At 46.0% G+C, this 142,252-nt stretch overlaps 3 protein-coding genes, 3 long non-coding RNA genes and 2 pseudogenes across 10 annotated transcripts in view; 6 read left to right on the top strand and 2 right to left on the bottom strand.

Moving 5' to 3' along the window:
* Positions 1-1,620: 1,620 nt before the first annotated feature.
* Positions 1,621-4,529, top strand: LOC138065641 (uncharacterized). Its single transcript, XR_011138736.1, has 3 exons — positions 1,621-1,671; positions 2,073-2,151; positions 3,034-4,529. It is a non-coding gene; the product is annotated as an uncharacterized lncRNA (long non-coding RNA).
* Positions 4,530-8,673: 4,144 nt separating this feature from the next.
* LOC138065642 (G-protein coupled receptor 83-like) lies at positions 8,674-15,809 on the top strand (annotated as a pseudogene).
* A 2,843-nt stretch (positions 15,810-18,652) lies between these two features.
* On the top strand, positions 18,653-22,163 carry LOC138065643 (uncharacterized). The gene is made up of 4 exons (XR_011138737.1): positions 18,653-18,734; positions 19,237-19,304; positions 19,707-19,785; positions 20,668-22,163. It is a non-coding gene; the product is annotated as an uncharacterized lncRNA (long non-coding RNA).
* Positions 22,164-27,593: 5,430 nt separating this feature from the next.
* LOC138065644 (G-protein coupled receptor 83-like) lies at positions 27,594-33,402 on the top strand (annotated as a pseudogene).
* Positions 33,403-50,439: 17,037 nt separating this feature from the next.
* Positions 50,440-80,463, bottom strand: PANX1 (pannexin 1). Of its 2 annotated transcripts, none has more exons than XM_068930482.1 (5): positions 80,014-80,463; positions 68,712-68,851; positions 57,146-57,369; positions 55,507-56,168; positions 50,440-53,234 (listed from the first exon to the last, which is right to left on the bottom strand). In XM_068930482.1, exons 1-5 carry the CDS (start codon positions 80,192-80,194, stop codon positions 53,149-53,151), a joined length of 1,293 nt encoding a protein of 430 aa, XP_068786583.1. In that variant the 5' UTR covers positions 80,195-80,463; the 3' UTR covers positions 50,440-53,148. The 2 variants fall into 2 exon arrangements, with proteins under 2 accessions (XP_068786583.1, XP_068786584.1); XM_068930483.1 differs by lacking the exon at positions 80,014-80,463 and adding an exon at positions 74,042-75,955.
* A 127-nt stretch (positions 80,464-80,590) lies between these two features.
* On the top strand, positions 80,591-82,384 carry LOC138065646 (uncharacterized). Its single transcript, XR_011138739.1, has 2 exons — positions 80,591-82,132; positions 82,219-82,384. It is a non-coding gene; the product is annotated as an uncharacterized lncRNA (long non-coding RNA).
* HEPHL1 (hephaestin like 1) lies at positions 82,113-119,942 on the bottom strand. Of its 3 annotated transcripts, XM_009684110.2 has the most exons (20): positions 117,751-119,942; positions 108,307-108,551; positions 107,306-107,518; positions 105,313-105,492; positions 104,379-104,633; positions 103,153-103,321; positions 102,343-102,482; positions 102,039-102,170; positions 99,038-99,249; positions 98,027-98,177; positions 96,627-96,839; positions 93,861-94,074; positions 92,446-92,585; positions 91,197-91,337; positions 88,044-88,150; positions 87,383-87,605; positions 86,508-86,647; positions 85,729-85,888; positions 84,605-84,685; positions 82,113-84,525 (listed from the first exon to the last, which is right to left on the bottom strand). In XM_009684110.2, exons 1-20 carry the CDS (start codon positions 117,918-117,920, stop codon positions 84,323-84,325), a joined length of 3,489 nt encoding a protein of 1,162 aa, XP_009682405.1. In that variant the 5' UTR covers positions 117,921-119,942; the 3' UTR covers positions 82,113-84,322. The 3 variants fall into 3 exon arrangements, with proteins under 3 accessions (XP_009682405.1, XP_009682408.1, XP_009682406.1); XM_009684113.2 differs by lacking the exons at positions 108,307-108,551; positions 117,751-119,942 and adding an exon at positions 107,144-107,230 and having other exon boundaries at positions 107,306-107,392; XM_009684111.2 differs by lacking the exons at positions 82,113-84,525; positions 84,605-84,685; positions 86,508-86,647 and having other exon boundaries at positions 85,808-85,888.
* Positions 119,943-135,228: 15,286 nt separating this feature from the next.
* LOC104150092 (transmembrane 4 L6 family member 1) overlaps positions 135,229-142,252 on the top strand; it is a 16,364-nt gene continuing 9,340 nt past the window's right edge. The window contains exons 1-2 of one of the 2 annotated variants that reach the window (XM_009684109.2): positions 135,229-135,376; positions 138,138-138,317. In XM_009684109.2, coding sequence (XP_009682404.2) covers positions 138,147-138,317 — 171 coding nt within the window. In that variant the 5' untranslated portion in view covers positions 135,229-135,376; positions 138,138-138,146. Of the gene's footprint in view, positions 135,377-138,134; positions 138,318-142,252 lie in introns of both variants that reach the window. The other variant, XM_009684108.2, reaches the window with a different exon arrangement.

A 142,252-nucleotide genomic window follows, 5' to 3' on the forward strand; every position in this document is an offset into this window, starting at 1 on the left:
TGAGGCATTACGCCCCTCAGGTTCCTCTTGATTGACAACAAGGAATTCGTTTTTGGACAGACCTGTAATATTCTCTAGGAGACAACAATTATTAAGTTATCTTCTCCCTCAGAATCTTGCTCCTGCTTCCATTAATCTTAGGCAAAGGCACTGCCTGCTGTGGCCTCATTTGGAGCATCCTCATAGCTACAGACCGTCTTCCTGTTGCGGTAAAGGAAGGGGAATGGTATGTGCAACGTACTGGAACTCTGTTGCTCTCCTGTTGTCATACCACAGGTCTTCTGCTGCCGTGTCATCTAGGTTGAGGTCTTATCAAAGCACTGGTCAAAGCGCTCTGCCCTGATGTAAAGAGTGTGTTAGCCTGTGTTTAGCAGTTTGACTGCTGTCTGTCATGTCTGTCATGTCTACTTTTTAACGGCTGCCAACGTTCTGCATCGAGTAGAGCTTATTAAGTCGCCTTCTTCTTCTTCCTGAAGCAACTGGGTACAGTATGCAGGAAGATGTTGCCCACTGCCCGTTCCAGGTCGATGTTCCTGGCACATTTATTTTACCTCCTGTGGCACTAGGGTATAGCTATTCCTTTTCTTTGACAGATACTGCAAAATTAACATGCAAAAGCCTCAGCCAGTGACCTAAAATACTGCCTAGACATCATCGGGCTTACCCAGTGCATCACTGTGTCCATTAAATGTGAGACGTACAGGACAATCAATTCCATTCCTAGTCTCTCTTCATCCAACCCAAAGTTTCTGTGGGTTTGGCAGTCAGACGGGCAAGCACTTGCTAATGCCTGCGGAGGTCAGATCCTTGGAGCCGTCAGGTTCTCAGAAGGGCTTAATTTCTCTTTTATCGGCCAAGGACCTTGGCTTGTCTTGCTTTGTGTGTGTGGGGGGGGAGGAGGGGGTTTGTGTGCATGGGTGTGCGTTTTCAGTCCTCTACAGAAGACATGCCTGCTCAGCAGGTTTTGGTGTGACAAGATCTACATGACACTGTTTGCATGTTGTCACGCGAGCCCCTTAAAAATACTGCCTTTGTTTTACTCTCGCCTTTAGGTCGTTGCAACCACAGCCCTCCTGGAATTCATCTAAGTCTTACTCAGAGGTGAGAAGCATCTGGCAGGAGTACAGCTGCAGAGCTGCCTTCTGCTACCTTCTGATCTGGAAACAAGTAGCTGGTCAAAACTTCAGCGTAAACCAGCACAAGTTCCCAAAGCTGCTGGTTGCAGCAGCAAGGGTCTGCACGTTCGTTCTTTGTTGTTGGGGTTTTTTTGGTTTTGGTAGTGGGTCTCTCCGAAAAATACAAAGACCGCGTTGTACTTGTGAAGAGTCCGTAGTCTAAGACGTGCAGAGCTATAGGCCTGCGTGCTCCTTTGGGGATTTGCAAGGTCGAGAGCCACACTTCTGCTGGAGCTGCACACTGTACAGTTCCAGCCTGGAGCCCCCTCAAGTGTGTGCTACAGCTAAGTAGGTATTCAATTTGGGTCCCCTTCTCCCCTCCCCCAGGAAAGGCACTCTCCTCAAACTTTATGTGCTGTATCTCTGGGAGAATGAAAAATTTGGTCTACAAACTTTATAAAAGGCCTGCCTCTTTTCTGTTTTTTCAGGATGTTAGAGATGAGGACTCCGACGTAGAAGGAATTCCAGTTGTTCCTTCTTCCAGAGGAAATCACAGGTTGGTACGTGTCTTTTGTTAAGAAGTCTGCCATGACTGCGTTACTTCTGATTGCGAAGCAGTAGAATCTGGGGCTGGGGTTCACTCTTTGGACAAACAGATTTTCAAAAAATTCGGAGCAGTGTTTAGAGAACTTAGATGACCTTTGGTTACCTACTGATGTGCATGATCTCCATGTGACAGGAAGCTGATGTGTTGACTGAGAGAAGCTAGGGCAGAGTTTCACACTTCATCAGTATGTGTAAAACTGGCTCCCTCTGCACACTGCGATTTCCATTCATTCTTAAGCTCTGTACTGATGGAGCAGATCGGAGTTAAAGCTGCTGGAATGTCTCCTATTTGAGAACTGCACATGGTAACTTTTTCTCCCCCTCCCTTCTCCTCTTTGTGTACGTTGCAAGGTTGCCCACTACATCTTCACTTAGTAGAAGGGCTTCACCAAGCCAAGCATCTCGAGGAGTTGAATTCGACTCAGAGGAGGTAGGGGATACAGTGGTCTTCTCTCTGTCTAGTTCTTGTCCGTGTCTTTCGTTTACTGTTTTACAGCTGCTTGAAGAAAGCACCTCAGAATAAACTGGTGTGGTCTTTTTACTAACAGCACTACATTAGGGCAAGCAATTTTTAATAAAAACAGGTGCAGGATTGTCACACATATGTAAGGCTAGAAGGGACCTCAAGCAGATAGCCAATCTGTTTTTTCCCCTCACTTCTGGATGTCTCGTTGTCGTTCCTGAGAAGTGTGGAACAGGGGAGGCTACTGCATGCTATGGGCAGTCTGTCCGCGTGCTTGGCTATGTCCTTTGACTTATTTCCTGGGCTCTTAATCGCTCCAAATCGTGTGAATCCTTTAGAAAACCAACACACCAAACAAACCCCTGTGCCCTCAACAATTCAGCTGCCCGTTCTTCCCGTATGTATGGGAACTGCCAGGAAGAGTTTACTCTGCAATCAGTAAACGGGTAGCATGTCCTTTATTCCCAGCTTTACACTGACTACAATACAGGCTCTGCTGTAAGCACTGTGCTGCCTGTTGTCATGGACTCTGCGGTTGTCCTGTGTGGCCGGGATCCCGGCCTTAGGGATGTCAGACGTTGGCAGATTATGTGAAATGTTTCTTCCTTCTGTCCACTCTACTGTCTGTTGGTACCTGAAATACAAAGCTGCATGTCTTCCTGAATGTACAAAAACAGTACCTTGATTCTTGCATTTCTTATTACCTCATGAGGTGTAGATGAATATGACTTCATCTGAAGTATGTTCTGCCCCTAATGACAACATTTTGCTAATCTAAAGAGGAGCTCCCTCTCTGTGGCTCGGAATGCATGACGGTTTGAGTAATGCATATCTATTTACAAATTGCAGGAGGAATTTGACCCCTTCAAGAGCACTGCAGCATCAAGAAGAACTAAATGATTTCAGGCTCGCTAGATCAGAGAGGCCACTGAAGGAAATGGAGAGCAGTATACGAAGCCTACTCTGTACGATGCTTTTCTGTAAACGATGGTTTGCCTTAAATCTCCACTTCTGTGGCATGGCTTAATTTGGTGGCACTGCATTCAGTACGATGTGTGTGTCGCGTTACTCGATGCAGAGAGTGTCTAACATTTTACAAGCTTTTTGAAGAAGTACTGCCTGAAACTGCTAATTCTGTGTGAAGCTTCCAAAAGCCTTTCAGATGCTTTTTCAGATGGGAATGTAAACAACAGAGTCATATCTTTTATAGAAAAGGTCATTCTTTTGGGACTTGAGTTTTCCGGAGGAGTAAATTCAGGGTAGGATGCAGGTATGGAAAAGGACATGGATTTGGCCAGAACAACGAACTTTGTACTTATTTGCAATTTTGGTACCGTTACAGTTCAAAACTCTAAAGAGTAGCAATTTGACCCAAAGATACCGTACTGCCCAGAGTGTTCAGGGTTAGCACTGGAAAATGTGGTGGTACTTCCAGCTTCCCGGGAGAACTAAACCCATGACTTCTGCTCCGTAAGCCCTAGACTTCAGGCTGAATTGCATTATCAGCTTCCTACCCTTCTAAATAAGATGCAGGGGCTGGAACCCTGCAACTGTGCAAGGAATGCTGCTTGAAGAACTAAGGAGTTGAGCCAGGAAAGGGCAAGACGTTGCCTCCTACTTTCTCTTAGTTGATGGTTTCCAGCTCTCTCTTACCGCGGCCCTCCTGAAGCGTCATTGCTGTTTTTCCAAATACTTCTCCACACGAGACTTTCAACACGGAATAGTGTGTTGACAGCGAGGAAACAACTGCTATTGGACCTGCTAGAAGAGCTAGACCTGCTGCTTCTTTGCCTTTTCTCTCCCCCGCCACCTCAAAACAAAGAAGTGCCAAGATGTCAATTGCCAAGATGGAGCTTTTCCAGGAAGAAGCCAGAAGAATTTATCAGCTAAGCCCCCAGCACGTCAGAGACGCACTAAACACAGCGAGGAGCAGCAGCCATGCTTTTGCGTTGTTTTGCCTTCTCCCCCAAAGGTAGGCGGTTGCCGGTCGTGTTGCTGTCTGTGGCTCTCGCTGAATGTGACTGTTGCTACTTGGTCTGCCAGCATTCTGCCGAAGTGAACTTAAAGGAGGCTCACGCTTCCCGAGGACTTCTGTAGCAATGATCAAGCCTTTGGAATTCCTAGGGTACAACTCAGTTAGCAATTCCCAGAGCAGTATGCTCACTTCAGGTTTTGGGACGCAGTTTGGTACTCTTAATGAAGGTAAACAGTAAGAGCTGTCAAAGCCATTAGAATAATAACCTATGCACTAGACAAGCGGCTGCCTTTTTTGAGCTATCTGTGTTAAAGAAACAGTGCATGTCACTTGTATGGACTGCATTGAATCAAAGGGATTAAGATTTTAATGTGCTTTGCTTCTTTATGTTGCTACCCAAATTACACCTATTTTGTTAGAGAGACTGGAGACAAATAGCTAATTCACTGCTTCATTAAGATCTTAAGGGGAGTCTGTCTTCTAAGGCTGCAGGCACATGCTGGGCAAAGACCTTTAGCAAAGGTGTCAGAAAGGAGTCATTTCAAAGTCTGTTTGGTTTGGTTTACCTTCTTCACAAGGATGTTGTTGGTTTTCTCCGTTAACTGTCAAATTCATAGACGGTACGTTTTTCTGTTAAACTGCAGCCGTTGTCAAATAGCCTGACAGAAGATAAAGACAGGATCTTTAATTTCAGAGGGGAAAGTGGTGTGCGTAGAAAGATATTTCTTCTAATGATCAACGTGCTTGTACAAGGACAAGACACTGTTTCTCCCTCACAGCATGCTGTTGTAAAAAGGATGCTTCTCGTTCGTGTAACTTGCAAGCCACCTTCCGAAGGAACCTCTTGGAGCCTCGAGACACTGTTAGGCAGAGCGCTGCACAGGGCAACGAAGATGCGCTCAGAGCAGGGAGCTCTGAGGGACGTGAGGTCTAGGGAGAAGGTGAGGAGAGGCCACGGGGAGCCCAAGGCAGGGTCAGGTGCCCTTCCCAGCACTGCTGCAGGGCTTTGCTGTGCAGAGGCCATCAGGGAGCAGCTGAGGCGGGAAGACTTGCGCTCAGCAAGCCTGCGGGGCCTGGGCAAGGAGAGAGCACCTCGCCGCCCTGGCAGACCAGCTCCCCAGCCATCTGCCGTGGGCTGCGCTACGGCAATGCATTCAGCTTTGCTCCGAGAGAGCCTCCCGCGTGTTCCCACCATCGGCGCTTGGGCACGTGTCCCTGGCATATTTGCATATCAAAGCCAGTTGGGTGGTTCTGGAGTTTCCCAGCAGCCTTTGCTCCCTCACGCCTCAGCGCTGCCGCTCACGGGTCACAGTGGCCTTGATCACGTTGCCAGGAGCTGCTGGTGTGGTGCTGCACTGCTTGGGCAACCGAGGAGGTGGGAGGTGCTGAGAGGGTCTGCTCTGCGGTTGCACCTTGGGACCTGGAGCAGCACTTTCACCACTTGTGTTTTCCCTTTGGCATCGCCGACTCAGAGCCTGTGGGCTCTGAGTCATCGTCGTCGCAGCCATGCTGCGTAAGGACGGGAGGACAAACAACCCCCCCAAGAGAGTCCGATTCCAGCTCCCCGAGAGGCACTGGCGCGAGGAGCTGGACTGCGAGAGCCGCGAGGCTGCTGCGGCGCTTTCGGGCGCAGCAGCTCCCTCGTCCTCTTCTGCGCTGCTCTGGGGGGAGCCCAGCCAGCCTGACGAGCACGGCCTGCCCCGCGCGTGGCCAGCTCGGAAGGCAAGGAAGACCTGGCTGAGGGGCCTGTCTTCTCGTCTCTGGCAGCTGGGCAGATGCTCTGCGGGTAAGAAAGTCCTCAGAGCCAGCAGCTCTCCACATGCCGCTGGGGATCCCTCCCTTGGCAGAGCAGGGCAGCCCAGCGGGGAGAGATGGCTGAGGGGCGCTCGGCCTGCCCCAGCCTCCTCGAGCAACATCCTAAGGGCAGGCAGGTGGCTTCCCCAGGAGGTACGCTGCCTGCCTTGAGTCAAGGCCCCTCCGAGGGGCTTCTTGGAGCAGGGAGCCCAGGCAGGGATGGAGGGCCCCTGCCCACAGCAGCCCTGAGACCCTCAGTGCTCCTGCCGGGGCAGCCAGGCACCGGCGCTCATACCTGGGGGTTTTGCACTCCTTCCGTTGCCAGCCAGCCAGTCTTGCTCCAGCAAGAAGAAAGGCAAGAAGGCCCAGAAGCCCATGGAGACCCTTGCTGCCATGTAAGCCATTTCTGTCCAGCTCTCTCCTACAGATCGTTCCCCCTGTTCCTCAGTGGACCCCAGCATGCCCTCGGGCCAGCCAGCCAGCCAGCCGGCACACACATCCTCCCCGCATGGCCCTGCCCAAAGCACACGCGCTGCACTGGGCCCCCATCCAGGCGAGGCACATCACAGCCTGCTCGAGCTCACCTCGAGCTGCCTCTCCTGGCCCTCCTCAGGGCTGAGCCTCAGCTCAGCTCTCCTCCTCCACCCGCACTGCCCACAAGGCCAGGAGAAGCTGGCCTGAGCCCCCCGGCAGTCGGGAGTGCGAGGCAAACTGTGGTGGCCCCAGGGCTGTGCCCGGCACACCAGCCGGCTGCACTTTGGAGGAGGCCTGAGTCTGTCATCTGCACCCTTCTGCTCACTGCCTTGCCCTTCCCGTCGCTGCAGCGTGCCCACGGGCCTTGTGGACGAGCAAGGGGAGAGCAGCACCAGTGCCTCCGGCCCAGTCAGCGGCCAACACCTGGTGAGTGAGGGCAGCCCCCGTCACACAGGTCTCAGCTGGCCCCTGCGGCGACACCCGTGCCCGCCTTGGCAAGCGGCAGAGCCCCCAAGCCCAGGGCACAGGGTCCCCGCTCCCCTCCCGGCCCGGCCCGGCTGCACCCAGCCTTGGCCTGCTGCCTGCTCGCCCTCCTGCCGTTGGCCAGCGGAGGAGAAAGGCAGCAGGCAGCTCAGTCCCAAAGGCAGAGAGCGCCTGGGCAGCAGTTGGGAGGAGCAGCTGTGGAAAGGCTGCCTTCCATGCACGTCCCAAACGCCTCCTGTTGGAGCAGGGGCCGCGCCCGGGAAGCTGCAAGCACCGCCGCAACAGCCCCAGCAGCCCTGGCTTGCCATCTGGCTCTGCCTGCCAGAGCCCCCAGCCTCCCTCGAGATCCATCGCCTCCACACCTTCTCTCCTTCCTCTCTGAGCCCTTGTCTTTCCCGCCCTTGTCCACAAAGGCCAAGGAGAGCCTCGACGCAGGGGTGCCCACAAAGGCCGAGGAGAGCCTCGACGCAGGGGTGCCCAGCCCTGAGGAAAGGGGCATGCCTTGTGGGGAAGACACCGGCGAGACGGGTAAGCCCCGAGCTGCCTGGGTGCCCACGCAACAAGGCTGGCACGACATGGGCATGCAGGGGTGCTGGGCTGAGCCAAGCAGCTGGCAGCAAAGGGCATCCCTTCCTGGACAACCTGGACATAGCCGTGAGAAGGCCTTGGGAGGTAGCGTGGGTGTGGGGTGCCCAGGATGCCTTGGGGAAGCGGTTTCCTGCAGCAGGGTTGACAGAGGTGACAAAAGATGCCCAGGAGAAGAGCCCCAACAGACATGACCCAGGCTGCTGCTGGCAGCGGGCAGTGCCTGCAGGGCGCCAGCACCCGCTGATCCCAGGAGGGATCTGGGGCCTGCTGGGGCAGATGCGCAAGCAGGGATCTGGGGGCTGCCTGCAAGGCAGGCCATGGGCAGACGGGTCAGGAACGGGAAGCCCTGCCAGGACTCAGCAAGGCCATCCTGCCCTGCTGCTGCTGCTGCTGTTTTCCTGGCTCCTCTGGTGCTTTGGGAAACTCCACGGCATTTGCAGCGCGTAGGGGAGGCAACGGCTGTGCTTGGCAGGAGCACCGATCAGTTGGGCTCTCCTCTCCTCCCATCTTCCTCCTCGCCCCCCTGTCACAGAGCAACCCCCTGCAGCAGAAGGCTGTGCCTCGGAGCCAAGCTGCGACGAGGACATAGAGGCGGCCGTCCGATACATCTGCAAATACGTCAAGGACCTGGCCGCCTACATGGACCAAGCCATCGCCCTGGGTAGGCCGCCAGGGCTGGAGGGTGAGGTCTGGTGCACAGCGGGACTGGGCTCCCGCTGACGGCCGCAGAGCCAAGCGTGAAGGGAAGACAGGGTCTTTTGTTGGAAGGGAAGAGCTTTCCGACCTCACTGTGCACGTGGAGAGGGAACAGAGGGTTGGCGGGTGCCCCCTGGCCTGAGCCCCAGGCTGGCAGCCCGCCTGGGCAGTTGACACCAGGCTCTCTGGCTCACCTGGTGCGCAGGACACGGGACAAAAGCCTTTCTGCCCGCGGCTTTGTCCTTGCCTGCGTGGGGGTGGAAGAGCTCCCCACCGAGGCAAGGAGGGCTGTCCACCGAGGCAAGGAGGGCTGGCAAGAGCAGGCCTGAACGTCTGTGCCTGCTCTTGCTGTCCTTGGGGGTTTTGTCAGAGGGCGCCCCATCAGCAGGCCCAAACCCTTGTGGGCTGCGGTGTCTCTTTTCACCTTGGGCTTTTTCCTTCCAGAAATGGAGCTCGCCAAAGGCCTTCAAGCCTTGGCGAGCGTCTTCAAGAAGACCAGCTCTGCAGAGGTAAGCTGGTGCAGATGCGCAGCTCCCAGAGCTCACCCCACAAACCCCGGTGCCCTGCTCCCTGGGCTCCCACTCCAGCTGCCCGGCAGCGGGCTTGGCCCTGCCAGCTTCTGCAGGCCTCCCGTCTCCCTCCCAGCAGGCTCTTTGCCGCCTGCGCCTGCCAGCTCCCAGCCCAGGCCGGCGCTTTGCTGCTTGCACGCGTGCAAGGCAAGCACGGCTAAGACACCTAGAAACAACCCCTTCCACATGGCCGTCTTGCTGAGAAGACTCTTTTCCTCACTCTTCCTCCACCTTTGAGAAGGTACTTCCCTGGTCTCGCCATGTCGTCGTCACTCGCAGCAACACGTGTTTTCTCGTTTCACAGGCATCCGTGCCAGCGCTGCAGCACGAGGCAGCCACCGAGGAAGGCCCTCGGCAAGGCAATGAAGAGCAAAAGCTGCGCCTTCAGGTAGCAGAGCCGCCCAACACAGGCTCTTGCCCCTAGTCCCACACAAGGCTGCTCATGCGTGCGCCCCGGCATGCACAGTCCTGAGCCAGACAGTGCAGAGGGCCTCTGCTCAGCAGCAAGGACATGCTGGCCACCTCCCTACTCCCGGCGACCACAGGCAGCTCTTGCCACAGCTGCCTTCTCGTTTGTGCTCGGCCTTGCTAGTGCCTCGGCGCAGCTCCCCTTCCACGCGCACCCGGCCACGCGGGTCTCGGGGCTCTCTGGCCGCATGCAGCAGGCAGCCAGGCCTCACGTGCTGCTGTGGGGGCAGAGGGTGGCTCGTGCTGTCATCACCCGGAAGGCAAAGGGCATCTGGTGCCTCTGAAGCTGCAGTGGCTTGCAGGGCAAAATCTGTCTGCGCCCGCTTGTTCTCATTTCCAGCTCCACAGGCCCCGCGGGCTCCGACCGCGACGCCTCGCGGCACGCACCAAGGCAAAGGCAAAGGCAAAGGCAAGCCCCGGCAGCTTCTGGCTCCAGCCACTCTCAGGCTTGGGTTCTTTCTCTCTCCCTCCTTCAGGCACTCGGGCAAACCATCCTCATCGACCAGCAGCTGCTAGAGAGGATGGAGCAGCAGTGGCAGCAGGCCGAAAGGCAGCTGGTAAATAAGCATTCCCCACTCAGGCTGCCTGTGTGCTCCCCGATGCAGCCCCAGCTCGCACAGCCACGTGCACGGCCTTGAGGATGCAGCTCCCCGCTGCTATGCTCGGCCACAGGAGCGGTGCTCTGGCAGCAAAGAGCCTCGGCCAGCTACACCCCCAGCCGGGGGAGGCTCCCGCCAACCAACGTCTCCGAGCTCTTGCTGTCCTCTTCCTCCTTGCTCTTGCCGGGGAAGCCTCAGCTTGGGTCACTTTTTCTCTGGCAGCAAAAGGAAAAGGCCCAGCTGGTGGACCTGCCATGCTGTGAGGAGAACGAGCAGGATGGGCCAGCTGAAGAAGAGCAGCTGGGTGCCCGTTGCACCGCCAGCCCTGAAGGCCTGCGCAGCTGGAGGTCGGAGCTGAGGAGACGGTGAGAGCAGAGCTGCTCCGGGCAGCCGCTGCGCCAGCAGCCTGCTCGGAGCCTGCATACGGAGGCGCTGCCCCCGCCTGGGAAGGGCTGCCTCTCCGTGCCCCAGGGCACGCGCAGCGCTCTCCTGGCGGCCCTGAAGCACCTTCGCTGCCCCCCTTGCTGCCCCGGGATGTCCTTCCTTAGCCCACGCCAGCCTGGGGACGGAGGGGCACTCCTGTCGCTGGCCAAACACTGGTGGCCGCCCCAGGTGCTCTGGAGGGGCTCCCCAGAGCTGCTGGTGGGTGAGCAGCCACCTTGCAAGTGTCGCCTGCCTGGCAGCTGTTGCGGCCCAGGCAGAGCCCAGGGCAAAAGGGCCTCACTTGACATTCCCACCCATGCTCAGCTGGCATGTAGGACAGCCGGCAGAAAGAGTTGGGTCCTTTGTGCTGGAGCTCTTCTGGCAGGCAGGGCTGTCCTGTCCTGGCAGTGCCCGGCGGACATCCCCAACTGATTGCGTTGCACAGTGCTGGCCAGCAGCACAGGGAGCACAGGGGGAGTGGGCAGAGCGCTCGTCCTGCCCTCTGAGCTCTTCTCCTTTCCTTCTCTCCCTTCTCTCAGCTTGCAGAGCAAATGGCAGCTCCTGCAGCCTGCAGCACTGAGGAGATTTCCTGCCAGGCTGACCCAAAAAGCACGCTAAGCTTTCCTCCCCTCCAGACGTGGTGCACACGCACCAGTTTTCCAGACGCAGCCATGGTCTTCCGGTACAGCCTCGTGGAGACAGACCTATTATCCAAGCGTGCCTGAGTCAAAGGTCTACAAGGCAAAGCAGGTTCTGAAACGGCTGGGGCTTTTAAAGCTATTGTTAGCAGGGGCACAAACCTCCAAAATTACCAACTGACTGCAGAAAAGCATTTTTAAAGCAGCCTTTGATCAAGCTGTTAAAGCCATACAGTACTCACCATGTGGTTGCTCATAGTGAATTGAAAGCCTCTACCGTAGAGCGTTTGAACAGGACATTTCCAACCGAGGAGTGGAGATACGGAGAGCAGGAAACACTTTTTGCTGCCCTGAGGGGTTGTGCGAGTTTATCAAGAGCTGGAAGCACAGCTTGCAGCGACCTGTCAGAGCCCGGCCGTGGCCATGAAGCCTTTCAGCTCGGCGAGGGCTTGGGAAACTGCCCATGGCATGTGTTTCGAATGAGAGACTCTGCTCCCCTGTGCTAAAAGGGAGACCACGTCAGGGTGCCTCCAGCAAAAGCGAGAGCTGAGAAAGGTTGTGAGCAGACTTGGACAGAACGACAGGATGACAGGATGACAGAATGGCCGAGGTTGGAAGGGACCTCTGGAGATCATCTAGGCCAACCCCGCTGCTCAAGCAGGGTCATCTAGAACACGTTGCCCAGGATTGCGTCCGGGTGGGTTTTGAATCTCTCCAGGGAAGGAGACTGCAACCTGCGCTTACCTTCACCAGCCTGCGGTGAAGGCCCTCAGCATCCTGTGGTATATGCTATTTTGGCTCTTGGTCTTCTGCTCTTGATCTGATAGTTCCTCATGCCTTGCCGGAGAAGAAACACACTGCAGGTCTCCTCAGTGCTCAACGCCCAGCGTGCGGCTGCTTGTCGCTGTGCATGTTGGATTCGCTGGTCGGGGCCGTCCCTTCTAGTCCTCCTTTCCTTACAAGCACCTGTTTGTGACTACACCTGTATTTGTACAAAACCTAGAACGCACCACTTAGGATCCAATCTGTATTCCAAGAGGATCCAATCTGTATTCCCTTGGCCAGGAGAAAATCCCTGCCAACAGAAAGCTTTGCCATGCTAGAGGAGTGAGAGGAAAGCTTCCAAATCAGCTGCTTATTCGCTGTCCATCTGTTGCCATAGCCCTGTTGGTCTGCTAGTTAGTAGATGCTGTGCTGTTATGGCCAGGCCGAAGCTTGCCTGCCAGATCTCGACGCCGGAACTTGAATTGGGAATTTCCTTTTGAAGATAGCACCGCTGCCCCACCCAGTGCTGGTGGATAAACAGCGCAGAATTTGCAGCAACTCACTAATGGCTGTGCACAGCACGAAAGGATGCTGAAGGCTGAAGAGAGTGGCTTTGTCTTTCTCCTAGCGAGCAGATGCGTTGACCTTGGAGTAGTGCCCTGGGGGAAGGTAGTCGCGTGTGAAATGAACACGTCAGAGTAGAAATGTTGTGCAGCCCGATGGGCAGAGATCCTTGCTCAGAGCTTGTGCAAGACGGGAGCTTGCTGAAGCTGGGTATAAAGGCAGCAAGAAGCAGAGAGAGAAGCACATACTGAGCGCACAGCAGAGCAGCGCTGTGGCCGGGCACGTGCGTTGCGTCCTGCCTTCCCCAATGGCCTTTGGGCATCGTTTACAGCCAGGAAGAGCGTTAGCGCGCAGGCAAGTGAACGACTGCTCTGCAAGTCTCCTGTTGACTCCGTGTGCTGTACTGCATCGTAAATGCCATGTTTCTGACTCGGAAGAGCAGAGCAGCTTTTCAGAAATGGTTTTTCATTTTGTCTGGCTCCTTAGTTAATGCCTTTGCCACATCGGGAAAGTTACCCCTTAACAGAAGTTTTGAAGAGCCTTTTGCACTCCCAAACTTTTCCAGTGTCTTTTCCTGGGAAGACTACACCCTGGCTGACTGGCAGAGCTTCGTGGGCAGGAGTCGAGACGGAGCCCAACTGCGGAATCTCACAGCCAAAGCCCTGCTCATTGCGGCATACTCCTGTAGCCTCATCTTCTCGCTCTTCGGCAGTGTCCTGGTCTGCCACGTTGCGATCCACAACCAAAGGATGCACTCTGCCACCGGCCTGTTCATCGTGAAGCTGGCCGTAGCTGACATCATGATGACACTTCTCAACACACCTTTTACGCTGGTAAGAGTGGGACAGAGACCCCTGACTATGGACCCATAGCTATGACACATTGGCATAACTGAAGGCTCCGCCTCAGGGTCTTATGACATGAGCCCTCCTCCTCCTCTTTCTCTCATTTGCTCCTGCTGCAGTGCCCTGGCATATGCCCTCTCACCTGCTGTCCCACGCCTTCAATTGCAGTGAGGAAGTTGCGCGGTGCCTCTGTCTCCCAGATTTCCCCGAGCCAGCTGCCCTCTACTGGGAGTATCTAGGCTTAACAACCTTCATTTTGCTCTAGGTCCTGCCGCTTGTCCTCATCTCTGCTGCCTACGTGACAGTGGCCAAGAAACTCGGGCTGCGCCATGTCATGGGGGATGGCACCCCTGAGCAGTACTTTGCCCTTCGCAAAAAGGCGGCGACCACTATCAAGATGCTGATGCTCGGTGCCATCCTCTTTGCGGCCTGCTGGTTTCCCTTAAATTGCTACGTTGTCCTCCTCTCCAGCCAGACCGTGCGCACCAACAGTGCCTGGTACTTCGCCTTTCACTGGTTTGCAATGAGCAGCACCTGCTACAACCCTTTCCTCTATTGCTGGCTCAGTGACAGTTTCCGATCGGAGCTGAAGGCTTTGCTCAACGTATGCAGGGAATCTCCTGGCCCTAGAGAACAGAGGCTTCCTTCCACAGCCCCGTCCTACCGACTAGCTTGGCCACAACACGGCAACTTGAAGAACTTACGTGGCCCCCGTGCCCTTCCATCAGCCTCCAGCCTCCAGCCAGCAAAGACAGACATCTCTTCAGTGGAGCCGACAGTCACTGTGAGATAAATAGTGGCCCTGGGAAAAAGTAGAAGCACTGTACCTAGGTGTGGCTAGAGCTAAAACAGTGCGAAGACGGGGAGTCCTGCACTCCTACTAGTGGCAGTGCCAGCACGCCGGATAAAACCAACAAGCCCAGCTCTGGCAGAGGTAACGGGAAGGAGTTACATCTTTGATGCTGGCTGATAATAAAAGGGAAGGAAGCAAACTCTTGGCAGGAAGGAACTCTTCTTATGTTTGTCAAATGGCCTTTGGCTCTCTTTGCAGGACGGGCTTCTCTGCATCTGTGCCCCTAGGTTATCTGCGTGAAAAACAAGAGAACTGGGGCCTGTTCTTTGCACAGAGGTCAAACCTCGGCTTGTGACTACAGCAAGTGTTGGCAATGCTGTATCGCCCAGGATTTTTCTTCCATCTTCTGGCCATGAATACTCAGAAGGCTTGTCTTCAAATAGAGCCAGAGAAAAAGAAAGGACATTCCAAAAGCTGTATCTTGCCTTGCAATGGAAAGAAACTAGTTTCCCTATCCTGTGGCAATGAGTTGGAGCGGCACACGAGGGAGCCCACTTCCACGTTCAACTTGTAGCAGCTAGCGACCAAGTGAGAAAAATCGCCTGGTCTTTCAATGACTGTAGATGAAAAAAGAGAAAGTGTTCTTTGCAATGTCCTGCAATAAATGCACCTTTGTGAAATCGTGCCAAGGCTTGGCAAGGTTTTCACACACAAAAGGGAACACAGCAACTGCCATTTCTTGCAGCTAGCCTCTCCTTCCACACCTCTGCATGTCTCACTTCTTCTGTGTCCCCTTGCTTTTTCTGTCACAGGAGCTGCGAGTAGCGTTAAACTCGGTATGCGTCAGTAGCTTGAATTCAGGATCGTGTTACTGCTTCTGTATTAAGCACCCAGGAGCCAGAGCATTTCGTGTGACTGCTGCGCAGGTGCAAAGCTTTCTTCCTACCTGCTTTGACCTTGTAGGCCAAGTCCCAGTCAATCCCTTGCCATTTGCAATATGTCAGCAGGAGGACCCCAACGTGGAGGGCCCGCGATCCACGCTCCCCAAGCTAACGACAGCACAGCCTGACTCTTTTGCAGCAAATTAGTCTTTGGGAACGTGGACTATCTAACAAAACTGTTACCGTGCACTTAGAAGAGAAAAGCAGCGGCGCGATATTTTTAGAGCCGCACCAACCTTGGATGTAGTTTAAACTGCTCTAAATGAAAACAATTCCTTGTTTCAGGTGCTCAAGATGTAGCCCATGTGAGCAATATCAGTTTTAGGTTGATACAGGAAAGCAGGTGAAAGAAGCCGGGACCTAAGCCCATTTCTGCTCCGGAAGAAAGAGAGGTGCAGGAGTGTTGGAAAAGGCCCCTTCCAGCAGCGTGGGAAGTTAGCCCGTCCCTTCCAAAATCTTTCCCGTGAACATTATCCTCTCATGTTTCCCCTCGCCTCTTCCTTCCTTGTAATCATGCAGCTCTGACTTAATTTCAGAGTCCCTCGTAACCCTGCAGCCATCCTCGCCACTTTTGAACCCTTTTAACTTCTCTCTTGGGTACGTCAGTGTTTCCCCAAGGGAAGGGAAAAGGTGCGTGTCCATATATGTGCAAGGGCTGAAGCAACAACATAGCGGCTGCGTTTGGGTCCCTCTGTCCAAAGAAAAACTGTCCGTGCTTACATGCAGTTTACAGGAGCAAGTGCTCACTCGGTGGCAGTAAAGGGGAGGGCTGAGAGAGCTGAAGAGAAAGCTCTCTCTCAGAGAGGGAGGGAGTGTATGACGGGGGCAGGCAGCAGGATGGGGATTGGGACACAGAGACAGGACACATGGAAAAGTGGTGACACGAGGAAAGGAGATATCTGGAGCCTATGCTGTCATCGTCCCACCTTACCCTTGTCACAGAGGTTGTGAATTTTGAGCCTAACCACGGTGATGATGGCATACTTGTTGTTTTGTACTTATTAATAAAAACCTTGAATTAACAACAACAGAGTTTTACTCGTAATGTGATCTTCTACTGTGATCCTTCAGAGCATTTTCGCTCCTGTGAAGGAACATGCGGTGCTCATGGCGCCAGCCAGATGAGCACTCCAGTGGGGTCTCTCATGTCGGCATCACCTGCTGGCTGCGAAGGGCTGAGTGAGCTCACGCCTCGGTCACTCCCACTCAGAAAACTAATGCAAGGAATTTCCAAAATACGACTCTGCTGCTCTCAAGTCCATCACAGCGGTGAGGAATAGATCTTCCTTTGCATTCTGGATGCATCTCTCTGTGCTTTAAGTCCTTTCTTTGTTTCTGCTTCCGTTTCTTCCTTCCTTCCTTTCTTTCCCTTCCAGTACACGTGGTGCAGTTGCTCTCAAGCATGTGCCCATGTGACGCCTAGAAGAGCTTCTGGGACAGGAGTCTCGTATTTAGCTTTGTGTGGGACCAAGGGATTCTGGTGTGGACTCAGGTAGGATGTTCTTTCTGAAGCTGAAGGGAGCCTTTTGCCATCTAAGGGAATATGCTCTGTCTTTGGGTGCAGTTATCATCCTCTGAGTAAGCACATATGGAGAATCTTGCCAGAACACCAATACACAAAACCCTCGGAGGTCCAGGCACCCACGTGCTTGCTCCAGCTAGCTCGGAGCAGGGCTCCCGCAGGCATAACCCTGGATCCTGTCCCCCAGCGCTGACCGCAGAAAACCTCTCTCCTCCCAGTTCCGCCCCATGCCCCACCGGATCCAGGCAGAGAGGAAGAATGACAAGTCCAGTGAAGTGCAGGCGACCAGAGAGATGGACCTGCTACAGAGAGAAGAGGAGGTGCATCGGACGGAGTTCCTGAATGCTCTCATCGAGGACTGAGCTGAAGGGGCCCAGTACAAGGCAGAGTTTTAGAGCAAGCAGGACACGACAAGGCAGGAGAAGGACAAGCTCACGGTGAAAGCAGTTGAAGCGGTGCCCTTGCCAGCTGATTTGTTTCCCTGCCTGTATTTCACACGCTGTGCTGTAATGTACCTAATGCGCTACAGGGAAACGTCTGAGGAGCGTTTGCTAATTATGTATTCTTCATTTGCTTCCTGTCTGACTGGGGATTCTGGAGGAAGAGTTTGCGTCCAGCAGCGCTGCTGAAATCAGTGGGGGCTGTGCTTTGAGCCCAGGCAGCGCAGTATACAGCTATTGCAACAACATAACACCCTAGGCAATTTAAAGTGGGCATCCGGACTTTGTGGGGATGTTTGCATCCTACCTCAGCTGGGCTGCTGATCAGAGGCATTCCTTTAAAATGTAAATAAGGTTATTTACACCGCCTTCAGATGCCATCTTGGTGCATGCGAAAAGCTGGTCGGAGTGACGAGGGAATGCGGCGGTATGTGCACGGGGCAGAGATCATCTTCTTCCATTTTGCCTTCTGTGTGTATATTTGTCTGCTTGGTGGAGCTTGACTTCTTGTTCCTTACATATTGTGCAGGGATGTGCAACCATCAGACCGGTGGTTGAGTAATTCACCTTGGAAAGACAGATTAGCAAGAAGGACAGTCTGTGAGAGGACTTTGGTGTGAAAAGGGACTGGTTACTCTGCAGCACCGTCAGCATCATGCTGTCGGGAGGCTTTTCTTTTCCCTACGGGGATATAATGCATCAGGGCTCAGTGGGAGACATTATGGAAAGGGAAGATCATTTTGTTTCGTTTGACTTTCGAAGCAAGCGGATTCTCCCCACTCCCACTCTCATACTCACAGCTTCACAAGCATCAAGACTGGCTTGGCCAGCATCACTGGTGTGTGATGCAGAGGTCAAGGGATGCTGGCTGCTGAGGCATTACGCCCCTCAGGTTCCTCTTGATTGACAACAAGGAATTCGTTTTTGGACAGACCTGTAATATTCTCTAGGAGACAACAATTATTAAGTTATCTTCTCCCTCAGAATCTTGCTCCTGCTTCCATTAATCTTAGGCAAAGGCACTGCCTGCTGTGGCCTCATTTGGAGCATCCTCATAGCTACAGACCGTCTTCCTGTTGCGGTAAAGGAAGGGGAATGGTATGTGCAACGTACTGGAACTCTGTTGCTCTCCTGTTGTCATACCACAGGTCTTCTGCTGCCGTGTCATCTAGGTTGAGGTCTTATCAAAGCACTGGTCAAAGCGCTCTGCCCTGATGTAAAGAGTGTGTTAGCCTGTGTTTAGCAGTTTGACTGCTGTCTGTCATGTCTGTCATGTCTACTTTTTAACGGCTGCCAACGTTCTGCATCGAGTAGAGCTTATTAAGTCGCCTTCTTCTTCTTCCTGAAGCAACTGGGTACAGTATGCAGGAAGATGTTGCCCACTGCCCGTTCCAGGTCGATGTTCCTGGCACATTTATTTTACCTCCTGTGGCACTAGGGTATAGCTATTCCTTTTCTTTGACAGATACTGCAAAATTAACATGCAAAAGCCTCAGCCAGTGACCTAAAATACTGCCTAGACATCATCGGGCTTACCCAGTGCATCACTGTGTCCATTAAATGTGAGACGTACAGGACAATCAATTCCATTCCTAGTCTCTCTTCATCCAACCCAAAGTTTCTGTGGGTTTGGCAGTCAGACGGGCAAGCACTTGCTAATGCCTGCGGAGGTCAGATCCTTGGAGCCGTCAGGTTCTCAGAAGGGCTTAATTTCTCTTTTATCGGCCAAGGACCTTGGCTTGTCTTGCTTTGTGTGTGTGGGGGGGGAGGAGGGGGTTTGTGTGCATGGGTGTGCGTTTTCAGTCCTCTACAGAAGACATGCCTGCTCAGCAGGTTTTGGTGTGACAAGATCTACATGACACTGTTTGCATGTTGTCACGCGAGCCCCTTAAAAATACTGCCTTTGTTTTACTCTCGCCTTTAGGTCGTTGCAACCACAGCCCTCCTGGAATTCATCTAAGTCTTACTCAGAGGTGAGAAGCATCTGGCAGGAGTACAGCTGCAGAGCTGCCTTCTGCTACCTTCTGATCTGGAAACAAGTAGCTGGTCAAAACTTCAGCGTAAACCAGCACAAGTTCCCAAAGCTGCTGGTTGCAGCAGCAAGGGTCTGCACGTTCGTTCTTTGTTGTTGGGGTTTTTTTGGTTTTGGTAGTGGGTCTCTCCGAAAAATACAAAGACCGCGTTGTACTTGTGAAGAGTCCGTAGTCTAAGACGTGCAGAGCTATAGGCCTGCGGGCTCCTTTGGGGATTTGCAAGGTCGAGAGCCACACTTCTGCTGGAGCTGCACACTGTACAGTTCCAGCCTGGAGCCCCCTCAAGTGTGTGCTACAGCTAAGTAGGTATTCAATTTGGGTCCCCTTCTCCCCTCCCCCAGGAAAGGCACTCTCCTCAAACTTTATGTGCTGTATCTCTGGGAGAATGAAAAATTTGGTCTACAAACTTTATAAAAGGCCTGCCTCTTTTCTGTTTTTTCAGGATATTATAGATGATGACTCCGACGTAGAAGGAATTCCAGTTGTTCCTTCTTCCAGAGGAAATCACAGGTTGGTACGTGTCTTTTGTTAAGAAGTCTGCCATGACTGCGTTACTTCTGATTGCGAAGCAGTAGAATCTGGGGCTGGGGGTCACTCTTTGGACAAACAGATTTTCAAAAAAATTCAGAGCAGTGTTTAGAGAACTTAGATGACCTTTGGTTACCTACTGATGTGCATGATCTCCATGTGACAGGAAGCTGATGTGTTGACTGAGAGAAGCTAGGGCAGAGTTTCACACTTCATCAGTATGTGTAAAACTGGCTCCCTCTGCACACTGCGATTTCCATTCATTCTTAAGCTCTGTACTGATGGAGCAGATCGGAGTTAAAGCTGCTGGAATGTCTCCTATTTGAGAACTGCACATGGTAACTTTTTCTCCCCCTCCCTTCTCCTCTTTGTGTACGTTGCAAGGTTGCCCACTACATCTTCACTTAGTAGAAGGGCTTCACCAAGCCAAGCATCTCGAGGAGTTGAATTCGACTCAGAGGAGGTAGGGGATACAGTGGTCTTCTCTCTGTCTAGTTCTTGTCCGTGTCTTTCGTTTACTGTTTTACAGCTGCTTGAAGAAAGCACCTCAGAATAAACTGGTGTGGTCTTTTTACTAACAGCACTACATTAGGGCAAGCAATTTTTAATAAAAACAGGTGCAGGATTGTCACACATATGTAAGGCTAGAAGGGACCTCAAGCAGATAGCCAATCTGTTTTTTCCCCTCACTTCTGGATGTCTCGTTGTCGTTCCTGAGAAGTGTGGAACAGGGGAGGCTACTGCATGCTATGGGCAGTCTGTCCGCGTGCTTGGCTATGTCCTTTGACTTATTTCCTGGGCTCTTAATCGCTCCAAATCGTGTGAATCCTTTAGAAAACCAACACACCAAACAAACCCCTGTGCCCTCAACAATTCAGCTGCCCGTTCTTCCCGTATGTATGGGAACTGCCAGGAAGAGTTTACTCTGCAATCAGTAAACGGGTAGCATGTCCTTTATTCCCAGCTTTACACTGACTACAATACAGGCTCTGCTGTAAGCACTCTGCTGCCTGTTGTCATGGACTCTGCGGTTGTCCTGTGTGGCCGGGATCCCGGCCTTAGGGATGTCAGACGTTGGCAGATTATGTGAAATGTTTCTTCCTTCTGTCCACTCTACTGTCTGTTGGTACCTGAAATACAAAGCTGCATGTCTTCCTGAATGTACAAAAACAGTACCTTGATTCTTGCATTTCTTATTACCTCATGAGGTGTAGATGAATATGACTTCATCTGAAGTATGTTCTGCCCCTAATGACAACATTTTGCTAATCTAAAGAGGAGCTCCCTCTCTGTGGCTCGGAATGCATGACGGTTTGAGTAATGCATATCTATTTACAAATTGCAGGAGGAATTTGACCCCTTCAAGAGCACTGCAGCATCAAGAAGAACTAAATGATTTCAGGCTCGCTAGATCAGAGAGGCCACTGAAGGAAATGGAGAGCAGTATACGAAGCATACCCTGTACGATGCTTTTCTGTAAACGATGGTTTGCCTTAAATCTCCACTTCTGTGGCATGGCTTAATTTGGTGGCACTGCATTCAGTACGATGTGTGTGTCGCGTTACTCGATGCAGAGAGTGTCTAACATTTTACAAGCTTTTTGAAGAAGTACTGCCTGAAACTGCTAATTCTGTGTGAAGCTTCCAAAAGCCTTTCAGATGCTTTTTCAGATGGGAATGTAAACAACAGAGTCATATCTTTTATAGAAAAGGTCATTCTTTTGGGACTTGAGTTTTCCGGAGGAGTAAATTCAGGGTAGGATGCAGGTATGGAAAAGGACATGGATTTGGCCAGAACAACGAACTTTGTACTTATTTGCAATTTTGGTACCGTTACAGTTCAAAACTCTAAAGAGTAGCAATTTGACCCAAAGATACCGTACTGCCCAGAGTGTTCAGGGTTAGCACTGGAAAATGTGGTGGTACTTCCAGCTTCCCGGGAGAACTAAACCCATGACTTCTGCTCCGTAAGCCCTAGACTTCAGGCTGAATTGCATTATCAGCTTCCTACCCTTCTAAATAAGATGCAGGGGCTGGAACCCTGCAACTGTGCAAGGAATGCTGCTTGAAGAACTAAGGAGTTGAGCCAGGAAAGGGCAAGACGTTGCCTCCTACTTTCTCTTAGTTGATGGTTTCCAGCTCTCTCTTACCGCGGCCCTCCTGAAGCGTCATTGCTGTTTTTCCAAATACTTCTCCACACGAGACTTTCAACACGGAATAGTGTGTTGACAGCGAGGAAACAACTGCTATTGGACCTGCTAGAAGAGCTAGACCTGCTGCTTCTTTGCCTTTTCTCTCCCCCGCCACCTCAAAACAAAGAAGTGCCAAGATGTCAATTGCCAAGATGGAGCTTTTCCAGGAAGAAGCCAGAAGAATTTATCAGCTAAGCCCCCAGCACGTCAGAGACGCACTAAACACAGCGAGGAGCAGCAGCCATGCTTTTGCGTTGTTTTGCCTTCTCCCCCAAAGGTAGGCGGTTGCCGGTCGTGTTGCTGTCTGTGGCTCTCGCTGAATGTGACTGTTGCTACTTGGTCTGCCAGCATTCTGCCGAAGTGAACTTAAAGGAGGCTCACGCTTCCCGAGGACTTCTGTAGCAATGATCAAGCCTTTGGAATTCCTAGGGTACAACTCAGTTAGCAATTCCCAGAGCAGTATGCTCACTTCAGGTTTTGGGACGCAGTTTGGTACTCTTAATGAAGGTAAACAGTAAGAGCTGTCAAAGCCATTAGAATAATAACCTATGCACTAGACAAGCGGCTGCCTTTTTTGAGCTATCTGTGTTAAAGAAACAGTGCATGTCACTTGTATGGACTGCATTGAATCAAAGGGATTAAGATTTTAATGTGCTTTGCTTCTTTATGTTGCTACCCAAATTACACCTATTTTGTTAGAGAGACTGGAGACAAATAGCTAATTCACTGCTTCATTAAGATCTTAAGGGGAGTCTGTCTTCTAAGGCTGCAGGCACATGCTGGGCAAAGACCTTTAGCAAAGGTGTCAGAAAGGAGTCATTTCAAAGTCTGTTTGGTTTGGTTTACCTTCTTCACAAGGATGTTGTTGGTTTTCTCCGTTAACTGTCAAATTCATAGACGGTACGTTTTTCTGTTAAACTGCAGCCGTTGTCAAATAGCCTGACAGAAGATAAAGACAGGATCTTTAATTTCAGAGGGGAAAGTGGTGTGCGTAGAAAGATATTTCTTCTAATGATCAACGTGCTTGTACAAGGACAAGACACTGTTTCTCCCTCACAGCATGCTGTTGTAAAAAGGATGCTTCTCGTTCGTGTAACTTGCAAGCCACCTTCCGAAGGAACCTCTTGGAGCCTCGAGACACTGTTAGGCAGAGCGCTGCACAGGGCAACGAAGATGCGCTCAGAGCAGGGAGCTCTGAGGGACGTGAGGTCTAGGGAGAAGGTGAGGAGAGGCCACGGGGAGCCCAAGGCAGGGTCAGGTGCCCTTCCCAGCACTGCTGCAGGGCTTTGCTGTGCAGAGGCCATCAGGGAGCAGCTGAGGCGGGAAGACTTGCGCTCAGCAAGCCTGCGGGGCCTGGGCAAGGAGAGAGCACCTCGCCGCCCTGGCAGACCAGCTCCCCAGCCATCTGCCGTGGGCTGCGCTACGGCAATGCATTCAGCTTTGCTCCGAGAGAGCCTCCCGCGTGTTCCCACCATCGGCGCTTGGGCACGTGTCCCTGGCATATTTGCATATCAAAGCCAGTTGGGTGGTTCTGGAGTTTCCCAGCAGCCTTTGCTCCCTCACGCCTCAGCGCTGCCGCTCACGGGTCACAGTGGCCTTGATCACGTTGCCAGGAGCTGCTGGTGTGGTGCTGCACTCCTTGGGCAACCGAGGAGGTGGGAGGTGGTGAGAGGGTCTGCTCTGCGGTTGCACCTTGGGACCTGGAGCAGCACTTTCACCACTTGTGTTTTCCCTTTGGCATCGCCGACTCAGAGCCTGTGGGCTCTGAGTCATCGTCGTCGCAGCCATGCTGCGTAAGGACGGGAGGACAAACAACCCCCCCAAGAGAGTCCGATTCCAGCTCCCCGAGAGGCACTGGCGCGAGGAGCTGGACTGCGAGAGCCGCGAGGCTGCTGCGGCGCTTTCGGGCGCAGCAGCTCCCTCGTCCTCTTCTGCGCTGCTCTGGGGGGAGCCCAGCCAGCCTGACGAGCACGGCCTGCCCCGCGCGTGGCCAGCTCGGAAGGCAAGGAAGACCTGGCTGAGGGGCCTGTCTTCTCGTCTCTGGCAGCTGGGCAGATGCTCTGCGGGTAAGAAAGTCCTCAGAGCCAGCAGCTCTCCACATGCCGCTGGGGATCCCTCCCTTGGCAGAGCAGGGCAGCCCAGCGGGGAGAGATGGCTGAGGGGCGCTCGGCCTGCCCCAGCCTCCTCGAGCAACATCCTAAGGGCAGGCAGGTGGCTTCCCCAGGAGGTACGCTGCCTGCCTTGAGTCAAGGCCCCTCCGAGGGGCTTCTTGGAGCAGGGAGCCCAGGCAGGGATGGAGGGCCCCTGCCCACAGCAGCCCTGAGACCCTCAGTGCTCCTGCCGGGGCAGCCAGGCACCGGCGCTCATACCTGGGGGTTTTGCACTCCTTCCGTTGCCAGCCAGCCAGTCTTGCTCCAGCAAGAAGAAAGGCAAGAAGGCCCAGAAGCCCATGGAGACCCTTGCTGCCATGTAAGCCATTTCTGTCCAGCTCTCTCCTACAGATCGTTCCCCCTGTTCCTCAGTGGACCCCAGCATGCCCTCGGGCCGGCCAGCCAGCCAGCCGGCACACACATCCTCCCCGCATGGCCCTGCCCAAAGCACACGCGCTGCACTGGGCCCCCATCCAGGCGAGGCACATCACAGCCTGCTCGAGCTCACCTCGAGCTGCCTCTCCTGGCCCTCCTCAGGGCTGAGCCTCAGCTCAGCTCTCCTCCTCCACCCGCACTGCCCACAAGGCCAGGAGAAGCTGGCCTGAGCCCCCCGGCAGTCGGGAGTGCGAGGCAAACTGTGGTGGCCCCAGGGCTGTGCCCGGCACACCAGCCGGCTGCACTTTGGAGGAGGCCTGAGTCTGTCATCTGCACCCTTCTGCTCACTGCCTTGCCCTTCCCGTCGCTGCAGTGTGCCCACGGGCCTTGTGGACGAGCAAGGGGAGAGCAGCACCAGTGCCTCCGGCCCAGTCAGCGGCCAACACCTGGTGAGTGAGGGCAGCCCCCGTCACACAGGTCTCAGCTGGCCCCTGCGGCGACACCCGTGCCCGCCTTGGCAAGCGGCAGAGCCCCCAAGCCCAGGGCACAGGGTCCCCGCTCCCCTCCCGGCCCGGCCCGGCTGCACCCAGCCTTGGCCTGCTGCCTGCTCGCCCTCCTGCCGTTGGCCAGCAGAGGAGAAAGGCAGCAGGCAGCTCAGTCCCAAAGGCAGAGAGCGCCTGGGCAGCAGTTGGGAGGAGCAGCTGTGGAAAGGCTGCCTTCCATGCACGTCCCAAACGCCTCCTGTTGGAGCAGGGGCTGCGCCCGGGAAGCTGCAAGCACCGCCGCAACAGCCCCAGCAGCCCTGGCTTGCCATCTGGCTCTGCCTGCCAGAGCCCCCAGCCTCCCTCGAGATCCATCGCCTCCACACCTTCTCTCCTTCCTCTCTGAGCCCTTGTCTTTCCCGCCCTTGTCCACAAAGGCCGAGGAGAGCCTCGACGCAGGGGTGCCCAGCCCTGAGGAAAGGGGCATGCCTTGTGGGGAAGACACCGGCGAGACGGGTAAGCCCCGAGTTGCCTGGGTGCCCACGCAACAAGGCTGGCACGACATGGGCATGCAGGGGTGCTGGGCTGAGCCAAGCAGCTGGCAGCAAAGGGCATCCCTTCCTGGACAACCTGGACATAGCTGTGAGAAGGCCTTGGGAGGTAGCGTGGGTGTGGGGTGCCCAGGATGCCTTGGGGAAGCGGTTTCCTGCAGCAGGGTTGACAGAGGTGACAAAAGATGCCCAGAAGAGCCCCAACAGACATGACCCAGGCTGCTGCTGGCAGCGGGCAGTGCCTGCAGGGCGCCAGCACCCGCTGATCCCAGGAGGGATCTGGGGCCTGCTGGGGCAGATGCGCAAGCAGGGATCTGGGGGCTGCCTGCAAGGCAGGCCATGGGCAGACGGGTCAGGAACGGGAAGCCCTGCCGGGACTCAGCAAGGCCATCCTGCCCTGCTGCTGCTGCTGCTGTTTTCCTGGCTCCTCTGGTGCTTTGAGAAACTCCACGGCATTTGCAGCGCATAGGGGAGGCAACGGCTGTGCTTGGCAGGAGCACCGTTCAGTTGGGCTCTCCTCTCCTCCCATCTTCCTCCTCGCCCCCCTGCAGCAGAAGGCTGTGCCTCGGAGCCAAGCTGCGACGAGGACATAGAGGCGGCCGTCCGATACATCTGCAAATACGTCAAGGACCTGGCCGCCTACATGGACCAAGCCATCGCCCTGGGTAGGCCGCCAGGGCTGGAGGGTGAGGTCTGGTGCACAGTGGGACTGGGCTCCCGCTGACGGCCGCAGAGCCAAGCGTGAAGGGAAGGCAGGGTCTTTTGTTGGAAGGGAAGAGCTTTCCGACCTCACTGTGCACGTGGAGAGGGAACAGAGGGTTGGCGGGTGCCCCCTGGCCTGAGCCCCAGGCTGGCAGCCCGCCTGGGCAGTTGACACCAGGCTCTCTGGCTCACCTGGTGCGCAGGACACGGGACAAAAGCCTTTCTGCCCGCGGCTTTGTCCTTGCCTGCGTGGGGGTGGAAGAGCTCCCCACCGAGGCAAGGAGGGCTGTCCACCGAGGCAAGGAGGGCTGGCAAGAGCAGGCCTGAACGTCTGTGCCTGCTCTTGCTGTCCTTGGGGGTTTTGTCAGAGGGCGCCCCATCAGCAGGCCCAAACCCTTGTGGGCTGCGGTGTCTCTTTTCACCTTGGGCTTTTTCCTTCCAGAAATGGAGCTCGCCAAAGGCCTTCAAGCCTTGGCAAGCGTCTTCAAGAAGACCAGCTCTGCAGAGGTAAGCTGGTGCAGATGCGCAGCTCCCAGAGCTCACCCCACAAACCCCGGTGCCCTGCTCCCTGGGCTCCCACTCCAGCTGCCCGGCAGCGGGCTTGGCCCTGACAGCTTCTGCAGGCCTCCCGTCTCCCTCCCAGCAGGCTCTTTGCCGCCTGCGCCTGCCAGCTCCCAGCCCAGGCCGGCGCTTTGCTGCTTGCACGCGTGCAAGGCAAGCACGGCTAAGACACCTAGAAACAACCCCTTCCACATGGCCGCCTTGCTGAGAAGACTCTTTTCCTCACTCTTCCTCCACCTTTGAGAAGGTACTTCCCTGGTCTCGCCATGTCGTCGTCACTCGCAGCAACACGTGTTTTCTCGTTTCACAGGCATCCGTGCCAGCCCCGGCGACTCCTTTGCCAGCGCTGCAGCACGAGGCAGCCACCGAGGAAGGCCCTCGGCAAGGCAATGAAGAGCAAAAGCTGCGCCTTCAGGTAGCAGAGCCGCCCAACACAGGCTCTTGCCCCTAGTCCCACACAAGGCTGCTCATGCGTGCGCCCCGGCATGCACAGTCCTGAGCCAGACAGTGCAGAGGGCCTCTGCTCAGCAGCAAGGACATGCTGGCCACCTCCCTACTCCCGGCGACCACAGGCAGCTCTTGCCACAGCTGCCTTCTCGTTTGTGCTCGGCCTTGCTAGTGCCTCGGCGCAGCTCCCCTTCCACGCGCACCCGGCCACGCGGGTCTCGGGGCTCTCTGGCCGCATGCAGCAGGCAGCCAGGCCTCACGTGCTGCTGTGGGGGCAGAGGGTGGCTCGTGCTGTCATCACCCGGAAGGCAAAGGGCATCTGGTGCCTCTGAAGCTGCAGTGGCTTGCAGGGCAAAATCTGTCTGCGCCCGCTTGTTCTCATTTCCAGCTCCACAGGCCCCGCGGGCTCCGACCGCGACGCCTCGCGGCACGCACCAAGGCAAAGGCAAAGGCAAAGGCAAGCCCCGGCAGCTTCTGGCTCCAGCCACTCTCAGGCTTGGGTTCTTTCTCTCTCCCTCCTTCAGGCACTCGGGCAAACCATCCTCATCGACCAGCAGCTGCTAGAGAGGATGGAGCAGCAGTGGCAGCAGGCCGAAAGGCAGCTGGTAAATAAGCATTCCCCACTCAGGCTGCCTGTGTACTCCCCGATGCAGCCCCAGCTCGCACAGCCACGTGCACGGCCTTGAGGATGCAGCTCCCCGCTGCTATGCTCGGCCACAGGAGCGGTGCTCTGGCAGCAAAGAGCCTCGGCCAGCTACACCCCCAGCCGGGGGAGGCTCCCGCCAACCAACGTCTCCGAGCTCTTGCTGTCCTCTTCCTCCTTGCTCTTGCCGGGGAAGCCTCAGCTTGGGTCACTTTTTCTCTGGCAGCAAAAGGAAAAGGCCCAGCTGGTGGACCTGCCATGCTGTGAGGAGAACGAGCAGGATGGGCCAGCTGAAGAAGAGCAGCTGGGTGCCCGTTGCACCGCCAGCCCTGAAGGCCTGCGCAGCTGGAGGTCGGAGCTGAGGAGACGGTGAGAGCAGAGCTGCTCCGGGCAGCCGCTGCGCCAGCAGCCTGCTCGGAGCCTGCATACGGAGGCGCTGCCCCCGCCTGGGAAGGGCTGCCTCTCCGTGCCCCAGGGCACGCGCAGCGCTCTCCTGGCGGCCCTGAAGCACCTTCGCTGCCCCCCTTGCTGCCCCGGGATGTCCTTCCTTAGCCCACGCCAGCCTGGGGACGGAGGGGCACTCCTGTCGCTGGCCAAACACTGGTGGCCGCCCCAGGTGCTCTGGAGGGGCTCCCCAGAGCTGCTGGTGGGAGTGTCGCCTGCCTGGCAGCTGTTGCGGCCCAGGCAGAGCCCAGGGCAAAAGGGCCTCACTTGACATTCCCACCCATGCTCAGCTGGCATGTAGGACAGCCGGCAGAAAGAGTCGGGTCCTTTGTGCTGGAGCTCTTCTGGCAGGCAGGGCTGTCCTGTCCTGGCAGTGCCCGGCGGACATCCCCAACTGATTGCGTTGCACAGTGCTGGCCAGCAGCACAGGGAGCACAGGGGGAGTGGGCAGAGCGCTCGTCCTGCCCTCTGAGCTCTTCTCCTTTCCTTCTCTCCCTTCTCTCAGCTTGCAGAGCAAATGGCAGCTCCTGCAGCCTGCAGCACTGAGGAGATTTCCTGCCAGGCTGACCCAAAAAGCACGCTAAGCTTTCCTCCCCTCCAGACGTGGTGCACACGCACCAGTTTTCCAGACGCAGCCATGGTCTTCCGGTACAGCCTCGTGGAGACAGACCTATTATCCAAGCGTGCCTGAGTCAAAGGTCTACAAGGCAAAGCAGGTTCTGAAACGGCTGGGGCTTTTAAAGCTATTGTTAGCAGGGGCACAAACCTCCAAAATTACCAACTGACTGCAGAAAAGCATTTTTAAAGCAGCCTTTGATCAAGCTGTTAAAGCCATACAGTACTCACCATGTGGTTGCTCATAGTGAATTGAAAGCCTCTACCGTAGAGCGTTTGAACAGGACATTTCCAACCGAGGAGTGGAGATACGGAGAGCAGGAAACACTTTTTGCTGCCCTGAGGGGTTGTGCGAGTTTATCAAGAGCTGGAAGCACAGCTTGCAGCGACCTGTCAGAGCCCGGCCGTGGCCATGAAGCCTTTCAGCTCGGCGAGGGCTTGGGAAACTGCCCATGGCATGTGTTTCGAATGAGAGACTCTGCTCCCCTGTGCTAAAAGGGAGACCACGTCAGGGTGCCTCCAGCAAAAGCGAGAGCTGAGAAAGGTTGTGAGCAGACTTGGACAGAACGACAGGATGACAGGATGACAGAATGGCCGAGGTTGGAAGGGACCTCTGGAGATCATCTAGGCCAACCCCGCTGCTCAAGCAGGGTCATCTAGAACACGTTGCCCAGGATTGCGTCCGGGTGGGTTTTGAATCTCTCCAGGGAAGGAGACTGCAACCTGCGCTTACCTTCACCAGCCTGCGGTGAAGGCCCTCAGCATCCTGTGGTATATGCTATTTTGGCTCTTGGTCTTCTGCTCTTGATCTGATAGTTCCTCATGCCTTGCCGGAGAAGAAACACACTGCAGGTCTCCTCAGTGCTCAACGCCCAGCGTGCGGCTGCTTGTCGCTGTGCATGTTGGATTCGCTGGTCGGGGCCGTCCCTTCTAGTCCTCCTTTCCTTACAAGCACCTGTTTGTGACTACACCTGTATTTGTACAAAACCTAGAACGCACCACTTAGGATCCAATCTGTATTCCAAGAGGATCCAATCTGTATTCCCTTGGCCAGGAGAAAATCCCTGCCAACAGAAAGCTTTGCCATGCTAGAGGAGTGAGAGGAAAGCTTCCAAATCAGCTGCTTATTCGCTGTCCATCTGTTGCCATAGCCCTGTTGGTCTGCTAGTTAGTAGATGCTGTGCTGTTATGGCCAGGCCGAAGCTTGCCTGCCAGATCTCGACGCCGGAACTTGAATTGGGAATTTCCTTTTGAAGATAGCACCGCTGCCCCACCCAGTGCTGGTGGATAAACAGCGCAGAATTTGCAGCAACTCACTAATGGCTGTGCACAGCACGAAAGGATGCTGAAGGCTGAAGAGAGTGGCTTTGTCTTTCTCCTAGCGAGCAGATGCGTTGACCTTGGAGTAGTGCCCTGGGGGAAGGTAGTCGCGTGTGAAATGAACACGTCAGAGTAGAAATGTTGTGCAGCCCGATGGGCAGAGATCCTTGCTCAGAGCTTGTGCAAGACGGGAGCTTGCTGAAGCTGGGTATAAAGGCAGCAAGAAGCAGAGAGAGAAGCACATACTGAGCGCACAGCAGAGCAGCGCTGTGGCCGGGCACGTGCGTTGCGTCCTGCCTTCCCCAATGGCCTTTGGGCATCGTTTACAGCCAGGAAGAGCGTTAGCGCGCAGGCAAGTGAACGACTGCTCTGCAAGTCTCCTGTTGACTCCGTGTGCTGTACTGCATCGTAAATGCCATGTTTCTGACTCGGAAGAGCAGAGCAGCTTTTCAGAAATGGTTTTTCATTTTGTCTGGCTCCTTAGTTAATGCCTTTGCCACATCGGGAAAGTTACCCCTTAACAGAAGTTTTGAAGAGCCTTTTGCACTCCCAAACTTTTCCAGTGTCTTTTCCTGGGAAGACTACACCCTGGCTGACTGGCAGAGCTTCGTGGGCAGGAGTCGAGACGGAGCCCAACTGCGGAATCTCACAGCCAAAGCCCTGCTCATTGCGGCATACTCCTGTAGCCTCATCTTCTCGCTCTTCGGCAGTGTCCTGGTCTGCCACGTTGCGATCCACAACCAAAGGATGCACTCTGCCACCGGCCTGTTCATCGTGAAGCTGGCCGTAGCTGACATCATGATGACACTTCTCAACACACCTTTTACGCTGGTAAGAGTGGGACAGAGACCCCTGACTATGGACCCATAGCTATGACACATTGGCATAACTGAAGGCTCCGCCTCAGGGTCTTATGACATGAGCCCTCCTCCTCCTCTTTCTCTCATTTGCTCCTGCTGCAGTGCCCTGGCATATGCCCTCTCACCTGCTGTCCCACGCCTTCAATTGCAGTGAGGAAGTTGCGCGGTGCCTCTGTCTCCCAGATTTCCCCGAGCCAGCTGCCCTCTACTGGGAGTATCTAGGCTTAACAACCTTCATTTTGCTCTAGGTCCTGCCGCTTGTCCTCATCTCTGCTGCCTACGTGACAGTGGCCAAGAAACTCGGGCTGCGCCATGTCATGGGGGATGGCACCCCTGAGCAGTACTTTGCCCTTCGCAAAAAGGCGGCGACCACTATCAAGATGCTGATGCTCGGTGCCATCCTCTTTGCGGCCTGCTGGTTTCCCTTAAATTGCTACGTTGTCCTCCTCTCCAGCCAGACCGTGCGCACCAACAGTGCCTGGTACTTCGCCTTTCACTGGTTTGCAATGAGCAGCACCTGCTACAACCCTTTCCTCTATTGCTGGCTCAGTGACAGTTTCCGATCGGAGCTGAAGGCTTTGCTCAACGTATGCAGGGAATCTCCTGGCCCTAGAGAACAGAGGCTTCCTTCCACAGCCCCGTCCTACCGACTAGCTTGGCCACAACACGGCAACTTGAAGAACTTACGTGGCCCCCGTGCCCTTCCATCAGCCTCCAGCCTCCAGCCAGCAAAGACAGACATCTCTTCAGTGGAGCCGACAGTCACTGTGAGATAAATAGTGGCCCTGGGAAAAAGTAGAAGCACTGTACCTAGGTGTGGCTAGAGCTAAAACAGTGCGAAGACGGGGAGTCCTGCACTCCTACTAGTGGCAGTGCCAGCACGCCGGATAAAACCAACAAGCCCAGCTCTGGCAGAGGTAACGGGAAGGAGTTACATCTTTGATGCTGGCTGATAATAAAAGGGAAGGAAGCAAACTCTTGGCAGGAAGGAACTCTTCTTATGTTTGTCAAATGGCCTTTGGCTCTCTTTGCAGGACGGGCTTCTCTGCATCTGTGCCCCTAGGTTATCTGCGTGAAAAACAAGAGAACTGGGGCCTGTTCTTTGCACAGAGGTCAAACCTCGGCTTGTGACTACAGCAAGTGTTGGCAATGCTGTATCGCCCAGGATTTTTCTTCCATCTTCTGGCCATGAATACTCAGAAGGCTTGTCTTCAAATAGAGCCAGAGAAAAAGAAAGGACATTCCAAAAGCTGTATCTTGCCTTGCAATGGAAAGAAACTAGTTTCCCTATCCTGTGGCAATGAGTTGGAGCGGCACACGAGGGAGCCCACTTCCACGTTCAACTTGTAGCAGCTAGCGACCAAGTGAGAAAAATCGCCTGGTCTTTCAATGACTGTAGATGAAAAAAGAGAAAGTGTTCTTTGCAATGTCCTGCAATAAATGCACCTTTGTGAAATCGTGCCAAGGCTTGGCAAGGTTTTCACACACAAAAGGGAACACAGCAACTGCCATTTCTTGCAGCTAGCCTCTCCTTCCACACCTCTGCATGTCTCACTTCTTCTGTGTCCCCTTGCTTTTTCTGTCACAGGTGCTGCGAGTAGCGTTAAACTCGGTATGCGTCAGTAGCTTGAATTCAGGATCGTGTTACTGCTTCTGTATTAAGCACCCAGGAGCCAGAGCATTTCGTGTGACTGCTGCGCAGGTGCAAAGCTTTCTTCCTACCTGCTTTGACCTTGTAGGCCAAGTCCCAGTCAATCCCTTGCCATTTGCAATATGTCAGCAGGAGGACCCCAACGTGGAGGGCCCGCGATCCACGCTCCCCAAGCTAACGACAGCACAGCCTGACTCTTTTGCAGCAAATTAGTCTTTGGGAACGTGGACTATCTAACAAAACTGTTACCGTGCACTTAGAAGAGAAAAGCAGCGGCGCGATATTTTTAGAGCCGCACCAACCTTGGATGTAGTTTAAACTGCTCTAAATGAAAACAATTCCTTGTTTCAGGTGCTCAAGATGTAGCCCATGTGAGCAATATCAGTTTTAGGTTGATACAGGAAAGCAGGTGAAAGAAGCCGGGACCTAAGCCCATTTCTGCTCCGGAAGAAAGAGAGGTGCAGGAGTGTTGGAAAAGGCCCCTTCCAGCAGCGTGGGAAGTTAGCCCGTCCCTTCCAAAATCTTTCCCGTGAACATTATCCTCTCATGTTTCCCCTCGCCTCTTCCTTCCTTGTAATCATGCAGCTCTGACTTAATTTCAGAGTCCCTCGTAACCCTGCAGCCATCCTCGCCACTTTTGAACCCTTTTAACTTCTCTCTTGGGTACGTCAGTGTTTCCCCAAGGGAAGGGAAAAGGTGCGTGTCCATATATGTGCAAGGGCTGAAGCAACAACATAGCGGCTGCGTTTGGGTCCCTCTGTCCAAAGAAAAACTGTCCGTGCTTACATGCAGTTTACAGGAGCAAGTGCTCACTCGGTGGCAGTAAAGGGGAGGGCTGAGAGAGCTGAAGAGAAAGCTCTCTCTCAGAGAGGGAGGGAGTGTATGACAGGGGCAGGCAGCAGGATGGGGATTGGGACACAGAGACAGGACACATGGAAAAGTGGTGACACGAGGAAAGGAGATATCTGGAGCCTATGCTGTCATCGTCCCACCTTACCCTTGTCACAGAGGTTGTGAATTTTGAGCCTAACCACGGTGATGATGGCATACTTGTTGTTTTGTACTTATTAATAAAAACCTTGAATTAACAACAACAGAGTTTTACTCGTAATGTGATCTTCTACTGTGATCCTTCAGAGCATTTTCGCTCCTGTGAAGGAACATGCGGTGCTCATGGCGCCAGCCAGATGAGCACTCCAGTGGGGTCTCTCATGTCGGCATCACCTGCTGGCTGCGAAGGGCTGAGTGAGCTCACGCCTCGGTCACTCCCACTCAGAAAACTAATGCAAGGAATTTCCAAAATACGACTCTGCTGCTCTCAAGTCCATCACAGCGGTGAGGAATAGATCTTCCTTTGCATTCTGGATGCATCTCTCTGTGCTTTAAGTCCTTTCTTTGTTTCTGCTTCCGTTTCTTCCTTCCTTCCTTTCTTTCCCTTCCAGTACACGTGGTGCAGTTGCTCTCAAGCATGTGCCCATGTGACGCCTAGAAGAGCTTCTGGGACGGGAGTCTCGTATTTAGCTTTGTGTGGGACCAAGGGATTCTGGTGTGGACTCAGGTAGGATGTTCTTTCTGAAGCTGAAGGGAGCCTTTTGCCATCTAAGGGAATATGCTCTGTCTTTGGGTGCAGTTATCATCCTCTGAGTAAGCACATATGGAGAATCTTGCCAGAACGCCAATACACAAAACCCTCGGAGGTCCAGGCACCCACGTGCTTGCTCCAGCTAGCTCGGAGCAGGGCTCCCGCAGGCATAACCCTGGATCCTGTCCCCCAGCGCTGACCGCAGAAAACCTCTCTCCTCCCAGTTCCGCCCCATGCCCCACCGGATCCAGGCAGAGAGGAAGAATGACAAGTCCAGTGAAGTGCAGGCGACCAGAGAGATGGACCTGCTACAAAGAGAAGAGGAGGTGCATCGGACGGAGTTCCTGAATGCTCTCATCGAGGACTGAGCTGAAGGGGCCCAGTACAAGGCAGAGTTTTAGAGCAAGCAGGACACGACAAGGCAGGAGAAGGACAAGCTCACGGTGAAAGTAGTTGAAGCGGTGCCCTTGCCAGCTGATTTGTTTCCCTGCCTGTATTTCACACGCTGTGCTGTAATGTACCTAATGCGCTACAGGGAAACGTCTGAGGAGCGTTTGCTAATTATGTATTCTTCATTTGCTTCCTGTCTGACTGGGGATTCTGGAGGAAGAGTTTGCGTCCAGCAGCGCTGCTGAAATCAGTGGGGGCTGTGCTTTGAGCCCAGGCAGCGCAGTATACAGCTATTGCAACAACATAACACCCTAGGCAATTTAAAGTGGGCATCCGGACTTTGTGGGGATGTTTGCATCCTACCTCAGCTGGGCTGCTGATCAGAGGCATTCCTTTAAAATGTAAATAAGGTTATTTACACCGCCTTCAGATGCCATCTTGGTGCATGCGAAAAGCTGGTCGGAGTGACGAGGGAATGCGGCGGTATGTGCACGGGGCAGAGATCATCTTCTTCCATTTTGCCTTCTGTGTGTATATTTGTCTGCTTGGTGGAGCTTGACTTCTTGTTCCTTACATATTGTGCAGGGATGTGCAACCATCAGACCGGTGGTTGAGTAATTCGCCTTGGAAAGACAGATTAGCAAGAAGGACAGTCTGTGAGAGGACTTTGGTGTGAAAAGGGACTGGTTACTCTGCAGCATCGTCAGCATCATGCTGTCGGGAGGCTTTTCTTTTCCCTACGGGGATATAATGCATCAGGGCTCAGTGGGAGACATTATGGAAAGGGAAGATCATTTTGTTTCGTTTGACTTTCGAAGCAAGCGGATTCTCCCCACTCCCACTCTCATACTCACAGCTTCACAAGCATCAAGACTGGCTTGGCCAGCATCACTGGTGTGTGATGCAGAGGTCAAGGGATGCTGGCTGCTGAGGCATTACGCCCCTCAGGTTCCTCTTGATTGACAACAAGGAATTCGTTTTTGGACAGACCTGTAATATTCTCTAGGAGACAACAATTATTAAGTTATCTTCTCCCTCAGAATCTTGCTCCTGCTTCCATTAATCTTAGGCAAAGGCACTGCCTGCTGTGGCCTCATTTGGAGCATCCTCATAGCTACAGACCGTCTTCCTGTTGCGGTAAAGGAAGGGGAATGGTATGTGCAACGTACTGGAACTCTGTTGCTCTCCTGTTGTCATACCACAGGTCTTCTGCTGCCGTGTCATCTAGGTTGAGGTCTTATCAAAGCTCCCTGCCCTGATGTAAAGAGTGTGTTAGCCTGTGTTTAGCAGTTTGACTGCCGTCTGTCATGTCTGTCATGTCTACTTTTTAACGGCTGCCAACGTTCTGCATTGAGTAGAGCTTATTAAGTCGCCTTCTTCTTCTTCCTGAAGCAACTGGGTACAGTATGCAGGAAGATGTTGCCCACTGCCCGTTCCAGGTCGATGTTCCTGGCACATTTATTTTACCTCTTGTGGCACTAGGGTATAGCTATTCCTTTTCTTTGACAGATACTGCAAAATTAACATGCAAAAGCCTCAGCCAGTGACCTAAAATACTGCCTAGACATCATCGGGCTTACCCAGTGCATCACTGTGTCCATTAAATGTGAGACGTACAGGACAATCAATTCCATTCCTAGTCTCTCTTCATCCAACCCAAAGTTTCTGTGGGTTTGGCAGTCAGACGGGCAAGCACTTGCTAATGCCTGCGGAGGTCAGATCCTTGGAGCCGTCAGGTTCTCAGAAGGGCTTAATTTCTCTTTTATCGGCCAAGGACCTTGGCTTGTCTTGCTTTGTGTGTGGGGGGGGGGAGGGGGGGGTTGTGTGCGTGGGTGTGCGTTTTCAGTCCTCTACAGAAGACATGCCTGCTCAGCAGGTTTTGGTGTGACAAGATCTACATGACACTGTTTGCATGTTGTCACGCGAGCCCCTTAAAAATACTGCCTTTGTTTTACTCTTGCCTTTAGGTCGTTGCAACCACAGCCCTCCTGGAATTCATCTAAGTCTTACTCAGAGGTGAGAAGCATCTGGCAGGAGTACAGCTGCAGAGCTGCCTTCTGCTACCTTCTGATCTGGAAACAAGTAGCTGGTCAAAACTTCAGCGTAAACCAGCACAAGTTCCCAAGCTGCTGGTTGCAGCAGCAAGGGTCTGCACGTTCGTTCTTTGTTGTTGGGGTTTTTTTGGTTTTGGTAGTGGGTCTCTCAGAAAAATACAAAGACCGCGTTGTACTTGTGAAGAGTCCGTAGTCTAAGACGTGCAGAGCTATAGGCCTGCGGGCTCCTTTGGGGATTTGCAAGGTCGAGAGCCACACTTCTGCTGGAGCTGCACACTGTACAGTTCCAGCCTGGAGCCCCCTCAAGTGTGTGCTACAGCTAAGTAGGTATTCAATTTGGGTCCCCTTCTCCCTTCCCCCAGGAAAGGCACTCTCCTCAAACTTTATGTGCTGTATCTCTGGGAGAATGAAAAATTTGGTCTACAAACTTTATAAAAGGCCTGCCTCTTTTCTGTTTTTTCAGGATGTTAGAGATGAGGACTCCGACGTAGAAGGAATTCCAGTTGTTCCTTCTTCCAGAGGAAATCACAGGTTGGTACGTGTCTTTTGTTCAGAAGTCTGCCATGACTGCGTTACTTCTGATTGCGAAGCAGTAGAATCTGGGGCTGGGGTTCACTCTTTGGACAAACAGATTTTCAAAAAATTCGGAGCAGTGTTTAGAGAACTTAGATGACCTTTGGTTACCTACTGATGTGCATGATCTCCATGTGACAGGAAGCTGATGTGTTGACTGAGAGAAGCTAGGGCAGAGTTTCACACTTCATCAGTATGTGTAAAACTGGCTCCCTCTGCACACTGCGATTTCCATTCATTCTTAAGCTCTGTACTGATGGAGCAGATCGGAGTTAAAGCTGCTGGAACGTCTCCTATTTGAGAACTGCACTTGGTAACTTTTTCTCCCCCTCCCTTCTCCTCTTTGTGTATGTTGCAAGGTTGCCCACTACATCTTCACTTAGTAGAAGGGCTTCACCAAGCCAAGCATCTCGAGGAGTTGAATTCGACTCAGAGGAGGTAGGGGATACAGTGGTCTTCTCTCTGTCTAGTTCTTGTCCGTGTCTTTCGTTTACTGTTTTACAGCTGCTTGAAGAAAGCACCTCAGAATAAACTGGTGTGGTCTTTTTACTAACAGCACTACATTAGGGCAAGCATTTTTTAATAAAAACAGGTGCAGGATTGTCACACATACGTAAGGCTAGAAGGGACCTCAAGCAGATAGCCAATCTGTTTTTTCCCCTCACTTCTGGATGTCTCGTTGTCGTTCCTGAGAAGTGTGGAACAGGGGAGGCTACTGCATGCTATGGGCAGTCTGTCCGCGTGCTTGGCTATGTCCTTTGACTCCTTTATGCCTTTCGTTCGGGCCACAACTCACAATTTTTGAATGCAACAAGTAAAATTCTTTGCTTCCTGGGCTCTTAATTGCTCCAAATCGTGTGAATATTTTAGAAAACCAACACACCAAACAAACCCCTGTGCCCTCAACAATTCAGCTGCCCGTTCTTCCCGTATGTATGGGAACTGCCGGGAAGAGTTTACTCTGCAATCAGTAAACGGGTAGCATGTCCTTTATTCCCAGCTTTACACTGACTACAATACAGGCTCTGCTGTAAGCACTGTGCTGCCTGTTGTCATGGACTCTGCGGTTGTCCTGTGTGGCCGGGATCCCTGCCTTAGGGATGTCAGACGTTGGCAGATTATGTGAAATGTTTCTTCCTTCTGTCCACTCTACTGTCTGATGCTGTAAAGAGTGTGTTAGCCTGTGTTCAGCAGCTGGACTGCTCTCTGTCGTCTCCTTGGTTATAAACACAGGCCATTCTTTTCAGTCTGGCTCTGCTCTTTCTCTTGAAGCTTTCACACCCTCATGGTTCCCAACACACGTTTCTATTCCGACTTCAGGCATCTCTTCTTAACGTGTATTTTCTAAGCTTCCACAGCCCCTCTTTGTCAATGTTGTCTTCAGCTAGGCTGGAATGCCAGTGCTGTAGCACACCTCTGCATACCTGTGTCTCTTACCAGCCAAGCTGCGAGCACTGGGCAAAAGCCCCCGAGACAACCAGTCTGTGTCTGAAGCAGACACTGGGAACATGAGACAGGGCCACCTACTGAATAATAGGTAGGCAAAGCCCTGAACAGCTGCTTCTCAGAGGAGAATCTACGCAGCCTAAGGGCAGCAGGTGTGAACAAGAAAGCATGACCTTGTCCTTAGAGCTTCTATCGTCTGTCCTATGGCTGAGGGAGCTCCATTCAGGTTGCACAGGTACAGTTAATGCCAGCCATTGCTAAACTTTGGGAGCATGCCGCTGCAACTTTGAGGACTTTGAGAGTCTCTTGTGATCCTTCTGTTCAAAGGGGAGTTGTTCCTGTTGACAATACTGTTTTTTTTCTCTGTCCGGGAAATCTATTGGCAGGCTGCAGGCCTTTACAAACTCCCTTCCCAGTTCTAGGATGGGTGAACGTTAATTCTCTCTGCCTAGAGTCTATATGGTCTGTGTATCTTCTCTACAGATGTAGCTAGATTCGGAGTGCTTGATCCATTTTCTCCATGTAGAGTTGTACAGGCAACCTGAAAGGGGGCAAAGACTAAGCCAGGCTCCACTAGGCACTTGGTCGGATTTTGCATACTGCTCAGGGCACAACAAGTTCTTGAAGTCTTTCTTGCACTCGTTCACATCAGATGAGGGTTCTCCCTTCTCTTGCTTTCCCTTCCCTTCCCTTCCTTTCTCCTCTCAAAAAGAATCTAAATCAGAAGAAAGATCTTCTACATTAATTGTATTTGAAAATGTATTACAAGTTGAGCCTTTATTGAAAAAGCTGAACTGTATTGTTGGCATGGTCTTACTTCTTTGAAGCATTGTACATATCTAACAACAAGCAAAAATTCTTTGTCTTAGACTATGTCACAAAAATTTCTTAAAGCATCTAATCTGGGGATTCCTCAAGTTTGGTGTTAGATTTGGCAGTCAGAAGAGTCTAATTTTTCAGAGGAGAGATGCTTGCTGAAAATTTCTGAAAATGAGAGCCTTTTCAGATATCTCGCCAACCAAAAACTGAGCCACCTCAGCTGACAAGTCATTTGCGGGCCATCTATGTTTGTCTTGGCCTCAGTTCCTCTTATTCTACTTATAGAAATAAAGTGGGTAATAAATATTTTTCAGATACATTAGTATAGCTATCTTATTTCTGACATGAGAAACACTTCTTACCATCCATCAAGAAAAACTTTAACTTTCCCCAATGAGGTCCCTCCAGCCTTTTGTGGACCCCAGCGTCTCCTGGCTCTGCAATTTTTCCCTGCTTTGGTAAATCTCAGCCACCTTTCGTGCACTCAGTATTTGTATTTTCTTCATTCTATTCAATAAAGTTATTATTGAAGACCAGCTAACCATTTTGATTAATTGCATATTCTTTTTCAAACACCAGATGAGTCACACTTGGGCTGAGGATATATTAAAGTGATGAATAGAAGTGTATGCTGGATGGGAAGGGACTTCAAGGGAAAATCTAGTTCAGTCCTTTGCACCTAGAAAAGATCAAGTATTTCCTGAAGATCTCTGGTTGATGTTTGTCCAACCTGTTTAAAAAAAGCATCTGCTGAAGGAAGTTCCATAGCCATCCCAGTGCTGATGAGAGATGTCAGTATGAGGGTATCATGACTCCAGATGAAAGAAAATTATTAAAGGATTACATTACTGCTGTACCATGGCATCTGAAAAACTCTTCTTCTGTACCATCAGTGCCCCCTGCTCCACCTCCAACTCCATCTGAAATTGGGATGATGCTACAGTGCAGCATCTCTATCTTAGCAGCTGCAGGAGAAAGAGCTGGGGGGTGGGCTGCTGCCTCCTCAAGCCAGGGGCACAATCCGAGGGGCTGAACGGGGGTGCGCTGGGGTGTGCAGGTGAGTGGAGAGGGAGAAAAAGTCCCTTAGAGGGTTACGTTGGGTGGGGATGCTGTATCTCATGAGATGAAGAAGTAAGAGGATTCTCTACCACCAAGAGGTATGATCTTCACAGATAGATTTTGGCCACCCACCAGCATAAGATCAGTTGGGCAATGAGGAACCTGTGGAAAGTGAGGAACTGAGGAAAGAGGCTCTTGTTCCTAGCCCTGTGAAGCCCGGCACCATCAGGGCATTGTGATGCTTTCTAGTAACAGTGCTGTGAAGATAAGAGTACCTTATTCCAGGGCTTTGCTACTTTGTAAGTAAAACTTTTTCTAAGCATTCAAGCTAAATGTCACTTCTGCAAATGAATCTTATGGCTTCTTCTCCACGCCCTCTGTGAAGAGCAGTCTCGCTATTTTTCTTATGAGAAGACTTTTCCTATTGTCTCCCTTCTCTCTTCTACGTATATCAGAATTCTTCCAACTTTCCCTTGTAGGTGACATGCCTTTTACATTCTGCACATATTATTCTTGAAATGGGGTGCTTGAACAGAGTATCTCAGGTAGTCCCTCATCTGTTCCAAGTATAACAGAAAAGTCAACCCTATGCCTTACATCTGACACTCCTACTAATGCATACCATACTGATGGGGGAATTGGGATGGGAGGGTTGGGGTTTGTGGGGGTCCTTTTATTGCAAAAGCACCACAGAGATAACTTGGTGAGTTTAAACCCATAGTAATCCCATGTTTTTCTACACTCCTAATGGCTAGCTGATTATTTACCCCTTTGATTTCTTCTTCGTAAGTGTAGTTGTTGTTTTGCATTTGTCTTTATTTAATTTCACCTAGTTGAGTTCAGACCACTTTTCAAATGATTTGTGCTCTGTAGTCCAACATCCATCTCTGTACTGAACAGAACTGCAGGGCCCCATTTCCAGTGCCTTCCCAATTAAAGCCTTGAATTCAAACTTACTCCAGACTCTTCATCATAGTATTTAACATGCACTTGCAACAGTCTGAAGTCCCCTGGGATGCAGGCAAGTTCTGTGTCAGTCTCAAATTCTTTAGTGGTAGAGCACAGTTGCCACTGCAGTCTGACATGGTAGTGCTCAGTAGGAAAAATCCACAACTGCCTTTGTTCCACTACATAGGTTTCTCTGGAACAGAGCAATTTCTATGGCAGACAAATAAATTACAAGGGCCAGCTCCTTCGCAGATATAAATGGAGTTTTTTTCTTTACATATGTGATCTGTTATGGATGTTATAATGAGCAATAAGCCAGGATAAGAAACTCTGGTATGACTGTCCTGGAGCATTGGAGGTTTGGAGAAGCTAGATCACAGATGAAAATCATTTGTGTCACAAAATCACTACTTCCTTAAAAAAGTTTTTCAATGTATAGCTAAGGCCAAAAATCAGCTAACTGTTCTGCAACAGGGAAGAAACTAAACAGAAAAATAGCATGTGCTGTTTCCCAGTATTAAAATATTATATCTCATGACAGTTCAGATATGGCCCTGATGTGATTTGATTTCATAAAATAAAATTCTGGTTTGTCTATTTAGAATAGATGGGACTGTGCATCAGTCATTTTGTCTATGATTTAATAAATAATATTAATGCTTCATAGCCAAAAGCCAGAGTTTGTCTTATGCAAAGGAGAGCAACAGATAGTAGAAGCATTGCCGCTCTATGTGTTGGAGGCAGGGAAATTTCATGGAGTATAGGCAAAACTGTCAGAGCATAGCATACTCAAAGCCTTTTATTACGATACGTACAGGGCAGCCAAGACTATTTGAAACACCCCGAAAGCGTCACCTAAGGAAAAGATTATAGACTTCTCCCAAACAGAAGAAATGACTCTCAGATTTTGCTGACAGTCAATGAATACATTCTTCTCTCAGTTGATGGAGGTGAAAGAGGGCTGCTAAAAATATAGCAGTTTCTTGGAACTTCATTAACATTAATGTCATTGTCTTATACACATTTCCCAAGCCATCAAGTGCCATCTCCAATCTTTATTTCCACTGTTCTTACAGGAAAGATACTGGGAGATTTCAGAGATTTGAAAATCACACTTCTCTGATGGGTAGAAACCTCTTCCTAATTCCTTTAATCAGGCACAAATAGCTAACATAAATGTCTTATGGTGTTTTTTTATCTCTGTATCTCAAAGTGCTTAATAAATGTTAATATTCTTGTCTATACTTCTGCACCACTCAGAAAGAGCAGTTGCTCACCCCATCATTCAGTTACTGAGGGTCTTAAACTTTCCCATATTGAATGTAAAATTTCAATATGTTTTTCATGTCTTTTGGATGGACCATGATTAAAACAGTCTGGGTATGTCTTGCATAGAAGTCATTATTGGTTCACAGTGTGATATCCTAACAACTTTGGCCACTGAGCTACCAGGTTGTGCTGAACTTAGCAGCATTTGAATGAATGTCTACAGCTCTGGGATGCGAGTAGTTACATCTGCACAGCACTGAGCCATGCATGGACTCACCAGGTACGTTTGAGCTCTGTTCTCTGTACTCATTTGCATTCTGTAATCACAGCCATCACAGAGCCCAGGACAGGTAGTCCCACTGAAGTTAGGTCTTACTGAACTTAAAAGACTCCACAACCTGCTACTGTGAACTGTCGGATGTAGAAATGTATTTCAAGAGCTTCCAGGTACCTAACCCCTCTAAGTAGATTGACTTGGAAACAGTATCTGGACACAGAAATAAAGCTTTAGAATAGTATTTTCCCAAGAGACTAACTGTACTATTCAGAACATGTGTTATTCATAAATCTCTTGAGTCCTGGTGAGAGAGCACAGTCAGTTCGGCTGCTGACACAGTCTGCCAGCCTTGTATTGCAGTCATTGAGCTGTGACAGTTTGCAACAGCAGAGGCACAGCACCCTGTTTCTGACGCCTGGCTGCAAGAACCTGTCACAGCCTAGCATGGTCTATACTTTCCCAAAGTCCTCTATGGCTGGTACATCGTGACTCTGTGACTTACTCTCTTATTTCCTTATTTTCCTTTTATCACAGAGGAAGACAAGATTCTCTCCTGCTTTCCCCATCCCGTGCAACTCTGCATGCTGCAGCCCAGCAGAGCAGCAGCCCCCACTCCTTCCTTGGGACTAGACAGCGGGCTGAAAGTGGCAGGATGGAGGAGGACAGGGTGGAAAGCCAATGAAACTCTGACTCCATCCCTCCTGCTGCCCTGTACACCTACAAGCTGTATTTTATGAAGGGCTGCAGTAAGGTTGCTAGTCCAGTGCTGCAACTCCCATGTCTGTCCCAAAGCCTGGACCCACAGGGGCTGGCGTCCTGCCGACAGCTCTGCAGTCACCATCGCTTGCCCATGTGTGGTTGATCTGTGTGCCCAAGGCTCAGGGCCAGCTGTGAGGTACAGGGCAGGAGCCCCATACCTGCCACTTTGCATCCTCTGTATGGACACACAGGGAGGGTCCAGCTGCTCCCACTCCTTCAGCGGGTCTAGAGAGCCTCAGGACAGCACCCCGAGGCTGGGTGCTGTCCCTGTCTCGAGGAACAGGATGCAAGTGTTTCCCTAATGTGGAGTAGTGCAGAAAGGTCTCTAAGCTAAATCAACAGCTCTTCAGATTTCACCATCTCATTTATCGTCAATCTTTTGATCTGTGCCAAGAGCTCTTTAGGCTGACCAGTGCAAGTACAGGAAAATAAGGGGTAGGTCTCTCTAAATTAATATACATGTGAATGTCTAAGTTGCTTTAGATGTTAAGAGACCTGTATCAGCCAGGAGAAGATCGCATGTGAAAAGGATGAGGACGGAAAAGGAAAAGCTGGCTATACCCTCAGCCCGCACAGCACCTGGTGCTTCAGGAACTCTGGGAGTTTGTGATGGATAATGGCTGAACAGAAATGAAAATCTGGCCTCGAGGACTGTTGCTAGTGCTGTGAAATCACTTGGGCTGGTGCTGTGAGAGCATGACGGATGGGCACAGAGGTGGGGTTGCTTGGCAGGTTAGATTTCAGACGGGAATGATTCACTGAGAAGCTTAGCCTGAAAAACAACACAATCCTGCTTCTGCGTTTGTGCTGTTCAAAATTATGAAAGCTCCTGCGTTGCCGACAGCCCTGAGAGGAAGCCTGCGGAGCGAGCAGGGCACACAGCTCATTTCTTCGCAGCTCCACAGCCTCCCCTCCTCCCTATCTGAAGTAAGCAGCGTGCCCCAGCTCCTCGCTGTCCTCCGACGAGTGCAGCGTTGGTCCCCCCTGCTCCTGCGCCTTGCAGCCAGGACGGGCCCGTGTCCAGCTTTGCTGCAGCCCGACTGGTCGGTGTGGGATGGCCCCCTACTCCTCACGCTCCCTCGCCTCAGTCTCCGCCCCCAGCTGCCCCCTGCCCTGCCCCAGAACCGGTCCAAACCGGTCAGAACCGGGCAGGGCCAGCTCTGGGCACTGCAGCCCATGTTGCAGCTGAGGTGATTGAGTTTCAGTCGTAATCGAGTCTCTTTGCTCCTGGAAACGGTTACACTGTGGGGTTGTTAGGTATTTGCAGGTGTCCTCAGGAAGCAGGTGGTTTCCCCAGCCCGTTAGGACTCAAGATTTTCCTCTCTCGCTTTACTTTTCGCATCTTTCTGGCAGCATCAGGCAGGTGGCAAAGCATCAGCCCCTGTGGCGCCTCGGGCTTGCAGTGTGTCTCCCCACGCCCAGCCTTCCCCAGGGGCTCCTGCCTCTCGCTGCTCACGAGGCCGTGGTTGCTGGCTGTTGCTGCCTCAGCAGTTTCACCTCTCTGTATTTTCCCTTGCCTCAGCATGGTGGACTTCAGCTCTCACAGCTCAGCAGTAAATTTCTCAGTAAAGCCGAGCTGAGGACATGCATCTCGCTCACTCACTGGGCCCTAGAGTCCCAGGCAGCTGAACCTCAGGCCTTGGGTTAAAATAGCTGCTCTTAATTCCTTAGGTCACTCCCTTGTGGCGGTCCTTTCCTCTCACTTTGCTGTTGAATCCTTTCTTATGCTACCATTCTGCTGTAAATATACTGGAAATTATATGAAGATACACTTTGTATCATCACTTGTTCAAAAGATTCAAATATCTTCGGCAACCTGAGCCAAATCCTCTGAATTCTTTCGTTTTTACGGACAGCTGGTTTGGACTTTCATTAGAGAAAGAGAAACAAGAAAACTCCTTGATCCATCCTTTCTTTCCTGGGAAATGTGCTGTCTACAGCTTGTCCTCTAGTTTGCAGGCTTGAAGGGATTTCACAGTGAGCCAAAGCTAGTTCAAACCTCCCACCTCTTCCCTTAGGCTCAAAGCCTTTTAATGATCCTTAGAGAGACAGGGAAGAATACAGTCATCTGTACAGTCATCTCTGCAATATCCTGACCAGAAGAAAAGAAGTCTTTATCTATAAACAAATGTATGGAGATTTTTACTTCCTTCTGATCAATCTCTCAGGAGTCTGTCTTCTTTGCAGGTTGTATCTGGTAGGCTGGGCTCTTTAAGATGAGACAGTCATATCTATGCAGCTAAATAACAGGTCTACAAATACATCCTTAAGGTATGAACTTACATGTTTTCATAGTGCAGAGGGTTCATTCTGTCTAGAGCAGACCAGCTATGTCATGGTACATAGCACTTGACTTTAGGCCCCCGGGGATATCCCTGCCACCCAAGACAAAACTATATTTTTTGTATGCTTTTCAATCCAAAGCACTGTAATGTGGGGGCTTTGGCACAGCCCACCAGAGTAGTTTCTTAATAATATGAAGCTAAGAATATATTTTGGAGGTCTTGCAAGGGTGCCATCTCTGGAAGTGCAAAACTTGATGAGATAGTGTTGGAGGGATGCGCTCAGCAGGGGGAACCAAGCTGGTGTAGTCTCATCCCTATTGCCTTCTGGGAGTTGTTCCTGAAGTGAACTATCCCTGGAGGCTTGCCCAGAATTTGTGTTGGAGCAAGCCAGTTAGAGCAGTCCAAAATACAGCTCAGGAATGAGTTAACTGCTTAACAATGAGGACAGCAGGGTTCCAAACCTTGAGCTCAGTCCCTGGCACTTCTTTTATTTAGCAGTATAAACATATTCCCAGATGCTAAGCAGACAATTTATTTAGCAGTACAAACATATTCCCAGATGCTAAGCAGATAAATAGCCCTCAGGTCTGTCTCTCATCCTGCAGCTTAGACTTCTGGCACAGAGGTGTTCTGAATTGTGAAGCATCAAATAATATTTCTATTATCCCAAATGTAGTAGAATTAAGAGGAAAAAATAAACAATAAAATAATTCTTTTGTTGCTGGTTGAGAGCTTTTACTTCCATTGCCTTAGACACTAGGGGATTTTAAGTGTGCAATAGCTTAAGAAATTTAAAACAGCACAAATACAGAGAGCTCAGGCTACCATCTTCCAGGAACCCCATTCCATGGATCCCCATTTAAATGCCTTCAAAGACGCCTACTACTCTTCCTGGACTGTATGGAGAAGCTAGGCTCTTACGTCAGAGGATTAATTCAGTAGGCACCTGAGTTAGGTGGGAGTTCATGCATATATAAGGAATTTTGTTTACATAAAGTCACTTCGTAAGTCTCAGTGATGTAAAGAGTTTGTAAACTGGCAGCGGCAAGTCACTTTTATTAAAGTCTTATGAAGCCAAAGAGAGGATGTAAATTTAATTACTTAGAACAAAATCAAGGGTTATAATGTAAGAGCTATGTTATAATCTATCAGAGAGAGTCTGATAGCATGAAAACATTTTGAGGCAAATAATAGATTTATTGTTTTCATTACATTATATCACTTCAGAAATATACCTTTTTGGTGCTTATTTACATTCTTAAATTACACTAGTATTTCAGTATATTCAGTTAAATATCCCATTATGAGGGACAAATAGCCAAATTCCAGCCTAATGCTGTGGTAAATTTTTTCTCAGCCATCTTGTTGACTGTAATGTGATTTCCTAACAAATGTAAGGATGTCCAGAGGGTCTCTGCTTCCTCAGGGTATACAGTTTCGTCTTTTATTAAGTGAGCTTTATTTCCCAAATTCTGCCTTACCCTGAAACCTGCTCAGTCCTTTCCCAAAGAGCATCTCCCTCTAGAGGAAATGTGAGAGAAATGATTATGGGATAATAGGGTTTTGGACAGCCTTAACGCTGGCAATTGCATTTCCAGACATTATAGTCCTGGTATCTCATTGCCTGCACTAGGTAGATCAAATATCTGTCCTGGCTGCATGCTTGTGAAACCACATAATTTCCTGAAAAGTGAATAACTGCTAGTCACTTCACAGAGAAATGGGAACCATTTGTGTGCAAGGATAACAAACCTTTAAACACTTATAGAAAGGAAACAATCCATCAGGAAACAATTAAACAAATGGCAGGATCTTACCTGCTGTATGAAAGCTATGATCTTGCACATGTTCACAGAGTAGCATTTAACTTTTACACCGGGCTATGAAGTTCAACATATCGTCTGGAGCTTTGGCTCATGGATTACTAACAATCCCTCAAGACAAAATTCACTTTCCAACTCCCTTCCACCACTGAAGTAGTGCTACTGGATTATTCAGTCAAGGCATAATGTGTCTGACCTGCAGAGCAAAAACGCTCTGCGTACCCGTGCAATGCGCCTGAAGGCTATGCAGACTCAACTGCCATCCATCCCACACCACATAGACTGACAAGTTTGTTTTCACTGTGTTACTTTAACCAGCATTTGCCCTTAGAGCAGGCCAACACTCCCCAGAAACATTTCGCTGCAGGAAGGAAAGCAAATCTGAGGGGCTGAAGTGGCCTGCATACAGCCCTTTTCTTTCCTTTCAGCAAGTTTATCCTCTTTGAAGAACCACGGTGCCAGAAACTCCAAGGCAATCACCCTGCAGGAGAGCAGCCAAGCTCGTCTGTGTGGGAATGAGAGCTTCTCACCACCACCGGCACATAGTGTCCTGGCTGCTCCTGACCAACAGCTGTGCAGGGAGGAGCTGGTAGCAAGTGCATTAGCTGCTCTCAGTATGTGAACGGAGCCCTAAACTGACAAGCTGGAGAAAGATGTGGATACTGATAAAATCAGTAAAATGTTAATCTTACAGACTTCATAGCTTTTTTATTTGCTTTTCCATACTTCTGTGCTGTCAAAGTCAATAAATGGCCACGTGTCATTTCTCTCAGTTCTTTTGTGCATGTATCTGCTGCATATCATAGCCCATGCTGGCTGTTTGGTCTGCTGCCTACAGAGTAAAACAGGCAAACAGGATATTCCTCAAAGGGCAATAGTGAACCCTGTAGTCATGCTTCTTCAGACTGGCCAGTCTTGGAGCTCTCTGAACGTATTTCAGAAGAATGTCGGATTACTTGGCACATAAAACTACCCTGGAATGGTGGAGGGGAGGAGGGCAAACACTCAAGAAGAGACTCATATCCTCTAACTTGAGCTTCTAGAAATTGCCCGAATGTAGCTACATCCCTCTGGGCTCTCTTTGGAGTTCTGGATTGAAATAAAGGCAGCTGATGGCAGAACAGGAGTCCGTGAGAACTGAGAGGTCTGTCCTCCTGGGACAATATATTTCTCTCCTGGAAGTCTGCTGAGGCAAAAACTGCCCCTTGCAAGATTACTTGCTCAGACTAATTCCTTTTTTGCCATCCAAAGTTCCCAGAAAGAGAAGACCTAAAACAGAAGAGTTTGTTTTTGTCCTTCTCAAGACCGATCCTATCTCATCTAAAATGTGCCTCCTCCCAAAGCTCTCAGATGAGAGATCTTAAGAAACTTACTAACCATAAAAGGGGGCCTTCCTACTGTATCCTGCTGCAGGATGGAGAAGAGATTCACAGTCTGATTGTTGTTTGCTTGCAACTCTCTTCCAAAACTCTGAAATGTGTGGAGATATTGGTTGTTAATGCAGAACAATTTTCTTCCCCTCCACCTTGGATTTTCCCTGCAGAAACTACGGAGTTTCTGTATTCCCATCTGGAGACTGAGGCTTTGGGGTTTGACTAGATGGTTTAATAATTTATTTATGAAACCATAACTGAAGTTCTCTTCTTCCAGTCAGTGGCCACGAAAGGTTTCCAAACATAGCTTGGGGTACATGCCTGTTTTGTGCCCTAGGGACTTTGCTCCTGTGAATGGTGCAGAACAATGTACTTCTTGGCCTCGCAAGATTGCATATCTCACTCAGGCTCAGCTGTTTCCCGTTCCAGTATTCCTAGTCTGTTCAAGGTACCCACAAGTGGTGATGTGGCTCCAAAATGGTAATTCCAACCCACTACAATCCACATCCCCAACTTCGGGGACCTCTTTTTGCGGCTTTCTGATGGAACTGCTGGATGGTCTACTAATGTTCCCACTCCTCAAAAAGAAGACAAAGTAGATACTGACTATTGTCTGCAAGTGACAGAAGAACCTTCAGGTATCCTGTTTGGCTTCTAGCATCAAGTAGGTGTAGGGACGCTCTTTCTTTTGTGCATTTAGCGGATTAGGGGCCATCAAAAAGGATGAAAATGCCAGTTTTCTTTTAGCTTGGTAGAACTGAGGATTATGGAGTGTCCTTTCAAAGGGTACTTTGCATATGACTCGCTGAGATTTAGAACGAATTAATGAACACCTCAGAGCTTGCTCAAGGCACAACTTACTATCAACTGCTCTGAATCTGGATTTCCTTCTTTTAATCAGGCCTCCTCTTGAAGGAGAATGGATCAAAGGACTGCGCAGACCAATCTTAAGTCTCAACATTGCCATTTTACTTTCTAGAATATTTAAAAGATACGTGGATGTAACTGTTTCTAGAAAGAGTGTAGTGATGAACAGGTTAAAGATGGACTCTTTTGCTTAAGACCCAAATTGGAATTTAGCTTATCATTCTAAAAGGGCAAAATAAAGCATAAGCAGTAGCGTTAAAATACACGTAGAATTGATCTGGGCAGTTTCAGCAACAGATCTTAAAATAGAAAGCAGCCTGAGACCGTGGCCAATTTTTAGATAATAACTTGCACAATAGATATGATAGTTATCATGTGCTGATGTTTTCTCAACAGTGACACTTGTAAAGGTTAAGCAAATTTTGAACTGAAATTGTCAGAGCAAAATGAATTATGAGAACTAAAATTAAACAAACACAATTATAACTATTGTCCGAAGAGTTCGCTCAGGTTTCAGCATCAGACTGTATGTATTGTACTAAGGCTTTTCGGAGGGCAGCATGGGATTGTCACTGGAACCTTCAGTCACTTACTTACACTGTTGTAGTTTACAAAATTGATTTTATTTATAAATAACCAAGAAAAAAATCAGCACACAGTTTACTGAGCACTTTAGAAGACAACAAGAGATTCACTGCAGTAAGTCACATTTTTAAATACAAACAGGGAATTAGTAAAGGTAATGTCCACATCCAACATGAAACACAAACATGTCACTTTCAGGAGCTTCAAGTTTCAAAGACTAAGAACTCATTACTTATATCAAACAGTTCAAACACAACCACATCACAAAATCTTAGTATTGCAATATTGCAATGCTGCTCCTGCTCCTTTTACAGAACATGCAATGCACAATGTGAAGATAACCAAGTAAGTTTCACTTCAGAACAACAGCATGTGTTTGTCTGTACTGGAATCACCAGTCAGTGGTAAACACGATCAGATAGTACAGGGAAGGGAGGCTTGCTTTCTTTTAAAAGTATTTGCATACTTCTCTCTCCAAAACACAAAGACCTATCACAGTACAATCACATTAGAGAGCTTTATGGAAGCTACCCCGTGAGATTGGGCCACTATTAAGCCTCATCAGCTATTAAGGGGAACTGTGTGGCTAGGCCTGGCTATATAGATTCATGTTAGATTACATGTTCATGGCCACAATAAACCAAGCTAGAGAAATGCATTTCCATTACTCACACGTAAAGGCCTACCAGCAACACATCATCACAGCTAGACAGAAATGATCTAAAAAAAGTCAGAGCGGTAGTAGGTTTGCTGGGAGAAGTATACAGGAAAACGTAGGAGTTCAGTCCACCACTGTCTGACATAAGCGCTGTTTCTGGCTGGTAATGCAACAGATATTAGGACTGCAACCATGCTACTGTCGTATGAAAAGAGGTAGCATAATATTATGACTTTACACACTTTCTATTAAATAAGGCTTATCTTAGCTGAAAGTCATCTAATAGCCAAGGGATTCTTATAATGCTAGCACAATGTATATTATGGCAGCACTTAGGGATCCACCTGTTTAAGAGCAGCTGCCAAATTCAAGTAGGTGCATTATCTCCTTGAAATCTGTTACAGCACATAAAGATCAACAGTTCTGTGCAAAAGTTCTGCTGGTTACTTCTATCTTCCCTCATTCTCAGTAATATTGAGAATGCTAACCTTTTAAGAACAAAACAGTGGATGACACAGATGGAGTGGAAAATGGAAAGTTTACCTAGCTATAAAAGATGCACTACTTTGTCTAAAGAGACAGCTTGGAAGAGGTAGCCAAGACATTTCAATTACAGTATCATAGAGATTACGGAAAAAACAGTCACCATATAACATTTGTGAAGGATACACATAGCCATTCTGGTGATTAAACCCCCATCCTCTCAACCTTGTATCTAAAATTCATGACAAAGATCATTTTAATGTTCATTGAAAGTAGAGGTCTTGGAAGGTGGGGAGAATACATCAACGCTGAATGCTGCTCTCCATAAACAGCACAATAACAAAACTAAACTAGGACAGTTTTTCAACTTACAAGTACTCCTTCTTTTGTTTGTCCCACTTCAGCATCTTATCTTTAAAATTAAGTCACAGGGTGCCTGGGAAGAACAACCTTTCATCATATTTACATTTCCCTCCCTTTGGCTACAGGGTGCTTAGCTCTGCCGAGACACTCGAGTGCTACTATGATTCAAATAAATCTTCTCAGGTGTATTTTGGAAGACAGCACAATTAATGTTGTGTTTGATGCTACAAACATTAAAACAAGTTCCACACTTACAAACCTTAAAAAGCAATTTCTACAAACCATTACAAAAATGGAACAAATGTCACTGATCTTCCATCTAATCTCCAGGAAGGATTTGTTAATCATTAAGAACAAATCAACTGAGAAATAGAAATTAACAGAACTTCAGCTTATATGCCATCAATTTTGTAAAACCCGTGTTAAGACATTATTTTTCTTTTATGAATACACAGAAAGTTCAAAATCTCTAGAATCTGCACTACTCCTTTATACTAAGACTGTGTGTAGTTTATTCCATCAGTGCCAAGGAAGTAATCTAACACTTCACTGTGGAGATGACTAATCAAGACATCTCCACTAATCTAGGTGAATCAGATTTCTCCCTTGCTGTTATTACAAAAAAAGCTGAACACAGCAACCTTTACCTTTCCTGTGAAGAGGCAGTCAGTATTCCAGTGGCCAGCCACCAACTGATATACGGATGAACAGAACTAATATTAAAAAAGTTAACTTTCATAGGGCAGAGAGCTCCCCAAATGCCACATGTAAACATCAGAACTGAGATGGCTGCCTCCCTTGGTTCCCCCCTTACCCAGATTGGATATTTTGCCTTCCTGAATTCATGGGACCAGTTAAATACTTTCAGTATGGAATCCCATATAACCAACAGAGAGACATTTCTCAGTGCAATGTCACCATCTCTTTTCGGTATCTGATGGCAGCTTTAAATGCATTCAGTGCACTCCATCTATTACCCATAATAGAGATTTTTTTGTTCTTGTTGTTTTTTAATAAATAATGAGTCTCTAAAATGGTTTTTCAGGTCCAAAATTGATGATTATTATATAACAAGTAGTCTGCAAACCAGTTTGGCCTCTGAAAAATTGTCAGGACATCAAGACAGTTGCATTCAGAACAACATCTTGTGTCCAATGCAGTGAAGGCAGAGGAGAAGCCCTCTTGTTACACAAAGCTCCGGCCTGCTGCAATTGGAAGGCATCAGCATGAAGAATCTATAAGTCTTTGGCGAAGCCTTTTATCTTCTCTTGGACTCGTGTTGCCACTTGCATCATGGTCTGTCAGAACTAAACAGAAAAATCAAGTCATTTGACACATTCTCCTTTACAAAGGAACTGCAACAAAGACAGCACCACAACACCAGCTATTCTGTTGCACATTGGAGTTACTGTGTGTGTCTTTCTGCACCAGAGCGGCAAAATGCCACATCTGCAGAATAGCTTCGTCTTCTTTTTAGTACCGCTGCATTCCATGTTAGCCCAGGACTGGCGGTGGGAGCTCAGAGGCTAAAGCAGTGCCTTGTCATCCCAGCCAAGACCCTGAGCAGCACCTCCAAAATCATGTGCAGTGCTAGGCCTGCTCTCCCACTAGCATTGCATAGACCAAGGCAGCTGCCTCCAGCTGTCCCAGTGCAGTCAGGATGGGGTACCCAGTGACCAGGAAGCCCTGCAGCCTTTCCTGCCCTTATGGTATGCAGTCAGCCTCTACCGCTGCTTTGTTACCATGGTCATTTCTTAAAACTTACTAATATAACTAGCAACAGAGGAAAAGACAGTCAATGGGAGAAGCTTTGCTGATGGGAAGTCCATAACAGGACCCTGTCAGAGTGAAAGGTATGTGCCAGCTAGAGCTGGCCAGGAAATGGCAGCTGCTTTCTCTAAGAGACTTTAACAGAGCTGAAGAAGAAAATCATGATTTTCTTTTGCTCTGCAGAAAAAGGAACTAAAGCCTTTGAACTGTCTTTGTGAAATGAAAACAGTCTCAAAAGCTCTGTTTTTGATAAAAGTAAGTCAGATTTCCTATTAGCCTCTTCAGCTCAATGAGCAGAGACCTCTACCTTGGGGCCTTAAATCTTCCTACTAAAATCCATCCACCTGTATTTTGAAAAATGACACATTTAAAAGGAGAACTGTTTTCTGACAGAAGTACTCCAACCTGCTCTACTAGAACTGGCTGCCAGAAGTGCTTCTTCTACATAGTGTAAAATAATTCTGAGAGTCTGTTCCAAATCCCCCTGTTGGCAAATTTACTTCTCCCGCTCCAAACCTCAGCCTACCAGAACTACTTGACGGAAATGCAGAGGAACTATCATCCTTTGGAAGACGCTCCTTTGTATTAAGCACAGGGCACAGTCAGTGGCAGAGAAAGTAGATTTCAGTTTTTCCTACCTTTGAAACAGTCCTTTAACTTGCCCTCAACATTGGCACTAGCCTACCCAGGTCAGCTGCTAAATATTTTAGAGCACCTTCACTTCTAGAAGTGAAGGACTTTATGAGGGTGGAAGCACGCAGGGTCTGAACTCCTCGATTCAGAGAATGCAGGGACTGGTATCCTGACTCTTGTGTAGGGACAGCTATGACAGTGGCCATGTTTACATCAAATGGGAAGGAAGCTTCTTCATCTCTTTATGCCTCTATCTGGAGGTTAGGCTTCTCTTCTATAACTCTGCACGTGACCAAGAAACTATGATCACATTTACGATGCGCCACATCCACAAAATCTAACACCAAGTCTCATATAACAGTGATTGCTCAAATCCAACCATGTCTGCAAAACTGATGTTCCCATTCAAAGAACAGGTGCCCTAATCCAGATGATTTTCATCTCAGATGATTTTGGCAAAAATCACTTTACAGTCAGCCTTCCTTTCTCTCTGCTTAAGGAGGAACAAGAGTACGTTTTGAGGTCCCAGTTCCATTTCCCATCTTCTGTCCTTTTCTGTTCCCCCACTAGCAGCATTTCTGGCTACTTCTATGTTAACCTAAGATTTCTGCTGTTCCACACTCATCACAAGGCTCTTTTTTTTTTTTCTTTTTGCCAGTCTGTATGAAAAGCAGAGGCAGCCGTTACTAATCTTTCAAACTAATCTCTAAAAAATGATGTCCTGAAGCCACTAACTTTCTCACTTGCATTGGTCTTCAAGTGCAACCTACTATAGAACAATTTAGTGCTCTTCTACTGTGGAGGTAGTTGTAAGGACTACAAGTTCAGAGCACTGAAGCCTCTTGCTCTTAGAACAGAGATGTCAGCAAGGACCACCACCAACCTAACATACATTTCAGCATCCGGCTTGTGACTTGCAGCACCGCAATCTTTCTGTATGTAAATGAAGTTATAGCAGTTACATCACAGACAGAATTACAAGGTCTAAGCAGATCCATTTTCTTACAGAAGACGTTAAAATACTTTTGATAGGAATACGTATCTCGTTGATATCTGCTTTGTTTTGTTTTAACGGGTTTTGTGTTAATGGATTCCTTATCTCTCTATACTAGCAGGCTTGGACGGGTTTTTCCTTTTCTTTTTTTTCTTTTTTAAAGAAAAAACAGGTCACCTTACCTTGTAGCTCTGTTGTGTCTTTTTCTAGCTCTTCTACACTTTTTTCTTCAGGCTTCTCCGGCAATGGCTTCCCATCTACAGTATCTGTCTTAATAGTACCAAGGTTTTTCAAAAGTTGCATGACATCAAACTTCTCAGAAACTGCAATGTTCTCCAGCACTTTGAGGCATTTAAATGATTTAAGTTCACTTACATTTTCCTCAAGAAAGAGGAGGTAAAGGCTTAAGTCATCAAAACATTTTGACTTAACTTTCAGAACATCAAAAGTTGGCAGGATTTCATACACTTTAAGAATACCTGAATTCCATCGGAAGGGAACAAACATTGCATAGACAACCAGAGGCATCACTAGAAGATAGACTATCAAGTTAATGTAGCTAAGTACCTTGAAGACGCCAACAGCAATAAGTTTGCATTGAACCTTTTCTGGAACAGTTGTGTCATTCTTTAAGATTCCAGTTTTGATAGTGCAGAGAAACTCATCACTCAAAGAGGAGAGGCTAATGTAATAGCCCAGATAGAGGCATGCAATGAAAATAATGACTAGGGTCAGTAAACGACAGATAATATATTTGATTATTAGACACTTGGAAGTCTTCTTTGTCTTCAGGTATTGCTCCACAATTGGGTATTTGAAGTGGCTTTCAGATATTTCCCACAAACTGAAAGACAGGAAAAAAAAAAAAAAACAGATACTGCAACATTCTCACCTACCTTAAATTTCAAATAAACCAAATACTCTAAAAGAGACACAAGTATGGATTCTCTTTTACTGTGACAAATCAAGGGTAGTTTTACTGAAGCCAATGGAAAAATAACAGAATAAAGCAGATACATGAAGAATATTGATAATTTAATACAGAAAAGCCACTTACAAGCCAAATGAGAGCACCAGAAGAGGTGAAACATTAGAAGGTAGAAACAAAATATTTCCCCTTCATCAAGAAAATCTTTTTGTTCTTTTCAAATACAGAATAGGTATAATATGCAAATCCAAGAGGAAAAGCAGCCTTCCCAAGCACTTGTTAGGTTAACATATATTAAAGAACAGATCTCTTAACTCCCTATGTTATTGTTCCTACCCCCACATTCAAAGAGAAACAGGTACTCTGACCTGGGATAAAGCAGAAGCTGGATCTGGTTAGAATAGTGCATTGATTTGATCAGAGAAGGGTTTTTTTGTTTGTTCGTTTGGGTGTTTTTGTTGTTTTTGCTTTTTGCTGTTTTTTGTTTTAAACAGAAGCTTTGCAGACCTGATAAGGGACGAGAAGACTAGTAATAAACTGTACATCACGAGGTGTGAGAAACTGCCAAGAACACTGATAAATGACGACTACAGCCATTGGTGTTTCCTTACAGTGTGGTAGGTAAAACGAATTAACACCTGCTACAACAAAAGAAATCAGGACAACTCAGCTTAGTAATCTGAAAAACTAATCAAATGTTTTGGTCTTTTTTGAGAAAATAAAGTTGTAAGTTCCAACTCCAAGTGCACACTAATGTTTTCAGATATGTCTTTTAAATTGGTTTTAAAAACGTACATTCACATCTTTGCAACACATTTCTATGAGAATGCAAACGTTACATTCGTTAAGGACTTAAGAAAATGTGCAAAGAAAGCCAAGCCTCAACATCTTACCTCTGCGTCAAGTTTTCATTAACACTTGGAACCAAGTCAGCAGGGTCCTTGGGGTCTGCACAACAAATGCTATTAGCAGCCTTGATTGCCCTGTTATAGGCTTTGTCAAGTTCTTCCATAATAAATTTCAGGTCTGAAGAAAGGTGTGGTGCTGCAGTGAAGCGCCAGAACAAACATGGTAGATACAACAGGATAGCAACCAGCAGAAGGATGTATGGGAAAAACTAGAAGGGAGAAAAATATTAGATTAGGTTCCACCTCTGTATAGATAGGTCAGTCAGCTACATCAGTCTCTATAAGCCTATACAATTCCCTATGATTTTCTTTAAATGCTTTTATTAAAGAACATTTTTGTGGTTACCAGAGACATGAAGGGATGCTAATTTGGCTAGCCTGTAATTAAGTCCAGTTTTACAAAGTAAGCTCACTTGACTGAAATCCAGCATGAGTTCCTAAGGAATTTTAAATTAATTGTGATGATCAAATTTCAGCTAGTTTCCACAGAATCACAGAACAATTGAGGTTGGAAGGGACCTCTGGAGATCATCCAGTCCAACCCCCCTGCTAAAGCGGGGTCCTCTAGAGCATATTTCCCAGGATCACATCCAGACGGGTTTTGAATATCTCCAGGGAAGCAGACTCCCACAGCCTCTCTGGGCAACCTGTTCCAATGCTCTGTCACCCTCACAGTGAAGAAGTTTTTCCTCGTGTTCAGATGGAACTGCCTGTGTTTCAGTTTCTGCCCATTGCCTCTTGTTCTGTCCTGTTTTAATGCATCTTTACCTCAATTTATAGCCACACACATGCACATTCATTGAGAAAGCCCATGAAGAATTTCAGAGGAAACTTAGGATGAAACCATTAGTCAGTGCAAGCAGGACAGTTTCACTTACATCAGTGGATCTACAGACATTTCACAAGATGAGAATCTCACCCTAATATTAGTGTGTTAACTTGTATTTGATTAATCAAGAGAGTTTTAGTTTTGCAGATGCACAAAATAAATAATTTCATGTTACTAAACACCTTATCCAGGAAAGCTGCTTCTAATAGCATCTATCTATCATTAAAGCAAATTCCTATGTTATTATTAATATTAGGAATGCATATGAAGTATTAACAGAAAGCAAAACTGCACCCAGCGACTGGAGACCATAATATGAAACCTCACTCAGGATGTTCACTTCCTATGCATAGCAGTCACTCTGGGAGTTAGTTGTTTGTGACACGCGGTCGGACAAAGCCATGAAAAACATTAAATAGCCACAGAAAGCAGAGAATGCTGTTTTTAAAGGCCAGTTTTGCTTGCAACCCTCCTTATATATTCATAATTCCACTCCTTCCGTTCAGTTTTATCACAGTTGAACCCTGGCCAAAATTGCTACTTCAGTCTCTAAGTCCTCAGGAAAAAACTTCAGGAAACGCTCACCTTTAAAAATGAAAGAGAAATCCTGTAGGGATGGGCTAACTCAGTAACAAGTTTGTTTCAAAAAGCTAGTTACGTTAACGAAGCAGGGTTGACTGCAGTTATAGCATACAACCCACTAGAGGTGACTCTTCCTCACCATCAGGGAACTAGAATTTACCCCGTACTGCTGTATTACAGCCATAGTCTCGAGGGACTGAGCTCTCAGGTCAGGGATCTAGGGGATTCCTTCTAGTTCCTTCCTGGATTGACATGTCCAATACTCCCACTGAATTCTCACTATTTTTCCTTCTGCACCATGACACCACACTCACATTGTGCTGTCTCTGGGTTACATTCCTTCCTCTGCCTCTCCACCGAATAGGTTGTGTATAGTCACCATCTGGAGTTTCTTCCCTCCAGAGCTCCGGCCTGCGCCAGGAGCCAAGACAGCACGCTTGAGGCACTGCTCTTCTCTTTGAAATGCTAATTGCTTCTAAACAAACTGAGCAAGCTCATTCTCTTGAAATCGCGTCCCTCCTCAGTGGCCAGCTCTCCTAGCTCTCAGCTCCACTTGCCATCAACCTCCAAACCATCAGCCTGTGGAAGCTACACTGAGCTTGGCCCTCACTACTTTCTCTCTTCCCTCTTTGCACAAAGCAGGAGATATCCTCAGATCATCTGCTTTTCTCCAGATCTATCACTTCATCTATCACAGATGTAAAGCTGTGGTACGCCCCACGTGTTTCTTTTCTTTCCTCAGCTCAAACCCAAAAGCTCAAGAATCTGCCCTTCTTATTTATATTGCGGACAACGCCACTGGGCTTCTCAGGTCAAAGTCCAGATGCTTTAGTCAGCCCTAACCTTTAGGGTCTCATAGCCAGGCTCTTTCAATCCTCCAAATTCTGTATTATCTAGAACAGAATCTCTCCTGTCTATGAACACAGCTTAAACTTAACTAAGCTCCACAATCTAGATTGCTGCAGCATCTTTCTCATGGGTCTTAGCAAATGCAAGCTTGCTGAACATTGCTGCAAAGGCTCTTTGATTTCACTTACTTTCACTGTAATATACCTCTTAACATCCCTCCACTGGTGCCAGGAGGGGACAGAAACAACATACCTAATTTAGTAAGGAATGGCCAGCACATCCTACATTGGTTTAGAAATTTCCCTCCACCACTCATTCATTTGAAATCTTACCAGCATCAGAGCCTTCTGATCTCTTTTTCTGACCCTCAAAATTATTTGATTAATAACTTTTCAAAGGTATTAATTAAAAAATCTTATGCCTTAAAATCTTTGCCCTGAGGCCTACGATACAGTCAGCAAGAGGGAAGGTAGTTGATACCCTGAAGTCATTGCCTAAAGCCTCCACTGTTCCTCTACTCATCTTTTCCTTTATATCTACAGAAAGATTCGGGGGGCACGTTCTGCACTTGGGTTGCACAGTGGCATCAACCCTGCTGCGCTGCCCCAGGCCTTCTCCAGGTTCACCAGCCTCCCCTGCCTTGTCGCAGATCCTTCATGTAGAGCCAGCCTCTGTCCTCTCCCTGACTCTTTCCCACTGTCTCTTCACCCAAAAGCATCATATTACGGGGGCAAAGGTGCATTTGCCATGCACTTAGTGGGTCTCCCCGCACAAGGCTCTCATCACTCCCAAAGCTACAGATTATGACAGCATGAGAAAAAAACCTGCAGCTGTGTCTTAACAGTCTTGAAGCCAGAAGGAGCAGCATGACCACTGGTTCAGTTCTCTTTGTTTGGAAACAAAAGTCTGCATTTGTCAGGCCTTCCACAGCATTTGAATTTTGACTCCATCCTTCTCAGATTCTGGCTTGTTTAAAAATAAAAGATACACTTGTTCTATTTGTTAACAGTAGTCTTAGATGACTGGCAAATTGTTTTGAATCTTTAAAATGTAAGGCCTTGAACCAGCAGGCAGAAGTAAAAATGCAAAGTCATTGGAGATGAGTCAGATTTCAGAGCAAAAGACTTGGATTATCCAGCTCATCTGACTAAATTTTACAGTCACGCACAATGACTTCTCATTTTAAGAAAAGGACTCTGTGGTACTCATGCAAGGATCAGCATGCGAAATTTGCCTTTCTTTCATGGTTAATATATTTACTTCTGAGGCACTGAATACACAAATGAGAAGTGCTACTCCAGTCCTGGACAGCTTGTAGTATTTAGATTAAACAGGGCATGTCACTGATCTCAAGAACTATAAACTCAAGGATATGGCAGAGCAAGCTATTGCCCTAAAAGTAAAACTCAGTTTTTCCTTTGCTGTCTAGTTATAAAGTTCCTTTTCAACAGCAAGTTCACAACGTTGGATTTAAGGTGACAAATGAAATTGAATAACTGAAGAAAGGCCCTCTAAAAGCAGGTTAAAACAGATACGTTAGAACAAATAAAATAAAATGATCTTTTATGGTACAAAATTCTCTTTTCTGAACTTCATTAGTGAAAGTGCATTGAGGGCTATCAACGTCATGCACAAGCTTTGGTGCCCTGACTCTTTCCTCATTTCCACCCAGCTGCAAGGAGAAAAGGAAAGGACAGAGTAGGGGCCAAGGAGTTCAGCACTCAAAAACAGAGCAGGGCTTCAGCTACATTATTCCAAGTTTCTCAAAGGTGCCAGGCATAGATGCTGTGTGATTGTTGCTAAGCACGAGAGACAAAACGGGTAGCACATGCTCCAGGCACCCAGTCCAGTTCCCCTACATGTTCTCTGCTAAGCTAGTGGAAGCTAAAGACGATAGAAGCAGGTTCCCTCCTTGCACATCACCTGGCCAGACAGCACATGGAGTCAGGCAGCAAGCTCCCAAGGAGGCAGAGAGGAGGAGGTTAGACAACTGCACCTGATTCTATGCTAACTTCACACATCTTTGAGCTCTGCGTGCTTTAGAGGCCACGGCCAAACTTCTCTGGGAAGCCAGACGCACCTCACACCTGAGCAGGATATATCTGACAACTCACTCTCACGGACTGCTGAAGACCATGTTGACCTGTGTTAATAGGGCCCTGAATCAAACTCTCATGTAAACAGAAATCCGTACAAGGAAGGGTAGCAAACAAGGATCCATCCTCCCTCCTGGCTGAAGAAGTGTGCGCCCAACATTACTGCTCTAGAACAAATAACCAACACAAATACTGTAAAATTAGTGTCTTTGTATCATGCGGCTGTGGTCTGAAAGTAACACATCCCACAGGCTAGTCAAAGATGAAAAGAGCACCAGATCTGTCATGGGCTATTTGGTAACTTGCAGCTCCCACACTCCAAACCCTGGAAGATACATCAAAATGCTAACACTTCACAGATGTGTGCTGTTTTCTTACGTCATTGACCATAACTCTGTCAAGCAGTTTTAAATCAACACTACCTACTATGAACCGAGAAGAAAAATAACCATTAAGTATGGAGTCTGAGCTCCGGAAATCTCATAAATGTTTAACACGCTTAACTGTTTTGAAGTCATGAGTCTTTATTCAATTGCCTACATTTGCTCCTCTCTTGAAAATTACTTGCACAAACTGAATGCATATTTTCCAAAACAACTCTGCCTTACTAGAATCTGTGACCATCTGCATTCAGATAAATACTCAGAATGCCACAAACTGTCTTCACTACATTTCAGTACCCAATGAAACATGCACAGTCTTTCACACATATGGTGCTAGCACTACAAATATCTAAATGAATTCCTAATATTCTCATGACATGATTTTAGTCCCCTTTTATTCAGAGGCTAGGGAAATAAGCTGTCCAGCATAATTTTTGCCATCCGCAAAAGGTCAGAACATAATGCACCTGAACAGCTGGAGGTTAATACACACCAATATACTACTAGTTACAGACTTAGAAGTAGCAGTGATTAGCCAGGCGCACTACAGGCAAGCTGCACAGGGATGTGGGGAGAGCCCAACACATCTAACACACACAGTCACAGATATTTACAGGAGAGAAAACAGAATTATCCCCAGGCTGTAAAGAAGCTGGAAAGCTAAAAATCCTAGGCTCTCTTTAAGTTCTAAGGCCTCCTTTCTCTTACCCTAAAAACATCCTTCTAAGTTTCTAGAGGTTGACCTGACTTTCTTGAAAATACCTGTTTCAGTCCTTTCAACTTAAGTTTTCAGAAACCAGTTGAATGCACAACCAAAACGAATGCCCAGGTATAGAAGGAAAGTGTTTCAGTAATATACTTGTACATGCAGATAAAACATTGGAATCACATAATTGTCCTTTAGAGATGTGTTGGCACCACACTCTATTGAAGAAAAGAAAAAGCAGACTAAACCCCAAAACAGTTACATAACATTCCCAGTTCAACTGCACTAAGATCCAGTAAATACATAGGAAATAAATTAAAAGAGTATTTTTAAAACTTCTTCATAAGCTAAAATATGTTTGTCATCCAAAGAAAATATAGCTAAAATAAAAATAAGGCAGCTGCCAGACACCCAGCAAAAGTTTCTGTAAATGGCAGTATGACCTAAAATGCATTTTCAAGGAGCAAATCTACACAGAGCTTGCCAAGATCTGGAGACGGCTCGTAGAAGATGAGATCAGCTTTAGTGGCATTCACAAAACAACAGCTACAGCATCTTCAGTCATATTTACTCTGGGCACACACTACTAAAATGCCTGCAAGCATTCAGACTTCCACCAGACTCGAAAGAGGTAAAACACTAACTTCAAGTACAATAACTCAAGGTTGTTAAACTGCACTCACAAGTCTGAATTAGTGTCTTGAGAAAACAAGAAAGAAACATTACTCATTTGAGATCAAATATTTCTCATAAAAACTAAGATTACGATGAAATGTCAGCTTCAACAGTTCCATATTTTTACACTCCATCGAGAAGAGCCTAAGCACAGGAATCCCCTTCCCTCCCCAGCCCCATCCCCACCACCAAAACAGGCTAACAACAACAACATGTTTCTGGATGCAAAGTTATTAAGTTCCCTCTGAACACAATCATATTCCTGGTAGAGTCAATGGGAGACTTCTCATTGGTTTTCAGGACAAAAATATGAATTAAAAATGACTCATAATTCTAAAGGTTGCCATGTGGCTGAGATATTACCCTGGCTCCAGATCTGAAACTGAATCTCAAGGCATTTCAACGTACATGGCTTTTTCCTATCCCATCTGTTCCTTATTTATCTTCTGTTTTGATACAATCTAACACACTGTTTTTCTCCAGCTTCAGTTAGCAAGAATAATGATGTGACTAAACTAGTTTTAACACTGCATTCTCAAAGAATGGTTTATAAACGCATCTACATTCAGGGGTTTTTTGCACTGACAGCCCTTAATCCTCCTGGGTGGGGCTTTACAGGCAAAAGATGAAGAGTCCTCAGACAACTGTGACGATTGAAGAGTCCTCAGACAACTGTGACGATGGTTGAACAGTGAGTAACAAGAACCAGGTAACAACTGTGATTATAGTTATGCCAACAACATAATAAAGAACCTCACTTTTTATGTGTATTTACAGATAAGCAAGTCAGAGAACAACCCACAGGTCCACAGGGTGTCTCAGTTTTAATACAAAAGCATGAAGATTTTGAACAAGGTAAGTCTAATTTCACACATGCAAAGACTTCAGAATGATTCTTTGTATTGCAATGCTCTGAGCAGGTCCCACCACATTTGCCCTGCACTTTCCAGAGTTCTAAGCCAAGGTGACTGGCTTTTTCTTGCTGTGCTACAACATGTAGAAATCTTACTCCTGTCAGTTAGGCATAGGAAGCATTTTTCTTCATTTCACATTGGTACTGATCCCCTTCTTCTGAAGACTTGCTCCCTCCTTTTACCCCAGCTTTTCTTCTTCCTCCTTGATTCTCTTTAATTAATAGTAGACTAGAGAATAGAGTAACTCAAAAACCCTAGAAGTCTTATGATTCTAGGCACCCCTATTCTAGCAATCCAGGTTTGAGGGCTAGGGAGAGGTTGTCACTAAATATCCTGTTGCGCCCCTGCCCCCAACTAGATTGCTTGCCATCATGTCTAGAGGCTATCAAGAAGCAATAAGATGATGTTCTGTGTTCTCCTTTGCACATCTGTACAATTTTCTCTGTGCACTACACTTTATAAAGACCTTCTCTTCTATTGCACTGCAAGTACCGGCGACTCACAGTGGGAGAGCAACTTGTTTCTATTTAAGTGAAGAATCAAGCCGAGTTTTGTCAAAATAAACTGTCAGATGGAGCACTGATCTTTAGAGGCAAGAAGCAAGCAATGAGAACAGAGGGAGCAAATACTCAACTCTTCCATCTCATATCAGCATTGCCTGCTTTTCTTTACAACCTATCTTTAGAAGTTAATATCTCAGTTCTATACTTCACACAGATACAAGTAACCTCTTGAGGGAGTTCAAGTCTGAATGGAAACCCTCAGAAGAAAATAGCGACATCAGAGGAAGCATGACTCCTCACCAGGCTCAGTTTCATCAGTGACAGGCCTGAAGATGAGTCTTTTCAGAGGACTCAACCACATGAGCATTTTGACATCTTTTTAGCTGACAAGGAGGAGGAAATCTTCTTAAACTATGATTATAGGCAGTACATACCATACTCCCTTATTATCCATCTACAAATAGAGTATTTCTTGAGTCATGCATTTGAGTACACAACTTATTTTCCTTTCTGTTAAGGGTTATTCAATATTAAGAGCTATCTCAGGATCACTGAAAATTTCAAATATCCTGTTCTCCAAGGAACAACAGTGCTTAAAGAGGCTCCTCTAAGAGCGCACAGACTACTAGAGAGTCAGGTTACTCAGAAAATTGCAGAAAATTGTTCCTCTTCTCCACTGCAAAACAAGTTTTCAAAATGATAAATTGGTTTGGGAGAGACCTCCCAAGGCAGGACTGATAGGAGGTAAAGGTGCCCAAACCTTTGGAGACTGTCTCAGAATTGAAGCATACATGTCACTGATTAAAAAAACTAAAAATCCCAGAGAAAATTTGTATTCTGAAATAGGATGGAAATGGGAAAATTTCAGTTTTTCTTACAATGTGGCCTGGTTTGGATAATCCTTCAAAGCAACTAGATACCTAGAAGAAAAGCAGGACAAGTTGCTGCAAGTTGGCTTATTCATCCAGAGACAAAAAGCTGCATGGTTTTGCTTCAATGCTATCCTGCTTTGAGAGTATCCTATCCTGTCCTAGGACACCAGTCTTTGACAGAGCACAGAGAGCATGCCACTAGTAAATCCATTCATTTCAATGAGGAACTGGGGCCTCCAACCTCAATCCTCCCAAAAAGCAATGTAATAACTCCTTAACCACTTGTCATGGAGCCTTCCAGCATGCCAATATAGTGAGATGCTAAGTGAATCAGAGTGTTAAAAAGAACCTGAGATGCTTTGCAAATGACTGCACTGCTGCCCAGAACACAGGAAGAAAACCTGAAGTGTTTCTCCAAGAAAACCTGGACCTACCGATCCCTGCAGTCCCTTTATTTGCATCCCTGTCCCTGTACTCCAGGGAAAAGCCTTCTCTTATCTGAGCTAAGGAAGGCTCCCTTCCCTCATTAACATCACTGTGCTCCCACAAAGGCTCTGCACATTTTAAAAATCATTTTCTAGCCAAGGTCTGCAGAACAATGAGCTTCGACATATTCTGCAGTACACTGCATGCACCAGGAAACAACTACAGCTCTGTTTTCCTGCGAAAGCAATGAGCCCTCATCCTAAGTCAAGTAGCAGGTGCAGCCAGCAGCTGCTGGCCCTGGATTCAAAGAACAGCCAAATACCTCAAGATAGCGTAGTGGGCACTGAAGGCCAGCATTAAGAGCTGTAACACTGCTTGTTCCCTGGAAACTTGTTAAGCATGAGAGCTGATGAACAAGTAAAAGGATATTTATTAATACTTGTTAGAAAAGGGAGCTAATTTAGCTCTCGCCCAGCTTAGCACTAGTAGATGAAGCCTGCAGACAACAGAAGTGAATTGTGAATGAACTCAAAAGACATTGCTCAGGGTGCAACTGCAAAACCAGCTACAACCAGCCCTCAAAGACACAGAACAGAATGGAGAGAGGAAATGGTTAATCTCCGGACAAGATAAGGCACTGTGAAACGGGAACATAGCAACCATCCTGGGATGTAGACATGAATCAATGAAAAGGAAAGAGACCACTGACTCAGTAAAGGAGATTGGAAGAGACTGTCACTGGCAGGCAGGGAGATAAGCCTGTAAGGAGTATAATTATCCCAGAATTTCTTTGTTCGGGGTCCCTGCCCAGAGGCACCGAGCTCGAGCTGTTAACTTTGTTGTACTGTCATTTAAATAAATAATTAATTTCACTGCTAGACGTAGGTGGGACTCTGCTGCTCGGAAACCTAGGGTCGAATTCTTTCCATAACAGTTTGGCAACCCAGATGGCACTCAAACCCACAATCCCCATTGGAAGGGTAGGTGGCTAAGCATGGATTTAGGAAGTTAGCACTAGGCACCCAGACTCAGTCACACTTCTGACTCAGCTGTTCAGACATATTTCTTGCAGCCAGTCTGCAAAGTATTCAAAAGGAAACATGACATACCATTAAGCTACCACAGAGGAACTAAGGAAATAGGGGCCTATCAATCAATTCCTGAGATAGCACCAATCAGCAAATTAATGTGGGTTGTATCATAAAAATATGATTACTTAAGCTACTTGTCATGGCTAGCAAATTAAGAGATTTACAGTTGCAATTGTCAACTATCAATAGATGACTATAGAATAAAATTTAACAAAAATAAATTAGGTAACAGCAAGTCTCTCCCTCAAGAGAAAGATCAATGCACATCCAGGGCTGCAGATGGAGTTTCCACCTATGCAAGCCACTGTGAGATGTCCCACCAGCCTTGGCTGGTCTTTGTAGAAGGTCTCAGTGAGGTGAATTGGAGCAGTGATTGAACAAAGCAGAGTTTAGCCTAGAAAACAAGTCTTTAATATTCACAAAACAAAATACCTTTGTATCAAGGCCACGTGCAGACCTAAATGGAGAAGGCAGCAATAAACTCTTTAATAGTTAGCGATCTGAGTTAGCAGATGAATAGGAGACAGCTCTGAATAGTCTTTCAGAGGAGATACAACCAGCTCACTGGATAATGAAAGCTGAGATATGCAATGTGCTAGGAAAGCCCAGAAATACAGGTACTGCAGGTCCCAGACCTGAGCTACTTCTGCACCAGGTCCACCACTGCTCTCCATTGCCAGTGGGGTTATTTACTGGGGCACAAAGCTGCTGGGTCTGGGAGCAGCACACCTCCAAGCAGTCCTGAAGTAATAAGAGGGCTGGGGAAGGCGGCACACAGCCCCCCCCAAATTTGCAGGGCTCCCACAGCATTTGTTAGCTCAGTATCAGCACGGCCGAAGCAGGGCTACGCTGCTTCTCGAGGGGAGTGAGCTCCCCGCGCTGGCATGGCATCCAGTCAGAGCTTGCAACTGCTGTCAAAGCTCAACTAAATGCTCAAGTATCTTAGTACCCAGCACACCCATAAAACAGGCCCCTTACTGTGTGTTCAGTTTGATGCTGCTTTTACTTACAGCAGAGAGAGCCAACTCATAGTTTGCCAGGAAACAGTCTGAGGAAGCTCAGAAGAGCACACGGAACACAGGGGTTAAATGCATTACTACCAGTGGTGTAGTGCATCTGTCCCAAAATGCCCATAGCTGCAGCATCAGTATATGAACGCATCTGCCATGAGTCCAATTCTCCCCAGGCACAACCAGCTAAGTGTCATGCAATAAAAATACTAAATGCTCTTACTATCTTATTGCTCTCTTATGCTCTTACTATCTTAAGTAAGGTTTTGATTAAGTCAGTTGCTGTGGCTTTTGTCTTATTTCATGATTTTAAAATAGCTCCTGACTAAAGTCAGGTCAGGCACCCAGCTCCAGGGTAACACATCAACATTAACATTACTCTTGTGTCAGATAACTGGTGATGTTTGTTATTATACCATGACAGATTCTTTATTTAAAAGCAGAAAATATCTTTCTGTCCTACTCTGTTTGGAAACAAGGGAAAGAAAGCATCTTCTCTAAAAATAAAGTCAATTCACAGCCAGGGATTATAGCAGAGGAGGAATGAGAAAGGTAAGGCAAAGGCAAGCTTTTACACTTGGCCAATTTTTCCAAGAGAAAGAGATCTGTACATACTTTATGAAGCCACAGGGGAATGTTTTCTAAGTTGTTCTGGGACGGTTGCTTTTGCTGCACAGCTGCCCAGCAATAGGAGTCCACGTAAGCAGCTTGTCTCCAGGAAAAGGAGCTTGGTGCAAAACAGCTTATCTGAGCACCTGAAAAACAAAGCAAAAGTTATCACATACTTGGAAGATTAAAAAAAAAAAATCAAATTTAGAAAGAAAAGCTCATGCTTGGGATGTAGTGTTATCCGAAGCTATTGCATTAGGTTATAGAACAAAACACGGCAGTTCTGCAGAGTGCAGTCACACAGTTTTCACAGAACTGCATCCAAAGGGTTACACTCCCACACGGATTCTCTGCCATCTGGCAAGGGTTAAGCCGATACTGTACCTTTCTCCAAAGACGGGACATTAGAAGCATTTGTTTTCTATGCCTTTTTTTTTTTTTTTTGGTAAGTATTTTGGGAATGTAACCTCCAAGATGCGACTCCCTCCCTTGCATTTGACTCAGGTTGGCCAAAGGGGAAACAACAGATATAAAGTGTGATCAGGTAAGGCTGATTTCCTGAGGAAACGGCTACCATGATGCTCATATCAACAGCTGTATTTCTCACATGCATAACCTACAGTTTATCCATTTAGCAAAACAAGACTGCAAATGCTGTTCCCACAGTCCAGCAGTCCTTGCAGTAACACAAGGACAAGCTTATCCCGGGGTGCTGCTGCCTGTTCAGCCTCTGAGACTCTGCACAAGTTACGAGTTATATAGGGATTTCCAGCAGGAAATTTTGGCAGAGCAATACTGGCCTCCAGGCTCTCCCAAAGGGCCCTGGACCTCTCTTTACCAGCGCAGGGATGTGCTGTGCCCAGCGCTCAGACGTACCCCAGCCGTCCCCAAGGCACTCCCTGCACCTCTCCAGCTGCTCCAGAGCTTCAAATTAAGACCAAGGCACAGAGGATAGCAAGAAGCAGCTGTTTAGCCAGCCTCACCCCTGGAGTCCAATCCTGATCTAACCAGCTACAGTCACCAATTAAGTTTTGCCACAGCATAGCTTGGTGAGGAAGAGGACTATTATTTGATGTAGATATCAGTAGCTTCTTAGATGAGAGCTAATAAAACAGGACCAATGTTTTTGTTTTCCTTTTTGAAGCATTGATATTGAGGTTGATAATGAAAGTTTCTAGTAGGCTTCCCTAGGTCCTGAAACAGGATAGCTGCTTCATCAAATAACCGTTCAAAGTGGAAATAGCTCTTCCAAGCACAGCCTCCAACATCTCCCACCCAGGAAGTGCTCTGCATCCCTGCTGGAAAGACTCGCAGGGGAGGGAAGAACAGTTAATTGCGCAGTAACTAAGATTCTCTGTGAGCAAGTCTATCATTTGTCAGCATTATTTAATTATTTCCAGATAATTTTATTGCATTTACTTATGCCTTTAAAAAAAAAAAAAAAAAGCTTTGAAAACACAAACATCAAAAGAGCTACAGGAGAGATTATTTGCTCTTTTTTTCCTTAATACACTCATCAGAAAAGTTAGCCCTAGAAGACAGGTGCACTTTACAACAATAAATATTTTATATAAGATTGCTTCTTTTTTGTGCTTACTTTCTGGTTCAGCTTTGAGAGAATAAGAATGTATTTTATAAGAGGGGCCAACCGTATTAACACTGTAACTTCTGTTGCCATTTTACAATGTAGCATAGTCGAGGAGCATTAGGAATAAAAGCCTTCCTTTATGAGTCACTATTACAATTATTTCCAAGGCTGTAGAGTCATAAGGACATGGTTTGAATTGTCACAAGCCCCCCCTTATGGCAAACAAGCTACTATTTATCAAAAGAGAGCTCACATGATTTAACAAAGTTGGCACAACACCAGCAGTTTCACTTTCTCCAAGAGAGAAGCTGCAAGGGTTTCTACTTTCCAGAGAATTTCCATCTGTGGAAGAAATCTGTGGAAGCTCTAGAAAGACACTGCAGAAAATAAGCAACCAGTCTAAGTGTCTCTGCTCTCTGCTGGATAGGGCCCATTTATGCTCTGCTCTCATTTTTTAACAAAACCCCTGTTACTGACGCTAGGCTGTGTCTGAAGTAGTACATAAATGACTCTTTCAAGGGCAAGCAAGATGAGCGTTCAGAAGCGTGCTTTGTCCTATTCACATCTGTATCATCTGTAAAGGAAATACACTCAAAGTGCTCATTCTAGTCCATGCGTGGGAAACCACTGAAAGCAATCAAGTGTTTACATTAGTAATGAAAAAGCCAGACAGCCTCCCTCTCCAAAAAGTTATAAGCACAACTTCATATCAGACTAATTATAGCAGTCCCAGTGGTGCAATGGAGCAGTGAACACAGCTCTTCATTTTCAGAGAGTTTCAGCAGGGACTTCAGGAACCTTTGGGAACTTGACTTGGGAGCTGAGCAGAAAGAGACAGACCTCACTAGAGCTGGGGACACTCTGGATCTTGCACTGGTTTTTAATTAATTCATTGTAGAACTGGTTGTAAATACTTGCTAATGTAAATTGTAACTTTGCACTAGCAGTGGTATGTTAGGACTTAAATGGAGAGGACGTTTTTGTGCAAAATCTGGAGAACACAGAAAAATGCAGCTGAAAATGGTTACAGTTTTCCATCTTTTCTTCCTCTCTACCTTCTGAAGGAGTAATATCAATAAATCTATGCAGACAATTTAGTCTATGTTTGGATAGTCTGGAGGATGTGGTAAAAAAAAAAAAGAAGAAAAGCTGTAATCTTTACTGTAGAACTTAGGCAAAGGGCCAAATTGCTGTCAAGGAATCACTATATGTATAAATACATATGTAAATATATACGCCCACACATACACACACATATGCGGAGCTAGTTTATGGAAAGTTAATAGTCCTCTGCTATCAAAGAAACAGCCTTCCTGACTTGGCGATGTGAAGCCGTTCCCAGTCCTTTGCTTCCACAAGTAACAGAAAGGCAAAAAAATCCTAGCAGCCAAGCCCATAACGACGGCAGGGAGATACAATACACAGAGGGAAGGATGAGGAATAATAAACGACTGCATTTATTAAGCAGCTGCCTCGGCTGATTTTGTGATTACACTTGGCAACATATCCTTTTTTAATCGTTCTCTAGAAGTAATTTTCTCAGTGCTTGTGATAGGAGAGTCCTTTCCTACTGCACTCGGCACTCGGTTACTCTGCAGGTCCTCTGCAGCACTTTAAAACCCAGCACAAGCCTACTTACAGGTGCACGTCTCACCTCTGTGCTCAGATAACACCTTTTCACCCACCATGTCTAAGTTCTGCAAGCTCATTTGGGATGGTTCAATCATCAGGCGCCTGAGAGAAGATGTCCCAGTTGTGCCTGGGATTTCTTAGAGTTAAAAATGCAAGCAGTAAGCCTGCCCTGGCTCCTCTTTCACAAACAGAGGTGGAAATTTTGCTGTAGATGCTCGAAGAGCAGGATCTGAGTCCCTTCCAAGGTTCCCACCCGACTGCACTTGCTGATGCTTTCCAAAAAAGAAACTTTCTTCCCTCCTAGAATCACAAGGAAAAGTTCAGGTCTGAAGGAGACGGTTCCAGGATGGTATCACACTGCTTTGCTGCTGTGGGAAGGGGCGATGAGCAGAGGCCCAGCGTCCCCTGGCTGCTGCGCAGTCTGCTCTGGCACTGATGGGAGCCCCTGGGCTACTCCTTACCAGAGGGTTGAAGCCCAGCCTACCGGGCAGGTATCCTCCCTGCTCCCTGCTGAGGCATCTAATTAAAGCACTGCAACGGAGTATTCTAAGAATTGATATTAGTCATATGCTGAACCACTACTGAGCCAGGATCAGGAGGTTTGTATCTGACAGGATTAAACCTTCAGTAAATAGTTATTTGCTTTCTAATACACTGCAATCATTGGAAAAAGATTTGCATAGGCTTGGAGGACAATCTCGCCATTAATTACTTCTATAATTTTACACTAGGCAAAATGAACTAGCCACAACACCCAAATACCTGATTTTATCTAGCAAGAATTATCCACTTTATCAGCCACTAAAGAGAAACCCAAAACAAGAAAATCAAGCCACTTATACACAATGTACAGACTGCTAGAAACCATACAAAGCACATGCCCCACCCCAACATTAAAACCTATGAAAAACGTGAAAAAGATGTCCTGATGCATGCCAAAGACAAAACAAGTCTGTGTGTGAGTGTCTGTGTGCGTGTGTGTGTGTGCGTGCGCACACTCACGCACGTGCGTGCACATGGGCACCGGGAACAGACCAGAAGGAATGATCTTATTACATTTATAGATGCTCCTTATGGACTAAGCCAGCAAGCTGGGTAAAATAAAATAGATATTAAGCATAAGAAGGGAAGTATGGAGGAAGACAAATGGGTACATAAGTGAAAAGAACCTGTTCATTGAAGTTTACTTTGGCAAGGGAGTAGCAGCAGAAGGTAGAAGTTCAGCTAATGCAGTATTTAAGGAAGTCAGAGGAGCTATCAGGTATTTTTCCCTTTCCATGGGGATGTCAGTTATTGCTCAAAGAGGTCTCAAAAATGGGAAAACAACTAGGTATTTATGAAGCATGCCTATAAAAGCACAGATTTTTTTGAATCATAGAAAACAAAACAAAACAAAAAACTTGTATTTCTCTGTGAATAAAATTCCCACCGAGGAGATTAAAACAAAAAATTTTCTCACCAACAGCTGAAACTGTTCACCCAAAGACAATGTATCCTTTGACATTTAAGTAAATGTTTTTAAAAATTTGTCCTAGCTGCCTGGACAGGCCCGCTCTGATGACTGTAACTCCTGCTATTCACTGAACCCTCTTTAAGTGCTAAAGAGCAGCACAACTCCCACCCTGTTCTCTGAACAGCAACACCACTCAGTAGTACTTTCATCAAAAAAGTCAACATTTACATTTCTTGTAATGATTTTAATAGCTATAATGGGAAAATGTAAAGGTTCTCCTCCTGTTACCCTATGATAAAACACGTAACTGGCCAGTTTTGCAGTAGATGAACAGTGCATTTCATTCCAGGGCTAAGATTTTACAGTTTATACAGTAAAAGGAGAAGAAAAAAGAAGAAGAATCAGTAAATACTTGGAATGTCGACAGTGACTCTAGCTTGTTCTGAAGTGTTTCTCTGGACTGGTGGTTTTGAATCCTGGGCCCACAGCCCACTTCTGAAGAGGCCTATAAGGGGGATTAACTGGGGGCGGAAGCCAAAGTCTGTGCCTGGGAGCATAAGGTTGCTATGCAGCAGTCTGCACCTCCAAAGGAAGATGCATAGGAGTTCACAGATTGAGAGAGATTAAAAACCACGGCTCTAGCCAGGTGGTGCTCACACAGACCTGTCATTGATGCTCCAGTTCCAAATCACCCTCTTGAACTAAATGCAAGATGGACGAGTCTCTACCATTAGCATATAGACCGCTTCAGCAGCTCTTGGAAACATTTTTCAAGCTCACAGCCAGCAGCTACCACAGTAATAGTCTTTGGCCTAATTGTGTCCGATTTAATTTTAGCCCCTAGCTTTACGGAAGTCACAAGATAGGATTTCTCAAAAGCCTCCCCAGTGACTTTTGCATGTGAAGACAGAAGCACACCACTGGGGAGGGCCAGTGAGGGAGTAGCAGCAGAGGAAAGAAGCCTAATCCAAAAGTTAAGACTATTTCTTGGTATATTTGTCACAATTTAGTCCTACAATTTATTTTTCCTTCCTACAGATTTGAACAGCTGCTCTATAGATTTGATCTGGCTGCTGTGGGTTGGTCTGTGGCCAGACACTTCCTAACCAGTCCTCCTGCTACAAGTGATGAGCAAATACACATTCATGATGATCACACCCAAGTTTCTTGGGTCTCTTTTCTTAATGCATGACAGTTTCAGGGTCCTGGGAAGGTTTGCAAGGTCATTCATTGCATTATAAAATAAACATGGGTGCGAAAACAAGAGGGCTTAATTAAGACTAGCAATGTATGAGCCATATACAACCACAGTCCAGAACTGAAAACGCTAGTATCCGTCACAGGAGATTCCCTTCTGCCTTCTCCCACATCTTTCCTTCCTCCTTGTCTCCTCTTCCCAGTTATCAGCTCCCAAGGTAAGCCTTAGTTAATGTGCTTTGCACGTTCTGCTCACTGGCACAGCCTCATGGCACTGCAGTCTGCTGTACACAGAAATTCAGATGAGAGAATTTGGTGACAAGCAGCCACCGGCCATCAGCACATAGGTACAGTCTCTAATTCCTTTCTTACGGGGAAAGATGCAAATATCTGATGTTGTTGTTGATACTGTACACCTACTTTGCTTTCAGCTGCAACCCAAGCTAGCTGTGGATATTTTTCCTAGAACTAACTTGAAAATAGTCCTCCACCAAAATTAAGCAGCTTGTTTCAATTTCTCTCCGCCCAACTCCTCCTATCTGCTCAGGGCTTCAGTTGTTTTCCTGCAAGAAGGTCAGGATTGTCTGCTTTTATTTTTCCAGCTGCACGGCTCAGCCCTCCTGCTGCGCTCAGCTCGCTCCTATTCGGGCAGGAGTGTCGCAGCAGCCTTCTGAGACAGACAGGGCCAACGCTGAGCAAAAACTGAGGTCAGCCACTGGTCTAACGCTCGAGATGAGAAAGCTGAAGTCTGCATCTCTGGCAGCACCTGTCTTCCTCACCACTCGTGCGACAGCCGGCAACGACAGACACCACCTCCTGCTGCCCAGCTCAGCCGAGCTTCGACAACCACATCCTTGCCTGAAACATTTAGCTCTTCAGAGTCCTCTGCTCTTTTATACACAGAGATATTCCTGGCAGACACATCGACCGTGGCAGGGTTTGCAGATTTCTCCCTCACCTTCTGCATACAATTAAAGGATGACACAAAGCCATAAGGTCAGATGCTAAGCAGCAGCACTAAGCATGATTTCAACCACCCGGCCCATGGCAGAGAAGCTTCTGCTTTCACGGTATGTGCAGGGATCCTCTGACTGCAGGGGCAAAGGTACAGACTGCGAAACAGCATTTCTATGCCATACAACTAAAAACGGATATCCTGTAGCCTGCTACTGTAACAGACAGTGCCTCCATAAGAAATGTCTGTGTTTTCAGCTGACTTGTTTACACTAAGAAAGCTTATCATATAATATACACAAACAGTTTAAAAAATGGAATAACAGCCATATCTCAGAGCTACGCCTAATAAAAACATAATCATATAACAGCGACACAGATAAACTATTGATTTTCATAAGGCTGAGTGGGCCCACATCTTTATTTTATGTTTTTTTCTTCTATAAGAGGGATAGGTAGGTGATTTAGCCATATTTATGTAACTTACTGTTTACAGGGCTGTTACTGTAGTACCTGACCACCTGAAGTGTCCCAAAGAACTCCTAAATAATAAAAGAAAATAACATATAGAATGTAAGGAAATATAACACTCTTCAAACCCTCATGTTCCTATTTTTTTTTCCATTTTGAAGTTCCCAGTGTAAAAATATATAAAACAAGGACTAGAAGTGAAGAGATAACAGGTGAAGGATTTCAAGCCTTCTCTTTATCCAGTGCATGGAGTAGCAAAGCTTCCGAGGGCAGGCAGAAAACAATCGCAACTAAACCATATCCGAAAAAAATCTTAAAAGCCTGACCAACCTGCAGCTGATCATGGTTTTCTAAAATTTACCTAAGAATAAATTTCTATTGTTTCTCCTCCTCTCGCAGACACTGCAAGCCTGCTGACTCCAGGGAGTTTCTGCAGGACTTACCATGGCAGAGCCTAAGCACAGAAGATGCGTTTTCCATGCCTCCGGCAGAAAAACCTCTGCGTTTAGTAAACATGTTAATACCTAATCATTATGCACAATTAACAGCAACCACACGTAGAGTGAAAATTGCCGTTATCTAACACTATGCTACAACAAAATACTAAAAGGGAATGGAAAGTGAAGTTGATGGCAGCATCCAGCTGCAGCTGCCAATATAACGTAGGTGGGAAGAACGCAATTATCCCTACACAAATAGGATCTGAGTACTCATTTTTGGAAAGCACATACACTTTCTTTACCTAGAGGCAGGGATATTTTCATGTTGTGACTCATACATTGCTTTCACAACTACTTCTGATTTTCAGTTGCTCTTCTTCAAACCTAAAATAGACCCTAACATTTTCTCTCAGTTTAGCAGTCCTGAACTTTTTCAAAGCATAATTACATAACAAAGTGTCTGAAACAAATACCTATTTTCCTCCACCATCGCTTACAGAATGATGCTCATCCAGCAACCAAACCCTTCGCCATCCCCCCAAGAGCCTTAAAGAAAATAGTTGTGTTAACTCATTTAAGCAGCCTGCCTGCTAAGCAATAAATACTGCGTGGGAAAAAGGAGATAGCTGTCCAATAGCAACACAGTTGATATAGTATCACTTTCTACATAGAAACCACGTGGTGCAGTTTCACCTCACACTGGGACCTTGCACCACACAGCCGTTCTTCTATTTTTCAAAAAGCTCGTTTTAAACACCAGTTTTTTTCTTACAGGCTCTCAGAATTACAAGCAAAAAGTAACACATGGCATATTCCTGACACGCAAGATTTAGTGTCCATTTGATTTGTTGCTTTAAGGGTGTATTGTAGGCTCCGATTCAATTTGAATTATTTTAATACTGAAGGATATAATATATACTGTACACTGAGGACCAAATGCCTGATTAGTGAAGATGAGAATTGAACTAATTAGAAAGAAATAAATATTTAAGATACCCTTTACCAAACTCTGCAATGTAACTATAAGTTGGAACTTCATGTGGGGAAGGAAAACGAGAAAAAATCTGCAGAGTTGCACAAAAGAGGACTGAAACGCAGCCACTGTTTCAGACTGAGGTGGCTTCTGCCACCATGAGAGAGCTTTCAGAGGGGAAGCAGAGGAAGAAGAACCGATAGGTCCATACCCCAGCTAGCAAACCTGCTGTGTCTACCTGCACAGCCCCATAAAATAAAAGCCCTCTTTCGCATTGTTTCAAGAGGAAGAAACAGGACAGATCAGTAGTAGATCTAAAACTGAAAGCAGCAAGGTATATTGCAGAAATACTTGTGCAACCATTCAGTCTCTGCTTGACCAGACCTTCCACAGGACTCGGATCTCATCTTGACATTCCCATCCTGGTTGTCCTTGATTCCTCTGCTTCATTATTGCAAGTCACAATACTCTGTTTACATCTATTGAAATAGGTTTGTAACTAGATGAAAATAGAGCACTCTGAGGCGTCTTACCTCTTAAGCGGTCTGATATCTGATTAATGCTATTCATGATGCTTTTGCACAGATTCACCACCAATTCACAGTCCAACTCATTTCTACTCTCCTGAAAGCTACTTTACTCAGAACTATAAGATATAAAACATATATCTTGGGTATAAAACATATATCTTGAGTATGAGACGCTGAATGCCAATAAACAGGTACATACTATAAAATCAACTATTTCTGAAAGTGCAGAAGTCACATGACTCACCTCTGTCTCAAAAGCGGACAGCAGTGCCTACTCACCTATGAAATCTTAATTCAGATAGTGCCATTTAAATTCACAACAATTTTTACATGCAGCATATTTTTATAAGCAAGCCTCTGAATTATAAATCCAAGTCACCTCAGTCATTTCTCCGACACCGAAAGGGTTGGCTACTGTGCTGCTGCACAAGTACTCCTGTAACATGGCGATAGGAGAAAAAGGACAGTAAAATAACCAGTAAAAAAGATAACTTGGCCCTTCTCATGTAAAACACACCTTGAGTCATATATCCCTTCAACAGAAGTTGCACTGGAGGAGGAGTTTCAGAATCGCTACACCTGCGGGCCTGCCCCTTGACACCACAACCAAGAAGCCTTTTCAAACTTCACTCCCACGGCGATGCTTCCTGGCAGACCAGGTCTTATGAGACACAGCAGTAGCATGGCTGACTTGGACCCCACTGCCCGCAGAGGAACCGGGCAAAACTTTTCAGAGAGCTCCCACTACTCACGCTGCCTCGACACCCACAGCCTGGCGTTCACAGGTGCAAAAGCACCACTTACACCCAGCATTACCCTGCAAGGTTGTAAGGTAGCTCAAATCTGAGGAGCAGGAGACCAGCGTCAACATACAGCTGAGGCATCCTCAGTCCAAACCCAGAAGTCTGAAAACCCTTCTCCCAGACCCCTACCCCAGACAGCTCCTAAATGACAAATAAACCTTGTTGCAAAGTACTGCAAGCGTTGGGAACTGGGATGCTGCACATGGACAGTCCTCAAGGCACAGCTCAGCACGCTGCTTATGCTTAAGGCTGACCAACATTGAGGCACAAACAGACTGGTGTGGCTGTCACCTTCTTTAAATCACACCTGAGGGAGATGTAGCAGCTCAGTTGCTGCTGGTGGAGTTGCTCTGGAGGTGTTTGAGAACAGCACCAAAGAGGCCAGATTACCTCTACAGTTTGGATATTCACCAAAGAGGAGGAGGGAACGGGGAAAGAGAGGAAAAGGCCAATCGTGGATGCCTGACACCTGGAAAGAACAGATTGTGAGTAGGCACTCTCCTCTACTTGGGACGCGCTCCAGGAGAGCTGCGCTCCCTCCTGCGCGCTGCCCGTAGCCCAAACGAACCTGCCGCTCAAGTCCCAACAACTCAGGGACACTGGGTGCTTTAGAGAGGTCGATGGAAACCGCTCCTCACACACTCACACCGCAGCCTCCGCCTGAGGCCCGGGGCACCCTGCGGGGAGGTGGGCGCTGAGCCCCCGCCCTGCGAGCGCTTCAGCTGCTGCACCTTTGTTCAAAGAGTAGCAGGCTCCCACCCTTGGGTGCGCTGAAACACCAGGCAGAGCTAACCCTCCCCACACATTTAAGAGCAGCGGCAGGTGAGCATCCAAAGCCTTGTTCAGACATCCCCCCGGCCGGTCAGCTCGACATCTGGAGCGTGCGGGGACGTCCACCCCGGCCGCCCCTGCCCGCAGGTGCGTGGGGCGCCGCGGCCCAGGGACGTCGGGATCCCGCATCCGCCACAAAAACACCCCCGGGCTGGGGGGTGGAGAGGCACCTTCAGCACCACCAAGTCCCCACTCCCACGGCCCCCCCGGCACCACCCAAGCCCCGCGGCCAACAGGGGCTGCCCGGGGCACACACAAACCGCACGGCCCACCGTGTCCCCAGGGGCACCACGGGGGACCCCAGGGCCCCGGCGACACCCGGCTCCGCCAGGCCACCCTCCTCCTCCTCCTACTCCCTCCTCCTCCTCGCCGCCTGCCGCCGCCGGGGCCTGGCTCTCGGCGGGAGGTGCCTGCCCGGGCCGGGGTCGCCGGTTACCGATGGAGACCTCCTGGGCGAAGGCCAGGGAGATGAGCAGCAGCGGCAGCCCCACGGCGATGCAGGTGACGATCTTGTCCAGCGCCAGCTCCAGCCGCAGCCCCTTGTAGCGCGTCTCCGGCGGCTCCTTCAGCAGGAAGTCGGAGAAGACGTACTCGGTGGCGATGTGCGCGATGGCCATGGCGGGCGCGGCTCGGCACGGCTCGGCTCGGCTCGGCTCGGCACGGCTCGGCTCGGCTCGGCTCGGCTCGGCTCGGCTCGGCTCGGCACAGCTCGGCACGGCTCGGCACGGCTCGGCTCGGCTCGGCTCGGCACGGCTCGGCACGGCTCGGCACGGCTCGGCTAAGCTCAGCAGCGCCCCTGCTGTTCAGCTCGGCCCCGCACGGCTCGGCCCGGCCCGGCGCCGCCTCCCAGCCTCTGCCCCGGTCGGAGCTGGCCCGTCTGCCCCCCCCCGCCCCTGCGGGTGGCCCCGGTCCAACGCGTGCTCCAGCGGGGTCAGGTGGCTCAGGGCCGTGTCCGGGCGGGTTCCGAGTATCTCCGAGGATGGAGCCTCCACAACCTCCCTGGGCAACCTGTTCCCGTGTGTCCTCAGCCCTCCGGCGGAAAAGCTTCTTTCTTATAGTCAGGTGGAGTTCCCTGCATCTCAGTGTGCACCCGCTGCCTCTTCTCCTCTCACTGGGCACCACTGAGAAGAGCCTGGCTCCATCTTTTTACTCTCCCATCAAGCATTTATACACATTGATACGATCCTCCTGAGCTTTCTCCTCCAGGCTGAAGAGCCCCAGCCTTTCCTCTTGTGTCAAATGCTCCAAGCCCTTAATCAAGCTAGAGCTATGCGCTGTAGCCATTTTCTCCACCCACAGCGTTTGGTCTTCACACCTCTGGTCGCTTTCTTGTGAGAGCCAGTGAGGGGCCGTCATATTTAATAACCCTTGACTGTCCGCCACTCCATATATTGTTCCAGTTCCGTTCTGGATCTCTGTAAACACCAAGCATCCTCAACCCCACCAGACGATATGAGTTGCAGAGGTCACTGTCCACCCTGCCCAGAGCTACCCCCCATTGCTGTGCTTTGCACGTGCCACCTCCCTGGCTCATTGGTGGCCCATAATGCTTCTGCCAAAGGGACAAATTGTTCCCTTCTCCACACAACTGTCATTTTATAAAATCACTATCCTCTGTGCTCTCAGTTGTCCTTCCTATGCCGCCAAGCCCTAATCCAAGCGAATGACTCTTCATTTGGAAAGCATTCTACAATCCTGATTCCCTTTTGTTTCTGTGCTGTTCTTGTGCTATTGTATCCTTTTCTGGACAGGCCCAAGGATATGACCCTATTCAAGATGCAAGTGCGCCATATATTTATATAACAGTACAATGATATTTCCTGGATTGCTCTGTTTTTAATTCCTAATGATTCCTAATGTTCAGTTACCTTTCTGCCTACTAATAAGCATTGAGCTAACATTGTCATAAAACTATTTTACCTCTAAGCTCTCGTTTCTGAGCTTACATATTATGCATAAGGCTAGCATTGCTTTCCTCCACAAGTGCTACTTTCAACTTATCGGTACTATATTTTATCTTTTTATCGCTAAGCCACTCAGTAGCACAAGGTTCTGTTGCAGCTTTTTACACTCGACATCATTTTTCATGCTGCATGTAGTTACAATTGTCACTAAACGTTGTCACCCTTTTCCACATCACTTATAGGGAGCAGCATGGATCCTTGCAGCACACCATGAATGACTTTCAGTCGTGTGAAAGCTGGCTACTTATTCCTGTCTTTTAAGCAGTTATTTAGCTTGTGTGAACCCTTTCTCACATCCCACGGTGATTTCATTTCTTTAAAAAGCTCTATAACTAGGGTCCTTCTCAAATGTCTAATGGAGATTCAAGCAGGCTGTATTCATCCAAGTCTCTTATCTACACAATGAGTCTTTCAAAAACCTCTTAGAGGTACACTTTCCTTTAACAAAAAATGTATTGATTTTTCTATGATCTGTTTTGTTCCTTTGACCACTTTTGCATTTTTTAGAATAGTTCTACCAGCTTGCGTTGTGTGGGTGTCAAGGCTAACCATTTGTAGTCCCCTAGATCTCCTCTGGCACGGTTTTTAAAGGTTGGTATCATATTTGTCAACTTTGGAGCTTTTGGTACTGAGACTGCTACCAAGGTTAGTGATGCAGTTATGTCATACTCCTTTAGCACTCCGGGAGAAGACTACCTCCGCCTGCTGAACAGCGACTGTTCGTTGTGTTGCTTTCTTCTCTGCCTCTGCTGGTGCTTCAGTCTGATATGGATGCGATCCTTTGACACAGATGTTTTCCCAGCTCTCCCATGCTGAACGTAGACTAAAAAACACATTTCCATTTCCTGCCTTTGGTGTGTTTTTTTCTGAGTTCTCCTCCTTTGTTATGACGGTTGATTGATCCCACAGGCCTTTCCCACTCCTCGTGTCCTAAAATAGCAGGTGCAGTTTGTGCTGTTTGGAGAGTTTATTTGGGATCCCACTTGAAGATGCAGTTGTGCTCGTCTGGCAAAACACCCCACCGGCTTTCCGGGATGAGGCCAGCTGCACAGTCCTCACGCTGGGCACCGTGCAGGCAGGTGATGCTTAACGCTGGGGTTTGTCCTTTCCACGGCAGGCTGTCATCTGTGCAAGCAGCATGGCACTTCCTGAGTCCTTGAGGACCTTTGGGCACTTCGTTCCTGTTTCACAACCACTGTCTGGTAATATGCCAGATAAATAAACTGTCCCAGAAGATTCATGCAAATAGCTAGGTTTTTATCATCAATGTAGTCAAAATATATTTATGATTCTGCTTTAAAGTCAGATCCATTAGCTACTCCAAAAGGAAAGTACCAAATAATTTGCTTTATTAACAGCGCATGTTTAAGTGAAAGGCTTTAATTTTATATGTATACAGTAAGCAAATGTTCTGTACACATAAGTGTTTTTTGCACAGGAGACTTCGATGCTAGTGTTTCTATAAAACAGAAAGTGAAAAGGGTTTACAGTATCCGTCTTTGTCTACTTGAAGAGGAGATTTATAAAACAATAGTGGAAGTGCTTATTGCTATGATGTAACTCCGAGCTGGGCTCAGTCCTGCAGTTCCGCCTCACACGCCGCATGCGTCTGTGGTGCGTGTCTGCTTGTACAGGACTGAGGAAAACAAAGAATCAGGAAATGACTGAGAAGCAGCCAAGAAACTTCTATGTATTGGCTACCTGGACATTAATCCAGAGCACCATTAAGCTACAATAAGACTGATGGGCAGTACAGTTGCCTACATTTGAACATATTTCGAAATACAGAACTGGAAAAAATAAAGTAAAAAACAGCAACTTGAATTTACATTGAAAGTCAAACGTGGATAAACAGTTTCACAGGTTGAAGAATGTGTTTGTTCTGGAGTTCCTCTGCAAGAGCTGTAGGGGATGTAAGCAGCTGGCTCGCAAGAATAAACATTTTCTAATTAAAAATGAACCATAAATATTCAAGTATCACTATGTACAGCCTGATTCTGCCAGTCTTCCTCACAGAGGGCAGTGGTCAGCCTCCTGATGCTCTCATTAAAACTTGGGACTGGAGCACTACTTGGTGTAAAGAAGAGTTGCAGAATCAGGAGCACAATGAGCAGCAATTACAAAATCAAATAACTTTTCTGTTGATTGCTCAGGGCTAGATTTTTAAAGGGATTAACAAAAGCAATTGGGAACTAACACCCGGTGAACTTTGGTGCTAAGCTACAATGTTAGGTATCTAAATACCTTTAAAAATCCATTGCCAGTGTGCAGTTTCCTCATTTAATAGGGTAAAAGGGAGAATCTCTTAAATGTCATTAGACTCCTCGCGCTTGATTCTGCTCTCTGCCTGGTGTAAATCCGGTTTCCCTTTGGAATACCATAAGGAGTTGCAGATTTACATCTGCGCTTTCAGCAATCAGCACACTTAAAGCAGTCACTCATAATATCAGCTAGTGTGAACCCAGTGCCAATCACTGAGCACACAGATACAATTCTGCCCTCTCCTTCCTCCCACGAAAATCCTTTGCACCTGGTGCGTTTGCCAAGAGGTGTGGTGCTTCATTGTATTATCTGATCTTGGGCAAAGCTCAAGTGAGCTTCAGAGGAGCAGAAACAGAGAGGAGTGGTGTATGGCTCGCGGAGTTTAACCCTACGGCTCACGTTCACTCTTGTGAGCGCTGGCTACAGGATAGGACCGTCAACATATGTCTCGCTTCAGTTTTATTGGCAGCATACAACAAAATCCAGTGCAGCTCTGCGAATGATGCTGGAAGTGGGAATTTACGGGGAATCCGTCAGAAGTGGGCTTTTGTCATGCAGAGTGCTATAATAGATCTTGCTCTCTTGGCGCGTAAGGAGGCAGAAGAAGATTAATATTGTTGTCAGTAGAACAAGTCCAATGAAAAAAAGGGCTGCAAATATCAATCTTGCTTCTCCGGGATTCAAAGTTTTGCCAAAAAAATTGACTCCTTCTCTGTCATAACCTGTCAAACGAGAAGTAGTTTATGAGAAATCTGTGCATCAATCTGATAAGTTTTATATACTGATTTTAAAAATCCGTACCCTCTGTAGTGGTCCTGTTTTCTGTAGCAATAGGATCATATACAGCAGTTGTGAGTCCGCCTTCTAAAGGAACATCACGTACTATGCAGGGAAAGAAAAAAACTTAGTTAAGCTGAAAGCCTTATTAAACTGATTTTTATATTCTGGAAAAATAGCACAACATAATTCCTTCTACCTTAGTAATCTGAATAGGAATTCTGATGAGGTCAGCACAGTTTTTATCAGATTGCTCTGGGTAGCTCTATGGGCAAAATTCCCCTTCCCCATGGGGCTCTCTGTTACCTGAATTCTGCATTTACTTGTCCATTTGACATTTCACAGCCAGAACAAATATCAGGTATTCAATAGATTCACCTTCAAGGAAGGAGTATTTTGGCGACATTTGGCATTGTGTTCGCCCCGCTGCTGCTGCAGGATCAGAGTTAGGAGGAGTGCCTGCTGGGTGCTGCTGCAGCCCCTGCAGAGAGTGTAAGCAGGTACTGAATGTGCTGTGCAGCTGGGGACCCTCTAGGGAGCTGTTGGGCCTGAAAACTCACTTGGTGAAATTATGTGATGTGGAGAGGCCCATAATGCACTTTTGGCTTAAGCTGCAAGTGAGCAAGGGACCAGCACCACTCCAGAGGTAACCTTGCCCGTGAGATCAAAGCGTTTCCCCCTTCCCTTGGTCAAAGGATCACCTATTTCTCAGACAGAAGGGAAGGCTCAGCAACTATTTTCTGTAACATATCGTATCTCAACGGGCCCCTGCCCATGCAGGAAGGAGCTTGAATATCCCTGTGGGCAGGCAGAAAGGAACCAGCAGCGTGCATGCCTGCAGACACTACCGCTTACCGCACGTGTTGTGGGTCTACAGCTGCTAAAAATAGCTTGATGTCATCTTGTGCATCACCTACAGTCTGCTATTGTATTAGAGGGGCTGTTGTTAAGCACCGACTGTTTTTAGAGGTGTTTTCCCTGTCCCTAGACGACGCTAACTGGCCATGGCAATGCAGTATTTTACAGGTTCTTCCCAGCACCATCCAGGGTGCAGGGCTAACATTAGCCATCTCCTTTCCTACCTGCCTTTTGTCTGAATTGCTGTGATACCTCCACAGAGTCCTAAGGCAGTATTTCTGCTACTGCACCTGATTTATTGATGGTATAGGTTGTTTCCATGCCAGCGTGGATGTGATCAGCTACGTGACAGTGCAGAAGCCAAGTCCCAGGGTTTTCTGCTACAAGTTCAATTGTCTGGAAAGTCCCAGGAAAAAGGTCATACACATCTCCTCTGTGATCCTTATCTGTCTGTGGCAAGGCAAAATAAGCACTGTAAGAGTCTCGCCCTACTCTGCTCAAACAGCCCCCTCCATGCACCGAGATATTCCAGTTAGACTGTCAGCTCCTTGAGGCACATGAAAAGCTTCTTGTTATATGTTTCCTCCGTACCTTACACAAGGGAACTGAGGCCCATGGGCAGCCCTCATTTAATTAATCAACAATTCACAACAGGAGACTGCTCCCTAGGACTTAAGGTCTTAGTTGAGTACAGGTATTTCTCTGGAAGTCAAATTCTTTAAATAGTCCTGCCAGTGTCAAGCTGTTGCTCCTTTAAACCATAGTGTAAGCAGGCATAAAATTCTCTGACGTCCGTGTACCTTCACTTATAGCCGTGGGCAAACGTGTATTTTAGCCCACCTAACCGTGTCCTCTAATGGTGACATTTATTCATAACAGGCTCATAGTGGTAGAAGCTTTACAAAATTCTCAAATCATTTTGTACTTTCTTCACATGCAAAACTCCTACCAAGCTCAGCATCAGCCCAGGACTATGTGTGCCAGATGCACAAAGAGGCCAGAACCTGGAAGGCTTTGCAGAAATTTCCCATCATATTGTAAAAATTGTACTTTGATTTGTTTCACCAACCTTGAAGATGAAGGTCTGTGCATGGAAATGGACTGTATGTATGTCGACTTCATTACCCATTCCTATCAAATACCAATTTGTCCTATCACCTTCATTCATTGTTAGACCCAGGAGACTGTTATAGATCTTCCCGTTGATTGCTAGAAGAATGACAAAATAGGATGGATAAGCGAGTGGATTAGTAACTGGCCGCTGCATGGGCAATGACAGCCAAACAGCCAGGCACTGTTCTCACTTCTGCTGTGGAAAACGGGTGCCTGGGTAGGGAAGGGACAGGCGCCACGGGGCCAGGGCAAGGGCTCTCCGTGGTGGCTGCCATCCCGGCAAGAAGTTTTTGTTTCAGTTTCCAAATAGAACGAACCATTCATTTACCTCTCAAAACATAGGATAGTTCTTTAACCTGTTAAGATTGAACTCGTAGGCAGAGAGGATTTATGCTGAGAACCTACACGGACGAAGGAGGGATGGAGCTGTTGCCTAAAATGGACAGAATATGTAGAAACAAAAGTTTTGTTTTGTTTGGGCTGTTCCTGCCCCCATTCAGTCTGTTCTGCCTGGATCCTGGCCTGATTGCTACTCTGGCCACAGTTTCCAAATGTCATCGTCACGCTCCTACCAAGCGAGCCAGCAAGGAATGCAGCTCTGAAATGATGGGAGAAGTCTGGCAGTGCAGCCTCTCCCTGTGAGCATAAAATTAAACCAACTTGTTAGAAAAATACCTTGCTGGGCCTCATGAAACCTTCTTGTTTCTAGTTTTGTGGTTTATGAAGATGTCACATGGTTGGGTGATTGCAGGCTAAGTCCAGCGTCTTCCTAAAAGGGCTATGGAAAGTAAACCCCTATCCTCTCGGCTGCTGCCAGTGAGTCCTACATACCATGCTTGCTGTTGCCTTCTACAAAGTTCTCAGTGTAGTTAAAATCATCAGGATTCTTATGAAGGTATGTTTCAATATTTTCTTTCAAATACCAGGATTCATTTTCATCAAACACCATAAACAGAAGCGTAAATTCACGATCAATGTCTTTTCTTAAACCATTTTCATCTAGAATTCCTTTTCTGCAAACTACGAGAGGCCCAATCAGACCACTGTATGTGTCCTGGAATAAAATAAATATTTGCATTACAGATTTGCTAGGTCATCTAGTTACGAAATAAATATAGATTAACTACATATGAAATAAAGATGAAATTCCATTTTCCTATCAGACAAAAAAAACTCCAATCTATCTGATCTGAGAAATCTTTCTGTATATTTTAGATTGTAATGACCCAAAGCAATGTTTTTCCCCCACCAAAACTTCCTTTACCTATTCTTTAAGAAAGGAATCACATTCATTCAATATATCCTGGGGGTTTCAACAGATTACATTACCCAAACATGGGTAAGTATTATCAAAGAAGGCAAAGCATCTAGCTCAGTAAATCCTTATTCTAGCCTGTGGTCCTCGTATAAATGAGAAGCAGGATTGTTTCGGAAACATTATACAAGAGAGGGGGCTTTATGCAAAACAATGTAACGACCATTTCCTGGTTACCTTTACAAAATTCACTGTTGAATAATAAACCCAAGTGATACAGTTTGGATCGGTTTTACCCGGGCCTGATCTTTCTGGGATGTTCCATCTGTAGGTGTTTATTTCCTCTGAAACAGAGAGAGAACACTTTCACCAAGAGCAGCTGGGTTTCGGGAGCTTTAAATAGTATGTATCTGGATTCAATACCCTCCTGATTAATGAGTGATCTGCATTGTGCGATCTATGTAAGCGTGCAAGGATGTAATACGGACATGACTTTGCCTTCCATGGGGTCAGTGAGGTGCCAGTGGTGTAAATGAAGGCAGGTATGACCCTGAAAAGGAGATCTGCTCTGTGATTTGCAGCAGTGCATCACCTCTCGATCAGGAGCGGAGAGCTGAGTGCAAGCTAACCTTGATATCCCCTTGCCTGCTGATTGTGAGCTACGGGAGGTAGGTGTCCTTCCCTCCTCCAGCTAAGCCTCCACTCTTCAGCAGTTACCAGAGGACCCCCAAAACCATCACCTCTGCCATGTCCTTCCTGAGGGTGAGTAGAGATTCCCAGTAAGAAAAGGCACCAATGCCACGGCCTGAAAATGGCTTATTTATGAGAGGTTAGAAACAATGTGAATAATTTTATGTATGTCCATGTGTGAGGCCGTTACAGCAGTTTATCTGAGGTTAGCATCTCCAGTTTTGTACTGACCTTTGATTTTACAGAACAAAATAATTGGATGGGCAAATAATCTGTGCTATGCTTCCCACTTTAATTTTTCGCTAGTGTTGGAGGGGAGGGCAGGATACCAAGATGTGGTCAACACCTTGTCCTTCTAAGTGCTGAACACATGCTGAACCAGACAGTCTCTGGCCCAAACATCTTCAAGACTCATAAAACCGGAGAACAACTGGGGACAGACTACGCGTCAGGGGAAAACAAAGCAATCATGAAACTGCTGGCCTTATTGCAGCTGCTGCCCAGCAGCTGTCAACAGTTGTGAGCATTGTGGCAGAAGACGGTTTTCAAGTTTAAATGTTTGTGAAGTGACTGAGGTAGCTTTGTGCCACTGAGACATTAGACCATTTTAATGGATCATGCAACAGTGTGTTTTATTGTATGGCAATAATTACATGAAGAGAAATAGTGACTCTCAAATATCGTATTATATAGGGTGAGCCTCATGTAAATGTTGCAGTACCATTTAATCTTAAAGGACAAACCTGTATATTGTAGCAGGGGTTCATTTACTTAAGCAGAGATTAGCAAGGCTTTTAAGATGGCGTCATCTGTACCTTCTAGCCCTCATTAATTTTTTGTGTGCCAGAAAGGTGTCTGTCAACCCTCCAGCTCATGCTGTCTATGGGTGCGTCTACAGGGATTTTTGTTTCCGGGACAGAAAAGCCTATCCAAGACATGGATATTTCAGGAGATAGTGCTCAAAATAGTTTAGCAGTGTTTTCGTCAGTAGTATCTAATACGCAGGGGAGAAATGAGGCAAGATGGCTTAAGATTTTCAAGGATATGCTTTGCTAGGATAAGCAATCCTGCTAAGGTCACAGACTCATCTTGGAGGTGCAAATGAAGCATAACCCCTGAAAGGACTGCTAAACAAGAGGAAAAGGTATTTAAATGGATATCTTCTCCCTCTTTTCTGCTAGTTAAATGGAGGAATGGACAGAGGGAGGACAAAGCTTTGGCAGCCAAGAGCTGCTTTGACATAGGCTGCTATGGGTCTGCTCCCTGCATCTGTCAACTCTTGAACACGTCATGCGCAGTCCCTTTCAGAAGCAGGCAGTGCTCTAGGAATTATGAGTCTAGAAAAGCAAATATATACCTGATGACTTGCTCAGGATTTAGTAGGAATAGATGGGCCGTGAGGAACTTAGGGTGGACAGTCCAGCTTGGGTTAGGGAAGTTAGCTAGCAAGGAGCCAGGTGAAGGGATTTCCAGATGGTGGTGGTGGGGCCTGAAACGCGCAGGGACTATTCCTGTTCTGAGGTACTTGGTTTACTTGCTAACTGCTGTTTCTAAACTCCTTAGTAAAAGTTAGTACTCAGAGCTGAAGAGGCCTTTCCTTTGGCTTACTGTCAAACCCGGCCTGTGTGGCCGTCTTCCTTCATCTAATTCATCCTAAGCCTGCTCCCACGTGGCTGTGAGAGACATTACAGTAGTATTCCTAATATACCAGCGCCGGTAACAAAGGAGCATCAACGATATCATGGAGCAAATAACTAAGCAAAGAAATCATATAAGCCAGCTCAATTTTTTAATATATTTAATATATTTACCACAGATATGCATTTGTCAAACGCCAGCGAGATAAATTAGGCTTATGTTCGGCCGTGAATGTTTGTGCGATTGTCCTGTATCAGTATAGCTTCACAAAAGAAAGAAATTGCACCTTGTAAAGAGGTTTAGTATGCCAGAATTTCTTTTCATTCAGAAACTCACAAATACTGTGAAAAAAAAGAATTCCATGGATGATGGAAAGCAAAGGTAGGTGCATTTTGGGTTGACTGTAATGCCTGGCTTTGATTTGACTTTCTATTATAATATTAAAATTGAAGTAAAAAAATATATAACTGCTCAAAATGTGGCTCTCTAAATGACAATATGAAACATTTCAACACTATGAGAACTGTTTCCCACCATTTTCCTGGCTAAAAACTGAGGCATGTTTGGCCTAATTTTTTAAAGATTTTGAACCTACATGGCAAACAGTTCAGTTTTGTGTTTTATGCCACAGCTCTGAATGCAGATGCCAATAGAGTGACAGATTAGCAGAGAGGCAGAGGTGATATTGCTGACTGCAACTTTACCACGGAGTCGCTCAGTTTTTAAAATACTATTAGAATGTCAGTCCTGAGTCAAATGCGGTACTAGCTTAGGCTTCCTTTGCAATGATTATGTGCCTGCTTCTACCTTTTTGGAGGTTATCCAGTGATATTACATTACTGTTTCTATCCCTGTTAGCAACAAAGGTTTATTCTTTGCCCTAACATGCTCATGCAATCAAGAACCTACATGCATGAGAACACGGAGAATCACATATAATTAAATCTTGAATGTGTTCTTGGAAGAATGTATACGTATGAGGAAGCTTGAAAGAGGGATACTCCACCCATGTATTTTTATACCAGGTTTTTGTGGCTCAAGCTAAAAAAAAAATAGCCTTACCTGGCAAGGTCACTGGTGTCTCAGACTGTTCTTCACAACCCACTTCTTCTATACCGTGTGCAGTTATTGAATAAGGTCGGCTAGCTTTATTCTTAAATACAATCAGTACAGAGTCACCAGCCTCTGCACGCAGTAATGGACCTAAATCAAAACAACAGTCTCTAGTGATTAATGCTGCTGTTATGAATTGAGTAAAATTGAAGTTAATCAAGAATCATCTGAGAAATATATTTTCTATTATTATTTACAAGCTATAAAATTAGCTAAACTTGAATTTAGGAGCTGTCTTCTGTAAAATGTCATTGCTATTCACGGTGAAAGTAAAGAGAAATTTTTGTAACCTACAAGCTGATTCTGTGAACAAGATTTCCAAGGGTCTCTTCAGTAATAGACGTATGATAGTTCAAAAAATCATTACATTTTAACAAACTTTCAAACTTGGCCTTAGAAAGAAGCAGTGGTCTTTCTCAAAATCCTCAGGTTTTACTGTTCTTTCAGCTAAGCCATCAAAATGTGTCAGTTAGCCCAGCCGATGAAAAACTCCATATATATAACCAATTTTTTTCTTTTGGGGTGATGAGAACTGTTCACTCTGGAGAAAAGCCTTTGGTCAGCTTGTTTTTAAGGAAACTTTTGTGGATAGCTTTTGTATCTCAGATTTGATTTCTTAAGTTGGCAATAGCTTTTTTTTCTTTTTTTTTTAGAAAATTGAAATTCTTTTTTCAGTTTTGCACTGGAAAAATAAAGGAATTGTCGCTGCTCATTACAAAAATCAGCAGCATTAAACTTATTTCTAGAGAATGTTAACCATTTTATGATGTGTTGTTCATTACTTCTCATCCCATAAGACACATGAGCTGATGGTTATTTTATGACATGCATAAAATCTTGACTTGCACAATCTCAGTACAAACCAAGCACTTTAATATCTACTCAGTCTACCTACAAGAACCTCCCCCAGACTACTTGCTCTGATGTTGTGGTGAATCCTGGAAGTTCTGTTTTTACTTCCTCCCTGTAAGTACTCCTTAAGACAGTCTTTCTTGGTTTGGGAATAGATCATTAATTTGGAAAGCATCTTTACACTCAGCAGTTATATAAATTGGGTGTAAAATCACTGATAACCAGTGAGAGGCGTCAGTGTTATCTCTTTTCCTTTCCACATTAACAAAACTAGGGAAAGCTTCATTTTTGGAAAGTGATCCTCTCACTTATTAGGCTCCGTCTGTGAGCCATGACAGGTACTTGCCCAGGATTTCCAAATGTTCCTCCTCCTCGGTCCTCACTTTGCGCTGTGTAAAGTTGCCATTTGTGTACTCCCTGTAAACCACCTTCTTGTATTTTGAACCAATTAGATCTTCTGCTTGGCTCGTGAAAACATGCCCATAACTGCAAAATAAAAGGGCAGAAATAAAAAGCACAAAACTTCACACATCTAAAGGCTAGTAACTGTTGTGTTTTTCGTAACAGATGCAAAAGAATATACAGCTTGGTCCAATGTGGTGATGTGTCGTGAGGGATTTCATGCAGCAAGTAACAGCGATAATCCTTGCTGAATGCACACCCTCTTCAAGCGAGTAAAGCTTGGGATGTATTGCGCTCACCACAAACTTTTGAGAACAAAAGTCCTTCACCAGAGCTGACAAAGCCGAAACAAAGCTGAAGCTAAATGCAGGTTTGGCCACTTTTTCCAGCTCTGTCTTCCACTCTAATAAAAGATACTGTCTTTCCTTGCTAACCTCAATTCCCTTATCATGGTGGCTGCTTTCACTGTCTTGTATATTAATTAGCGACAGGAAGATGATAACTGAAGCCAAATCTCATAAAGGAAAATGCTGCTGTCATTTGAGACGAGGACAGCTTTGCCTACACCCAGATGGGGCCGGCAGGGTTCAGAGCAGTACTGGTGGCGTCCTGCACAGGGCCAAACACTTTCCTGGCACAAATTTTGGTCCAGCTGCACCCCACAGTGAGAAATGTCTTTTCCCTTCTGAACCTGGCTGAGGATGCTTTTCGTACGCTCCAGGCTTGCAGAGTAACACTGCATTTTCGGTTCTTGCTCCTTCTTGATCTGAGAAGGCTGACTTGCCAGCAGAAGACACTGACAACTCACTAAAGAGGAGAGTGCTCACTCCCTTTAAAGTAGATAAAGTAGAGTTATCGCATGGCAATGTCAACTCCAAGGCCCCCCTGCGGGGAAAGTTTTGAAGTTGCCTCACAACATACAAAAAAAAAAAAAAACCCACACACAAAAAAGGCCCCCTCCATACTAATTTTTATATATGTATAAGAGCAGCCTTTTGACAATACTGGAGTTGATATTTTCTCTGAACGCATTTCTTGATTGTCGTCACCAGAGACTCCACCTGTGATTCTTTGGATATGTTTTCTACTGACTCCACTGTACACTTGCTTTTCTACAAGGTGCAGTTCCCCCAGTCGTATTTCTAAGTTTTATCTTTCAAATAGGTTGCCCTCTTTTTCCTTTTTGTTTTCACCAGAGGTAAATGGTTGTCCGAGAGTTACCATTTTTAATTACCTTTCCTCTGATGGAAATAGTGCTTTCTATAAAGTACTAGGCCAGCTTCACAGAAGGTTGCTTCCAACTTCCGCCTTGAGCTGTGAATGTGTCCCACACCCAAGAGCCCTTTTTGCCTTGATTACCTTTCTTCATTGCTGCTTATGTTGTAAATCTTCGGTGCCGAGCTCTTATTGGATACATAGTCCCACTCCACCTCCTCCGCAGCGATGTAGTACAGCCTCACCGCACCATGCTGCTTCTGAGGTTGGGTGGTATTGCGGCAGCTGCTGACTTCATAAAGATGTTTCATCCCACCAACAAAGTGATCAAAAGTCCTGCAGACCACTTTGAATGTGCCTGGAAAGGAAAGCTCTTGAGATTTAGTAGTTCTAACAACTCAAAAGCTGGACAGCAATCTTGGTCCTGTGCCTTGTACATCTCTAATCTGTCCTCAGACAAACCCAAACGGTGATACAGCACAGAAAGCTAAGTGAGGGGATATTTATGTCACCTGGAGCCCTACTAGCTCCTTGCTGACTTTGAAAAATACCTGTGAGGGTCTCAGGGACTGAAGGGGAAACTAGTTAATAAAATGGATATGCGGATTACCTTCTTTAGTCACTATAGTCTCCATGGCCCCAAGACTTAAGGTGATGGGAATTCAGGCTGACATTCATGTGCCGAAGGGCAAACACACATAAGAATCCTCAAGGCTGCGGCCTATAAAACCCAGATTATAGTAGGTTCTTCAGCTAAAAGCAAAATTTGAGCGCTGATGCAGATGGAGAGCCGTAAGACAGCAAATAGTGTTTTATGCCCCCAGAAAAGTTAGCCCTGCTCCATCTTCCCTCAAAAACTCCATAACTTGCTTCTTATGATTTGATTTGGGATAACTTAGCTGTGGGAGCTCCGAAGAGTAGTCGATTGAATGTCTGGCTTCAGAAATGAGCTTGGCAGAAAGCCTCCGTTATCTTTGCATGCTGCCCGTGCCTTTGTTGTGGGCTCTAGGTTCCCAAGTGGGATGCAGTGCTGCCAAGGGAGTGAACAGAGCTGTGCCCAGCTCTGCAGGCATGCCTGCAGAGGGCACCAAGGGACACGGAGGGGATTCAGGCCGCAGCATGGGCTAAGAGCAAGGGGGAAATCTGGCTGGAGGCTGCTGAAAGCCACATTGTTAGGTGATAATGGACATTTTCTCAACAGGTTTGGGTTGGTTTGAGTTGGCGTGGGGTTTCTGATGACACTGACCTGGAGTCTGGGCACCTATCCTGTGTGTTCTTAGCAGCTCAGCAGCCCAACTGTGGAGCTTCAAATGCACGGGTACAGTTAGGAGCAAAAGCAGAGCTGCCTGTACCCGACAGTCTTACGTGTGCCTTGCAAACACTGATAAAGCCAAACAGCCTGCACGAGTCAGAGATACCGTTTCCTTGTCCCTGAGCACAGAGCCGCTGCGCTGGCCTTGGGGTGCACGAGATTCTCTCCCGCCTGGGCCTGTGCAGTTGCTCGGTATAATACAGCTAACTGAGGCCCCTTAGAAACTTTGCAATACAGATACAGATCAGCTACGGAAGATCCATTATACAAGAACACCTGTAATGAAAGGGGAGATACTGCCAATAATTATTTGGATATATGCACCTATATGGGGCGAAAATGACTAAGTTAAAGCTGCAGCTCTGACTCTTGCTCTCCCTCCGAGAGATGCCAAAGCACTGCAGGCCTGGCATTTTGCTCCTGGATGGCCAAAGGCTGCAGTGACAGTGGGAGTTTCTCTTCGCGTGTCCATATCGCATGTATATTTTAACATTTGTGTTCTTCCCACGAGCTTGAGCAGAAGCCGACCACAGCATGGCCTTGTGTAGCTCCACCTGCCAACACTCTTGTGAAGCAGGAAGGCATTTTCATTGTTGTTTAATATATAAGGAAGCTGAGAAGTTCAATGAGTTGCACATGTCCAACTTAGTAAGTCAGTGACGGAACCAAAATTAGAGACGTAACTCCCTCGTTCTTCTAAGGGAAAAGTTATGAAAAAGGCAAAATAGCATTTAGTTAATAAAACTCACAGGTCATGGGGAATTATAAAGTTCTGATAATTCACTCATTTTTCCTTATTGCCAGTAGAAGGTTAGCAGGCAAAAATAAATTCCTAGAATTTATTATTTAGCATGATTCCATGCCATTTCATGACAGATAGTGGAACTGTAGGAGATATATGCAAGGAAAGAATCTGCTGCCTTATAGACACCAGAATCAGATGTCTAACCCTGGACTTGGCACACGCACACAGGTGCAGTAGTTTTTTCTATTGCATACTCGGGCCAAAGATGGCTCTCAGCATAGTCTTTTAAAACTCTGACCTCATTGATTCAAACAGAGATGTGAAGAAAATTAGCATTGCACTCTTTAGCTTAAAGCTTATCTGAAGCTTCTCTGACCAAGAAATCATCCCCTGTTAGTCTTGAAAAATGTATCACTGGATTATAAATGAGAATTTAAAATATTTTGTTCTATACACACTCCAAAAGAATCTCCTATGGACTAGATATTGAAGTTCTAAAATCTCTTAAATGCTATTGACTATCTGCCTAGCTGTGAGTTCCACCTTTGCTAAGGAACCTGTTTTGAGAGTCATGGAAATTTTGTGAGCATTCTTGTAGCTATCTGTGTATCTGCTGGTCTACCTGTCCCAAGCTCATCAAAGACTCTGGTCTTTAGTAATCATACATATTTGACTTACAGCACTTGCTCAAAAAGTAGTGCAGCCTGAATTCTCAATTGCGCCAGGGTTCCCACAGTCCCCTTCAAAGCTCTCTCGTGCTCCCAGCACAGAGTAGAACAACTCATTAAAAGTATTGTTTAGGCTGTCTGACTTCTGTAAATGCCACAACACTAAGATAAGCTCAAGAACATACCCACACGATCTGGCTGCATCAGTGCTGTTCCCGATAAATGAGGAAACAAGGCCAGGCCGTCCCTTGTCGTCCCTCTCAAATCGATGGTGTTTCCTTGAAAATGAACTCCATGCATGTCGTAGTGACTGCCCAGTCCAATGAGATGCCAAGAAACCGTGTCGTCCTTGCACATGGCCAGGCCTGGCAGATTACCAAACAAGTAGCCATTGACAGCTGAAGGAGAAGGAAATAGTCCAGTTAGTAGAAGACAGATGATTGTGATTCAGCAAATACCCTTCTCGCACATCTGCAAGAGACCTATGACTGAACAAGTCTCAGCATTAAGTAAAGGGGCATTTTGTGAAGCAAAGGCAGCACTGACTGACACCAAATTAACGCCTAAATGCTATTCCTGTAAACTCTGAGCGTCTACCTTTCTTTTCAGCCAGTAAAAATGGAATCTTGTAATAAACCTTTATATTGATGTAACTTTTCAAAGGGCTTCACAGACACCAGTTAAGCCCATAAATTAGGCAGCTACTTTCATCCTAGAGAAAATATAATCTGATTATGAAGGCCATGGAATGAGCCATAAGGAGTCTGAGTTATAATTTCAGCTCTGACGCAGCCTTCTTGTGTGATTTTGACATTTGATTTCCACTTTGGTTTCTATATGAATCTCTTTCCTTCACAAGCATGAGGCTGAACTCACTAATTCTTAAAAGCTCACTAATTCTTAGAAGCTCTTTGTGATGCCTGGATAAAAGATACTATGGCAGAATGAAACTAGCATGAAATACCACCTCACAACACCAGAATAAAATAAAACAGTCCAGAAAGCCCAGCGGAGAATTTATAGGAAATGTATTAAAACAGGCAGAATCACTACAGGGTGCCTGGTGGTGGGAGATGAGCTCTATGCCAAAGTCGGATACCTTCATGCAAAAGTGATGCTTTAAAATACTATTGGCCATTTCCCTGGCCTTTGTCCCTCCTCTCCCAGAGACAGTCACTGCTCAAGAGAGACTTGGTAGAACACAGTGGGCAAACCTTCATTTTCTGATCCACTGTGAAGTCCTGCAGCTAAATTTAAATCATCAGTGAATACCAGCCTTTTCTGCAGTTGGTGTCTGACTATGGCATTTTGCCTTTCTATAGACGCCAGTGTAGTATCTCAAAGCTAGACTCTGTCCCCTTTCTCTAGGTGTACTTGATAGATGGACGTGCTGATTCCTCATAGGGCTAAGGATTCAACGTGCATTCAAAAGGCACCAGAAGTTGCCTGTAATTGTGACTGCCAGCTTTCCTCCTCAGCCTTGCGTGCAATACAGTCAGCTGTGAATAATGATAAAATCCGCCAGCTTATCTTCCTGGTGTGACTGCAAGAAAGGTCCCACTGACAGATATTAGACTTTTCATACCATGCATTTTGTTGGATTCCTTGAAATCTTCGTCATCTTTGTCTACTTTTGAAGGGTCTCCAGTAAAGGCTTCGATATTTTTGTTTAGATACCAGCTGTCATTCTCATCGAAGATTGAAAAGAGCAGGTAGAATTCTCGGTCTATTCCTTTCTGTAGCCAAGGAGGAAACCAAGGCATAAGGCATTAAAACCAAAGTGCATGCAGAAGCACCCAAGTAAAAACGATTTTTTTAACACAACTTTCTTTCCCTCAAACATTGCAATACAAAGCAAACTGTTGCAAGTAGTTGTCAACCTTATTCTTGCTATGTCCTGATAGAGAAAGAGATTGGTACTCTTCCACCAGCCAGAAGGATAAAGAAAGTGTCTGTTACTTACCTAGGACAGTCATGATTTCATCCCCAGACTGAGAACCCTATGTTCTACTCTGGTTCTCATAGATGTTTGCATAGGTGCTTATGTGTGTGTTTTATAATGTGCTTACAATGTGCTTTATAATGTTCTTATAGATGTTTGTATGTCATCCTCCACTACATAATTTAAGTTATAAAATGATACAGTTCTCCAGAACAGAGACAGGCCTGTCCCAAAGCCACAGATCTGGAATTCCAACAACATTCAGCTACAGATTTGGACCAAAAATTTTCATCAGACCCTATGTCAACCTTGGGTCCAGATCTGAACAACCCAGTGTGCAGGCAGAGTCAGAATCAGGTGGGAACTTCAAAACTTGTGAGACTTCTAATCTGGTAGGCTTAGACAATTGCCTTGTGAAAAATAAGGGAAGGAGGAAAAAGATGAGAAACCCAGAGATGCGGTATGGGGAATGCTGTCTCTGTCATGTATCAGTTTCACCTCACTGACCTTCCCCAGGTCATCTTGCGCCATGAGGAACGACATTTGTCTAAACTCTTAAAACCGAACTGGGAACGTGGCAAATTGGACCATATGGTAAAAATCCCCGGCCCGCCCCCCTGCCTTTTGGGATGGGCAAATGTCTATGTTGGGCACCTGTGTCCCATCAGGATTCAGTGTGTTCTTCCGACACACTAACAAAGGCCCCACAAGGCCAGAGTTGGTGTCCTTGACGGCATCAGTTGCTGAGTAGTACAGATAGGTGAGGCACGGTGGGTCACTCTCTGATGGGCCTCCATTTTCAGGCACTCTCCATTTGTATGTGAACGTCTCACCTGGTTTAACATGGGCTCCTGGCTTTGGATATCCTGCAAACAGGAAATTGAGAAGTGAAAAGGTTACACAAAGGTTACATCTTCCAGAACACAGGCATTAGCTGGAAGTCAGATGTAGCCCCCCCGGTTTCTGCTGACAGGCTCCCTCTTCCAGCCGAAGCTCAACCACCATCCTGTAGTCTGAGGACTTCTTCCACCGGGACAGCTCGCTCTAACCCTGAGCCATAGTGACAGACTGAGCCCATTCCCAGCAGAACGAGTTTAGCTACTTCACACATGCTGATACTCTCTGACAAGCCACGCAGAGCTCTTCTTTGCTCTTAAATGGCTTCTTCTAATGTTTGTAGCTTAGTTGTCCTATTGTGAGATTCATCTGAGATACGAACACAGACTCTGACTTTCATTAAGCGTCAACAAAGCAATTATATCAGTGAGTTGAGCTGGAGCTGTGGCTGTTTAGAAATTCAAACCAAATCTGATCCTGATAATTGTTTCTTTTTAATTTCGTGGCAATGCACAGGAAACTCTGCCATAGTCTCTGAAGGGCAGTTGCTAGTACTTCTTTCAGAAGCTTCTTTTAAAGGTTTTGGGTGTCTGTCTGCTGCCATGCGCAGGTTGGATGTATCACCACTCATTTAATTTAGCCACTGTAAAAGACTGTTGGTATCCACTGAAGTAAGACTGACAAGAGGTCATTGAAAGGGAAATTGGGAAAAGCGATCAGCTCTGCACCCATTGTGGAAAAAAATGTTAAACGACTTTTTTGGTCTTTGATATAAGGAAGACCAAATGAGAAATTTTGTTTAAAGCTGAGGCACCATTACCTGGATTTTCTCATCCTAGTCCAATGTATCTGTCAGTAGCACACTGCACTGACCTAATTTTTTGTGCGCTGCTTTCAGTTATTACCAAAATCCTGGAACGCCTCAGGGACATTCCTCTTGAAGACTTAGACATGAGTGAAAATATCAGTCTTACATTTAAACACATATTAGTTGCCAAAAACCACAACACAGAACAGAATGCTCCTGCAACACTATCTGATGCTACAGAACCATCCCGCAGTAGCACTCAGGAAACAGCAGATTATTGGTTCAGGGAGAAAAACTCTCTGACATTGGACAAGCATTAATTGCAACATAGAAGAATATCTTTTGAGAGCACAGCTGCAAAAAAAAGCTGTCTAGTGAGCCTTAGGTATGTTTATCGAAAGCATTTCACATGAATAGTTTGCAGTCAAATAATGTACAGCCTTTGAAAAATAATTTTCTTCAGTGTAAGCCTGCAGCTCCACTGCACCTGTACACACTGGGAGACAGATATGGTGCAAATCTGAGACACAGGCTACAGGGAGAGATGAAGGGGCAAAAAGATTACTAGGAAGAGATAACTGTGCAGTCAGCTTCCTCTCCAAAAATTCAGAGGTGTGCAGCTCTCACTGCTGCTGGATTGTAGGATTTGGTTTGATTTTGCTCCACACCAAAGGGTGCAGTGCCCAACAGGCACTGTTCCTGGGGAGTGTTAAATGGCAGAACGATATGAGCACGAGCAGAGGGAAGCCACACTTCCGTTAGGGAACTATATCTGATACTGGTGGCATTTGGGTGTGGACAGCGGATTTCAAGACTAAACTTAAGCTGTCTTGTTTCAAGATACACTAAGGTCTGCCGGCAAATGTGCTGGGATGCAAGGTCATCAACTGGAGAAGTAACAGAATTTGATTGGCCTTTTGTGTTGATTTTATCAGCTTTTGTTGATTTGATTTTATGATTTTATGAGTTTTGCATGTTGATTTTATTTTGTTGGCACAAATTCTCAAAGAGAGATTATGTCCTAGGAGTTTGTTCTGATATGTTGTAGTGGGAGTAAAGCAGTTCAGACAACAAGGAATCTTCTTTTCCTTCAGTGCTGCACATGCAGCAAGAGAGTCTTTCGGAGACCACGATATTCTCGCTGTAGAGACTACAGATGGGATTCAGCTCACCTACTCTCATCCTTCTAAAGCTTGGATCCCTAACCGTGGTCTAGACTCCTTCTACATTCAACAGAGAGTGAGAGACACCTCCAGAGGGCGACTCACTACCTCCTAAGATAGGTGTTCAAAGTAAACGGGGCCTCTCACCCTCTGAAGGGATCGTTTCTTGCCACTGACTACACAATTAGACATGACACCTAACTTTTAAGGGTTAAACTGAGATGATGAAGATCCTGTCCTGCGCACAGTATGAGAGGAAGCCTTCAGTAAATGCTCCATTTCAACATCTCCATATTTACGAGGATTAATAAGAATTGTTGCTGCTTCAGATTCCAGGCTGATCAGAGCAAAGGTGTCTCCCGTGCCGAATATCCTGACAGCGAAGCAAGGGGATTGCCAGAGCTGGATTACAGAACAGGATGTGAAGCAGCCCAGATCATACAGCCAGCTATATTCAAAAACTCAGCAGGGACAGGATGCCATATCCCAAGCTGCCTTATTCTGGAGCATGTCCAAAGCAGCTCCGTTGACTGCAGCTGAGTGAATTAGTTTATAACTAATATAAGTGGGACTGGACTTATGACGTTTATTGAAGCATTAACAGATGGACTCCAGCTAGTTTGAGATGCTTTGTCTGGTACACATCCAAGGGAAAGAACCAGCACAGAAACAGATTGGGGGAGGGGAGGGGGACAGACAGGGGAGTCCTGCAGGTTAGATAGAAACTAACCAAATCATCCCTTCTCTGTCTTAAAATCCATGAAAAGGGCAAAGTTGCAGAGTGACAGAAGAGCTTTAGACCCGTGTATTATGGATGCAACAATACAATAACAGAGTTAAAATATACCATCTAAGTATGAAACGCCTTCTGACAGCTTGCTGTAGCTTACGCCGTGGGCCATAATGCTGTAGTTCCTCTTAGCTTTGTTGGCAAAAGTAACTAGTACTGTATCTCCCACTTCAGCTTTTATAACAGGACCTTGAAGAAAAAGAATAAAGGAAAGTATCAGAAGAACTGCCAGCTAACATATTTTCATCTAAAGAAGAGAGGGCTGATTGGTAGCTGCATTCACAGAATTCCCCTCTGGATCCAAGGGGACTTCTGCATCTAAACCCAATGGAGTTAGAGGATGGGAAAGTATTTACTATACCAAGTATTCCCAGGTGCTTCATATCCTCTGACTGGATCTTCCTTTTTCTGAACTTTGCATCAGTATATTCCACATAGTGAACTTTCCAGTATTGCCCTCCTATTCTGTCAGTCCCTTGTGTAAAATACATTGCAGATTCACTGTGGAGTTAACAAATCAGATTGGTTAAATAACTGGAGTTCAGGGAGAACCCTTCATTTGGGATAAAGTTATTCCAGCCATAGGAGAAATGACTGCCAGATATAGTTTCCATATAGTTTTCTAGCAGGCCAAAGGAGATATTACTGATCTGTACTTCAGCTACAAATTAGTTAACATATGTGCATTCATCGTGCATTGGACTTCCTTGCGTTTAACCTCAACTTACTTACGGCAAGACCTGTGTCATAACACGTGCACTATCTAATCCTCTTTATTTTTTCTAAGAGATGCCATAATACAATTCATCATCATCAGTAATAATAGGGGGAAAAAAATCTACCCTTTTGGCACCTCTGAGATGCACTAACTGAAAGTGTGAAAGCTGCCTAAGGCATGTAGACTTAGTGGCATTCACTCTGTTGAACTCTGTGTACCTCACCAGGGTTCACTTTCTCCATGTAGTTAGCGGAGTGAGATAAGCGCTTCCAGAAGGCAAATCAGAACATCTCATGAATGCAACTTCTCAACAAGGTTGTTTAAATCCATTCCTCCCTGTCCCTTTCAATTAAAATTAATAATAGTGCAGGACCTAGCCCTGATGACTCACTGTGAAAGTCTCACCCAGACACCTGAAATTAAAACACAACACAAAAGGACAAGAAGGCTTACCTGCCACTGGCATTTAAACCCTGCCCAGTGAATTTATCATAACCGTCAGGTCCATAATTCCAGAGCACTTCTTCAGCAGCGATATAATACAGTCTTTTGTGACTGAGTGGTGAAGGCCGAGAAAGGTTTTTCTGACAGATCTGAACATCATATAGTGCTTCCATGCCACCTGGGAGGAGAAAGAGTCCAGAGACAGCTCTTGTGCCAGTTGTAGAGTCAACAACCTCAGGTACAAATGCACATTCAGAAGTCTCTAAACTGGAGCTATGTGACTGGGATCATTTAGGTAAATTTCTAATTTTATAGACTCCCTCTGTCTGCACTGGGTCAGACTCTATCACCCCTCTCTTAGAAGGCAGTACAACCCCATAAGCGAATCCCACTGAAAGCATTCTTTAGCAGGCTTGTTAATGCGGGTGAGGATGGCAGAATGATTTCCAGGGTTAGAGTGCCTCCTGTGATGTGCTGAATGGCCCCAGCTCTCCTTGACTTCCATAGGAATAGAAAGGCTGGTTAATATCACACTGAAGGTGTTCATTGCCATTGCTTGCCAGAATCCCATCTTTTACTCCTAATTTAAATCCCACTGAAATCAAAGATCAAGTTCTTAAAAGTGAATATTTTTCCAACTGGTGACTGCCTCTGATATTATAATAGTCCAACACCTAGTATCATAACACCTGGATTACAGTATGTGCTTTGTGGCTCCCATGCCATATAGATGTCACAATGTCTATATAAAATTCCTTCATGTAAATGTTTCTTACCAGCTTTCAGGGAAACAGTGCCAATTTTTACCAAATTTCTGTAAAGGAAAAAGCTATGAAGTGCTCAGCTGACATGATTTTTTTCTAAGTGTCTGCATCTAGAGCAAAAAGTGAATATGAAGGCTCTTCTCATTGCTTATCAAAATCTCCAGCTGATATAGAAAGTGCTATGTCAGCACTGGATTTAGCAAGCCTTTCTCATGTGAGTTGCCTATACTTACAGTTAAGTCATTCGTACTAGCTGAAGATTTGGCTTGACATATATAATTTCCATTAATGGCTAAACTCATAGTCATGATCTTTATCTGGTGAAATAGTTAGTTCCTAGAGGTTCAGACAGTCAGAAAAAACCTCTAAGTCCTGCTCCCATGATAAGCAGTTCTCTCAGTTTTCTTTTCCTAGCATAATGCAAGCTAAGTTTTGTATCTGAAAAGATTAGGAAGATCTGTAGCACTGTACCTCGTAAATGCTCATTAACCTGACAAGTTATCAGCCACCTCCCAGCATTCCCAGGAGTCATCTCCGCCGTGATGAACGTTGCTGGAAACAGACCGACGACATCTGCCCTCTGGCCTCTGTTAGTGAATGTGTGGCCGTAGAAATACGCAGCGTGGATATCTATCTCACTTCCCATTCCAAACAAGTGCCAGGACATGGAATCACCAGCACACATCTCCAAGCCAGGGAGATTGCCATAAATATATCCATTAATAGCTAAAAACAAAAGTATGAGACCTCGTGAGAGATGAAAGAGAAGTGCCAGGTGCCTCCGACCCTGTTTCTAAGGATGAGGCATTCCTAATCCTGAAGCTATCTGAATGTCCACACAGAGTCCACAGCTGAGCAAGGTGCTCACAGGCTCCCTGATGGACAATAACATTTTTGAATAGCCAGGTTACAAGTCTGGATGACCTAATGGTCCAAATTCTCTTGCTGGATTTGTGAAAAACTTCCTGAATGATATTGAGATACTGCAAAAGTCATCACCAAGAGGCCTGATTAGGAAGTTAATTTTGTTCTGCAGCTACTTAGCATCTCTGAAATCTCTTCCCTCTTATTCCAAGTCATAGATATGCCTTTATACACATGGCTCAAGCAATTTAGATTTGAAAATTATGACTTCAGTCCAGTCAGTCTAGTCAACTCTCTCTTTGTCAGTTTCCACGCCTGACAATGTATCAGGACAATAGGAGAACAAGAGTCATATTTTGAAAAATATTTTGACTCCTAAACTTCATGCAGCCTATCAGTATGGCAATTTAATGTCCTGACCCATTTTGTGCTGAGACATAGAGAAAGGAGAGACATCACAAAGGACAGAAAGTCCCACTGAAATGAAAACAGCCAGGTCACTACTAGATGTCGCTACTATATGCTCAGGAGTCCTGCTCACCATGCATTCGGTTGCTGGTCTGGAAGCCTTCATCCTCTTTGTCTACTGTGGTTGGTTCTAAACAGAAGGTGTTTATGTTCTCATCAAGGTACCAGCTGAAGTTTTCATCTACAATGCTAAACATCAGGGCAAAAGCGTTAGCAGCACCAGTCCTTTCTATTGAGGTATCATCTGCAGTTCCTAAATTACAAACAAAAAGAAAAGTGCTAGGAAAAACCTTGGAGGGGATTGAATTTAAAAGTGACAATAACTTTGGAGCACTTGAGGAAGTACGGTGCTCAGCCCATGATCTATAGGATAGGATGTATGTCAGCTAATTTCACTCCTCTGAGACATTTTCACCCCCTTCTACAGCCTTTGAACAGATAGGTGCCTCCAGAAGTCACCTCAGTCAAGCTGATATTTCATGATCACTTTTACTTAACATAAGTATATGTAGCTGCCAAAAGCTGCTGTATCATTTTCTCCAACCTTTGCCCACTGCCCCCAACCCTGCCCTTTAGTCAGTATTAGTATCTTTGTGGCTACACAGTGAACTAGGTCACAGACCTGATCCAGCTGGAAAGCAGTGACTTTTTGGCCAGGGATTAAGGAGAAGCAAGTGGTAGCCTGCATTTCTGCTGCACTGAAGTTGCTGTAGAACCATACCCTCCAAAAGGCCATCTGTATGCAGCCACTCTCCAGGGACTAATGAGGGAGCTTAGGTGGTTAGCTTGGGCTAGATACTTAAATTTTAAAAGGCTAAAAACATGATGGATGCCTGCTCAGGCTAAGTTCAGTTTAATTATTTGAATAACCATTTGGGGAATAATGTGAGAGTATAGGAGTGGCTGTACTGAGTAATCTATTATTAAACTCTGACCCATTTCTATTTCAGCTAAATGTCCAGTCTACCTCTGAACCTTGAAAACTGTTGCCTCCTCCTAGCTTATAATAAGGAGTCCCAAAGCCTAACCATCAGCCATGCCAAGAGCCATCCACCACCTTCCAGAGAGAGAAGGAGTAAAACAGTAACGTTGTGCAGAATTCTACCTTGACAAATTCGAGACTCAACGCGCAGATAATCTGTCCTTTCAGGCTAGGATTGTTTTTGATACGCTATACCCTAGCTTTGCTTATTGTCCCACAGTTATCAGCTCAGTTTCACACATTCAGATGGTTCTGCAGATTTCAAAGGCTCCCTGGGAGAAATAAGTCTGAGAGATTTTGATTATGTGAGTTAAGTTGGAGACTAAGCCTGTCCTTTCCACACTGAAGTCTTCCTCTTCTCCTCAACGTATGAAGACTGCCCCAGGTACATGTTCTTTGTATTAAATCAGGGCTGACTTTGCGCTGAAGGAAGTACTGGAAAGAGTTGACAGAAGAATTACATGTATCCCAGGTGCAGAGGGGACGATGGCTCAGCTGACAGAGGGGAGAGGGTTGGTACATGGTTCCTGACCACTTCAGCATAAAATTAGCAGACTATAAAGCACATGGGACAGCCTGTCACCTCAGCTCTTCAGAGCACATTCCTGTAGGATTATGTTATCGGCAAATACAAATATATAATCCGTATGGGATCTGTATGGGAAAAACTCACAAAGAACACTGGGCTTTCAAACATGTAAATACCAATGCCAAAGTCACCAGTCCAGCCATAACTTCATTCTCCGGTCAATGAGTCTTTTTTTTGTTCTGAAATGATCCCAGTTCTGGAGCATTTATTTTTGGTCTCGATAATGACCAGCTGGCCACAGAGCATGCTGCAGTCCCTCCACCAGCTGAGGCAATTCTTTTGTGAAGCCAAAGGGGAGCAAGAAGGGAATGGTCCCAGAGCTACAATACCTACCCTGGGATGCTCCTGGAATGGCCCAGCTATTCCTTGCCCCTTTTTATGGGCTATGTAGGGATAGATTCTAGACCATCAGGTTTATACCTGTAAGCAAAAATGACTGTTAAGATGCCAAGCTTGGCAGAGGAGCTTGCTTTTTCAATGTTTCTAGCTCAGTACCTTTTTTACAAACCAGCAGTGGACCAATTAAACCAGATGCAATATCTCTTGGTGTGTCAATGTGAGAATGGTAAATCCAAGTCAAGCAGTTGGGGTCTGACAAAGTTGGGGAATAGTCTTTCCTTACTGGCCATGTGTATGTGTAGTTTCCACCAGGAACAACAAAATCGTCCTCTTTGCTTTTACCGCCGGTTCCATCTGGGTAAAGTGCTCCTAATGCATTAAACAAAAAAGGAAGCTTTTACCCCTCCTTATTATAAAATCTATTTTCCTTAAATAAATGTGTAATTTCTTCCGTTTTATTGCAGCTTTCAAAAATGACAGTAGCAGTCACAAACACAGAATCAGTGAGAAATGGCAAAAAATTTCAGAACTTGTGAGGAAACAAATAGCATTGAGAACTAAAAAGCATCACACATTGGTAGACAATGGCTTTGAAAACACATTTAACAGGCTCTAATTTTCCTTGGCTCTTTAGTTTCATCAGGCAATCATCTGCACATTTTGCCAGCTAATATTTTATATCTTCTCACAGAAAACTGGTAACAGGAATGCAGGTAGGCAAATCCATGCATTCCATTAACTGAAATACACATGCATAGTTCTTGGGTTCTGCAAATTAAATCATGCATGTTACAGCCCCACAAAGAGGAAGTTATTTGCTTACAAGAACTCTATGCATGCAGGCAGGGTAGACGTAGGAAGAAGGTACTTCAGTGACTAAGTAAGTTCAGCAGAACAATTCAGGAAAAAAACCCATCTAACCTGTTTTGGTGCTGCATTTATTCCAGGCGTCTAAGGTTTCTGGCAAAAAGTTTTAAGAGGTGAGGATGTTCCTGTTTTTAGTCATCAGCCGCTATTACTGATGAGTTTATGAGACAGTAATCCAAAGTCAATGGCCAGAATGATAAATTGCTGGCCAACTTTTAGCCATGATATTCACTACTCGAAGGGAAAAGGAGAGGAAAACAGGGAAGAAAAAAGGTAAAAACAGTTTTTACCTTCCGAATCCTTGTCATAGAAGACCCCATGTGGATGCACAGAGTATGGTCGGGAAGCAAAGTTCTTTAAGTGGATGATAAAGACATCTTCTTCTTCAGCCTTCAGGACTGGCCCCAGAAAACCCAGCCAGGCTGCTTTGGGGATCTCCTGGGAGTAAGTGTCATCTGTGAATTGTCTAAAAATAGCTTTTTTGTACACACGCCCTATCCGGTTGGCTCCTCTTGTTGCATAAACACTTGCAAACCTAGTGTTGGGAAGGGAAAATAATTTAAAGACAAAAAACTCATTTTGGAGACATTAAATGACTGATGCTTGCCGTTCAGATAAATAGTGCCCTGAGATATATCACACTGCTGATGGAATAACGGCTGAGGAATCAACCCGGACAACACTAACAGGGTTCAAGCTCATTTTTGCGCTCTAACAGAGACCCTACTCACAGGTCTGGTCTTTGGCACAGTTAATACAAGTCTTCACTTGAGGACCAGATACTCAGGCCTTTCTGTACAGTTTTAGTACCTTATCCTTCTTTTGCAAGACTGAAACCTCACATCCAAATGTATGACTATTCCGATGTAAAAGAAAATTTAATTAATACAAGGATTTTCTAAAACCGATAACAGCAGCTGTAATCAGCCAGACATCCTAAAAAAGAAGCATGGAATAATTTTGGCATGAAATGCGTAACTGTCACATGCTAGAGTCTATGTTTTATAGCAACTTTAAGAGGTAGAGAACTCCCCATATGATCAGTGGTTGACATATTATAGCTATGAAATACCTGCTTTGTTAGAATCCTGAACTTTATTTGTAACCTAAAATTGTCCAGCTCCAAACTCCAACCATTGGTCCCCATCATGCTCTTTCTCTCTTAGATCAGAGGCCACATACCATCAAAAACATCTTTTCCATGCAGGCAGTTGCATACTCCGATTGAACTGCCTCCTACCCTTCTTTTGGACAAACCAAGTACATTGAGATCCTTTATGCCACAAATCTTTCCTGAAGGTCTTTTCTGAAAGCTTTCCAATACTTCATTATCTCTTTTGAAGTTTGAACACAAGAACTTCTCACAATACTCACGCAATGTTCTAACTAATGCCAGAGATGCTCTCAGTCAATATTTCTTTGCTTATAGAGCTAGGAATTAGGTTTGCCCTTTTATCTAAAACATCATACTGGCAACCCACGTTCAGTCCACCTGTCCTTAAATCTTCTTCACTTCTCTCCAAAATATATCTTTCAAGTGTGATACACATACTTCAACCCTAAATCTCCCATATGGCGTTCAAACCTTTAGGTTTGCCCTTTTTACCCCACAGGCTGTATGACCAATTTCACCTAGTTTAATGCTCCATGAGTTTTTGCATCCCCTGAAAATTGTTTGAACTCTTATGCTTTCCAATAAACCCATAAAAAAATGAACTAAGTATTCACAAAGTATCGCTGGCAGAATTATGACAATTTACTATGTATTGGGAGTTTTTGTAAGTGATCAGTTCACCCAGTTGAACCCATTTTTGTTTTGCTGCTTTTTTACAGTGCCAGCAAGATAAGTGTTGGATGAAATGTGAGTTGAAAGGTGCAGCTGTATGCTATGTTTCGTTCACCATAAGACCTGCAGCTTCTCCCCTGGCAAGCCATCCCTGTCTGACACCGTGAGTCACAACCTCCCCACCTGTGGCCATTACACCTATGTGACCATTGTGTAAACTAGATCCCTGAGCTGATCCAAAAAAGAATAATTTTTCATTTGAAAGATATGGTTCATGACATAGACTAACCAATAGCTATTTTGGCACAAGCAAAAGCATGACTAATGATACCACAGTGGCAGAAACATTCAGCTAGGATGGAAGGGAAGGGATGTAAGCTTCTCAATCCCATCACAAAAAAAACCATATATCAGATATATAGACCCCAAAAGCATGATTAAGGAACAGGCTGTCAAGAAGTGTGGATTTTCAGGGAATTAGCTGCTATGTGGTATCTGTCTTTGTGCGCATCAAGGCCTGGCAAGTTACCCCACCCTCACTGAAAGGTAAGATATCTTCATTGCCTGAGGGGAAGAGCTGGCACAAAAGCCGTTACCACAGAGTCCTAAGTGGTAGTAGCAATGCAGTGCAAATGCACGAGCATCCTTGCCTCATGGCAGTGTATTCACATGGCCATGCCCTAATTCAAATTATAAATTAATGCTAAGGATAATTTGAAAGAAATTTTCTCTAGAAAAAATTTCAAATGGAAAAAAAAACTTTTTTTCAGAAAGTAATTATTTTCAACAGAAATCTTTCCTTTTTCATGAGCCACCAAATATTTGAAATGAGTTGTTGCAGTGCCACTGTGTTTCCCACGTGATGACAATCCCTCTATGCCCCTGGCTTTCTGGCCAGACAACACCCACACACTTTTTCATAACTTCAGAGCCCTGGAATACACTGTTTTTCCTCCAGAAGGAGGACTGGGCCCTGGAAAAAACTTTTTGAGTTGCCTTGATCAAACTTTTTTGAGTTGCCTTGATCAAACTTTTGACATGAGTATAACTCATGTAAACGCATAGAACAGGGATCCCAAAATCCAGTTAAGTTCCAGGTTCAAGAACTCTGGGAAAACTGTTCGGGACTAAGCACTGGAGGCTTCCTGAGTGCCTAAAGCTGTGCTACAGGTCTTGTTCAGTAGCATGCCTATGATCTGTGCCTACCTTCTACTTAAGGTCTAAGAGTCAGGAAAAAAGGTCTTTGTAGTGCCACATTTCTGAAAGGAGCCCTATTCAAATCCTCCATCCGTTCGAGCTGCAGTGGCTTCACGGTGGCGGCGCCCAATGTCTGTGCAACAGGTACCAGCTATGGCCAGCTGAAACATAGATGAGGCTGCTCTGCTCAGGGTATCAAGGGATGCAAGAACCACGGAGCCAGAAAGGGTTTACAGTCATTAGCGTGGAGAGGGGCGATCTGACCTCTTAGCCCTGGTTAATTAAGTTTTTATTTAATTGTTGTCCAAGATAAAATAAACAGCCAGCATTGAGAGACATGTTGCCATACCCTCTAACCACTGTGTCAGAGACTCAGGCTCATTTGTATCTCCCTTTCCTTCTAGACCCACAATCTCTGAAGGACAGAGGACTTTCCTACCCAAAATGCCCTGAGGCCTGGGAGTTTCTTGGAGTGCAGAAGCTGCAGCCTCACTCTTCCCTCTGCCTGGAAAAGGCTAGAATCCAGTTCTTCTACCTATGCACACATGTATCTTCAGCATGTCCTTTTGGTTGCCCTCAGCATCCCAGGACAGAGCATACCAGTTGTTTTAAGTCCCACTCTAGGTGTCTAGCTTTCTCCATCTCATGCAGGAGGACCTCTGGGTGCCCAGTTCAGATGTGTGCGTAGCTGGTAGCTCTATGCCTCTTTACATGTGATGCTGTGCTGCATGTTACAGTGCTTGAGACTGCTCATGCTGGATTGAACAGGAGTAGCCACAGGAATCTCATACAAAGGATGGATCGGTTTGAGCAACTTCTTTTTTATACCCCTAGAAGCCTGGACTGCTTGGTCGTGGTCACCTGGCCAAACTGTTTTTGAGAGTGGGACTGGTACTTGTGCCACAGTGCCACAGTGCAGCCAGCAGATGTGTCAGTGTGAGCTGGCACAGACTCAGTCTGATGTTCTCTGCTGCTCCGTCTGTGGGACACAGAGGTTTGCCACTTTCAGGTCTGTTTCTGTGAGAACCTCTTTTCAATGTTCCATGCAGTCTCCACTATTTGTGCCATTTACGCCAGTGCATCTCCAAGCCAGCAGTTCCTTGCCACCCATTCCCAGAACTCAGTCACTGAGTCAAACATCCCCTTCAACTTCATCTCCTGTTTTGTTCCTTCCCTCTGGCTGACTTTCCAGTATGTTATTGCAGTATCTGCTGCTCTAAATGCTACAGTGGTTAAAAATGCCCACTCTGAATCTGCCTTTGCCTGTTTCTTCCAATGGTCACAATGTGCCTGTTGGGCACTCCCCTGCCAAAATATTTCCTGTCTTTCATCCTCTCCTGGTCGCAAGCCGACAATCCCTCTCCTTGTTTCTTCATGCTTTCCTGACCACCTCAAATCACTTTATTCACCTGGTGGATTTGTGATATTGCTGCCTAAATTTCTTCCATCCTTCTGGTCTTGTGCAGATATAAGAGCTGTAAGATCTTGACTCTGTCCCTCCAAACCAGTTGACAGCCTGCTCTTTGTGTGCAGAAAGTCTTTAGGATCAGGCATTCCCATTCCTTGTAGGTAATGGGAAATTCCCATCCCCCGTAACTGTACTTGTACAAACTTCCTAGTTTCCCTCTGAAATTCTTCATCTGCACTAAGGCATTCCTTTGTCTCCAGGCAGGCCAGTCTTAAGGTTACATACGGAGGTAAGTGTGCTTGTGACTCAGGGCATCATACAAAATCTTGTTCAGACTGGGAAATCCATGCAAATCCTTGGCTTATTTCTGGATCTGATTTCATTTTCCCAGTTGACCATTCCCAGCAGTTCTTACGCTCCAAAAAAGGACTGCCATGCACCACGAGTGGGATTGGGGAGTGTCTCTCTGTAGAGGGAAATGAGCTCTAATTCCTTAAAGTCAGTATTAGTTAATATTAATATAATTAGTCAGCCATTTCCCTGCAATGATGAGCACTACAATTCTTCCAGATGAGAGGAAGAGTGAAATAAGAGTGTCATGTAGATTCTACTTCAATGAATTCAAGACTAGACATGCAGATAACCTGACATCTCAGGGTAGGACCGTAAGTTAAGTGTAATTTATACATCTATTCCTTTTATCACATAGGAAAAATATTTTGTTAAGACTTTTACCATATTTGTGTTACCTTTGATCTTAAGAAATAGAGTTAGAACCTAACCAAGGTTAGGTTTTTTCATAAAGGGCTCACATGTGTACTATGTTACAGAGTACAGCAAGAAATGGGGAGATATCTACACCTTGTGTATGGTAAAACAAACAGTTGCACAGCGCATTGGAGACAGATCCTTCCCTGATAACATTTCAAAGCTTGAGTTTGTTTGCCACTGTAATCACCACTTAGAGATCAGCACTTCCAACAACTACCAGATGTGGACTCTTGAATTTTCTCCTGAAGTTAATGTGCCTAATAGCTACTGCATGCTTCTTTTACTGTAGGTACAAGGAGATTTCTTTCTTTACTATTGTACCACTAAAATCCCATTGACTTTGCATTAACAACTGTTTAAACAGATGTTTTTATGGGTTTGTTTCCTAAAATCTGCTGGTGTTTAAAACATTCCTTACTCTCTGTCTTCTTCACGTACTCTTTGAGTGGGTTTACAACAAGTTTTTTTTCCCCTAGAAGTTCCCCAGTTTTCCTGTGTCTGGCCTGAGCAAGGTCAATGGCTGCAGGCTGCCCGTCTTAACCCCTGGGTTAGGTAACCTGTTCAGAGTGACCCTTTGCCAGACAACGGCTCCTGTGCTGAAGTCAATGCATTGTCTGTGTTGGACAGACTGCTGGTAGAGGTGAACAAGTGGTGTCAATCCATATTTGTAGATGGTATCTTGATCATACAGCGTCAAACAACAAAGTGACTTGTGTTTCCTCAAAAGACCCATTTTAGCGCTTTCCTGACCCACCCTGGCAATGGGAGAGGTCAACCAAACCTGTAAAACTTTAGAGGAAACTCTGATGCTGGTTAACTGTGGCTATAGTTGTTTCTCTCCTAAAAATACTTCTGCTTCCAGTGAAGTTAACAACAAAACTCCCCTCTGGCTTAGTTAGGGCCAGGATTTCCCCTTGACTGCACTTTTGATATTGACCTTTCCCACAATGATCTCCTCTGCTGATGCAATTGGGTCATTTGGCCACATAATGACTCAGCTATTAGTTCAGCACCTATGACAACAGTTTCACTGTCATTTATCTGGGTGGGATCTTCTCAGGCAATTTGCACAAACTGTGTTTGATCCTATGGTAACAAAAATACCCGTTATTGTTACTGGATGCAAGATTTGGCCCAGATAAAGTACCAATGGTGGCCTGAAGAGAAGGGATGAGATGTCTTATCAGGTAAAACCTAATAACATTTACCACAAGCAGAGCGGGACGTAAGTGTGCATCATATAAACCAGCACCAAATTAATTTACAGGGATAACCAACCAAACTTTAATCCTGAGGGCTGAGCCACAGTGGGGAGGGAAAGAGTGATATATGTCAAATCACAACACCTACGTATATATATATATATTTTTTTGAAAGGTCATTGCCTACGTGGCCATTAAAAGGAGCAAGCAATGTCTGACATCACCCTCTGCCTGTGGCCATCTGGGTGACAGTCATACCCTCGCCCACAAAATCTCATTGGAATCTGCGACATGTCCAGCAGTACTGGCAGTGTCTTGCACCCTGCTCTTCCAATCCACCATGGCTTAATGATGTCAACTCTTTCATCAGCTATATCAGATGGATTGGGATGCTCAGCACTTCCCCAGCTCATCCATACTGAGTGCCCATAATTTAGCTCTTCCTGTAGCTTCCAAAGTCCTGTGTATTTCAGAAAATCTGTCAGCTTGATGTTTGAAGGAGAACACGACAGTGAAATGTCTCGATCTCATTCACAGCAGTTCACATTATGAGAATTAGTGGGACAGCTCAAGGCTTCAAGCAAGTAAGACAAATGGCAGAGGCAAGCAGCCTTGTTATTTTCACTTTACATAAGGAGCACTGATGCAAAGAGAGATATTTGTTCTGTGCAAACAGCATGCTGGCCCTTGAGTAGTCAATCTTTGTACTCGCTAGAGCAGTACAAGTCATAATAAAAATTAGTATCCAAGCAGAATAGCTACATTGGGGATAATCAGCTCTGATGAGAGGCAGCCTTTTCTGCTCACACCCGGGGAGGTGCTGATGCAGCTCTACAGCTGCTGGTTCTGGAGCCAGCTCACTCAGCACTGGCACAGCGGGAACTGAGCAGGATGGCCATGCCTGGTGACATAACCAGCTTTCTCGATTTCCAGCCCCATGCCTCAGCTACCAGAACCTCCTTTCCATAAAGAAACCTCATCACTGCTAAGTTCTAAAAGCTTAGGAAGATACTATCAACATTGGCACAACGTTGAAACCCGTTTCTTCAATCTCATTATCTGATCCGGGTAATGTAACGCTTTCCATTACATAGCTGTTAATTCAGCATTTTTATTGAGTTGCTAAGAATGAGTGGTTTTGATCATATCTCTCTGGGCTAGCTGGAATCAAAGGGAGCATTCCTTTAGGTGTATGCACCAACCCTTTTAAAGATAATCAGTTTGTCTGCAATCTCTATACCTTCACTTCCCTATCAATAAAACCGGGCTAGTGCTCCATCAAACGGATGCTGTGAGGATGCATCACAAGATGAGGAGTGCTGGGCTCAGTGAGCCTGAGCATTGCTGCTTGTAGAACATAGCTGGCTTAAAATGTAGCCCTGCTCCTGCCTAAGGACTGATCCATAAACTTCACGGAACTACATTTTGCTTAAACCCGTAGGAACAGATTTATTAACTGAAAGGTTGAACATTAATGTTCAGTTTTAAGTTTACATTAGGGGTTACTCTAAAGAGTTAAATACCCCCGAAAGCTATTATCAATTCACCATTAACCTATGCAGACACATTATCATTCCAGATTATAGCAGCTTTATTCTGGCTCAGTTCAAAACACTTTGGGAGTGGGGTTAGCTACTTAAAGGTATCACTTTCTTATTCTGCAGTTTCATTGAAACAGTTCCCTAGCTTTGAAGCTGCCTTACAATCCGCGTAATATTTCCTCTGTGAGTAAACCCTTTGGAATTAACATTCTGTAACTATTACACTGTAACAATGGCTGAAGACGTAAGCTATCCTCCCTCCCAGTCATGCCATGAAAAAGGCGTCATGTTAGTGTCACAGAGCTTAAAGTAAATGTGCCACTTGATGTTCAGGGAATTCAAAGTGTAGACAGCATTAGAAATATTTTGAACAAAATCGATTGAAAGTCTCTCTGCGATGTGAGGGAAGGTTGACAGATAGCTGCTCTTCACTTAAAGCTAAGCTCTTTTCAGTGAGAGGTCTTCCATTTTAGGGAGAAGGAGAAGTTATCCTCTGATAAAAATATCAGGGAAGGGAGAAGTTCCAGTGTTTCAGATAACTGAAGAATAACCTTTCCCCTGAGGTGTGCTTCTATGGTCTGGGAACAAACTATCACCCTGAAGTCTACCTGAAAGCATAATACCTATTGACTTGGATGCTGTCTGGGACCTCCAGTTATTAAGAGCATAAGCCTCTACAGTTTATATTAAAAAATTAAACTCTTTCTTGCCTAGTTTTTGTGGAAAAATCACTTCCTTTATGAAATCCAGCTGACAGTGGTTCTCAGATTACCATCCGCTAGGGAAAAGTTCTACACTGCTTGGAATTTCCTAAGAAGCCAGAAAGGACATTTCCATTTCTAACGCCTCAGACACCAAGTAAAGCTCCAGACTGGCTGGCATGGATACCTGGACCTCCTCGCACACTTAGGGCTCCCAACCAACCCAAATCCTAGACTCAGAGTAAGGGTCTTCAAAGTATTTCTAAGTTGCCAAAGATATCAATTCCTAAAAGCATTTCCATGGACATTTCAAGCCAACGCTATACAGAGGCACCAAAGGTCTGCGCCATCCCCATCTGGCATCCAAGCCAGCTGCCTGGTGTGGGATGGACAGGCAGTCAACCCCAGCGTTGTGTGCACTAGAGCGTGCGCCTTGTACTCCTCTGGCTGTGACAGGACTCGGCAAGGTGCTTGCCTACACGCTTCCATTTCAGCACAGGTGACCATAGGGACTTCAGTGCAGCCATTTGCAGTTGTATTTTTAAGCATCAACCCAAATAGATTTCCTAAACTACGGTCTCCACGCTTACATACATTGCAGGAATATGTTGACCATCTTCTCATATCTCATTTGTAAGTATCACACACATCAGAATTTTACAATGTCATACCAAGCCCCCTTACAGCCCTAAGTTTTGTTGTCTCACAGGGAATTAACTCATTAGTTTTTGCCAGTTAAACAGACCTCTATGTCTCATTGAAAAGATTGTGCTCGATTATGGCAAAATTGCAATTTCGGTTTGGATAATCATTCCCAGAAATACTTGAGTCTCTATGAAACATGCACAGGGGATTTTGAACCCACTGCATTATACTTCGACAAACATCAGTTCCTTAATGTCATCTTCAAACGCACAATAACTATCACCCTGCTAAATCAACCATGATGGAAGAGAAGTCAGCCAGTGTCTCCTCTTACCTTGAAGGTGAAATCCTGCACATCACAACAACATCAGAAGAAAAAGAAAAAGGCCAGCTTAAGACACCTACAGCTATATTAACCATATGGTCAATTTTCTTTGGAGTCATCAATATATCTCTGAGTTAGCAGCGCTCGCAGTGACTTACTTGTCCTCTAAGAGATTTTGTCCTGTGATCAGATTTTTTCCAGTTGGTGCATAGTCCCAGTTCTCTTCCACAATCCCGATGTAATAGGTTCTGATCCTCGCTTCTCTGAGTGCAAACAGCCAGAGGAACCCAAGAGTGCGAAGGCAGCCACCAAGCTGCACAGAAGGCATTTGTAATTCTGATTGCAAAGCTGACACCGGGCAGGCAGCAGCAGGATGCACCACAGAGAGCTCCCCCCTCCCTCACGGCTCTCCACAAGTTATAAATAAGGAATGGACAGAGTAAAGCTCCTCCTTTTCAACAGGTTAGGACTGGGATAGGTAGAGAGCCTGGCTATGCAGAGCACGGCTTAGGGAGGAGGTGGCTACGATGACAGGGCTTTTGCCAGTCCTTCACTGAACGTCTAAATTGTTTACCTACCTGTCCAGGCAACAGCCAGTTAGTGCTTTTGGGGAAATTTGGGTGCTTTTTTGTCCTTTTTTTTCCAAACTGCACAGTATGGCATATCGAGACATTTTTTGATTTCTTTTCTGGTCTGTCGAAACCTTTTTTTTGTTGTTGTTATTCTTTTAACGGGTCTATTACCCCATTTTATTAACTCCTCTAAGTTTTCAGCAGCTAGTATCTTTCAGCCTTAATTTAATGATAATGGTATATTCACTGGTATAACACTAGTTTAAAAACCAACATTATCAGAGAGAGAGAGAGAGAGAGAGAGAAAGAGAATTTGTCACTACTGCTCCAGTTTCTAGGATAGTCTGACTTATTTGTTGGGATGGCAAGGAACCTGGATGAATTCATTTTTACAGTAAGCTACCTTGTAACAAAGATTTCTGATTACTAGAACCCATTTAAAGTCTTTCCATTTTGATACCTTAAAATTAAGACATACAGCAATTACCTTCTTAATATACTTAATAATAAACATGCCCACATAGCTCTCTGGAAAATCTATCTCTTCCTTTTCAGCCTAACTTCCTCTAAGATAACATCTGTATTACATCTTGGCATAGCCAAATATAAACCGGTATGAGTACGAACTGATAGTATTTTCTAAAGCCCTTACCTAACATCCCAGAAAAATCACGTAGGTACCAAGACACTTTGCAAAATCATACGACACTTATACTAATTTTTAGCTGACTAAAGACTTTAAAAAGCTGTAATGTGGAATACAGCATTTCACCTGAAACTCATTCACAGCTTTAACAGCTGTGAAATTCTCCTTTCAGCTCCAGAACTATTTGACCTCTTACTGCTGAAGTTAGTGCTTATTCATTGGTAGGGGTATTAGAGGCTTCTCAAGTGAACTCGGTGGTCACATGTTAAACAACATCAGGCAAAATCTAGCTCAGCAATGTGAATATATTTTTACGTGGTGGTTGCATGAGGTTCACCTTCTGGCTCCGTGCTACAGCAAAAGCTACGCATAGGATTGACTTTTAGAATAGTGCTGCTATTCTAAAAGGCATAATTAGAAAGCAAAATAAGCGACAATGAGTGCAGGACAGCCAGAGATTTCCCCACTCGGTGGCATAGGTATCGAATGTGCAACTGTGACGGGACCTATGGGCCAGATGGTGAGCTATGAAGCTGTGCAAAGGCCAAGGTGACACTTGCAGGTTAACAGGATCCCACTGTGATCTTTGCACAGGGCCCAGGACCCTGCAGCCTACTGCAGTGAATACTTCCCTCCTCCAGAGTGGCTGTCCTCGGAGCCCAGGCAAACTATGAGCTTCAACTCTGTCACTCAAGCATCTGAGTTTACAGAATTGGGTACCTGTCATGCAAATGTTTATTGTCATAACATAGTCAGGGTTTTGTATTTGAATAGGAAAGGTTTGCTTAGAGGATAACAGGCACCTTGAATGAGATGACTGCATAGTTTGTTGCTTAAATCAATCATTTTCAGCAAGGCTTTTGACACTGTCTCCCATCACATCCTCGTAGGTAAACTCAGGAAGTGTGGGTTAGATGAGTGGACGGTGAGGTGGATTGAGAACTGGCTGGATGGCTGAGCTCAGAGGGTTGTGGTCAGTGGTGCAGAGTCAAGTTGGAGGCCTGTAGCTAGTGGTGTCCCCCAGGGGTCTCAGTACGGGGTCCAGTCTTGTTCAATGTATTCATCTGTGACCTGGAGGAAGGCACAGAGTGCACCCTCAGCAAGTTGGCTGATGATACTAAACTGGGGGGAGTGGCTGACACTCCAGAAGGCTGTGCTGCCCTTCAGAGGGACCTGGCCAGGCTGGAGAGGTGGGCGGAGAGGAACCTCATGAAGTTCAACAAAGGCAAGTGCAAGGTCCTGCACCTAGGGAGGAATAACCCCATGCAGCAGGACAGGCTGGGGGTTGACCTGCTGGAAAGCAGCTCTGCCGAGAAGGACCTGGGAGTGCTGGTGGACACCAAGTTGAGCATGAGGCAGCAGTGTACCCTTGTGGCCAAGGAGACCAATGGGATCCTGGGGTGCATTAGGCAGAGTGTTGCCAGCAGGTGGAGGGAGGCGATCCTGCCCCTCTCCTCAGCCCTGGGGAGGCCTCTCCTGGAGTCCTGTGTCCAATTCTGGGCTCCCCAGTACAAGAGAGACATGGCACTCCTGGAGAGAGTCCAGTGGAGGGCTACCAAGATGATTAGGGGACTGGGCATCTCTCCTCTGAAGAAAGGCTGAGAGAGCTGGGCCTGTTGAGCCTGGAGAAGAGAAGACTGAGAGGCGATCTCATCAGTGTGTACAAGTATCTGAAAGGGGAGTGTCAAGAGGATGAGGCCAGTCTCTTCTCTGTGGTGCGCAGCAACAGGACAAGAGGCAACGGGCACAAACTGAACCACAGGAAGTTCCATCTGAGCCTGAGAAAAAACTTCTTCACTGTGAGGGTGACAGAGCATTGGAACAGGTTGCCCAGAGAGGCTGTGGGAGTCTCCTTCGCTGGAGATATTCAAAACCCGTCTGGATGTGATCCTGGGCAATATGCTCTAGGTGACCCTGCTTGAGCAGGGAGGTTGGACTAGATGATCTCCAGAGGTACCTTCCAACCTCAACCATTCTGTGATTCTGTGATTCACATGGCATTAGAGATATTTAAAGGCCAGGTACAGGGCAAATTTCATCCAGGCAGTTTTGCTATGACCTTGTCTCTCTTTATTTTTTTTTTTAAACTAAAAATTTCTATTATATGTTTAACACGAATTTATGTATATTAACTCATATAAGTCATAGTGCACCAAGCTAATGGGGAAGGGGGAGTGTCTAATTCTGAGCTGGCACCTGACTGCACTGTCGTCATATAAATAATAATAGTGCTATGTCCTAGTTTTTCCATTGCTTCTCATATGAGCAGGATTGGGTCCTGGCTGCTTGTTTGCTAGAATATGTATTCAAATGCAAATATGAAGTTAATTTCTTTGTCTCTTACTATGAAATTTATTTGTGTAACTAATAATGCGCGAACATTAGCACCTTGTATCTACAAAGTATCGTAAATCTGGTAAACGCCTTAGCTTGGCTTCAGCATTTACTAGATCTGGCACCTTGTATACCCTTTGATTCCACACATTAGCACTTAATTACCTTGTCACATCATTACAACCAGGCACATTTACATTCCGGAGAGGTGCTGTGGGCATGACTCAAAAAGATGAAAGAATAGCTGTTTTGCCCTTGCATCAGGAAAATTTCTGAGAAATTCCCCTCAGGCAGTAAAGTAATGGGACTAAGCTTGTCCCTTTGTTCGGGATCCTTTCAGCAAAAAGACTGGATACTGGCTCCTGCAAGATCTTCTGCCCCTCTGAAAGCTAAAATTAGTACAAGGCTGGGTTCTGAAGTTTTGTAATGATGTTCATAGGTCTGAAGGGTAAACATCTTGAGTACCAATTTGTGAATGAGCCCTGAAAAATCAGTGATGGAGCTTTCTTTTCAAGTACAGCAGGAATAAGTTTGTATCAATTAGCTCAACTTAGTCGTCTAAAGCCCAAACTTCTGTCACCTAATGTTACTGAATTAACTAGAAGCTAACATCATGATGACTACTAGGTCAATGAAGAGAGATTTTGGATGTGCTGATCTTCTGCATTGACTAGACCTCAGTTCCTTGGAGTCAGGTGACATGAGTTCAGAAATGAGCACTTTATTCAGACTGCTCACTATCGAAGCCCAGCTTATATCTTCCATTTAGTAGATGATGAGCTGATGTTGAAGCAGAGTAACCTGCTGTGTCCTCTGCCTTTTCCTGATAGCAGTACAGGTCCTGTTCCTAGACACTCATTCCTGGCCCCTCTTGCATATCAGTTTGCGTCTGCGCTGCAGTCCAGGTTGGGGAATTGATCCATCTGATTCTACCATAAGACCAGCCTCAGCTGGCGTTGCCACCAACCTGGAGCCGTACCTGTAGTGACTAATCCAAGGTGACAAAGAGTGCCTGTGCCGTAGTTGGGAACTGACTTACACCCTCCCAAGTTCCACACCAGGCTTGAATATCCTTCTCCTTCCTCTGTTTTCTCACACTTTCCAGCCACAAACTCTTATTAAATATAAGAACCTCAGGGTATATCAGTGAAAAACAATTCCACTTGCACTTTCTAATCATTTTTTGAGTTGCAACAGCAGTGAGCAGAAGGTAAACCTCACTTTATAGTCTTTGATAGTTGCACAAGGTTTATTTGAATTAGCTGAATCTTTTGCATATGCGCTGGTCATTTGGGAACCTCACTCTTTCCTCCAAGATTTTCAGCACTTTTGTTTGCAATGCTAGATAGGGCTTTGGCAAGAAAAGCTTTCTTGGCACCTATAGCTCCTTATTCCCAGAAGCACTCCAAGTCTGAGCGTTGAAACTGCTGGAGACAGAAAGACAGGAAAAAAAGGTGTTGAACACACCATAGCTTCAAAGAATAGTTACGTGGAGCTGCAAGAAGGAAATCAGGAAGGGTTTAGAAAAGCAGCTGTAACTTGGATTACAGATGGCCCAGAGATCCAGCCTGACTCACATCCAACCAGAAATCCCTGTAGTAGGACTGAGACTGACTCCAGCCCTCTAGATTGCCATGTCAGGACCCGAACGGCTCCCTGGTGCTGCCCTCCAGCCATCTGGGCTCAGTCCATGTATCAAAATTGCAGATTTCACAAGACCTGTCTGGAGATGATTATGGCAGATTCATTTTCTGTGTGCATCTCTGTGCACATTCTCTGTGTGGAACAGCTATTTTGGGGCATTTCAAGTTGCAGATAAGCCTTTAGCCAAGGTGTGAAACTGAAAAGAGAGCTCCTATTTCATCAGAACCAGCCCCAAAGCTCCTTTCTTTTTCATTGTGTGTTTGAACCAAATCCTATAGTGGCTATGAGGAGGACATAGAGAGATGTCAAAGCTGAATTTAGACTTTAGAGAAACTGATTATACAAGAGAGAGAAAGAAACTCAAATTCAAAGATATGAGAAGGAATAATAATGAGAAGGAATGTTTAATGTTGCGTGAAAAGGAGTTGTAAGTTTGAAGAAGAAATTATAATAAATTGCCACAAAGACAGGGCAAGTGAAATGTGTTCAGCCTCAAAAGTCATTAAAGCAAGTCTAAAAAAAGAAAGTTTTGATCCTAATTAAGAGAAGCTTCTTGCTGGTAGCAACTCATGTAATATCTGCACTGTTAAAACAAGGCTAATACCTCGACAGAACTTCAATGTACATTATTTATGGGTTTCTATGGTGCTGCCCATTGTATTACCTAACAAACATGAAAGAGCTTAACTTTACGTCATCACTGCCAGGCACAGCATGTTCATTAACCCTGTTACACAAATGAGGAAATTTAAGAAGGTTAGGTAACTTCCATACGCTTGCTCATGAAGGAAACAGTCTCCTGGCCCTTTCCAACATTCAAAGCAAAGCGGCAGCCCTCCTCCCTCCCCAGGACCTTTCCTCTCGGCACAGAGGGGCAGTGAAGATCAAGGTCTCACTGGACATTCCCTCTTCCCAGCACTAAGGCCTGTCAGTGACTTGGTTGCACCACGAAATCCCTTCACCCCCACCAGGCCTGCCTTGACTGCTTTCCCACTGGAAGAGTGCCAGTGCCAAGAGCCACCTTGGCTTTCCCTCTTAGTGGCTTCACCACCCGCCCAGCCCTTCTCTAGACTCCCTGTGGGCCTCATAGGATCCCCTTTGATTACCTCTAATGGTTCTGACCTACTTAGTCTAGAGAGAATTTGACCCTTTGGTTTCTTGCTGTGAGATCCCTGTCCCATTGTCTTTCTGGGTAAATAGTGGACTCGTGGTAAGAGATGCCAGCACTGGGAAACTAGGCATGAATATTTAAAGCAGAGAGCAGAAAGGAAGGCAATGAACATTGCTAGAAAACAGAAAGAAGTGATGTGATCACGTCTGCATGAATGGCTTCCAAACCGTTTCCCAGTGACAACCTCACTTCTGTCAGGCATGTCTTCGCCAAGAGTGCTATAAAACATCAAATTCCCTCCAGGCTTGTGACGCTTCACGAGGGGTCTGCTGTGTGTGGTGGAACAACTAGCAGAGGGTCGGTTGTCTGGATAGCTTCTTCTGTCCAATTCCTCTGCCTGAAAAAGAGCAAATGGGAAAAATGCCATGGTTTTCTGGAAGCCTGGATGGTTGCCCACAGTGAAATGGCATGATCTGTAGGATCTGCAGGTGATTGTCAACACTTGTAAAGTTTTTCATTTGTGTCTGTGAAGCTTTCCAATAAAGACCAGCCCTGCCACTCTTCAGTGACTCTGTTGCTTCCTATTTAAAGAAGCCTGCATTATAGCTAAAATCCCATTAGACAGAGTGGAAACCTCTCAAGCCTGGTACTAAAAAAGAAAAAAGCACAGTGTATGGAAAAAGAGCTCTCACTTCCCTAACCCAGTTACTCCCCAGAATAATCGAACAGCTCTTAAGAGACTGCCTTTGAGAGCTTGCTGTGGTCTTCCAAAACGTTATTTGCCTTTTTTTATCATTCAGAGTTAGCATTAAATCTTACTCAGTCCATACTCAAGGATTTCTTCTATCCTCTGCTCTGCTCTTACCCAGTTTCTTCTTTCCCTGATGGGTTTAATCCTGGGAGGTGCAGGAGAGAAGACAGTTGTGGAATAAGACCCCAAATTCTGGTGTTGGGTCAGAGGTCTGGGCATCTTTCCTTGCAAGTAGGGGCTTATAAACGCTGACAGAGAGGCAGGCTGGTAAGTCCACACCACGCATATGGCACTGAGCAAATTTACCAGCCTGGGTAAGTCCTAAGGCCCCAAGTTCTCTTCAAAGGAGTTAGGAAGTGAAAGGCAGCGTGAGGCAAGAGTGGCTGTGCTACCTCTGGGTCCAAGCTCTTGCTCCAGGCTTCCAGGGTGTTTCCGTCCACTTACGTTTATGCAACCAGGAATAACTAAGGCAGAGTCACCTCAGCTTTGCCTACTCCCGCTGATGTCAACATGGCATAAACTGAGCTTCCTCCTTTCCCAATCCAGGCTAGCATTTTGAATGGGAGACTTCATGAATCACAATGCCTGAAATGCCTCCTCTGGCCTCCGGCCTCCTGCAGGACTTTGGGCAGATCACACAGGTCCAGAATCTGTATGTTTTGAAAATAATAAGTGCACCATAAAAACCCACCTTTGGGTACCTTAGAAAAACACCTGAGCCTCAGAAGGGCTGAGCAACCTCCCCCCATGGGGGAAACAAGGCTTCAGCTGACTAACTGTAGGCACTCAGTTAGCCTTCCCTCCTCTCTGTGCCACCCACATGCTCATCTGCAAAGTGGGGATCATTATATCTGACTCACTCTCCAGGTACTTGGAAGCTAATTTAATTAATGCTTGTCAAGCACTTTAAGGTCTTCAGATGAAAGGAGCCACAGATAGTCAAAGCATTGCTATTACTATTAATTATTTCTATTGTGCAAGTAGACATGAAAGCAGCAAGGGTGATGATTATTTGCTTCCCTTACAAGTGGCAAGACACAGTACAAATGTATAGACAAGAGATCATCCCTGCCCCGTAGTGCTCCTAATCTTACAAGCCAGATAAACTAAACAAAGAGCGAGAAAAGAAGCCCAACCCAGAGAAAAGCAGTGTATGTGACAACTTACCGCACACTTTTTTTGTTTTGTGGCAACGCCTGCCTTTAAAATGTGTCCTGTTGGCCAAAAAGCACAATATTGCCATTTTGAGCTATTTAAAAGTCATAAAATTTCTCAAAAATATAATGTATAGTAAATGCTACTTGTCCTTATTTAGCTTCTGATTTTTGAGCACTGAAGATCAAGGTTTCAAGTTTTTCTCCACAGCTACGAGGACTGAAAACATTTCACTCGTTCTCTGTGTACAGTTCAAGTGCTTGGATACGTAACACAAATCATCAGCAGCAATAGTTTGATCGGTACCAGCTACACAGTAGGAGCAATCTGCATGTGCTCGGTGGCAGCAGCTTGTCCATCCTCCTCCTCCCCCACATCCAGGAAATATCTCTCCTCCACTCTTAAACAGAGGGGGAGCTATCACAATTAGCTTTTACTTCCTACAGCACGTCAGGGACTTTGTGCACACCACAGAGGAGTTTGCATGTAGCGACGAGACACCCCATAACAATTTTTTTCTTTATCTAATCTCTAACTGGATGGACAAAGGGACAGAGGAGAGAAGCAACCCAGGGTGCAGAACTACCCCGCGCTCACCGTTCTCCTCCAGGCCACTGCAGCTCTGCTTCCCGCTCCCCTGGAAATGGTTCCTGTCCTCCCCCTGCCCTGGGGTGGTCCCTGGGATGACTGGGCTGTGGGTCAGCTCTGGGAGTCAGCTCTGGCTTTGAGCTACTGCTCACAGAAAAATCAAGTGTTTCCCAGCAAGACGTTGAAAACTCTAGGTGTGCAGCTGCAAAAGGGCTGGCACTGGCGCAAGGGCAGGTGTTGCCCAGAGAGGTTGTGGAGTCTCCTTCCTTGGAGATATTCAAAAGCTGTCTGGTCAGGGTCCTGGGCAATGTGTTCTAGGTGACCCTGCTTGAGCGGGGGCTTGGACTAGACAGTCTCCAAAGGTCTCTTCCGACCCCAACTGTTCTGTGACTCTGTGAAACATGGCCAAAGCCAGCGGTGTAGCGAGGCCAGGACACTTGCAGGGGAGATGCAGCCAGCCCAAGCCTTCCCACCCTTTCTTAAGCATGCAAAGGGTCACAGAGGCAGACTGTGGGGCTGCAGATACCGGGCTAGCTTGGTGGTCAGGCGGTTCACCCTGAGGAGGGACGTCTGCCTCCCATGCCTTCTTCAGAGACTGCTTCAGCCCATTCGTGGAATGGGATTGCAGCTGGATCCTTCACCTCCAGGGCAAATCAAGCAGCCGCTGAACTATTGGTTAAATGGTGTCACGCTTCTTCTGACTGCAGTATGAATCCAAATGGTTTTCTTGTTTGTTTTTCCCAAGTAGAGATATCCAGTTCATTAATACAAGTTGGTGAATAGGTTTGGGACAACTTCAGCTGTGTTTTTTAGTGAATTTATCATGCAACAAGAAGAAAGAGGCCTGATGCAAGCTACCACCAGCTATGATCTGCTATAAAACTATTAAACTACTCTTAAAGAAATCCCAGCCTCTTACAAAAAGAATTCTTGAAAGGAAGAGTCAACAGTGTTTCTGCCTGGTCAGAGGCAAGTGTACCCTTATCTCGTAACAGCCACGCATAGTACTGATGCAAGCATGATCAGGGTAACAAAAGCAGGTCGAAAAAGCTGAACCAGCTGTCCTCCACGCACCCCTTCAGCTTTCCGGGTCTGCGTCATTCCCAGCACTTACACGAAGCTCCCTCTAATGGCCGGAGACGACAGGTTTCCCCGCTGCCCTGCGCCATCCACCAGGGCAAACTGCGGGCTGGTAACCCCAGCAGTGCGCAGGGTGAGATGTGTGTACAGAAGGCCCTCTAGGTTTTTATTTTTTTAACGTATGTAGGTTCGTCTGTCACCTAGTGCTCTTTTATGACCCTGTCTCCACCCAGTATCTTCCCTTTTAATGCTTCTCCTGATTCTCGCCTTTCTCCCAGGCCTCTGGAGACTTGCTGTCACTGCAAAGTTAATGCACGTCCTGCTCTTAGCTCAAATTGGGCTACACCCCAATGTCAAAAGAATAGATCACACCACAGAGGAATGAAAGCAGTATGTGCCAGACGGTTTGTTTATCTTTTTCAAGACCAGCTTTTTGATGTTTCCCTAATGCAGGCTGTGGTGTGGCTGTTGACTCGAGCCAGCTCTCCTGCAGGGACCTGAGGCCAAACCCCCCCAATAGCATGGTACCGCTGCTGCTAACATGGCCACAGAGCTCAGGGCAAACAGCAGTGCAGCTGCCCACGAGCTGCACCAGGCTGTGTTATTATCCCTGACTGATATGTGGGTAAGTGGAGACAGATAGCCCATGTGCTTTCAGAAGGCATGATTATGTCTCCTTTTGGTACCTAATTTTAGGCAACAAACAAAAATGCTTACAGCTAAGTGTCCACCTTCCTCAATTCCTCCCTCAACCACCATTAAAAGAAAAAAAATGAAACTCCCTTTTAGTAGACATAGGAACAAAAAAGTGCAACTAGTCTGAAGATGAAGATTGCTCAATTTTTTGGAAAATTGTATGATGTGGTTTTCTCTGCAAGTAAAGTGTCTATTTCAGAAATCTAGATGGTACTAAGAAATGTCCACAGGAACTCTCCATTTCTGGAGGAAATCACCTTGGGCCCTTCTGCTGCATATGATATGTCAAGAATTAAAATAAATATTCTTCCACCCCGTTATGAGCCGAAATCAACAACTTCAGAGGCAGTAGTGGGATGTTCTGTCCTTTCTTAAATCCCTAAATCCAGCTGGAAAAAATAGACAAACTTCAAGATCTGAAGACTAGCTATATTTGCAAAAGTTTCCCTGATTTTTCCACGTATAGCAGTTTCTCTGATACAGGTGAAGTAAGTAGTAAGTAAGCATACTAGTAAGCAGTAATACTGGCCACAAACCTGGCCTCATGTATACATCTGAAACATTACAGCTACAACATCACAACTGGTACTGATTTTAAATTCTTTCTTTTTTGGCAGAAAATGAGATGGGTAGAGTAAAAGACAGGACAGTCTTCCCTCAGAATAACGAAGCGCTTAATGATCGCTCTTAACCTCTAGGCTGTTGTCCTTCTCTTTCAGTTTGGTTGAAGTTGCTGCTCCGGGTGCCTTAGCCTAGGGACTCACACTGGAGTTTTTAAATTCTCTGAGAGCACCATAGGCTACTTGGCCAAGCCGGGTGTCTCTCAGTTTGACCAGAAACACCACCTTGCACTGCAGAAACCATTCCTCCTGAAAACGTCAAATGTCTCTGACGAATGCAACCAACCTTTTTCAACATAACACACACTTCTTTGGAATATTCCCAATGTTCAGTCTTCATGACTGAAGGCTTCCTGGGAGAAACAGGGCATTTCAGGGGAAGTTAGGAAGACAGGATGGTACTTGAATCACTAGAGGAATTAACATTTCTCCCATTTAGTCAGGTAAGCAGGGTATTTCCAGTGGATACTGCTTTTGGCTCTTAATTCATCTGCACCTTGAGCACATAGTTGGACAAACCACAGTGACAAAATGAAGCACAGGAATGACAAAAGCCTTTGAACCAAAACCAGAAAAAACTATTACATGAAACCAGCAAAATGAAAGCACAAAGCTCTAATTATCTTAATATTGGATCATGACAATGTTATTCTGTGTTAGGTGCACAAACAACCCTTGGCCACAGGTCATGGTTCATTGCCATTTCAGAAAACAGTGGGGCTGGCACAATGTTGTCCCTGTACAAAACACCTCGCTAATGAAATAAAATGAGGTTTACAATAAATCAGGTGAGCACATATTCATACAAGTGAGCGCTGGGTAAATGCTTGGTCAGTGGGTAGAGCTCACGGGGTCCCTGCAGTCCTGGCGAGCAGCGGTGCTTCAGCAGAGCGTTGGCTGTGCAAACACTGGGTGTCCCTGCATTCGGGGAGTAGCTGGTAACTCTGGGCTCATTCCCAAGAACCAGTGCTCTTGGCAGTGGCACTAATACCCCTGGAGGCAATCAGAGGGGTAACCTGGACATATGCTCAGCATATGCACCAGACATTGTCTGGGGAAGGGGACAGAGAGTAAATACAAAGGAAAGAGGAATATGAAAGAAAGCATGGAAAGCAGAGACAAGAAAAGAAGAATGAAAATACAGAAAAAATAGGTAAAATAGAAGAGAGGGAAAGCTCAAGCCATGTGACATTTAAGCTATTTTCGCTGCGAAGTGCACCTCCAGACCACGCTGCACTACAGCGACACATGTGCCATCGATGGTACCTTGTAGCAATTGTATCTCAACAGAGTGTGGAGAGCCAGGTCCAGAACTTGGTCCAGAACAACTTCCATTCTATCTCTTCACACTCATATATATTCTTCGTTTAAGCACAGTAAGCTGCACCACTCAATTATTTGTTGGCATTTATTATTGCTATCTCTGCTGCAATTCAAAGAAGGAAGTCATGAATTTTTTTCAGCTGAGCTCCTCCTCATGTTCCTCTGCGTTTTAGCTGTATGATTAACTGTTTTCTGGGGTTATTTGTGTCTGGGATACTCTGGATAAAGAAAAATCCGAATAACATTGCTACTGCTTTTTCTGCCTTGCTGCTTCTACCTCTGCAAAGCATCATACGCTGCTGGATATAGGCAGGGGTGTTAAATGGGTTACCTGCTGCAAGAGCAGAGAGAGCCAGCCAGGGCTCCGGGGCAGTCTGCGCTCCTGCGGTGCATGGCCTGACCTAGGAAACCTCCCCAGAGCCAGCTCATCTGTGAAAAAGCTTCTTAACACCAGCTTGCTCAGTGTAAGCACTGATTCTTCCTTAGGAAAATTAACCCCTCCTTTCCCTCGGCTGAAGGAAGCATTAACAATAGAACGTCACAAGAAAACAGCAAGAAGAGATCATTTGTGTCGTGGTGCCAAAGTGGAATAAATTTAATTGAGCAGACTATCGCTGTGTACCTGGAGTAATGCTTTGACTTGAAAGGAAACGTTTAAGATCTATCCTAGTATAAATGAGGGGGAAACTGACTGGCTCCTTTCTATACAGAGTATCAACACCAAAAAGGGCTTATTCTAGTTAGCGCACTACAGCTGCCCTCCAAATGGAGCACATCTATTAACCAAATAAGTGGGCAGTCAGATATGCCCTTCAGCAACCTGAATGGGACTGTAATTCTCTAGTTTCTAAATCGCACGTTGCACCATCCAGGGAAACAGTGGAGTTGGAATTGTTTTCATTCCTGGCATGATACACAGGATTTTTCACATACTTAATTTCCTCTCCCAGTACCTGTGCTGCTACACGCAACAGGAAAATTAATAAAGAGTTTATGGCTAAAAATACGGGAATGAAAAGAGGATCAGAGCTGATGAAATAAGCTCAGTAAATCAATATAATCAGGAGGCATTGATCAGTGGAACACAAAATTCTTTTGTTGCCTTCAAAATCAATACTGAAGGGAAAAAAACAGAGGCACGCAAACATATACACTCAGCTTGGCTACTAAACTCGTCACAGAGAAAATTTAGAGTTTTTCCAAGCATTTTAGGGTCCCTCCCCCCATTTCTTTAGGGCTATTCTGTCACTTCAGAAAACGAGATAAGAGTAAGGCCCTAGAGATCCTGACAGCTAATCCAGACTTTCAGTTCGGGTATTAAAGCAACTTTCCTGTGCTCTGCTTTTGTTCTGCCCCGAGACTCTCATTTCAAGGGAAAGTTCTTCAGCCTGCATAAAGTGGGCCTGCTCCTACATATTTAACTCCTTTCCCTTGGAGATCATAGGGAAGGATAGAGAAGAAACAAAAACATGCATTAAAAATGTTCTATATTTCAAACTAGACTTTTTATTTATTTCAAAGGGTTTGAAAAAGAAGTTGAAGCTTGCTGTCCTTCAAACAAAAAAGTAAAATAATGATAATTAGGTAAAAAAATTAACAATTGAAATAATCGTTTTTTCTTGAATGTTGATGTCACTTTAGCCTCAGATTAGTCAGTGAGGAAGCTATTTTTTGTACCTGTCGAAAGGGAATTTCAAGTTCTGTGATATAGGTGACAATTTTTACTGTGCTCTTCTTTCGCGGTATTCCTTCTGTACCCCCTAAATGATCAGTACTTCAGGCTTGGAACAGTGGTACAAAATGCCAGAGACTAAGTGGCGTTACTGGGATTCAGAAGTCTGCAGTTCAGAATGAAATTCTCATTGTTTTGGGGAATGAGAAATCAGCTCTTCCTCTGGTCCTAATTTTACAGTTCAGTGAAATCTCGTTAATTCTTACAAGCACTAAAGCTTCTTGCTCTTTGCAAAATGACTTAGTTCAATCTTCACCAAAGACTGAAAATAGTTCCTACTCAGTAATCAGCAAATCTAGAGACATTTTCGAAGCAGTAAAACAGAATTGTATTTAATGTAGCCTATTAGCATTTTTATTTTTCTTTAATGGCTAGAAGGTCATTGGTTAAGCCCTCTACTGCAAAATGTTATAGAAACAGAGGAAAGCTCTGAGCTTGTCCCAAACAGTTTAAAATGTAATAATAAAAATGTAATAATAATTAATATTATTAAATAATATTAACATAATTAATATTATTAAAAGGTAATAATAATAAAAGGCAACAGATTACCGTAAACTAATGGAAAAGCACAAAAGTAATACAGTGTTGGTTTTGGTCATTGTGCACTTGTTTGAAACACTATTAAGCATTCAGCTGAGAATAGCAATGAAAGGTTTTTGAAATTAGGAGTCTTGATCAAATCTAGATTCTTAACGGTAAATGGTAAATGATCGATGATGTAGGGCAGAATGGGATAGGCTTTGAAAGGTGAAGAGGAGAAATAAAAAGAGTCAGTAAAGGAATGGAGCTGGGAACACAGTTCAGACGAGAAACCACAAAGATGAACTTTGCACACCACCCTTGCGGACTATGAGCAGGGCAAAATCAGAGAAAAACTGAATCAAAATCCAGGATGCTGAGTCCAATTGAGAGTTTTAGTTGTGTGGAGGATAGGAGAGGTGGTAGTTTAAAGAAACTATGACGTAAGAGTCTATAAAAAGCTAAAAGCTGGGACTACTTAGCCTGGAGAAGAGAAGGCTCGGGGGGATCTTATCAATGCGTACAAAAATCTGATAGGAAGATGTAAAAAAGACAGAGCCAGAGTCTTCTCAGTGGTGCCCCGTGACAGGACAGGAGGCAATGGGCACAACCTGACACACAGGAAACTGTATCTGAACCTAAGAAAACACTTCACTGTGAGAGTGGTAGAACATTGGAAAAGGCTTCCCAGAGAGGTTGTGGAGTCTCCATCGTTGGAGACATTCAAAACTCAAGTGGCCATGGTGCCAGGCATCCCGCTCTAGCTGACCCTGCTTAAGCAGGGGCTTGGACCCGATGATCTCCAAACATCCCTTCTGACCACAACCATTCTGTGATTGTGTGAAAAACTCAAAGCAACCAGGATATGAAACTTAGAGAGAGGTTCATGTTAAGTATGATCATGAAGTTTCTTTGTTTGCTTCTTAACTCTTTACAAAAGCTTGCAGTCCCCTCACAGGTCTCCCAGTTGTCTGAGCAGATTGCTGACTCTCTGACTTTCAGCTAGATTTAATACTTTAAAATATTTAAATGGGCAGTACCTGTCATTGTATCTTGTGTGTTTGCCTTGCCTGAAGATTGTCTGAGACTTACTTGCAACCTCACGTGTCCTATTAGTTGTTTGCTCCTTTTCCTTGGTGTTGAAGCACTGCCACGTAAAACACGCCTGGGGAAATGCTGTGGCTGCTGATGTCAGTTGAAGTCTGAGGCCTTAGGTTCAGTGGGTTCAGCTCAGTTTCCCTCCCTTTTTCTGTTTTTACTGTAATGAAGTTTATTTGCCTGAGATCACTCTATGAGCTCTATGTATTTAATTGGCAGAGTTATTCAGTGTGATATCTATCATCTCCATCAAAATACATAATAACACAAACACATTGCATTACCAGTACGTTGTCAAACGGCTGTTTATGTCTCCACCGACCAAGAAAAAGGGAGCAAAAGGCTATGGGACGGTCAAGTAGCAGTGGCAGTGTTTGCTGTGTAATTGCCAGAGGGGAAACGTTTTTAACCAAAGAGAGAGATTTCAGGATATTCCCAGTCTGGGTGGGAATAACCTGCAGGGTTACATATGTATTTATATGTTTTAACATGCTTGCATATATTTTGACTGTTATTACTATCACATTTTCTACAACAGAAAGTCCCTTGCTGCACCCCTCTTTCCTTGGTATGTGTCTTCTCGTAGTACAATTGTAACATTTCTTCATACTTTTCCTTGTGTTTTTTATTTCTTGGTCCATCCCTCGTGTCTCTGTAAGGCCTCTCGTTCCCTTCTACCTCTCTCGTCTATCACTCTCTTTTGCCAAAGCAAATATGCAGTTTCCCTTCTGTATTCTCACTCTGCTCTTTGGAATTGAGCTTTTCCGTCCTTGCCGTCTCGCTTAGTCACGCCTCTCCCCTTTTAAAGCTCTTCTGTCCTTCTTCCCCTTTCTTTCCCTGCTTTTATCGCAGATTTTCTTTCCTTCACCTCCCCTGCTCATTGTCTTCCCCTACCTCTCACCCACCCCAGTTCTGGCACACCACTCTGTGTGCCCTCATACTCACGTTACATATGCTCGTATGAGTATTTGTTCTCTCCCACGAGCGAGCCGCTGACTTCCCCACCGACCGTCTGCCACAGCCCCTGCCCGGATCCCCTCTGCTCTTGCGAATCCTCCTGCAAATGCTTACCCATCCCTCTGATACAGCGCTCCCACCCTCACATCCTTACAGTCTGCCCAGTTCCCTGAAACAGTTTTCTGTAACGGCCTGGGAGCAGAGAGCTGCTAGCACTGAGGGGCAGCTTTCCAATGCTTTTGCATCCAACAAGTCATATAAAAGAAGTGGTGGAAGAACCTGTGTTTCCAGCCCAGGGATTGTGGCAGTTTTATCAGGGAGCAACATCCATTTCCCCGCTGCAAGAGTATTACCTGCCCATGGGCTCTTGCCCGTGGCAGCCCTGAGCCATGCTCCCACCCTCCTGTACGGGCTGCAGGCAGCACATTTTGGAGCAAAGCTGGGGCAGGATTTTAATGGCTGAAAACTCACTCTGTGGAAGGCAACTTCACACTGATTGATTGCCTTGCTTTGCTGTGCCCCCAGCTCGTGCTTCCATCACATTTTCTGCAATGTACGTGGTGCTCCTCTTTCTGCACTTGCACTCCTGCCATCTCTCACCTCTCCTAACCTGTGAAATTGTGCACAACTGAAATGGTTGTGGCAGTAAAAAGGACTCCACTGATCCAATCTTTGTGTCCTGGCGGGGGGGTTGAGGCATTGACCACTGGAACACTGCCTTAAAATAATCAATAACGCAGGGTGACGCACAAACCTCGCACTGGCCAGCCAGTGATAATTTGGGGTATTTCCTCACTCTCTGGAGAGAAACAACTATTTGCTTAATTGAACTCATTACTCGGGAACATTTTTGTACCTCTCTCCAACTGACACATTCAAGGAAAGGGGAAATATAAAGCTTGAAGCCAGCTGCGGGAAACTGAAGCCAGGAGGCCATTTTAGCCCTGTGTAGAAGGTAAGCAAAGTTATTTACTTACTTCTCTCAGCATTACAAAACAAAACTTTCTAAAATACCTTTCTAAAATGCTGGTTAAAAATTAGAAGCTTGCTCTAGATGCCTTGCTTAGCAAAGCTGTAGAAAGCACCTTTGTTTGCTGAGTTAGTGAAGTACTTTGAGTGCTTCTGGCAATCTAGAACGTTTTCCTAAGCTGTAATAACACTGTCAGATCCTCTGATGGAACCAGGTAGCAGAGCTGTGTTGATTTTGGTGGTAGAGGCTCTCATGAGATCTGGTGGTTGACGTTTAGGTAAGTCTTCCTTGCAATTTGAAGTGGTATTGAGATAGGTCAGAGAAAATGCAAGACAGGGTCCCCTGGTGTAAATCAGTGTTCTTCCAGTCAAATCAGTGCTGTGTTCCTTCGCACCAGGTAAGAATTAACCCCTCTGGCTATATATGAAAGATGCAGAAGAGAATTTGTAACTCATCTACAAGATCTAGCTTTTATAGAAGGCGGTGAGGTTGCGCATGTGCTTGTTTGCTTCTCTCTGTGAGGGAAATAGGTGAGGCTGGGCACATGCATGGAAAAGCAAGGGTTGGAGTGAAACAGGAAGGAAGGCGGACAAAAGTCAGTATAAAAAATGCTTTGCTCCAAAGTGCAAATGCTTTGCACTTCATTCATCCTTCATTTGCACATTGTCAGGCTACTTAGAGTCATATTTTTTTGAGCTGAGGCTCTTTTCCTAGATGCTTGCAAAATGCCCTGCCCAGTCTTGAGCATTATATAAACAAATAGGTGAAGACCATAAAACAAGAAGTAGATGTACTCTGCTAAATGTACCTTTCTGAAATAATTTAATCCCAGTTAACTTGTTCTAAAGTGGAATTGCAATATATAATGTGACTGTAAAGTGCTCAGAGGATAAAGCATAGAAGGACAATGCTCTTATTAAATTAATCACAGCAGAGAACAATGCAAATTTTTCTCTGTAGAAATGCAAAGTCAGTAGTAATCTCTGGCAGCCTCAACTACCTCACGGCAATATACAGGATCCCTTCAAATCTTTCCGTTTTCTCTCACAGTTACACAGGTCTGAGGACGCTGCCCCGTCTTCATGCCTTACCTCACCGTTTTGTTGTCCTTGTTCTGTCAGCAAAGCTGGTTGCAGCATGTCTCTGGCTTTCTCAAATATCTTCATACTGCCTTTCACCCGGGCCTTTATGCTCGGGGAACCTGTTCTGGATTGATTTCAGCTACTTCTAGCCTGCTTAATACCTTCTCAACACTCACTTCCGCCACAAAACTTTCAGGATTAGCCAACGCACATGACTAAATTGAGGGGCGTTTCACCGTTTACTGTCTGTATTTTTACAAAAACTATTTGTGTGTAGCAAGTATAGCTGCGCGTGCGTGCATGGGAGCATGTGTGCAGGTGTAACACAGGTGTGTACATGGATCACCTTCCTTGTCTTACATTTTCCAACCTGTTCATGGGAGAGCAAAGACATCCTTGTCACAGCTCATCAGCCTTCTTGGAGGATAGAAACCTGCAGCTGATATTTCGTATTTTTATGCAGTTGCAAGCCTTGAGCTGCAGTGAAGCTATGATAAAACTGATAATGAAGAAGCTGTGACCCATTTGTGCCATAAAGTTAATGCCAGGGGGAAAGTTCAAGAATCTCAGTACCAAGAGTATGAAATTTCCAACCTGTCATGGAGAAACGTTTGTGGATCCGCTTTTGTATTGACCAGCCTTTTCTCCTTTGGCTGTATACCGCGGAGTGGGTGCTCTGTGAGCTGGCATTGCTCGGTCTGGTGAAAGGGGATCTCATAGCAGCCTGCACCAAACTCGAAGGGGAGTGACAAAGACAATGGAACCAAATTCTCCTCTGCACTGGCAGAGGATATAACAAGGAGCAATAGCCACATTTATAGCTTTGGAGGTTCAGGCTGGACATTAGGAAAGACTTCTCTACCAAGGGGTTAGGGCAGTCCTGCATCAGATGACCCTGAGAAGTATCTACATCAATCTCCAGCAATGACCTGTCCTTAACAAATAGGCACAAGATTAACTATGTTTCCACTTTTTGGGATACTTTAGCACGCGTACTAAGCAGCCCTGTAACCCACAGTCTTATTTACGCTTATCTGCAGGATAGGTACAACATAGAAAACAGCAATGAAAGCTGCTTCAATTCTTGCTGGCAGTGTAACCTCAACTGAAACAGGGAAAATGCAGCTGGGAAGGGAATGGAATATGCACTCCAGTCTGCCCCACTCCCAAAACAGGATTGACTCTTTCTAGGACATTTCTGGCAGATGGTTCCTGCTCTTAAAGACCTCCAGTGGTGGACATTTCATATCAGCCTCCCAGTATAGTCACCCCAGACAACCTGGGGCATCCAGCCTCCCTGTTTACCTAGGCCTTAGCCCTACCACGAGGTCTGTCAGCCCGTGTAGCAGTTTCTGCAGCCACAGTGATCTTCTCAATGGCACAGACAACTGTCCATCGACAATTAAAATGAAACTATCAACTCATTGCATACCAACACATTTACTCCTGACAACTTAAAGTAAATCCAATTCAATAATCCAATTTGTAATGATTCCATTTTGAACAAAGGCTTTGGAGGGAACAGGCTCAGTAGAAAATATTATCTATGTAAGTCTTAACTGGAATATTTCTTGCTTAAAAACTAGTTCTTTAAAGAAAACTGATGAAATCCCACGCCTCATGTGTTGCAGTAACTCAAACCTTCTTATGTCTTTGCTCAGCAGCAAGCTACCATGTGCACAGGAAAGTGTTCAAAGTGCATTGGGATCACCCTGTTCCCACTGGCTACATGTGCTATAGTCTCCAATATTCTCCTGTACTTCCCCAATGGACAAGTTCTGCAGCTAAGTGAGATAACTGACCTGGTCTGGTTTTTCCATGGCATTGTGGGAGCTGGGATACTGGTAAGAGAGACGTATTGCTTGTGTTGCTTATGTTCATTAATACTAAGGGCTAAGAAAACCTCTGCTAATTTAACAAAAAATCTTAGCAATGTCTTTGCATAAATTTCTGAACACCTTAACTGGGAAGGTGGTATGTAGGACTGAGAAGGTGCATTCAAGACCATTCAGGTCTTTCATCACAGGAATACAGTCTATTTCTGAAAATGAATGTCAGGACTGCAAATCAGAGAGCAGCAGTAAGGCTGACTTTTCACTTTGGGGAAGAGTTATATGGGTGTTTGTCTTAGTGAGTCAAAGCAGAGCTGAAGTCCTAAGCTCAGCTTGAGGTGGTGAGTTTTCACTATTGCCTTAACTCCCTTGCTACTCCTCTGACTGATTTTATTCTCATATATTTCACAAAGAATACTAAGGGTAAAAATGAAACTTGTTTCTGCAGCTGTTTGTTAAAGACAGCTAAAGGTCCACAAACGTGGAGCTGCAAACAGCTTAAATCCCAAGTGCCATCTGTGTTCCTCCACACTCGCATCCTTTTGGATTGGGATTGTGCTTTATCTGTGTTCTGTGACCAATTCTCCATTCTACCGTCCACGAAAGATTGTTTTTATGTGAATATCTGTAATGGAGTATGTTCTGGAATACTGATCTTCCTAGTTCATTAGAAATACCGCTCCCTTCACACTCTTTCAATCATCCAACCCAAGTGCAGTTAAAAAGCCAAGGAAAAGTAACATGGCCAGCTGCATATGATAAATAATGACTGTACTACAGCCTAGACAGATGGTAAATTGGCACCAAGCTGACTACCTGCGTGTCAATTAACTGAATGCTTAAGAGCAACTAATTATAAAAAAACAAATCTCATTCTCAGTCAGCCTCTGATGTAGGGACTGCTTAAGTCTATGGAAAAACTAACAGTGGATGTGGTTCAGACTTGTATTTCCTAAAGCAGAAACATTGTATAGGATCATTCAATAAATTGTTCACCATCAGCAGCTTGTTTGCTTCTTCTTTTAGCTAACACTTGGGCCTGTTACTCATGCTGAGCTTGAACATAAGTGAGTGTGTGGAGGAAGCCTGTAGGAAGAAGTGGAACTACATGAGACACCTGTGGAAAATTCATATTACTGCAAGCCCACAAGTCATTGACTTTCCGTGAAAGGAAAGACAGTTGTTACGCATGAGAGCATCACGGGCTCATTCAGAACGTGCCTTCTTTTAAGGCCTCCACTGAAGGCTTGCCTGTGGCCAGCACTGCGTACATCTATAATGAGAACAACAAGTGAGAGGGGAGGAAAAATTTGTGTTGATCTTCAAAACACAGACAGCAGCACTGAGAGTAATTATTGATCCACAGACAATGCTGTTCAGTGTACCTGTTTTCCAGAAAACAGCATGACAGATGCCCACAGGTGAAGAGCAGGGAGAAAAAAGCATTATCATCAGCTCCATTTTCCAGGATGGAGGGAGCTGAAGCACAGAGAAACGAAGACTGGCAAAGAAATAACTCAAGGGTGAAGGATGCTCCACAACACACCAAGAAGTCCTGGTCCCAGCCTGAGCCTAGGCCATATCCTGACTCCTCAGAGGGGACAGACTGGGCTGCAGCCCATCCCCTCGTGCTCTCAGGTACCGCCCCAGAGAAACTCAGGACTAGAGGAGAAAGTCACTGCAGCAGGTTGCCTGACTTTAGTAGTTTCCCTACAAACAGGACACAGCTTCCTGGAGCCAGGACTGTGTAGAACTTCATAGGGGCGAGACTTCATATCAAACACCCTTGTTTTGCTCTGTAAGCCAGAAAAATCTGTCTCAAAGTGGGAGCTGAACCCATAGACTGACACCTCAGTCATCAGAGTGTGCTTCTGCTGAGCAGCCAGCCTCACTCTTTCCTCCTTCTCCACTACTTTTCTAGTGAAATTTTATATGATTTGAAAACCCCTCAGCTTCCTTATTTCAGAAATTTAGAGCGTAAGGAGAGGAAGGCTGGCTCCATGTGTCACGGTAATTTCTTTCCTGATGGAAAATCTATGTGCGGCACTGGGAAATGCCTGTGTGAGCCACGTGGTCCTCGTTTTACTGACAACAGCCAAATCTAGCAAATTTTTATTCCAGTGCCAAAAATCAGGCATTGATAATCTGGCACTGTAAAAAAAGAAAGCTGCCAATCAAACCCTTCATCCTGAGCCAGGATAATAAATAAAACAAAAGTGCTCACAGCTTAGACAGGAAACCTCCAAGGAAGAAAGACTACCCTGGAGGAAACAATGTTGATTTGATGGGCAGAAGCAACAGCTCTCCTGAGTGCTAGGCAGAGACTTTGGGCTGAGCCTGCCTTGTGGACCACCTACCAATATTTAAGAATTGGCTTCTTTCCAGAAAGAAGAATGTCTTTTTAACTCCAGTGTTCTAGATGTGCTGTCCTCAAACTGTGGTCCAGGGACCACTGAGGACTCTACAGACTCCTCCTAAGGGGTGCGTGAAAGGTTACTAAGAGGAGCAAATCCTTTGGAAAATGTTCAAGGGTGTGCAAATCCAAACAGGTTTCATAGCACTGTCCCACACAATCTGACAAGGATAGTCATACCATACACATACATTCCCTGTACTTCGTTCATCATGAACATCCTGCTCATCCTTCCCTAAATGCCCATATCTCCAAAATCTAGTCGGGCTGCTTTTACAAATTGGGTTAATAGTAGTATAGCAGAGCATTACACCTGCCTTTTTCCTGTTGGTTTGGGTTTTTTTCTTCTTTTCTTTACTGTACAGGGACAATTTCCTGCTTTGTCAAATAATTCTTTTCTTGTGTTGCTCTGTGAGATGTCTACACAAACAGAGGTGGACAGAAGCAAAGCAGCAGAAGAGTTCTGGCTGCACAGCTAGACCCAGAAAATCTTTCTTTCCCTATAGCTACCAAACTAAATGCAGTCTTTCCACTCCAGCCTGCCTGTATGGGGTGACGTTATATCCTGAGACACACATGATTGCTGACTCCATTTTATCAGTCTAGCTCCACCTGCTAATTACCATGGTGAAAACTGATGTGAATTGGGAGTTCCCTTTTGAGTGAACTCCGTTTTGTAGGTTTTTGAGTAGTTTATCACAAAAGACTAAAATCAGAAGTTTGATTTCCCATTTCTAATCTGGAGCAGGATGTTCATAAACAATTCTCACCCCAGTAGTGCATTACACTTCCTGAGCGTCTGCTGAAGTGAGACTTGAGTGGGAAAAGTTTTCTTTGCTTCATGGAAATTTATACTATCTCAAAAAAAAAAAAAAAAACCCACACATTTTTTTCCATTCTGTATGATGATGAATTCAAAGCTTTAATTTTTTTCTCATAGATACACAAAAATCCCATAAATACTCAACTGAGACACAGGAGCACAGGTAAGGCTCCAGCCTTCACTGTGCCTTATTCAAACCAGATATTTGAATGGCAATCTCCAAGCCCCGCCCCGGTCCTGAATACTAGCCTGCTTCCTACAGAGGGTGTTTTGAGCTCATCTGTCAGAGCTGTCCCAGTTTGGCCAGGGAAAGAGACGGACACTGCAGCATTTAGGGCGCTCGTGGAAGGTGGAAGAATAAGATCCAAGTTCCAGGCTAGAATAAAGGCATGAAAGTCGGCATCCCACTTCCGTAGCCCTAACAGCAGATCTATTAGCTACACTGGAGTAGGAGGAGATCCTGTCCCACCAGAAATTCCATCTTGTCAAAATTGACATATATGTTTCTGGAAGAAAACTGACAACCCCCTGTTTAAAAGAAGCAGTATAGCTTCAACAATCAGAATTATTTTATTAGAAATTTGCCAGCCAGCTCGAGCTGTAATCCCACACTTCTTCCTGAGCTTGCTCCGTTCTTCAAGCACCACTGTTTAAGTTGGTATAACTCACAAAGAGGCAGGAGATGGTTTACATTTGCCTGCCAGCTCGTAG

This window comes from Struthio camelus, chromosome 1 (genome assembly GCF_040807025.1).
Source record: "Struthio camelus isolate bStrCam1 chromosome 1, bStrCam1.hap1, whole genome shotgun sequence".
NCBI lineage: Eukaryota > Metazoa > Chordata > Aves > Struthioniformes > Struthionidae > Struthio > Struthio camelus.

Bases quoted from the DNA above. Each gene is read 5' to 3' on its own strand.
- PANX1 (XM_068930482.1), bottom strand. From the start codon at position 80,194: ATGGCCATCGCGCACATCGCCACCGAGTACGTCTTCTCCGACTTCCTG. The intron at 68,852-80,013 runs GTAACCGGCGAC...TTTGTTTTTCAG, and splicing joins CGCCCAGGAGGTCTCCATCG to GTGCTCAGATAAGCTGTTTT. The intron at 53,235-55,506 runs GTAAGGTGACCT...TTTTCTGTTTAG, and splicing joins AGACACAACAGAGCTACAAG to TTCTGACAGACCATGATGCA.
- HEPHL1 (XM_009684110.2), bottom strand. From the start codon at position 117,920: ATGCCTTCTGTGCAGCTTGGTGGCTGCCTTCGCACTCTTGGGTTCCTC. The intron at 105,493-107,305 runs GTACTGAGCTAG...TTTGTAATTTAG, and splicing joins ACTGCTGGTTTGTAAAAAAG to GAACTGCAGATGATACCTCA. The intron at 85,889-86,507 runs GTTGGTGAAACA...GCCTTGCCACAG, and splicing joins CACAGACCTTCATCTTCAAG to ACAGATAAGGATCACAGAGG.